Consider the following 140,375-nt stretch of genomic DNA (forward strand, 5'->3'; position numbering starts at 1 on the left):
ATGTTCCAACACCTAGTGGAAAACCTTTCCAGAAGAGTGGCTGTTATAGCAGCAAAGTGGGGGGGGGGGGAACAGCTCCATATTAATGCCCATGATTTTGGAATGAGATGTCCATATACTTTTGACCATGTAGTGTATGTTGCCCACGGATAGGCTAGGAGTTTCTAACTTTGAATTTATTGGTATCTAATCTTTTCACATCTATAAGAGCCTTGGGATATAGGTAAGGGGTTAAAGCTGGCAATGCATGTCATCACAGAAAGCTACATGAGGCCAGAACCATTTGACTTTGGGTGGGGCCATCATTATTTCTTATGCTCAGCTGTCTCCTCCTTATACTTGCATTGACAGAGGGAGAAGGGGCTCCGGCATTATAACAAGACGACATGGCTGTACTTTTAGTCACATTATAATCTTATTCATATTTATCTTGACAGTACAGCTTTAATCCCATTCATATTTATTTTGACTACGTGCAACAGAGTTTCCACTCTCTGTCTTCAACCTTCAGGTATCACACTCCATCTTCTTGACACGCATATTGCCCTCTCCTTGAGTGGTGATGTAAAGGTCTGACACAGACAGACAGACACACACAGAGTAAGACATGTGATATCTGATCACTGGTTTTATAAGAGGGAGGGGAAGTGCTTGGTTACAGGTCATCAGATCAATGATCAGTAATTATGAGCATCAGCTGACAGTCTGATCCTAGTACAGTTAGTACAACTAAGAGCTATTCTCTGATTGGCCTACTTTGATTCATGATGCGTGGCTCTAAACTCATGATTGAACATAGCAAACCAAAACACACCACTTTTAATGGGAGTTGTCAGCTCAACTGTCACGTTGCTGGTGACTTTCTTGGACATGATAAACAGTTCCTTGTTTTGGTCATCGTAGAGCATCTGAAAGTTGTCTAGTTTGACGCCCTGATCTGCGCTGGTACCGTGAATAGTGATGAAGGCCCGGTTCGCCTCGGGAAAAGCGTGCGGGTCTATACGTCGTATGGAGATGTTACATTGGCGCTGAACCTGCACTTTGCTAAAGGGGTTAACAACTAGAGTCCACTGCTTCGAGTGCTTATTCACCTCTTTCGTGGTTGAAGCGCAGGGAGAGGTCGAGAACACCGTCTGAATCAGCAAGGAAGAGTTATGGAGGTTATTTGGACATGCTGCCAGGGACCACCAACGTAAAAGTCTGAGACCGACACATTGGTTCGCAGAACAACATGGTCACCGACCATAAACAATCCTGAACATAAACATCTCACGAGGTGTGCTTACTGTTGAGTAGAAATAAGAAACAATTTGATGCGCTCCACGTCCTACGGAAAGACAAGACTATTTTGGTCAAGGACAGGTTCCAACCATAGAATGTAAAAGGTTCCAACTCCTTAATTAGGTAATCTTCTAGCCCTGGTGTGTAATCATTAGTCCAAACAGTTGCACCTTTCTTTTGGACACATTCATGTAAGTCCCTCCCAGTTTCGTTCAGTATGCTTCCGTTTATATAACGTTTTGAAACATAATTGGCTAATGACTACGCCCTTGTTCTATCAAAAACATCTAGTGAATGGGCCAGGAGGCTCACTAAAATATCTCTGGGTGTTTGGAAATGTAGTCCCAGATAATTGAAGGATGGCGTGAACATTGCCATCCAGAGGCTCATTTACCTGTTCGTTACTGCAGACTCATTGCCCTAAGACTTTCACTTTTCAGTTTGTGTAAATGTTAACTTAGTTCCAAATTAAGACGAACAAAGACCTGAGATATTATCCCACTGCTGCCACCAATGTTGTGATTGAGAGGGAATCGCGGGATTTGGGACTATGGTTATAGGGTGCAGCCAGACCTCTTGGTAGAGACTGTGGCTTCTCACACAGAGGAGACACATTTGGATAGTGTGATAGTGTTTAGAGAAGTATATATAGTAGCAGGGGCGACCCGTCATTCAGGGCAGCTGGGGCTCTGAACTCCACATTTATAGCTTACCTGTTTTGCATGTTATTTTGGCATTAATACATATCAGTTTGCAAACAATGTAAAAATATATATATTATTGAGCCGCATACAAAGTTGGTCTCTTGTTTTCTTGAATAAGGCAGCTCCAAAATGGAGGCATTTCAGCATATCTCAGTGCTTTCAATTGTGGTGGGGCAAGCCAGCAGAAAATATGGAGCATTGCGTTGTGATTGGCTCAGTGTTCTGTCACTCATGGGGATACAACGTCACCACCAAGTCTAAGGGTAAAGCAAAATAATTCTAGCCCCTTAGGTGCTGCCAAAGAGTTACATTAGAAGTGCCCATCCAAGAAGGCTCAAGGTCATTGGCCACAAATAAAATGAAGTCAAATCACAGTATATCTACAGTACCTTTGATTGGACTGAAAATCTTAGCTAGCAGTCATCATGAATAATGGTGACAATCTACTGGCAAATCCTTTTTTAATCCTTGTCATAATGAAGAGAAATTACAGATAAAACGTATTAATGCTCATCGTCCATTACACAACAAGTTGGAAATCGCAAATTCAACAATGAATGGTTTGGGGGGAATCAGTGGCTAACTGCAAGCATTGCAAAGCAACCATTAGTCTGTTATTCAGTGGAGTGGCTGTGTGGTCCCATGTATAAGATGATTAAGGGTCTCATTTCCAAGTTTAAAATTATAAACATTCAACATTGGCCATGCTGCCAATGGAGCATGATTTGTGCTGCACTCAAAACTGTTCATTCGGAACTGTAAAATCTGACTTTAGTGAGTTCAAGACAACTGGGAACTCTGGGAAAAACGAGGTATGACTGGGAAAATACGTTTTGAACTTTCATCCAACTCGGAATTGTAAATCGGGAACTCTGCCTCTTTCTAGAGCTAGGACCTGAAGATCACAGGAGTTATGATTCAACCTTTTTTGGTGCTTTCAAGTTCCCAGTCTTGAAAGCACCATTGTCACAGACCGGCTCATAGCCTGTGGCAAAAATGAGGGGACGTGAACAGGTATAGGCCAATCAAAAAGGTCCTTTATTGTAAAACTATTAACTTTAAACAAAGAAAAGGGAATGTGGTGTGGAAGTATCATAATGTAAGGTGTATGTAAAGTGCAGGGATGCATGAATCTGTGTGTGTGAATGACTGAGTGAAAACTATGCAAAACTACAAAGGAACAAACAAAACAGGATCATACCTGGAGGAGCAGAGAGAGAGAGACAATAGTGATTAGTGAAACAGTTTAAATACTTTGAGCCCAGGTGACTCCAATCACTAACAACCCTCTGTCTGCAGGAGGAACCGCCCCTGCACTGCAGAGGAGCCGTGACACCCCCCTCCTTAAAATGAGGGTCCCAACATATTTCGACCCAACATATTCAAAACAATACAATTCTCCAAAAAGAAAAAGGATACCAGTCCCGGCTCCTAGTAGAAGCCCCGTGTCACCCAACTGACTGTCCGCCCCTCAAACTCAGCAGCCCTGGTACCTGGGGAGCAATTTAAGAGGAAAGAGGCGCAGACAGCCCGTAGGGGTCAGCAGAGAGAATATACAAACTAGGTTAAAGGAGCACGGGACAGAGCATCAGCAATGATATTATCCTTACCACTAATGTGTCTAATATCAAGGTTGAATGGTTGCAAGAACAAAGCCCAACGCATCAGGCGCTGGTTGGGATTTTGCAGGGACCTCAGAAAAATAAGTGGGTTGTGGTCAGTGAACACAGTTAAAGGGGTCAAACCAGAACCAACATAGACCTCGAAGTGCTGTAAAGCCCAAATGAGACCTAAAGCCTCCTTTTCAATCACAGAATAGTTTTGCTGATACTTATTACATTTCCGGGAGAAGAAACTGACTGGACACTCAACATTGTCATCATTCTCCATGGAAGGTTTCCCAAAATGTGGTGCTACCAATACAGGTGCCAAACACAAGAGCCTTAACTGCATCAAATGCCTCTTGACACTGGGTGGACCAGAAATTCAGCCTTGGCCTTCAGATTGGTCAGTGGGGACACTACTGCCGAAAAGTTTACAGAAAGCGCGGTAGTACCCCGCCATTCCCAGGAAGCGCATCAGTTCTTTCTTTGTGGAGGGCTGTGGGAACTGCTTCACAGCCTGGACCTTGGCTTCCACGGGACAGACAAAACCCTGACCAACAACCTTGCCTAGGTATGCGACTGTGGCTTTGGCAAACTCACATTTTGCTAAATTAATAGTCAACCTGGCCCACAATTCTTTCGAACAGGGCTTGCACTCTCCAAGGAACAAGGTAAAGGTCTGCTTTAGTAACATTGTTAACTTTTCTATAATCAGTGCAAGGTCTGAAAGTGGAATCAGACCTTTTGACTAAAAGACAGGGTGAAGCCCAATTTGAACATGGCTCCACAATACCATTGTCCAACATATACTGCACCTCTGTATCCAATTGCAGTCTCTTCTCCTATACACGATAAAATGTGTTTGATAGGCTTAGCATCTCCGATGTCTATATCATGCTTAATTAAGTGGGTTTGTGATAGAGTGTCAGAAAACAAAACAGGGTCGTTTCTAATAAGAGCTACCAATTCATCACGTTTCTCAGAGTCTAAATGATCTACCAAGACCAAGGTTTTGCAAAGTCTGGTAGTTTTTCAACCGACCTTGTAAGACCTCGTCCGAAACCCTAACTTCCTCCTCTTCTCCCCCCTCCACCAAATTAAAGCCAGGAGATGCAGTGACTGGAGCAGCAGTCAACACTGACCTCACCGCTGGAGTGCCTTCAACTTTGCCTAGATCCCGGGAGTGATAATGTTTTAACAGGTTCACATGGCATTGTTTAGAGGACTTCCTATGACCAGGGGTTTCAATAAGATAGTTCAAATCTGACACTTTATGAAACACAGTGAAAGGAGCACAGCATTTTTCCTTAAAAGGTGGACTTACAAGAGGCAGAAGCAAGTACACGATCACCGGGACTAAACTCACGCAGCTCAGCCTGTCCGTCATATTTCAGTTGAGAAGATTTTAGTTTCTTTCGCCAGTTCATCAGCCCTATACAACTTCAACCTAAAACCATTTACATCGTCAATAAGGTTCCGAGGTGGTTCCTCAGGCAAACAACCATCCTACAATACTGCTAAAGGCCCATGCTCCTTATGACCAAACACTAAGTCATTTGGGCTAAACCATGTGCTTTCCTGCACTACTTCACGAGCAGCTAGTAACAGCCAGGGTAACCCCTCCTCCCAATCTGCAGACTGTACAGTATGCACGAATCAAGGATTTTAAAGTTTGATGAAAACGTTCCAAAGCTCCCTGGCTCTGGGCATGGAACGCAGTAGACTTGTTGTGTTTAACTTTAAGCTGTTTGAGAACCTGAGCAAATATATGGGAGGTAAAGTTAGGCCCCAGATCTGACTGGATGATTTTTGGAATCCCAAATGTTGAAATAAATTGAGTTAACGCTTTAACTACTGATTTTGAAGTTATGGTACTCAAGGAAAAAGCTGCCGGATATCTGGTTGCTTGACACATAACAGTTAAGTAGCTATGACCTGACTTGGACCTTGGTAAAGGCCCAACACAATTGATAATAAGATGCTCAAAAGGTTGCCCTACGGCTGGTATTGGATACAAAGGTGCTGGCTTTACAACCTGGTTTGGCTTGCTTGTGCGCTGACATGTATCACAAGTTTTAATAAACTGAGCTACATCCCACTTTAAACGTGGCCAGAAAAAATAACAAAGTATGCGATCATAAGTTTTACGAACACCCATATGCCACATCACCATGTGAAGTTTGCAACACTTTATTTCGCAGAGTAGTAGGTACAACTATTTGAAAGACTGGTTCTCCTAGACCCTGATCATAGTGTGGAACCCATTTCCTGACCAACAGCCCATCAAGAAGAACATAACACTGAGCACTATTCCACCACTGAATCAAGAACAACTTTATCAAACAAATCAGCCAAGTTAGTATCGGCCTTTTGCTCAGCCATCAATGAATCTCTAGAACTAGTCAACTGTTCTGTCTGGAGTTTGACTGGCAACTCAAGACTTTCTGGCTTACTCTCCATCTCCTTACGAGAGGCCGCGCGGGTAACCGCACAAACTGGAAATACCTCAGGAGACATACAGTTTTGATCTGGAGATTCCCTTACAGGTGACACTGAAGGTTGCTTCTTACAGATGTTTAGTTTGCCATCTGTCCACACCTTACTGCCTGCCAAGTCATTCCCCAAAATCATGTGGACTCCCTCTACTGGCAACTGGGGTCTAACCCCAACATCTACATCACCCTCTACCAGACCACATTTTAGGGTAACTTCATGTAAAGGACAAGAGAATGGAACTAAACCCATACCACTACACAACTGCCAGTATCAGACTCTTTAGAGAACGGGAAAACAGATTCCAGAATAAAATAATCTAAAGCTCCAGTGTCTCTTAAGATCTTGATTGAAACATTTGGGTTGCCATCTACCAGGGACACTACACCATCTGAAATAAAGGCTGAAAAATCACAGAGGGAAGACTGAGAATCAAACTCAACGAGTGGCTGAAAAAGCTCACACTTGTGGTCAGAGGCTGTAACAGGCACTGCCATCACAGCAGGTTTAACTTGACCTGACTTGTTTGATTTAAGCAGAGGACAATCTTTCTTCCAATGTCCTTCAACTAAACAGTAGCGACAGGTATTAGCATTAACCGGTGCTTTAAGTCCTCCAGACCCAAACTTCTGCTGAGGCCTTTGGAAAGAAGCTCCAAAAAAAGGTGACCTACTATTCCTAGGAGTAAAGTTATTTTTATGGTCACTGTTTGACTCAAAATGGCTTTTATGTGTTAGCCTGTACTCATCTGCAAGGATTGCTGCATCATTTGGAGACTTAACTTTACGTTCATTCATGTATGTAGCAACCTGATCAGACACAGCATTTTTTAACTGTTCTAACACAATCAAATTAGATAGACCCTCAAAAATACTAACTTCAGAAGCTGTACACCAACGATTAAATGCAATGTCAAATCACGAACAAACTCAGAATAGGTTTGTGAATCTGGTTTGTTTCCTGTAACGAAAACTTTGACGATATGCCTCTGGCACAAGCTCGTAGACCTTCAGAACTGCTGATTTAACTTTAGCAAAAACTTTACTGCCAGCTACACTCAGTGCTGCAAAAGCCTCACATGCTTTGCCTGTAAGTACACACTGCAACAACAGTCATGTTCAAATCTGACCAAGCACTAGCTTCCGCAATACGCTCAAATAAAACAAAGTATGTGTCTGGATCTGACTCATCAAATTTCGGCAACAAACAAAGATTCTGTGAAACAAACTGTAGTAGTCCTTCTGGTCTATTAGCATTTCTCAATCGCACTAGCTCCCTCTGCTGCTCAAAAGTTAATGAAGGGCTAGACTGAAAACTTGCACCCTCATTACTAGCAGACTGACCCCCCAAAAAACACCCATTTCTCTAAGACCCTGCTTTAATCTAGTTTTAACAGTTTAACAGTTTAACTATTTAGCGCCCACGCTAACTAAGCTAGCCGTTTCACATCCGTTACACTCACCCCCCTTTTGACCTTCCTCCTTTTTCCGCAGCAACCAGTAATCCGGGTCACGGCACCAATGTAACAGTTTAATTTTAGACCGTCCCCTCGCCCATACCCGGGCGCAAACCAGGGACCTTCTGCACACATCAACAGTCACCCTCGAAGCATCGTTACCCATCGCTCCACAAAAGCCGCGGCCATTGCAGAGCAAGGGGAACTACTACTTCAAGGTCTCAGAGCAAGTGACGTCACTGATTGAAACGCTATTTAGCGCCCACGCTAACTAAGCTAGCCGTTTCACATCCGTTACACTGGCATGCATCCCACATTTTCTTTTTTTGCCCCACCAAGATTTACCCGCTAAAATTCGCACTGTATACAGTGGGGCAAAAAAGTATTTAGTCAGCCACCAATTGTGCAAGTTCTCCCACTTAAAAAGATGAGAGAGGCCTGTAATTTTCATCATAGGTACACTTCAACTATGACAGACAAATTTAGGATAATAAATCCAGAAAATCACATTGTAGGATTTGTAATGAATTTATTTGCAAATTATGGTGGAAAATAAGTATTTGGTCAATAACAAAAGTTTATCTCAATACTTTGTTATATACCCTTTGTTGGCAATGACAGAGGTCAAATGTTTTCTGTAAGTCTTCACAAGGTTTTCACACACTGTTGCTGGTATTTTGGCCCATTCCTCCATGCAGATCTCCTCTAGAGCAGCCACCAACTTGCACAATTGGTGGCTGACTAAATACTTTTTTGCCCCACTGTAGTAGGTATTTGAATCAGAAGATTAATAGGTATACTTCATTTCCTGGGCTTAGTTCAAACATGTTTGTATAGAAAGTCAAGAGACTGAACACATCAAAAAAGGAAATTAAGTTAAGTTTTTTTGACCGCATTACATTTTCTCCCGTAAAAATGACTGAGAATAAAAAAAACATTACAACAATCATCAATCATTCCAGTACAACGAAAAGTATTTCTACATCTTTTCATTACAATAATATATGCCATTTAGCAGTGACTTTTATCCAAAGCGAGTTACAGCAATGCATGCATACATTTGATGTGGTCCTGGGAATCTGACCCACAACTCTGACAGTGCAAGCGCCATTCTTTAACAGCTGATTCATACAGGACCACCCTCTGAGTATTTTTATTTCTCGTCACAGGCGAAAGACTTCTACGAAACCGCTTTCCAACAATACTTTCACACAGTAACCTTACATACCATAGATAATAAGGTATCTTATAATATATTACTTCAGGAACTCTACATCTTTTCCACAGATTAAAATTGTTCCATTTTAATCCATAAAAAAGTGGTGTTTCGTTTCAGAACACTATGTGGCAGTATTGTACCAACAAAGCAGGCTTTTCCAAGACCCACTGATAAAAAATAATTCAATCCCTTCTGTGCAATTTTCACAAGTATGTGGTACATTTTCACAACGCTTAGTACAAATGTCAAAACAGATACTTAAAAAGGCCGTTGTTTCAAAACTCTAAGCACATTTTAAATTCCCTAAGTACAACACACAAAAGTATTTAGTCAACTTAATCAATGTTTAATCTAGTAATACATGTTACATATTGCAATACATGTTCATATAAAGTAATTGCTTTTCATAATGCAATGCTCACATTACTTTTGATATGATTGCCTTCTCATTTTATGAAATACATTTTACTATTACTCAATCCGACTGCTCTTATTGATTGATGATCACTTAACCGATTGGTAAACCGATAGATTTTACACTGGTTTGTCTACAACAGATTTTGAGAACTACATAATGGAAATGTATGTTTGTGATATATACTGTAATGATATGATATACTGTAATGTACTATTATGATGATAACTATTATGATTTTACTTCACTGTAGGTAAAAAAAAAAATGATATTGACAAGTTCAGAGATGTGCTGTATGTAATAAATTCCCCTATACAGTACATGTATCCAAAATCGCTGGCCTCTTTTTGTGGGGGGGGGGGGGGGGGGGGGGGGTTCACACTGCTTTACTAAAATTGCATTGGCCAATACAGTACTGTAATTCAGTAATATATGCCATTTACGTAGCAGACGGTTTTATCTAAAGTGACTACAGTACAGTGAAATACAATATATGATTACGATACAGGAGGAAGGTGTATGATCACCATCCCCATGAGTGTCCACCCTCCTCCATGCCGTGGATGAGGCATGCATTGACATCAATCCAGACCTACGCTATCGTCATCAAGGCAAAGGGTGGCTTTTGAAAAATCTAAAATCTCCAATATATTTTGATTTGTTTAACACTTTTCTGGTTACTACATGATTCCATATGTGTTATTTCATAGTTTTGATGTCTTTACTATTATTCTACAATGTAGAAAATTGTAAAATAAAGAAAAACCCCAGAATGAGTAGGTGTTCTAAAACTTTTGACCGGTAGTGCTTATATTCACCAAGCCAAAAGGTTTTTTCCCGTGTGGATTAACAATGACGATATTTACAAGGATGTCAATGAGAACCTTTGGGCAAACGTTCAAGACATCCTTGATGCAAACTAGTCTATGTTAAATGTCATGTTTATTTAATTAATTGAATTTGTTTAATTTGATTACAGTACACCTAAACTCAGCAAAAAAAATAAACGTCCTCTCACTGTCACCTGTGTTTATTTTCCGCAAACTTAACATGTGTAAATATTTGTATGAACATAAGATTCAACAACTGAGACATAAACTGAACAAGTTCCACAGACATGTGACTTAGAGAAATTGAATAATGTGTCCCTGAACAAAGGGGGGGGGGGTCAAAATCAAAAGTAACAGTCCGTATCTGGTGTGGCCACCAGCTGTATGAAGTACTGCAGTGCATCTCTTCCTTATGGACTGCACCATACTTGCCAGTTCTTGCTGTGAGATGTTACCCCACTCTTACACCAAGGCACCTGCAAGTTCCTGGACATTTCTGGGGGGAATGGCCCTAGCCCTCACCCTCCAATCCAACAGGTCCCAGACGTGCTCAATGGGACTGAGATCCGGGCTCTTCGCTGGCCATGGTAGAACACTGATATTCCTGTCTTGCAGGAAATCACGCACAGAATGAGCTGTATGGCTGGTGGCATTGTCATGCTGGAGGGCATGTCAGGATGAGTCTGCAGGAAGGGTACCACCTGAGGGAGGAAGATGTCTTCCCTCTAATGCAGAGTGTAGAGATTGCCTGCAATGACAACAAGCTGTCCGATGATTCTGTGACACACCGCCCCAGACCATGACGGACCCTCCACCTCCAAATCGATCCCGCTCCAGAGTACAGGCCTCGGTGTAACGCTTATTCCGTCAACGATAAACGCGAATCTGACCATCACCCCTGGTGAGACAAAACCGTGACTCGTCAGTGAAGAGCACTTTTTGCCAGTCCTGTCTGGTCCAGCGACGGTGGGTTTGTGCCCATAGGCGACGATGTTGCCGGTGATGTTTGGTGAGGACCTGCCTTACAACAGGCCTACAAGCCCTCAGTCCACCCTCTCTGAGCACTGATGGAGGGATTGTGCATTCCTGGTGAAACTCGGAAAGTTGTTGTTGCCATTTTGTACCTGTCCCGCAGGTGTGATGTTCGGATGTACCGATACTGTGCAGGTGTTGTTACACGTGGTCTGCCACTGCGAAGACGATCAGCTGTCCGTCCTGTCTCCCTGTAGCGCCGTCTTAGGCGTCTCACAGTACGAACATTGCAATTTATTGCCCTGGCCACATCTGCAGTCCTCATGCCTCCTTGCAGCATGCCCAAGGCACGTTCACGCAGATGAGCAATAGCCTGGGCATCTTTCTTTTGGTGTTTTTCAGAGTCAGTAGAAAGGCCTCTTTAGTGTCCTAAGTTTTCATAACTGTGACCTTAATTACCTACCGTCTGTAAGCTGTTTGTGTCTTAACGACCGTTCCACAGGTGCATGTTCATTAATTGTTTATGGTTCATTGAACAAGCATGGGAAACAGTGTTTAAAGCCTTTACAATGAAGATCTGTGAAGTTATTTGGATTTTTACGAATTATGTTTTAAAAGACAGGGTCCTGAAAAAGAGTTTCTTTTTTTGCTGAGTTCATGTTGTAATTGTATCTGAACAATATATTTATTTTTTGCATCAATGATTTTGAAAGTTGATCACACTTTTGATCACACATTGGATAGAAATGATGGAAATTCGATTTTTTGTCAATTGTGATGGGTAGTGCAAATGTATTACCTTCTGCTAAAACAGTGTAACGTACTGTAATTTACAGTACTGTAGCATATTACATTCAAAGGGAAATTTTGGACCATGTACCTTGCATATTTTTCTATTTAATTAACTGGTTGTTAAAACAACTAAATTGAGAAGATATCATTATGTTGTATTTTGGTGATTAAATCAATGTTATCATGATATTTCACTGTAAACTTATATTTTGGCTCAAAGGTTGTGTGGTGAAAGATGTCTCCAAACAAAATGAATGCACAATAAAAGGTTTTGAATAAAATACTTGCTGTGTTATATGTATTAGCAGTTTGGAGTTTTGTTAAAAAATTGTAGAAAATGTACCACATTCTTGAGAAAATAACACCAAAGCGATTAGGGGAAAAAACTGTGTCAAGAAATCAAGAAGATGTAGGTGTTGACCCACTATAATATGTCAAAGAGTAAATAAGATACAATATATTCAAACTGCTTGTTAAATAACAACCACTATAAACACCCAAAATATGAAACAGCAGTACAATCTGAATGTCTGCATTTGCACATTAATAAACAGTGCTCCTCCCCAAAAAATACATGTTTCCTGTTTATGTCGCGGATCCATTGAAAAATTGCTGAGGCCTTATAGGGTTTCCCAGCCCCGCTGTTTGACAATTGCAACAGCTGAGTACGCCAAACGAAGAGCCAGCTGTTTAGCTCACTTTGCATAGCCTCTCGGCCTGATCATCATTCTGACAGTCTTGAAAGACTGTCTGTCATTTGTTGGGTAGTACTCTGTAGATATATTATGCCACGTCCCCCAGTAGATCCCGTTCCTCACCCCTTTGTACTTTCCCACATAATATCTCCCGTTGAGATTGGCAGCCATGCAGGCATCAAACCACCAGCCTGAGCTGTAGTAGGCCCCACAGTTCCCTGAAGGGTAGCGGTCATAGTCCCTGTCAGGAGTCGTAAAGAACCTGTTGTTGTGGTTGTAACTCTTGCTGAATTGAAGTGCATCTCCCGCCGTGCCCGAGTACCCACCCACAGACAGGCGGTACCGCAGCCGTTCGCCAGCCACACGGAAGAGCCTGTACTCTGCGTACTCCCTCACTCTGTTAAAGTCTTCCAGCTCCACCCGGAGGACCATCTCCCTGTGTCGGGTCAGGAGATGGATGTGGTCATTGCCCAGCCAGAACTCCCCAGCCCTCATGTTACCGAAGCCCGTCCGGTATTCAGCCCATGTCCTGTTGAAGTTCACACTGCCGTCCTGACGGAGCTGAATGATGGTCCACCCTCCATCATGAGACTCCATGTCACAGAACACTGCGATGGTTACATTCTTAGGGTCAGGGGTCACTTGGTAGACCCCACTGTTCCTTTCCCCCTTGGCCATGTGGTCAGAGCAGTCTCTGGGTGCCATGGTAACTGTTGAGTGGAAGGATAATGGAATGAGAAAATAAGCTTAGAGTAATCCGTCATCCTTTCTGAAAAAAAGGTGCTTTGGTGCGTAACACAAACACAAATGTTCTTACTGTAGTCCTTTCTTACTATAGGCCTTGCTGTAGGCCTTTCTTACTATAGGCCTTGCTGTAGGCCTTTCTTACTATAGGCCTTACTGTAGTCCTTTCTTACTATAGGCCTTACTGTAGTCCTTTCTTACTATAGGCCTTGCTGTAGGCCTTTCTTACTATAGGCCTTGCTGTAGGCCTACGTTTGGTCATTTCCTGCAGTCAATGACCGAACGTGCCCTATTTGGCCTCATGCGTGGAATGTTTTTCTTTTTTTTTAAACAGACAAAAATGCTATGTCAAAAAGTTTTGTTATATTTCAGTCTTCTGTGATGTATATACAGTGTAATATTGGAATGCAAACTCAAAATGTAATACATTTCAACTCTATATCTGACATGGTACAGGTGTCTTGTTTTTTTTTAAGCCCATAACCATGTGTGTGAGGTGTATACCTTTGTTTTATGTTTTCACTGGTCTTTGAAGGGTCAACCAGGAGTAGAAAGAACAAAATGGTAAACAAGGAAAACACCAATCATATTTAACAGCCCTTGTTATTCAAAAGGTATTGAATACCTTTGCAATGAGTGTCAATAGAACTTTATAATTTATCTTAACCACTGAGGATAGCAATAGGGTTTTCGTGGACAGTATTCTGAATTTTTAATCGCCATATTTGTATAGCTTGATTATATAAAGTTTACCATTTTTTTTTATTTTACTATTAATAAGTCAGCACATTTGCTATCTACTACAGCTTACCTGGTACATAATATGTTTTGATATGGCTTGATTCAGTGAACCCTTACGAAAGATTGACTTTCAGTTTATTTGTATTTTTACAGGAACAGTGCACATGAACCAACGTTAAGTTCAAACTACACTGTATGTATTCATCAACTGCAATGTAATTATCATAATCCATTTAAATGGCAGACAATAGCAGGTCAAGTCAAATTGATTTATCTTACCTCCTGGTGAAATCTGTGCAGGGTTTTGAGGCTGGTTCCCTGTTCTGTCAGTCTTGCTGCCTACCTGGTCCTTCTCTGTGAGCAGGACCTTTGGGTGCCCTCCTTGTAAAACCTTTCGCCCACTTGTGTCCTTTGTGTCATTCAGACTAGCAGATACCCGGCTGGTCTTCACACTAAGTTCTCTCACACTGGGGGCGGAAGACTCAAGTATGGGGCTGGGGGTAGAGGACTCAGGGTTGGTGGTAGTTGGACTATGGTTAGAGTTGGCCAATGGGATGGGTTTAGTAGTGGAAGTTTTGGGGCTAGGGTTTATGCTAATCTGTTGGCTTGAGCTGGTCTTACGTTTTAGACTGGCAATAGTAGTGGTAATTGTGCCAGGGCTAGTGGTTGTTTTCCGGCTAGTGTTAAAGATGTTTTTTGAGCTAGAGCTGAGGGTAGTTTGTTGGTTAGGTCTTGTAGTTCTTGAGCCAGGGATTGCGGTCATTTGTGGGCTGGGGTCAGTCGTGGTCCTTTGGCTTGAGGTACTAGATGTCTTGGGGCTAGGTGTGGGAGAAGTGGTCCTTTGACCTTGGCTGGTGGTTTTGGACCAGGGCTTTGGAGCAGTTCTGGGCTTCAGGACAGGTTTAAGTTTTGGTCCCGGTTTATGTCTTGGACCTGGAATAGGGCTTGGGCCTGGCTTGAGCTTTTGGTCTGGTTTGGGTTTTGGGCCAGGTTTGGGCTTAATGCTTGTTGAGCTGGGTTCAGGATGTTGTGCAGAATTTGTCTCTGGACTGATGCTGGTACTGGGGGTCCTTGAGCTGAGGCTAGTGAAGCTGGTCATTGAGCTGGGGCTAGGGGTGGTTTTGGTTTGGTTTAGTGTGATGATGCTTGAGCTGAAAGAGCCTGTCCAGATCCTTGAACTGGTGATCTTTGAGCTAGAGCTAGTGGTGCTACTGCTGAGGTTGGCCCCAGGGCCGGAACTAGTGGTCTTGTAACTTGGGTTAGTTATCTTTGGGGTGATGCCTGGAGTGTGGCCCGGTGTGGTGCTACTTTGGCTTGTCGTCATGGTCTGACGACTGTGGCTTCTGATCCCAGGGCTGAGGCTAGTGGTGGGGGTTAAAGTTGCACCATTTATGTTACTGGTCTTTGGATTAAAGCTGGTTGGGCTGGGTGGTCTGGGTTTTAAGATGAGTTTTGATTGTGGTCTAGGTTTAGTCCTTAAGCCTGGAATAGGCTTTGGGCCTGGTTTGGGCTGTAGTTCAGGTTTTAGGCCGGGTTTGGGCTGTAGGTCAGGTCTGGGCTGTAGGCCAGGTTGGGGCTTAATCCTAGGTCTGGTAGTCGTTGTGTTGGGTTCAGGGTTTTGGACAGATGTCCTCTCAGGGCTGGAGCTAGTACTAGTGGACCTTAAGCTGAGAGAAGTGAAGCCAGTCCTTGGGCTGGGGCTTGTGGTGGTTGTTGTTTCTGGAGTTGAACTTGAGCTGGAAGTGCTGGCCTGGATGCTTGAACTGATGGTCTGTGGGCTAAGGTTAATGGTGGTGGCTGGAGGAGAACCAGTTCTGGGATTGGCCTCTGGAATGGAGCTGGAGGAGCCAGTTGGACTTGATGGTCTGAGCTTCAGGACAGGCTTTGGTTTTGATCCAGGTTTGGGTCTGGGGCCTGGAATAGGCCTTGTGCCTGGTTTTGGCTTTAGGTCAGGTCTGGGGGTCCACCGGGACCCAATTCTGGAGCTTGGACTGGTGTTCCTTGGGCTAGGTCTAGCAGTGGTTTTAGTTCCTGGAGTTGAGCTACTGCTACTGCTGGCCACAGGGCTGGAACTAGTGGTCCTGTAGCTTGGGCTGGTAATATTTGAGCTAGGACTAGTGGTGGTGGCTGAAGAGTGTCCCAGCATGGTGCTGATTTGGCTGGTACTTGTCTTAGTGGACTGTAGACTGGGTCTTGTAAAGCTGATTGCAGAGTTAAGGCTACAAGTAGGGGTTGAAGTTGAGCCAGTTCTGAGAGTGGTCTTAGAGTTGAAGCTGGACGAGCTGGTTGGGCTGGGCTTTAGAACAGGCCTTTGTTTTGGTCCAGGTTTAGGTCTTAGGCCTGGAATAGGCTTTTGGCCTGGTTTAGGTTTTAGTTTAGGTTTAGTGTTGAGTCCTGTTGTTTTTTTTGTCCTTGTCCATGCAGGGCTGGAGCTGGTGGTGGTGGTCCATGAGCTGAGGCTAGTGAAGCTGGCCGTTGAACTGGAGGAGCTAGTCGGACTGGGTGGTCTGGACTTAAGTCTGGGTCTGATGGCCTGTTTAGCTTGGTTGGGCTTGTGCTTCTGGACAGGTCTGTTTCTTGGGCTAGTAGTCCTTTTTGATGAGCTGGTGGTTGTTTGGTTTGTGCTTGTTGTGATACTTGGGCTGGTTCTGGCAGTCCTGTAGCTGGTGCCTGAACTTGGGGTTGTGATGGGGTCGGACCTGGTGGCTCCCTGGTGAGGTAAAGAGGAGATGGTCCTTTGACTGGAGCTTGTGTTAAGGTTTGAGCTTGTCCTTGTGCTGGAGATGGAGGAAGATCTGGGGCTAGAGGTTGAGCTGGAGGAAGGACTTGAAATATATCCACGGCTGGTGTCTGAGCTAGATCTTGGGCTGGGATTGGTGGCAGGTCTAGGGATGGAGTTTGATTTTTGATCTGGTCCTGAGGAGTCAGGTCTGGGGATTGAGTCATGTTTAAAACCATTGCTTGGGCTGGGTGAGGTCGTGTCCTGATCATCTGTCATCAGCGGTCCTATGCTGTCTCTCTGCACACTTTGGACAGTTTTTTCTACCTCTTTCTCTATCTTCTTCCCGGGCTCTTCTTGATCACTTTCTTTCTTGTCTTGATCACTCTCTTTCTTTTTCTCATTCTTTATCTCCTTCCCTTGCCAAGGATGTTGACTCTGCCTCTCCTTCTCCATCTTCCTCTCCCTCTCTATCACCACCTGATTTTCTTCCTTCTTCTGGATCTCTTCTCTATTTCCCCTCCCTCTCTCCTCCTCTTTCTCTCTATCCCCCTCACGCTTTCTCTCAGTCTCCAGCTCCTTCTTCCTTACCTTATCCCCCTGACTCTCCTTCTCAGTTTGCATCTTTGTTTCCCATAACCTCTCTCTTTCATTTTCACTCCCCCTGTCTATCTCACCCCCTCTCCCCCTCTCCCCTTCTAAAATGCTCTCTTTCTCCATCTCTGTCTCCCTTTCCTCCTCTTCCTCTCTCTTAGTCTCATCCTCTATTTTTCTCTCCCTCTCTATCTCCCATTCCCTGTTTTCCTCCTTTTCCCTTTCCCATTCGTTCTCACACCCTTTCTCCCGTTCTCTCTTTCTCTCCTCTACAATATTTCTCTCATTCTCCATGGCCCTTTCTTCCACTCCGTCCTTCTCCATCTCCATCTTCCTTTCTCTGCCCCCTTGTCTCTCTGACTTCTTCTCCCCCTCTTTCTCCTTCTCCCTCTCTCTGTCTCCCAATCTCACCTTCTCCTCTTCTTTCTCCTTCTCCCTCTTTCTGTCCCCCAGCCTCTCTCTCTCTCTCTCCCTCTGGCTCATCTTGCACTCCATGCAGGCTCTCTTCAGCTGCTCCACAGTCTTCTTTAGCCTTTGCACCTCCTTCACCGTCCTCTCCAACTCCCTGAGCTGCCAGGGCAGCATGATGTCCAGCGGAGGCAAGATAAATCGGTAGGGGCATGCTTCCTCTTCTATTCCCTCTCCCCCACACTTCCCTGCAGGCTTTAGAGTTACTAGGCAGCTCCCAGATTCTGTACCCCACTGGAAGGTTCCCTCGCTGGGGTTTGCATAGTTCCCAGGGGTCATGGAGATGGCCAGCAGGGCTCCGCACACGTAAAGCACAGCTAACCCCATCGCTATCCTGAGTTTTAAGAATGATGAGAGGGTGAGAGGGTGAAAGCCCCACCTCGGTGTGTGGGAAGCTGTGACAGAGAGAGGGAGGGAGGAAAGGAGGGGAATAAGGAGGAGGGGGCTGAGGGATTTCTTAAGAGTGGTGTCTGCATATGTGAGAGGGATGGAGAAAGAGAGAGAGAAAAAAACGGAATGGACGTGAGGGATAAAGAATTGGGCGTCCACTTCAAGGGGGTATCCATGTCTGTGAGAGAGACAGGAAAGGAGAAGGGAAAGAGTTTTGGGGGATTAAAGTAGTCTTTGGTTGCTTCAGCATGTCACCAAACAAACAGGTACAGAGCTAAATCGGTCCTAAAAGTGAAAGGCATTAATACAGCATATTGTAATCCCTATTATTATTTTACACATGGTCTTTAACATAATCAAAACATCTAATGAGGGCCATTCGCAACGGATTCTCACTACATGCTGTAATGATAAGCACACATTGTTTTCTTTCCTTGTGTATCACTTCTGTGAATATGCATATGTGACAGTTGCTTTGGCTGGCATTTACCCATGCTTCCTGACAATAGGGCTGACACACATGTGAATGACAGATGAGACAGGTCCAAATATACATTTATAGCACAACTTTGTCAGATCCTGGGCGGTAGACAAATGTTTGTTGCATTACTGTTCATTAATACTATATCTCATATCTTTCTGTCTTCGGTTCCTCAGGCTTCAAAGAAATCGCAGGCAAGAATTGATCTTCACATATTTATTCCAGAGGGTTTGTGGTTGTTAAATACAGTGTATGGGTAATGATTTGTCTTAGTTAGAAGAATTGTAGGCCAATTATTACACATTCTATTCATGGAAATAAAATAGTTTTATTGCCTTTGGAATGTGAAATACAATACTGTACTTCAGATTTTTGTTTAAAAATAAATATGGAAAAACAATACATTCTGGGCCGGTTTCCTGGTCCAAGATTAAGCCAATTTCTGAAGATTCAACATTGAGCTTTTTAGTCCAGGAGTAGGTTTTACCTGGACCTGAGAAGGGTAGAGTTTCACCACATTTAAAGTCCCAGTTTATCCCATGGTGACAACACAACAATTACTTTGTATCTCCCTCTTTGCTCTCACTGACCTCTGCTATTTGATGATGGAGAGTATGCTTCTCAGATGTGTTTCAGCAAAGACAACCAGAAGTTGTATTTTCCTTTTGTTTGACAGGGACAGTGTGATGGTGTGGAGAGAGACATTGAGGGATGTAGGGAAAAGAGAAGGAGTATCTGAGGATATCACAGGCTCATGCGTCAAATGATAGTGATGAATTAAAGTGTTAAAAAACATACTTTTTTGGTGGTGTCACTATTTCTTGCCATGTAATCAACCTCCAATCCTATGTATCACTTATTATAGTGATTGAATGCAACAACAGGATTTGAACCATTGCACTACAGCACACTGCAAAATACTGTAAAATACTTCAGTAAAAATACTTTAAAGTACTTTTTAAGTCATTTTTTGGGTATCTGTAGTTTCCTTAACTAATTATATTTTTGACAACTTTTACTTTTACTTCTCTACATTCCTAGAGAAAATAATGTACTTTTTACTCCATACATTTCCCTGACACTCAAAAGTACTCGTTACATTTTGAATTCTTAGCAGGACAGGACAATGGTCCAATTCACACACTTATCTAAGAGAACATCCCTGGTCATTCCTATTGCCTCTGATCTGGCAGACTCACTAAACACACATGCTTGGTTTGTAAATCATGTCTGAGTGTTAGATTGTGCCCTTGGCTAAACATAAATAAAACAAAAACTAGAAAATTGTGCCGTCTGGTTTGTTTAATATAAGGAATTTGAAATTATTTATACTTTTACTTTTGATACTTAACTATATTTTAGCAATTACATTTGCTTTCGATACTTAAGTATATGTAAAACCAAATAATTTGAGACGTTTACTAAAGTTGTATTTTACTGGGTGACTTTCACTTGAGTCATTTTCTATTAAGGTATCTTTACTTTTATGACATTTGGGTACTTTTTCCACCACCGCCTTCCTGTTCCATAAAGGTTTACTCCTCTTCACTGATGCTGTAGTACATTTCAAATAAACAACTATACATAAAAGGGATGCTTGGCCGCATTCTCTCTTTCAAAGTGGCCATGACAAGGACACAAACCAGGACCAGTTATCCTGCCACCACTTAGCTGAAAAGCTAAAAGCAAATCCAGCCGTCTCTCAAGGATTGGTGTGAGAGAACTGTTTACACTCTAGCCATCTTTTCTCAAGAGGACCATAATGGAAATAAGTCCAAGACTTTATTGTGTGTTCTCCTCGATGATTTTACTCACGTACATTTGTCTTTTTCAAGTTTTATGTGTGCTTGTTTTTTAAAATGGTTGAATTAATAAACAAAGTCGTACGTACTAACCCTAATCCCTTGACTGATGGGTATTCATTTAGCAACCAAGAACAGACTATTTATAACACAACCTGGTATAAACTCACAATGCCTACGTAGTTGAAGAATTAAGTTGTCCTGAGACCCTAGACTAGACTCCTCACCCAATGGCTCAGGTTAGGATTTGGGTAAGAGAAGGCTGATCTTCTAGATCTGTGCCTAAGGGCGATTTCTACCCAGAGCGATAGCACTACACTGCACAGCCAATTTCCTTTATCATTTTTTATATCCAAGCCATTAATACCCTCTGCTGTGGCTGTAGCCATGTATGGTCAGGAGTGTTTTTTTTTTATCTTCAGGGTGCCCTCTCTCTGAACAGTGTTTTGAATTCCCTTGGTAAGCTGGCTTGGCCCACTCTCTGTCCTGGGTTGTGTAAGCACTACGCAGCACTGTATTTTTTCCATAAACCGGCTAAAATAAACATCTGACCATCAGTGAGGCTTCGCTGCCTAGACTAGACTAATAGATCAGGCCTCCTGGCAGGCCTCTCCATCTCTATCCACTCTGGGCAGAGAAGTGACGGTCGTCTGGCCTGTATGTCCGTCTGTGTGTAAGTGCCCTATTCCTGACTGAGCTGAAGTCACATATCTGTCTGTGACGCCATGCCACTTCCCTGTAATGCCATACTTCCTGGTAGGCCACTCCAACTCTATAGAGAGAAGTGGCAGTTATGCCGGCTCTATGCTTAAGTTTGCTTAGCAAACCAACCAGAGTCTCATCTGTCTGTGACACCATGCCCCTGTAATGCAGCACTTGGTCTGTGGATCTGATAGCATAAACACAGTAATATAATGAAGTACTAGGCATGACAAGTCACCTGTCATTGCCATGAGGTTATGTTCAGTCTAGAAACTGTTGTTGAGGCTGATCAGCTGAGTTCTGGCTAGATAGGACAAGGTGAGGTTAAGTACTCTGACAGGAGCTGTCAACTAATTACTATACTAGTATCCACAAAACACACACACATACACACAATCAGTAATAATGAATTCATATCTTCCCCAGCCTTTCAGGGTTGGGTCAATTCAATTTCAATATCAATCAATTCAGGAAGTACACTGAAATTCCAATTCCAAATCTGTTTAAATACTTTCAAAAATTTGAACATTTGGAATTGAAATTGGAAATTGGTTTACTTCTGAATTGACTTGAATTTAAATGGATGTCACCCTAATCCAGATATTTTTTACCTGAAGGAGAAGTAGTGTCCTGGAAAACAGTGTGTCAGTACCTTTATGTTTGCCAGCTAATTTACAACGGGACATTCTACATTTATAATCCTCATTGTGTGTCCTGAGGGACCACTATACTGTATAACTGTTATTGTTCAACTGTGCATGTCTCCATTTAGTTTCATAGTGCATGCAGGGCCGTAACCAGGACTTGAGTTTGAAGCTCATTTGCTGCATTTCTATACAATTTAAAAAATATATATATATATTTAGAGAAAAGCGAAAATCAAGCAAAAATGACCCCAGACATCATCACCTTGGCTGCTGTAGGCTTATTCACCTCAGTCGATCTACAAACACATAGCCTATTAGCTATACAATTGTAATGTTATACCTCTGAAAGGGGGAAAATATGATAAATTATTAACACTAACACGTAGCATCAGTGTTGAAACTAAAACATATTATATTTTTTGAACTGTATTTTTTGCCTTTTGATTGCATTTTAATGGAGGCCTACATATTGTCTTGGGGGACCCCACACATCTGCTTGCTTCATCTCTCATCGCATGCATTGCAGCCTGCCTCAGCCTCACCCCTCAGTGTTACATCTCTGGCTGTCTCAGTAGCCTACTCTCTGTAAAGCAAGATTATTATGAGAACTTTCTAGTGTATTTGCTCCTGCTGAGGTAGGCTCTGTTTAATGTTAACTTCCTTCATCCTTCTAGCTGGCTAAGTAATACTAGCCAGAGACCCCTTCAACGTGGCTGCAATAGAAGTCTCTATCGGCAGCTAGCCAGCCACCTGATTGACTGACATATCTGACATAAGCAACCATTTACAAGTTGTGCACTCTCAGAGTCGTTTATTGTTTGTTTGGGGGATGTCTGTAGACACTGCAGGTGGTCGTGGGACAGTTTATAAAGTGCTTTTATGTCCAGCATCTTGTTAAAGGCCTCAGGCTCTCGGCCTGTGCCATGAGAGGGTGGAGTTAGCTGAGAGAGTGGCGAATGTTTTGCTAGTAGAAGTCTTCACAGGTCCACCCAAACCCAAATACCCGAGACCCGACCCGGGAACCGAGCGGACCCAAAATGTGGAGGAGGCCGTAGGAGGGCAACAACCCAGCAGCAGGACCGCTACCTCCGCCTTTGTGTAAGGAGGAGCAGGAGGAGCACTGCCAGAGCCCTGCAAAATGACCTCCAGCAGGCCACAAATGTGCATGTGTCTGCTCAAATGGTCAGAAACAGACTCCATGAGGGTGGTATGAGGGCCCGACGTCCACAGGTGGGGGTTGTGCTTACAGCCCAACACCGTGCAGGACGTTTGGCATTTGCCAGAGAACACCAAGATTGGCAAATTCGCCACTGGCGCCCTGTGCTCTTCACAGATGAAAGCAGGTTCACACTGAGCACATGTGAAAGACGTGACAGAGTCTGGAGATGCCATGGAGAACGTTCTGCTGCCTGCAACATCCTCCAGCATGACCGGTTTGGAGGTGGGTCAGTCATGATGTGGGGTGGCATTTCTTTGGGGGGCCGCACAGCCCTCCATGTGCTCGCCAGAGGTAGCCTGACTGCCATTAGGTACCGAGATGAGATCCTCAGACCCCTTGTGAGACCATATGCTGGTGTGGTTGGCCCTGGGTTCCTCCTAATGCAAGACAATGCTAGACCTCATGTGGCTGGAGTGTGTCAGCAGTTCCTGCAAGAGGAAGGCATTGATGCTATGGACTGGCCTGCCCGTTCCCCAGACCTGAATCCAATTGAGCACATCTGGGACATCATTTCTCGCTCCATCCACCAACGCCACGTTGCACCACAGACTGTCCAGGAGTTGGCGGATGCTTTAGTCCAGGTCTGGGAGGAGATCCCTCAGGAGACCATCCGCCACCTCATCAGGAGCATGTAGGGAGAACATACAGGCACGTGGAGGCCACACACACTACTGAGCCTCATTTTGACTTGTTTTAAGGACATTACATCAAAGTTGGATCAGGTTTTCCACTTTAATTTTGAGTGTGACTCCAAATCCAGACCTCCATGGGTTGATACATTTGATTCCCATTGATCATTTTTGTGTGATTTTGTTGTCAGCACATTCAACTATGTAAAGAAAAAAGTATTTAATAAGTATATTAGTATATAGTATATATTTAATATTTCATTCATTCAGATCTAGGATGTGTTATTTTAGTGTTCCGTTTATTTTTTTGAGCAGTGTATATATATAAACTCAGCAAAAAAAAGAAACGTCCCCTTTTCAGGACCCTGTCTTTCAAAGATAAACACTGTTTCCCATGCTTGTTCAATGAACCATAAACAATTAATGAACATGCACCTGTGGAACGGTCATTAAGACACTAACAGCTTACAGACAGTAGGCAATTAAGGTCACAGTTAGGACACAAACTTAGGACACTAAAGAGGCCTTTCTACTGACTCTGAAAAACACCAAAAGAAAGATGCCCAGGGTATGCTCATCTGTGTGAACGTGCCTTAGGCATGCTGCAAGGAGGCATGAGGACTGCAGATGTGGCCAGGGCAATAAATGGCTATGTCCGTACTGTGAGACGACTAAGACAGTGCTACAGGGAGACAGGACAGAGAACTGATCGTCCTTGCAGTGGCAGAACACGTGTAACAACACCTGCACAGGATCGGTACATCCGAACATCACACACGCGGGACAGGTACAGTATCGTAACAACAACTGCCCGAGTTACACCAGGAACACACAATCCCTCCATCAGACTGTCCGCAATAGGCTGAGAGAGGCTGGACTGAGGGCTTGTAGGCCTGTTGAAAGGCAGGTCCTCACCAGACATCACCGGTAACAACGTCGCCTATGGGCACAAACCCACCGTCGCTGGACCAGACAGAACTGTCAAAAAGTGCTCTTCACTGACCAGTCTCGGTTTTGTCTCACCAGGGGTGATGGTCGGATTCGCGTTTATCTTCGAAGGAATGAGCGTTACACCGAGGTCCGTCATGGTCTGGGGCGGTGTGTCACAGCATCATCGTACTGAGCTTGTTGTCATTGCAGGCAATCTCAACTCTGTGCATTACACTGAAGACTTCCTCCTCCCTCATGTGGTACCCTTCCTGCAGGCTCATCCTGACATGACCTCCAGCATGACAATGCCACCAGCCATACTGCTCGTTCTATGCGTGATTTCCTGCAAGACAGAAATGTCAGTGTCCTGCCATGGCCAGCGAAGAGCCAGGATCTCAATACCATTGAGCACATCTGGGACCTTTTGGATTGGAGGTTGAGGGCTAGGGCCATGCCCCCCAGAAATGTCCGGGAACTTGCAGGTGCCTTGGTGTAAGAGTGGGGTAACATCCCACAGCAAGAACTAGCAAATATGGTGCAGTCCATGAGGAGGAGATGCACTGCAGTACTTACTGCAGCTGGTGGCCACACCAGATACTGACTGTTACTTTTGATTTTGACCCCCCTTTGTTCAGGGACACATTATTCTATTTCTGTTAGTCACATGTCTGTGGAACTTGTTCAGTTTATGTCTCACTTGTTATGTTCATACAAATATTTACACACGTTAAGTTTGCTGAAAATAAATGCAGTGAGAACATTTCTTTTTTTTGCTGAGTTTATATTTTTTTTATGAGAAAAAGGAGAGGAGAGGATGAAGACAGGATGAGGAAAGGAGGATACTTCAGACAATTGACACACACCCTTAAGACCTCTGATGGGTGTGTGGACGGAGAGTGTGTGTGAGGGTCAAAAGGGAGTTACTGAGTCTTACTAGTGATTCATCAACGTATCCATGGTAACCCACTCTCTGAGTGTCATTTCTCTATCCAATATACACTCAAAAATCATTTAGGGCCTGAGAAATAAACAAACTCTGTTGGAGTAATTCACTGTCAGGATTGAACTATGCTGTGTTTTCTCTATTCTCCATTCTTTCTGATGGATTTTAAGCCCTATACTTGAATGTTGCATTAGAATGAGGGAATGGTATTAAACGGGATTCCTTTCCAGAGTGTGCATTTGAACAGAATTATTTAGATATGGTACGGTTTGCATATTTTCACTGTGTTTATTTGTTGATGTATGTTACTGCACATATAAGACAAACTTTTCCAGATTAGTAGTGCATTGCTGGAAACGTTTGAACACTGTTTATAGCACTTAGTTTTTTTTCCTGTAACTGAGACACAAGATATGTAATATTAATAATTAATAAATGTGAAGAAAAAAAATTGCTGAAGTTGAGCATAAACAGGCCTATTATTATTATCAAGGTTGTAAATGAATCTGAGTCATGTTTTGGAATGACATCTCTCTCTTCCTCACACTATTTGGATTTTTACTAGACCTATGAAAAGTTAAGGGTTGAGTAAGTTAGAATTTTGTCCAGAAATGTACCCAAATTTCTATGTAAATAGTTTATGGTTAGTGAATGGTATAAAGTAGTTATATTTGATAGATACTACACCCTATTATTACAAAGCTATTTTAGCAGTCACACTAGCTGTTTGATCCAAACAGATTCACAAATAATGGGAACTTGTCTCTCTTTGCAGATGTTGCTTCCCTCCGAGGCAACTATTGCTAGGCAACCCCCTGCACTTAAGCCAGTGTGTAACACTTTTCTTGACTTGAAGGAGAGGCGGACCAAAATGCAGCATCGTTTCTATTCATGGTTCTTCAATAAAGACTCTACACATGAACAGACTAAAAAAATAAGAAATGTGAAAAACCAAAACAGCCCTATCTGGTGCAAACACAGAGACAGGAGCAATCACCCACAAACACACAGTGAAACCCAGGCTACCTAAGTATGATTCTCAATCAGAGACAACTAATGACACCTGCCTCTGATTGAGAACCATACTAGGCCGAAACATAGAAATACCCAAATCATAGAAAAACAAACATAGACTGCCCACCCCAACTCACGCCCTGACCATACTAAATAATGACAAAACAAAGGAAATAAAGGTCAGAACATGACACAGTGTGAGAGATTTGCTAGCAAACGTTTATGCTATGAAACTAAACAAATACTTATTTGCTAGATTCATGATAGTGTTGTTTGACAAAGGAAAGGAAAGTGAACTTCAAAACCTAATGTTGTTTTATTGTGATTTGCAACTTTTGTTGGTAAGTAATGAATCTGCTAGCTTCTGAAATAACTTAATCATATTTTAAAGTGCACCTGATGTCTCTCCCCAGCTAACATCAAATGTTCCCACAACTTTTGAGAAAGTACAGTGCCTTGCGAAAGTATTCGGCCCCCTTGAACTTTGCGACCTTTTGTATTTTTTTGTGAAGAATCAACAACAAGTGGGACACAATCATGAAGTGGAACGACATTTATTGGATATTTCACACTTTTTAACAAATCAAAAACTGAAAAATTGGGCGTGCAAAATTATTCAGCCCCCTTAAGTTAATACTTTGTAGCGCCACCTTTTGCTGCGATTACAGCTGTAAGTCGCTTGGGGTATGTCTCTATCAGTTTTGCACATCGAGAGACTGAAATTTTATCCCATTCCTCCTTGCAAAACAGCTCGAGCTCAGTGAGGTTGGATGGAGAGCATTTGTGAACAGCAGTTTTCAGTTCTTTCCACAGATTCTCGATTGGATTCAGGTCTGGACTTTGACTTGACCATTCTAACACCTGGATATTATTTTTTAACCATTCCATTGTAGATTTTGCTTTATGTTTTGGATCATTGTCTTGTTGGAAGACAAATCTCCGTCCCAGTCTCAGGTCTTTTGCAGACTCCATCAGGTTTTCTTCCAGAATGGTCCTGTATTTGGCTCCATCCATCTTCCCATCAATTTTAACCATCTTCCCTGTCCCTGCTGAAGAAAAGCAGGCCCAAACCATGATGCTGCCACCACCATGTTTGACAGTGGGGATGGTGTGTTCAGGGTGATGAGCTGTGTTGCTTTTACGCCAAACATAACGTTTTGCATTGTTGCCAAAAAGTTCAATTTTGGTTTCATCTGACCAGAGCACCTTCTTCCACATGTTTGGTGTGTCTCCCAGGTGGCTTGTGGCAAACTTTAAACGACACTTTTTATGGATATCTTTAAGAAATGGCTTTCTTCTTGCCACTCTTCCATAAAGGCCAGATTTGTGCAATATGCGACTGATAGTTGTCCTATGGACAGAGTCTCCCACCTCAGCTGTAGATCTCTGCAGTTCATCCAGAGTGATCATGGGCCTCTTGGCTGCATCTCTGATCAGTCTTCTCCTTGTATGAGCTGAAAGTTTAGAGGGACGGCCAGGTCTTGGTAGATTTGCAGTGGTCTGATATTCCTTCCATTTCAATATTATCGCTTGCACAGTGCTCCTTGGGATGTTTAAAGCTTGGGAAATCTTTTTGTATCCAAATCCGGCTTTAAACTTCTTCACAACAGTATCTCGGACCTGCCTGGTGTGTTCCTTGTTCTTCATGATGCTCTCTGCGCTTTTAACGGACCTCTGAGACTATCACAGTGCAGGTGCATTTATACGGAGACTTGATTACACACAGGTGGATTGTATTTATCATCATTAGTCATTTAGGTCAACATTGGATCATTCAGAGATCCTCACTGAACTTCTGGAGAGAGTTTGCTGCACTGAAAGTAAAGGGGCTGAATAATTTTGCACGCCCAATTTTTCAGTTTTTGATTTGTTAAAAAAGTTTGAAATATCCAATAAATGTCGTTCCACTTCATGATTGTGTCCCACTTGTTGTTGATTCTTCACAAAAAAATACAGTTTTATATCTTTATGTTTGAAGCCTGAAATGTGGCAAAAGGTCGCAAAGTTCAAGGGGGCCGAATACTTTCGCAAGGCACTGTAATTTCAGACATGAGTTTTGAAAGTAGATCTCAAGAGCCAAAACGGATCCATGAAAATTGTACACAACTGTGTACTACGTCATCCATTTGTTTTTGTTTTATGTGTATGCAATTCATATGATATGTTATGAATTTGTAAGTGCTTAAGATCCCAGGCTGCATCTTTAAGAGTTCCAGTGATTTTCCAGAATTTACCCAGAATGTGGTTACCATGTTCTCAGTATATTCAATATTAATAATCTAGACAGTGGAATTGGAATATTGCAAGAACATTAATGTGTCCAGCTTTCTGAGGGTTAGGAGAATATTTCATCAACATCATGCCAAACATACACAGAACATGGTTGCCATGTTCTCAGAATGTAAGATATTAATGTTTTCATGGGAGCGTTGTGTCCAATGATGTTTAAAACATAGGACGTTTGAAGCTTAGCGATTAAGAGCATTGTACAAGTAAACACAAGGTTACTGGTTCATATCCCTGAGCCGATTGGGTGAAAAATCTTATCCCTTCTTGCTCCTGTAAGTTATTCTGGATAAGAATGTCTGCTAAATTATAAAAACGCAAAATGTATTCAAGACCCTGATTGGGCTTTGGAGGGGTTCCAGTGCACTGGGACAGCACTGCCCCGACTCCTACTTCGGAGGCCTCTACCTCGACGATGAAGGGGAGAGAGGGGTCGGGATGTGCCAGCATGGGAGCAGTGGTGAAAAGTGCCTTCAGCGTCTCGAACGCCCTCTCCACCTCCGCTGTCCAACGAAGCCGCTGGAGACCTCCTCTCATCAGGGAGGTAAGAGGCGTGACCACTGTGCTGAAGCCCAGGATGAACCCCCGGAAATAGTTGGTGAACCCCAGGAATCGCTGGACTGCTTTCACTGAGTTTGGGATGGGCCATGACTTGACTGCGCTGACACGTTGCTCCTCCATCTCCACTACCTCTGTGGATATGAGGTAGCCCAAAAGGGACACGGACTGCTGGAAAACCTTTTTTTTTCTAGTTTAACATATAGATTATGCTCCAACAGTCTTTCCAACACAGACCTGACCAAAGAGACATGCTGGGTGCGGTCAGCAGAATAGACAAAAATGTAATCTATATAAACCACAACACCCCATCCCAGCATGTCCCGAAACACTTTGTTAATAAAGGCCTGGAAGACTGAAGAAGCATTAGACATGCCAAAGGACAACACGAGATACTTGTGATGCCCCATAGTCGTGGCAAAGGCTGTTTTCCATTCGTCTCCGGCACTCCTCAAGTCCAGTTTCATGAACTACTGCACCCCGTGCATTTGCTTGATGATAGTCGGGATGAGGGGTAAAGGATAGCTGAACTTAATGGTGGCTTTATTCAGTGTTCGATAACCATTGCAGGTGCGCAGTCCCCCATCTTTCTTCTTAACAAAAAATAAGCTAGAGGAGGCTGGTGACATAGAGGGGCAGAGAAAACCTTGCTGGAGGCTCTCCATGGCCTTAGTCTCCGCATAGTAAAGGGGATAGACGTGTCCTCTCGGGAGGGCTGCGTCAGACAGCATGTCAATGGCACAGTCCCAGGGGCGACGAGGATGCAGGCGTGTAGCCTGGGTCTTAGAAAAACCCGGTGCAGATCCTGGTGTTCCTCCAGTAACTCCACTTGAGGGGCGTGGTCCGGACTTTCCACCGTAGTGGTGCTGACAGACACTGCATCACCACCTCTGACACTCCTGCGACCAACCCAGCAGTCTCCTCCTGGACCAATAAATAACAGGGTTATGCCAAATCAACCGGGGGAGACCTAAAACAATGGGGTGCGTGGGGCTGTCTATAATCAAAAAGGTGATCTGTTCTAAAGGAGTGTCATGGGTCAGTGGAGGGTAGGTTGGGGAGAAATTACCCCTTTCTCCACAATAGGAGCAGAAACCGAGATTCCTCCTTCTCCTATGCACTGCCTCGGGCAAACGTGCAGAGCCCACCTCCATCGGGACCACAGGAGGTTGTCCAACCGGATCGCCATGCTGATGAGCTGGTCGAGTGACAGGTTGTCATCACGGCATGTCATCTCTGTTTGTACCTCCTCCTACAGTCCGCTGTGGAAAACGGTGACCAGAGCCGACTCGTTCCATCCGGTGGAGGCCACGATGGTCCAGGGCAAACTCCGAGGCGATCCTAGATCCTTGGCGTTGTCACAGGCGTTCACCCCCTCTCTGCCCTCCACAGGATGATCAAACACAGAACGTAAGAGGAGAATGTAGCGCTCGTAAGACTCGACCTCGGGTCCACCAGTTTCCCAGACCGTGGCACCCCAGTCCAGGGCCCGTCTGGTCAGTGCCAGCCTCGGCGTGGCGAGCAAGGTACAGGTCGCATTGTAGAGGGAATCCCTTGCATCTCGCTGGCGCCGCCGTCAAAGCGCTCTGGGAGGGACAGGGGTGTTCTGCAGACCGGCTCAGATGGGACGGAGGCAGGTAGTGGTGGTGCCAGAACCGGTGCTGGAGACTGGAGGGACTGCACATTTCCCTCCAACTGCAGGATGGTTGCCAGTATGCTGTCCATGGAGCAACCAAGTCTGAAGAGACAGTCCATGTGATGCTGGACTGTCCCTACGATGGTCGCCAGCTCGGCCTTTCCCACTGTCTCCAACAGAGAGGTCAATTATTCTGTTCCGTTGTATAAGGATAGGAGACAGGCGCAGGAATACGAAAATAGTTTTGGGATTTCCCTAACAAAAATAGAGTACGTCATGAATATGACAGGGACGAAGCCCAAAACAAACATTTATATATAAATCAGGGATGTAACCCAAACAAAAGAGCAAGGTGTAAACCTCTAATACATGGGACGAGACCCGTAATAACAATACACAATAACAAGAGCACACTAACACAATATGTAAACTGTAATACAATGCAAAGTAAACGTAGCACGAAAGCCGATACCACAGAGCACAGGTACTCACAAGTACAATTGGAACAATAATCGACAAGGACAATGGGGAACAGAGAGAACAATTATACACATACTAATCAGGGGGGAATAGGAACCAGGTGTGCGTAATGCGACAAGCCTGTCCGGGGTTGGTCCAGTTCCAGATCCAGTTCAGTGACACCTAGAAGGCCGGTGACGTAGACCTCCGGAGCTGGTGAAAGGAATGATCAGCAGTACTGGGGGGATCCATTACAAATGTATTATTCAAATTCAATACTTATATATTCATTTTCACTGTTTATTGCATTCATTATTTGCGTATTAAGTTTAGAAACTGTCATTTTAAGTTGAGATCCAAAAGGCACTACATAGTGAATGACCGCAAATCAGCTATGTCCAAATCTACAGTGCCTTCAGAAAGTATTCCACCCCTTGACTTTTTCCAAAATGGTGTTACAGCTTGAATTTAAAATGGATAAAATGTAGATTTTTTTTTGTCACTGGCCTATAATGTTTTTCAAAAATGTGTCCAAATTAATAAAAAAATGAAACGCTGAAATGTTTTGAGTCAATCAATATTCAACTTCTTTGTTATGGCAAGCCTAAATAAGTTCAGGAGTAAAATGTAAAGAAGTCCTTCCTAACTTCCTAAAAAAAATGGAATATAGCTATGCACAGGCAAAATCATACAGGAAAGCCTGGTTCAGTCTGGTTTCTACCAGACACTTGGAAAAAAATTCACCTTTCAGAAGGACAATAACCTAAAACACAAGGCCAGAAGACAATGAATGTGCCTGATTGGCCCAGTTACAGTTTTGAATTTAATCTGCTTGAAAATGAATGGCAAGACTTGAAAATGGTTTTATAGCAATGATCAACAACCAATTCGACAGAACTCGAAGCAGTTTGAAAATAATAATGGGCAGATATTGTACAATCCAGGTGTGCAAAGCTCTTAGAGACTGACTCATTAAAACTCACAACTGTAATCTACGTCATCAGAGTGCGCAGCGGAACACTGCATGCTGGAAACACGTGCTTTGTTATTTTAACTAAATCATAACCAATCTTTGTTAAACATAAATACCAAACTTGTTATTTAATGGATTACGCAATGCAGTTAGCTTTTAACAGCTAGGGCCGCTATTTCTTGTCCTGGAATCGCATTTAACTGACAGGTTAAAGTCTGCTTGAAAGAGCAGCTAACCTAGCTAAGCTGCTAATGTTAGCCATCAAGCTAACAAAGTTAGTCCCAGATGAGTTTTCTAATAGAGCCGTCTTTGTCTGGAGAAGTAAAATAATCTACTACAATTTGTTTCGGGACAAACTGGTTCACTCAGAGTGCCAATGCGGCAATTGTTTGCTTGCCAAGGATTATAGTCTTGAGGTGGCTTCAGTGATCATGCAGGTCGCCAGCCTACATAAGAAACTGGGGAAAACGCAAAGCGGAATGCTTTTCTACACCGGTGGCTGGATGGCGTTCACGCATATTGGTGCATCTCTGTCTTGTCATTTGTCATTATCCGACTGGCCGGTGTTGCCCAGAGTTTGTTCGTCAAGGGAGCCATCTCTCTTCTCCCATATGATAGCGGAGTCAAAGGAGCACAGCAAGAGGAGTATGACAATCAACGATGGTCGTATCTCACAAGCTGTGTAGGCCGAAGAAAGCGACCTCACGCAAAGCAGTCTGCACTCCCAACTAGAGGCCTGGAGCTGATACAAACAACAAATAGTTACTTCCCTGGAGCCTGATCTTCCAGCACTTTCGTCGCTGGGGGTATCTGTGTTTGCAGCCACTGTGCCTACTCCTACGTCCCTGTGCCTACTGTCACTGTGCCTACTCCGACGACGTTGGCAACCTTCCGTCCCTGCTCTGGATCGAGCGGGGATTCTCCATCTGTCAAGGCCTGCACCATCCTGTAAAGAGTGAGAGTGGGCGGATTTCCCTGACCTTCTCGTCAGCCGTGATTTTGGGCAGCTCCATGATAATAATTGTGACCGTTCCTGATTCAAAAACAATGTCCTATCCAGAAGCGAGAGTAAATTACATTACTAAGCTCCTCCCGAATGTACTACGCCAGGACATGGACACCGATTTTATCATAGTCCATTGGGGTTTTAATGACATTATGAAGGGCAGCTCTGAATAGTTGAAACTGGATTTTTAGTGTCTGCTAGACTCTAATAAAATACCCATCATATCTGGCTATGTGATTATTGCAGCTCAATGGGTATAACTTTTGTTGACAATTTCGATACCTTTTGGAAACAAAACACGTTTCATGAGGAGGATGGGATCCACTCAAGTCATGTGGGTTCCTGGATCCTTTCACACAATTATAAGGCTGTGTTAAGACAATGACTTATCAATGACCCAAGCCCAGTTAATCCCTGCCGTTATGTCGCTGAGTCATCATAATGCTTTAGCAAATGCACATTATACCAGCGGCATTGGTAGACAAAATGTAAGTAGCCTAATTTATGTCCCTATAACTGCCCTGAATGCCTCTGCTGATCCTACAGCTATTGTATGCAACAATCATGTGCCTATGAACCAGATTAATGCTGTTAGCACTCAGGCGGTGTGCCCTAGTAGGAAGTCCACTGTGTGCCGCTCACCCTGCACTAACATAAATAGCATGAGAATATCTACTTCTGCTACGATTCCCAGTAAATAAACTAAAACCAGCAAGTATCCTAGAAAAGTGCTCAAAATAGCCCATGTTAACATATGTAGCTTAATGGTTCATGAAATTAAGAACTTGCTAGTAACAGATTCAATTCATATTCTGACTATCTCTGAAACTCACATAGATAATACATTTGATGATACAGTGGTAGCAATACAAGGTTATAACATTTACAGAAAACACAGAAATGCCAGTGGTGGAGGTGTTGCTGTTCATATTTAGAACCACATTCCTGTAAAGATTAGAGAGGATCTGATGTTAAATACTGTTGAAGTAATATGGCTACAGGTTCATCTGCCTCACCTAAAGCCCATTCTTGTGGGAAGCTGCTATAGACCACCAATTGCTAACAGTCAGTATCTGGATAACATGTGTGAAATACTTGATAATGTATGTGACATCAACAGAGGTATATTTTCTGGGTGATTTAAATATGGACTGGCTTTTATCAAGCTGCCCACTCAAGAAAAACCTTAAAACTGTAACCAGTGCATGCAACTTGGTTCAGGTTATCAGTCAACCTAACAGGGTAGTTACAAACAGCACAGGAATTAAATCATCAACAAGTATTGATCACATCTTGTCATGTATCTCCCCAAGGAGAAGTGGGTGTGGATTCGGGCGCAGGAGAGAGCAAACTTCAAAAAATAGTGTTTTATTAACAAGTCCAAAGAACAGGAACAGGACTACAACAGTAGCCTCAAAACAACCGGACACCGTCCAGAAAAAAACACCTGTTCAACAGAACAAAAGAAAACGCAACCCAAACAAAATGACAGCTATCGTAACAATCCCGCACAAAACCCAGAAGGTATGGCGAGATTAAAATACCCCCCTAATTACCCTATATTGAACACAGGTGAAACGCAAGACAGACATAACCAAATGAAAAGGAAAAAGGATCGGTGGCAGCTAGTAGACCGGCGACGACGACCGCCAAGCGCCGCCCGAACAGGGAGAGGAGCCACCTTCGGTGGAAGTCGTGACACATCTTTACTAATGTTGCAGAACTTTGCTTTAAAGCAGTATCCAGATCCATTGGATGTAGTGATCACACTATAGTAGCCATATCTAGGAAAACCAAAGTTCCAAAGGCTGGGCCAAATATAGTGTATAAGAGGTCCTACAATAAGTTTTGTAGTGCTTCCTATGTTGTTGATGTAAAGAATATGTGTTGGGCCGTGGTGTGTACTGAGGAGCAAACAGACGTTGCACTTGACACATTTATGAAATTGCTTATCCCAGTTGCTAATAAGCAAGCATCCATTAAGAACATGACTGTAAAAACTGTTAAATCCCAGTGGATTGAAGAGGAATTGAAAAATTGTATGGTTGAGAGGAATGAGGCAAAAGGAATGGCAAATAAGTCTGGCTGCACAACCGATTGGCAAACGTACTGCAAATTGAGAAATCATGTGACTAAACTGATTAAAAAGAAGAAGAAACTACACTATGAAACAAAGATACATTTAGGGAAAAAAGGCTCCATCATTCATTGAATCGGATGGCTCATTCATCACAAAACCGACTGATATTGCCAACAACTTTAATGATTTTTTCATTGGCAAGATTAGCAAACTTGACATGCCAGCATGACATGCCAGCAACAAACGCTGAGACTACACATTCAAGTATATCTGATCAAATTATGAAAGACAATAATTGTAATTTTGAATTCCGTAAAGTGAGTAGAAGAGGTGAAAAAAAGTATTGTTGTCTATCAACAATGATAAGCCAACTTGGATGGATAATTACTGAGGATAATAGCGGACGATATTGCCACTCATATTTGCCATATCTTTAAGCCTACTAGAAAGTGTTTGCCCTCAGTCATGGAGGGAACCAAAAGTCATTCCGCTACCTAAGAATCGTAAAGCCCCCTTTACTGGCTCAAATAGCTGACCAATCAGCCTGTTACCAACCCTTAGTAAAGTTTTGGGAAAAAAAGAGTTTGATATATTGCTATTTTATAGTAAACAAATTAACAAATTGGTATTAGAGTAGGGGCCTGAGGGCACACACTTAGTGTGTTGTGAATCTGTTATGAATGTATTGTAATATTTAAAATTGTATAACTGCCGGACCCCAGGAAGATTGCCTTGGCAGCAGCAAATGGGGATCACAAATCGCTGACAAAGGTGATTCCAACATGTATTGGCTCAGGGGTGTAAATGCTTATGTAAATTAGATAATTATGTATTTCATTTTCATTAAATTAGCAAACATTTCGAAAAGCATTTTTTCACTTTGCCATGATAGGGTATTGTGTGTAGATGGGTGAGAGAGAAAAAAACTATCTAATCCATTTTGAATTCAGGCTGTAACACAACAAAATGTGAAATAAGTCAAGGGTATGAACTTTCTGAAGGCACTGTATATGGAGGTGTAGGTGATGTCATTGTTCAGTTCTGCTTCCACCGTGTGGCACATTTTAATGTTTCAGCATGGCCGTGATCTCATCCCATTTATATTGCCTCAAATTGTATAAGGTCGATGTAGTGATAGTACACTGAGTTCCCAAGCACGGAAAACCAAACAAATGTGGATGGAAAGTTACTGAGGATAATAGCGGACGATATTGCCACTTTTATTTGCCATATCTTCAATCTAAGGCTACTAGAAAGTATGTGCCCTCAATTCTGGAGGGAAGCAAAAGTAAAGCTACCCAAGAATAGTAAAGCCCCATTTACTGGCTCAAATAGCCGACCAATCAGCCTGTTACCAACCCTTAGTAAAGTTTTGGAAAAGATGGTGTTTGACCATCTTTTAATTTTAATGTAAACAAATTGACAACTGACTTTCAGCACGCTTATAGGGAAGGGCATTCAACAAGCACGGCACTTACACAAATGACTGATGATTGGCTGAGAGAAATTGATGATAAAAAGATTGTGGGAGCTGTTTTGCTAGATTTCAGTGAGGCTTTTGACATTATCGATCAAAGTCTGCTGATGGAAAAACGTATGTGTTATGGCTATATACCCCCTGCTATATTGTGGATAAAGACTTACAGTTGAAGTCGGAAGTTAACATATACTTAGGTTGGAGTCATTAAAACTTGTTTTCAACCACTCCACACATTTCTAGTTAACAAACTATAGTTTTGGCAAGTCGGTTAGGACATCTACTTTGTGAATGACACAAGTAATTTTTCTAACAATAGTTTACACACAGATTATTTCACTTATAATTCACTGTATCACAATTCCAGTGGGTCAGAAATGTACATCACTAAGTTGACTGTGCCTTCAAACAGCTTGGAATATTCCAGAATATTATGTCATGGCTTTAGAAGCTTCTGATAGGCTAATTGACATAATTTGAGTCAATTGGAGGTGTACCTGTGGATGTATTTCAAGCCCTACCTTCAAACTCAGTGCCTCTTTGCTTGACATCATGGCAAAATCAAAAGAAATCAGCCAAGACCTCAGAAGAAAATTGTAGACACACAAGTCTGGTTCATCCTTGGGAGCAATTTCCAAACGCCTGAAGGTACCACATTCATCTGTACAAACAATAGTACGCAAGTATAAACACCGTGTGACCACGCAGCCGTCATACCACTCAGGAAGAAGACGCGTTCTGTCTCCTAGAGATTAATGTACTTTGGTGCGAAAAGTGCAAATCAATCCCAGAACAACAGCAAAGGACCTTGTGAAGATACTGGAGGAAACAGGTACAAAAGTATCGATATCCACAATAAAACAGGTCCTATATCGACATAACCTGAAAGGCCACTCAGCAAGGAAGAAGCCACTGCTCCAAAACCGCCATAAAAAAGCCAGACTACGGTCTGCAACTGCACATCGGAACAAAGATCGTACTTTTTGGAGAAATTTCCTCTGGTCTGATGAAACAAAAATAGAACTGTTTGGCTATAATAACCATCGTTATGTTTGAAGGAAAAAGGGGGAGGCTTGCAAGCCGAAGAACAACTTCCCAAACGTGAAGCACGGGGGTGGCAGCATCCTGTTGTGGGGGTGCTTTGCTGCAGGAGGGACTGGTGCACTTCAAAAAATAGATGGCATCATGAGGCAGAAAAATTATGTGGATATATATTGAAGCAACATCTCAAGACATCAGTCAGGAAGTTAAAGCTTGGTCGCAAATGGGTCTTCCAAATGGACAATGACCCCAAGCATACTTCCAAAGTTGTGTCAAAATGGCGTAAGGACAACAAAGTCAAGGTATTGGAGTGGCCATCACAAAGCCCTGACCCCAATCCTATAGAATTTTTTTAGGAAGAACTGAAAAAGAGTGTGTGAGCAAGGAGGCCTACAAACCTGACTCAGTTACACCAGCTCTGTCAGGAGGAATGGGCCAACATTTACCCAACGTATTGTGGAAAGCTTGTGGAAGGCTACCCAAAATGTTTGACCCAAGTTAATTACCAAATACTAATTGAGTGTATGTAAACATCTGACCCACTGGGAATGTGATGAAAGAAATAAAAGCTGAAAGAAATAATTCTCTCAGCTATTATTCTGACGTTTCACATTCTTAAAATAAAGTGGTGATCCTAACTGACCAAAGACAGGGGATTTTTACTAGGATTTAATGTCAGGAATTGTGATAACCTGAGTTTAAATGTATTTGGCTAAGGTGTATGTAAACTTCCGACTTCAACTGTACCTGTCTAACAGAACACCGAGGGTGTTCTTTAATGGAAGCCTCTCCAACATAGAATCAGGAATTCCCCAGAGCAGCTGTCTAGGCACCTTACTTTTTTCAATTTTTACTAATGACATGCCACTGGCCTTGAGTAAAGCCATTGTGTCTATGTATGCGGATGACTCAACACTATACACATCAGATATCTTAACTGCGACACTTAACAAAGCGGCGGATGTGATGGATTGAGACACAGCCTATGCGGCACTTAACAAAGAGCTGCAGTTAGTTTCAACAAAATATTGTAACCTCAACTAAATATTGTAGTAAATAACATGGAAATTGAGCAAGTTGAGGTGACTAAACTGCTTGGAGTAACCCTGAATTGTAAACTGTCATGGACAAAACATGTTGATACAACAGTAGCTAAGATGGGGAGAAGTACAGTATGTTCATAATAAAGAGCTGCTCTGCCTTTTTAACAACACTATCAACAAGGCAGTTACTACAGGCTCTAGTTTTGCCGCACCTGGTCTACTGTTCAGTCTTGTCATCAGGTGCCACAAAGAGAGACCTCAGAAAATTACAACTGGCTCAGAACAGGGCAGCACGGCTGGCCCTTAAATGTACATGGAGAGTTAACATTAATAATATGTACGTAAATCTCCCATGGCTCAAAGTGGAGGAGAGATTGACTTCATCACTACTTGTTTTTGTAAGAAGTGTTGACATGCTGAATCCACCAAGGTGTCTGCTAAACTACTAGCACACAGCTCGGACACCCCATGCATACCCCACAATCCCCAAGTAAAGAACAGACTATGAGAGGTGCACAGTACAACATAGAGCCATGACTACATGGAACTCTATTCCACATCAGGTAACTAATGCAAGCAGTAGAATCAGATTTTAAAAAATAGATTAAAATACACCTTATGGAACAGCAGGGACTTTGAAGAGACACACATACACATAAGACACACACTCTACACACGTACACATATATGTTGTATTGTAAATATGTGATAGTGGAATAGTGGCCTGAGGGAACACACTAAATGTATTGGATAAAGTGAAATGTAATGTCATGTAATACTTTTTTTTAATGTATAACTTCCTTAATGTTACTGGACCTCAGGAAGAGTAGCTACTGGGGGATACTTAATAAATACAAATACTCACATCTTTGTGGTGCAGAGGTTTAATGCACTGCATATCAGTGCTAGAGGTGTCACTACAGACCCTGGTTCAATTCCAGACTGTATCACAACTGGCCGTGTTTGGGAGTCCCATAGGGTGGCACAAATGGCCCAGTTTCTGGGTTGGGATTTGGCCGGGGTAGGCTGTCATTGTAAATAAGAATTTGTTCTTAACAGACTTGCCTAGTTATTTTAAAAAATATTCTAATGTCCTCATTTATTTCACTATCTCTCACATTGAAATACCGTTACAGTGACAATGTCCATTATATAAATGCATTGTAAGAATGTAGTTGACTTACATTGTGCATAGTGTAAATTGTATAAATGATAGCTCGATTTTCCCGCTTGCAACATGTAAACAACAGTGTTTACTGTTTTCACCCCCCGCTTCTTGTCTTCTGACGTACTACACAAGGGACCGCCCCTCCCCTGTCTCTCAGTCACGCAGCAGCTACGTGTGAGTGTAAAAAATAGAAACTTCCAAGATGGCCGAGTCCGTAGGTTCCATGCATTTCTCAGCTAATGGCAAAACAAATCCCCCAAACCCCTTGGTACCCAAAATACCGCCAGAGAGTCGACTACAGTCTACCAATGATGTCTACCCTCCACCGCCAAAGAAAGTCCGAATCGAGGAGAAGAGTTTGAAACACAATAAATTGAACGGGGACTTAGTGTGTGCAGGGGAAAAACACAACGGGAAGCAGAGTTATGGAAGCCCAGCGAAATGGAGTTTCGGCCCGGCCAAGCCGAGCAACTCCACCGCGCCAGCTCTCACACGAAAGATCTTCAAGATCAGCAACTTTCTCGCCTCTCCTGCGAAAGTGAAGAAACCGAATGAGAAACGCCACAAGGAAAAGGAGAAGAGCGCTAAAACGCAGAGTTCACTCATGGAGAAAGTGAACCCTGGGAGTTGCCATACAAAGACGGAGAACGGTGATACAGCGTGTGGTAGGGTCAACATTGTCAGTCTTTTGAATCACAGATGGAATGTAAAAAGTCATGAAAACTAGGTTTGAAATAACTAAAGCCAGCTGATAGGATTAGTTAAGCAGTGCTACTGTACAGTAGGCCTACATAATGCTACTAGGCCCAGTAGATTATAATACCACTGATTGACAGAAAGGCCTACAGTTGAGATTAAGTTTAATTAAATGTTGATGGTTCAGAATCAATGTGTTTGTTACTTAAACTGTATTCAATTTCTGTATTTTAGACCACACTGGCAAAGATGAGAGAGAGAAGAAAAAGGAGAGTGATAAAGAGAGGGACAGGGAGAAGAAGAACCACCAAGTTATGGTTGCGAATGAGAGGGAGAATGGAGAGGTGAAATCTCCCCTGAACGGTATGGATTAAAAATAAATATACAAATAAATAATGGTGAAATCATGGAGATTCAATGCCAAGTTGGCAGGTGTTCACACTGTTTTAGCTTCCCTCATAATAAATTGAGCCAAAAGCTGTGAAGTAGGTAGGTCATGCACACATCTTATTTACACCTGTTGGTTTACACTGTCTTCTCTTCCTTGCAGAATCAACAGAAAAGCCAAAAGTCAACTCGGAGGACGAGCTCCTCTTGAAAAAGCTAAAGAAAAAGAAGAAAAAGAAGCACAAAGACTGCGAGAGGGAAAGACGCAGCCGTCCCAAGATGTACCACCGCTCCAGTCAGACGGTGTGTTCTGGTATGTCTGTGGACCTGCCGGACCTGCTCAACACACCAGACAGGAGTAACTACAACACCAATAACAGTTTCTTTCACACCTTCCCAAGTCCCCATCAGGATCCTTCCAGCACCACCACTACTACCTCCGTGTCCACCTCCACTACCTCCATGGTCAGGGAGAGGTTGGGCTACGGCTCCCCCCTCCACAGTGCCCAGTCCCAGGGCATGTCAGGGCTGGAGTTTGGCCGTCTGATCCACGTGGAGCAGCAGGCCAACGGAGGAGCCTCGGTGGCCCACGCCTACTGCCAGCAGCTGGCTTGTCTCTCCCCGGCCGAGATGCAGCGCTTCGCCCAGGAATTTGTCACCCTGTCATTCAGCGAGGACCAAGCTGAAGCGGCCCACTACGTCATGGGCATCATCCATGGAGCAGCCTCCTACCTACCAGACTTTCTGGACTACTTCTCCTACAAGTTCCCCAATGCGCCGGTCAAGATGGAGGTGCTCGGGAAGAAGGATATAGAGACCACCACCATGGCCAACTTTCACACTCAGGTCAGTGGATGGATGAGAATGCTTTATATTTTTATCATCCTAAAGAATCACCACCTCAGTACCAGCCACTTACACACACTGGTGCTGATGTATATGTGTGACTTTGAAGTGCATGACTCTTCCCTAGGTTCTACTAATGTAAATCATTGACTCTTCACTAGGCTCTGCTAGTGTGACACCTTGACTCTTAAGTAGGTTTTGCTAGTGTGACTACTTGACTCTTCAGTAGGTTCTGATAGTGACTCCTTCACTCTTCTCTGTGTTTTTGTTTACTTTCAGAATCTGCATTTATATTTCCCCTCGACCAGGGACTCTTAGTCCTGTATCCTAGCAACCCTGTTTCCTTCCTCCCTGCAGATAGTTTGAAAGGTCTACTGCTCTCTATGTGAGACCACACATGGTTGAGCATTCAGCGATGCTGAAGATGAAAGGCTATCACTTACTACTTAATGTGATTCTATCATGTGAACAAACATTGCAGCGTGTTAAAGGATTATTAGTGGGCTTCAATTGCCATTAGCTATGTGAATTGGGGCATAAGACAGACACTTGCTACTGCTAGATGTTGCTGGTATGAATTAATTATTTATTCAAAACATTTTCTCAATATTAATGTATGGGTAGATGAATTCCCTTGATCAATTACATGATAAAAAGTAGCACATCTGCATGACCACAGATGGTTGAGTTCCTCACGTTTTAACCTTACGAGGTCATTCCCTCCAAGTTCCAGTTTTACAATTAAGAATAAACACACGGCAGCAGTTTGTTTTGTTACAGAGCTTGCACAGGTTTCAGAGTTGTCTCTACTAGCAGACACTATCACACGTCTGCATGAGATGTACACCGGGTTAGGTAAACAAAGCTTTTATCATTACAGTGGCATGTACCAACTCAGTGATATCTGGCAGAGAAGCATGAGTTAAATTGGGCTTTAAAAAGTACAGTTGTAAATGTAACCTCCAAAATAAAGCCTGAGTAATAGTGGTTGGATGACTGTGGGACTGGGCTTACACATGACAAACAAGAACATAATCAAATTGCGCATTTGAGGTGTTTTCCTGTTTGTATTTGCATGTGGCGTCAGGCCTCCTGAGGTAAGGCTGGTGAGAGGTTAAAGATTGTTGATTTGTGAGGTCAGTGGAGATTTGTAAACCGAATGGTGAGAGGGCAGTGTTTAATAACCCTCTAGAATCTAAGCCCTGTCTAAACCGGGGGTGGTTCTAAGCTAACATATGGAATTGTTTTAAGATTGTGATACCAACGATTATTTTGCTATTTGATTTTGAATTTTAAGACCCCTTAAGGTATATAAAAAAATTGTTTAAAAAATAAATGGTTGCATGAAACATTGAATTTGGTATTATTGCGATCAGCCAATAGAAACTCATTGAATGGCTGATTTACTATATGGAACAACCGATAGTCCCCCAAAAAATCAAAAGGAAGTTTATTCTGAAGTGTCTTTCCTATATCTGAGATAAATGAAGATCAGGAAACAATTTTTATTGTACATGTATTTATCCCCTTATTTTAGGCACTAAACAATCTCCATACTGGTATGGTACCTTCAGATGAATCTTGTGCAAAACGGAGAGCACCATCCTATTCATGAGTCTCATCTTTCAGTAGTGTTTTCATAATAGTTTGTAGGCCAACCCGTTTGAACTCTACAGACGTTTTCGTGAGAAGACCAGTTTTCGGGATGTCTCATGATCTGACAAACACCACTCTGGCTCTGCCACCTTTCACTGCAGATACAGAAGGGCGATATCAGCGGATGTGATGGATTGAGACACAGCCTATGCAAAAACGAAACGGATATTTCTAGCTTAAACAGATGGATTTATTTCTTTTATGTTAATTAGATTTCCGCGGGGGCACACATTTTAGTCTAAGGGTTTTAAAGTACCCTCCAGAGGAAGTTCCTGCTGCTATTTCAATGTCATTTCCTGTCCTAGCGAGTTTAGGTTTCACCTCCGAAGAATGACAAAGGCTACTTGTACTTATTCACAAATTGGGTGTGGGAATTTCCACGTAGTTGATAAACAACAAATAGGCAGTAGCTGTGAGTGGGTAAAATCACTGGGGAAGCCAAGCCCCCCTGACCCATAACCATATTACAACCTACAGCTGCAAGAAAAAGTTTGAACCCTTTGGAATTACCTGGATTTCTGCATTGATTACTCATAAAATGTGGTCTGATCTTCATCCAAGTCACAATAATAGACAAACACAATCTGACTAAACTAATGACACACACATTCTTATTGAAGACATTGAGTAATCATTCACAGTGCAGACTGGAAAAAGTGAACCCTTGAATTTAGTAACTTGTAGATCTTCCTTTAATAACAACCTCCACCAAATGTTTCCTGTAGCTGCTTATAGGATTTGCACAACGTTGAGGAGGAATTTTGAATCATTCCTACTAGTGATGCACCAATATGACATTTTTGGACGAAACAGATATCCGATATTTTCCTTGCCAAAAAATCCAATACCGATATTTACAATTTTTGCGCCCTTTCAAGCGTTCTAGTACAGTTAAATAGTTGACACACACAGATGCAGCGGTCTAAGGCACTGCATCTCAGTGCAAGAGGCATCACTACAGTCCCTGGTTCTATTCCAGGCTGTATCACATCCGGACGTGATTGGGAGTCCCATAGGGCGGCATACAATTGGCCCAGCGTCGTCCAGGTTTGGCTGGGGTAGGCCGTCATTGTAAATAAGAATTTGTTCTTAACTGACTTGCCTAGTTAAATGAAGGTTACACACACTATAGCTATATAGCTAGGTGTCATCTAAAATAACCCTCATTAATAAGACAGTTCTTATTTGATTAATGGTGGTGGGACCCATCTATGTGACGCTAGCCACAATAAGGATTAGCCACAATAGTGGACTTTGAGGTTAGCCTTCAAATTAAAAGTGTCATTGACAGTGATGCAAATGAACACAAATAGTAGAATTATGCCATAATTGAATAGATCATGCTAAGACAATAATTTGCTAATTTGACAATCTGTTGAAATCACACAATCTATTATACTTTAGAATTGCATTGTGGGGCATACTTATTTCACTGTACTTTTTACCTATGGATTGTGGATCAATGACATGGGGTATCAGTCTACTCAGTGACACCCAGAGAACATTAGCATCATAGCTCTTATTGTGGGGCCCTGAAACAACTGTGAATTGAAACACATTTATTGTCAACTTGTTCTGTTGAACACTATTCCAGAGGAAAAACAATACTGCGTGGATGTTTTGAAGTCTGATAACTCTGAGGATGACGTTGGGAAAAAATAGCTTGGGTATTGAGTAGACTGTTACCCCTTTTCATTGATCCCCAATCCTTAGGTAAAGCTGTACAGTGCAATATGAATGTCAATACACACAATAGGCTTACTGGGGAGGTGATTTCACACAGTCACAGTTCCGCGATAAGAGCTACAACGCTAATATTTGCGTGAACTCTTCACAGTTGTGTTCTGTTGGTGTCACTGAGTAGACTGATACCCAATTTTATTGCTTCACATTCCTACCTTGTTTAACGTTATCTAGTATAAATATGGCATGATTCCACTAATTGTAACCTTCTGCATCACTTTCAAACAGGTACTTGTATTTTGAAAGGCAGAGTGCAAATTGCGCTATTATGCCTAATTCTTCTTCTGGTTAGCTTCACAACACATGACCTGGTCAGGTCGAGCCTCACTAGCCAGATGAAGCTAGCTGGCTGCTTATAACGTTAGCTTTGGGCTACAAGGTTAAGTAGCTGGCTAGCTATTCATTTTCATGAACTAAAGTCAAATTTCAATAGGTGAACAACAAGTGGATACCTAGCTAATATTTACTCACAAGGATTCCTATGTCATTGCTAAGAATAGTGAAAATGACTGCAGGTTTTGCTGGTCGTTGTTTTCAGGCTGGTTGTATTGGTGTTAGCTAGGTACCAAGCTAAATAAAGCTAGCTACCCCAGAAGTTGTGGTCGAAGAAATTATGCTTTATTACCAACGCGGTATTGTAAACACATCGTTCGTGGCCGGTGTTTGCTTGTTTGCAGACTTTTTTGTACAGCTTTGACAGTGCTACTGATAGTAGTGGTTGCGCTTGGCTTGCACATGCAAATTCAGAACACACAATCTGTGTTATTTGACGTGTCAAATTAAAAGCTTATTTAACGCGTCAAATAGTGTTATTGTCAAATAGTGTTATTTGTCATATCTTTTTTGACACGCAAAGACCCAAACGGCGTTCCATAGTATGTCGTGAAGCAAATAGCAGTGGCGCTATTACTGTGTAACTCCGGTAGGGCAACATCTGAACAATAGTGCACTTGGTAACGTTAGTATGTACCGGTGCTCAACTAGTCGTGAAAACCAACATCACCCACAAATGACTGCTCGATCCACACAGCAAACGTGGGCTAGGTTAGGAATGCTGTGTTTTACGTGATGTCATTACGTCATGTTACGTTATATAGGTATGCTCCTTTGACATTGGTTTTTCACATCAGCGTTTACTTCCGGCGCCGACAGAGATGGCCGCCTCGCTTCGCGTTCCTAGGAAACTATGCAGTTTTTTGTTTTTTTACGTGTTATTTCTTACATTAGTACCCCAGGTCATCTTAGGTTTCATTACATACAGTCGAGAAGAACTACTGAATATAAGATCAGCATCAACTCACCATCAGTACGACCAAGAATATGTTTTTCGCGACGCGGATCCTGTGTTCTGCCTTACAAACAGGACAACGGAGTGGATCCTATGCAGCGACCCAAAAAAACGACTCCGAAAGAGAGGGAAACGAGGCGGTCTTCTGGTCAGACTCCGGAGACGGGCACAGCGCGCACCACTCCCTAGCATTCTTCTTGCCAATGTCCAGTCTCTTGACAACAAGGTTGATGAAATCCGAGCAAGGGTAGCATTCCAGAGGGACATCAGAGACTGTAACGTTCTTTGCTTCACGGAAACGTGGCTTACTGGAGAGACGCTATCCGAAGCGGTGCAGCCAACAGGTTTCTCCACGCATCGCGCAGACAGGAAAAAACATCTTTCTGGTAAAAAGAGGGGCGGGGGCGTATGCCTTATGACTAACGTGACATGGTGCGATGAAAGAAACATACAGGAACTCAAATCCTTCTGTTCACCTGATTTAGAATTCCTCACAATCAAATGTAGACCGCATTATCTACCAAGAGAATTCTCTTCGATTATAATCACAGCCGTATATATCCCCCCCCAAGCAGACACATCGATGGCTCTGAACAAACTTTATTTAACTCTCTGCAAACTGGAAACAATTTATCCGGAGGCTGCATTCATTGTAGCTGGGGATTTTAACAAGGCTAATCTGAAAACAAGACTCCCCAAATTTTATCAGCATATCGATTGCGCAACCAGGGGAGGAAAGACCTTGGACCATTGTTACTCTAACTTCCGCGACGCATATAAGGCCCTGCCCCGCCCCCCTTTCGGAAAAGCTGACCACGACTCCATTTTGTTGATCCCTGCCTACAGACAGAAACTAAAACAAGAGGCTCCCACGCTGAGGTCTGTCCAACGCTGGTCCGACCAAGCTGACTCCACACTCCAAGACTGCTTCCATCACGTGGACTGGGAGATGTTTCGTATTGCGTCAGATAACAACATTGACGAATACGCTGATTCGGTGTGCGAGTTCATTAGAACGTGCGTTGAAGATGTCGTTCCCATAGCAACGATTAAAACATTCCCTAACCAGAAACCGTGGATTGATGGCAGCATTCGTGTGAAACTGAAAGCGCGAACCACTGCTTTTAATCAGGGCAAGGTGTCTGGTAACATGACCGAATACAAACAGTGCAGCTATTCCCTCCGCAAGGCTATCAAACAAGCTAAGCGCCAGTACAGAGACAAAGTAGAATCTCAATTCAACGGCTCAGACACAAGAGGCATGTGGCAGGGTCTACAGTCAATCACGGACTACAGGAAGAAACCCAGCCCAGTCACGGACCAGGATGTCTTGCTCCCAGGCAGACTAAATAACTTTTTTGCCCGCTTTGAGGACAATACAGTGCCACTGACACGGCCTGCAACGAAAACATGCGGTCTCTCCTTCACTGCAGCCGAGGTGAGTAAGACATTTAAACGTGTTAACCCTCGCAAGGCTGCAGGCCCAGATGGCATCCCCAGCCGCGCCCTCAGAGCATGCGCAGACCAGCTGGCCGGTGTGTTTACGGACATATTCAATCAATCCCTATACCAGTCTGCTGTTCCCACATGCTTCAAGAGGGCCACCATTGTTCCTGTTCCCAAGAAAGCTAAGGTAACTGAGCTAAATGACTACCGCCCCGTAGCACTCACATCCGTCATCATGAAGTGCTTTGAGAGACTAGTCAAGGACCATATCACCTCCACCCTACCTGACACCCTAGACCCACTCCAATTTGCTTACCGCCCAAATAGGTCCACAGACGATGCAATCTCAACCACACTGCACACTGCCCTAACCCATCTGGACAAGAGGAATACCTATGTGAGAATGCTGTTCATCGACTACAGCTCGGCATTCAACACCATAGTACCCTCCAAGCTCGTCATCAAGCTCGAGACCCTGGGTCTCGACCCCGCCCTGTGCAACTGGGTACTGGACTTCCTGACGGGCCGCCCCCAGGTGGTGAGGGTAGGCAACAACATCTCCTCCCCGCTGATCCTCAACACTGGGGCCCCACAAGGTTGCGTTCTGAGCCCTCTCCTGTACTCCCTGTTCACCCACGACTGCGTGGCCACGCACGCCTCCAACTCAATCATCAAGTTTGCGGACGACACAACAGTGGTAGGCTTGATTACCAACAACGATGAGACGGCCTACAGGGAGGAGGTGAGGGCCCTCGGAGTGTGGTGTCAGGAAAACAACCTCACACTTAACGTCAACAAAACTAAGGAGATGATTGTGGACTTCAGGAAACAGCAGAGGGAACACCCCCCTATCCACATCGATGGAACAGTAGTGGAGAGGGTAGCAAGTTTTAAGTTCCTCGGCATACACATCACAGACAAACTGAATTGGTCCACTCACACAGACAGCATCGTGAAGAAGGCGCAGCAGCGCCTCTTCAACCTCAGGAGGCTGAAGAAATTCGGCTTGTCACCAAAAGCACTCACAAACTTCTACAGATGCACAATCGAGAGCATCCTGGCGGGCTGTATCACCGCCTGGTATGGCAACTGCACCGCCCTCAACCGTAAGGCTCTCCAGAGGGTAGTGAGGTCTGCACAACGCATCACCGGGGGCAAACTACCTGCCCTCCAGGACACCTACACCACCCGATGTCACAGGAAGGCCATAAAGATCATCAAGGACATCAACCACCCGAGCCACTGCCTGTTCACCCCGCTATCATCCAGAAGGCGAGGTCAGTACAGGTGCATCAAAGCTGGGACCGAGAGACTGAAAAACAGCTTCTATCTCAAGGCCATCAGACTGTTAAACAGCCACCACTAACACTGAGTGGCTGCTGCCAACACACTGACACTGACTCAACTCCAGCCACTTTAATAATGGGAATTGATGGGAAATGATGTAAATATATCACTAGCCACTTTAAACAATGCTACCTTATATAAATGTTACTTACCCTACATTATTCATCTCATATGCATACGTATATACTGTACTCTATATCATCGACTGTATCCTTATGTAATACATGTATCACTAGCCACTTTATACTATACTATGCCACTTTGTTTACATACTCATCTCATTTGTACATACTGTACCCGATACCATCTACTGTATCTTGCCTATGCTGCTCTGTACCATCACTCATTCATATATCCTTATGTACATATTCTTTATCCCCTTACACTGTGTACAAGACAGTAGTTTTGGAATTGTTAGTTAGATTACTTGTTATTACTGCATTGTCGGAACTAGAAGCACAAGCATTTCGCTACACTCGCATTAACATCTGCTAACCATGTGTATGTGACAAATAAAATTTGATTTGATTTGATTTGATTTAACTAGACATTGTGCCGATATCAATGTTGGCATTTTTAGTTAATATCGGCCAATTCCGATATGTTCACTGATATATTGTGCGTTTCTAATTCCTACCCTCAAATCTGTTTCAGTTCATCAATATTTCTGGGTTGTCTTTATTGCACAGCCCTCTTCAGGTCACGCCACAGCATTTCAATTGGGTTAAGGTCAGGACTCTAACTTGGCCATTCCAAAACACAAATTTTCAGCCATTCTTTAGTTGATTTACTTTTGTGCTTTGGGTCATTGTGTTGTTGCATCACCCAACCTCTCTTAAGCTTGAAGTCATATACTGCTCCCCTGACATTCTCCTATAAAATGTATTGATACACTTTTGAATTCATTGTTCCCTCAATAATTGCAAGGGGTCCAGGCCCTGAGGCAGCAAAGCAGCCCCAAACCATGATGCTCCCTCCACCATGCTTCACAGTTGGGATGAGGTGTTGGTGTGCAATGCCCTTTTTCCTCCACACATAGCTTTGTGGCTTTTTCCCAAAAAGTTCAATTTTTTTCTCATCTGTCCACAGCACATTTTCCCAGAAGTGTTGTGAAACATCTAGGTGGTCGGTCTTGGGCAAACCTGAGACGTGCCGCAATGTCTTTTTTTAGACAGCAGTGGTTTCCTTCGTTGTGGCCTTTCATGAACACCATTGTTGTTCAATGTTTTTCTGATAGTGGACACATGAACACAGATTTCCATTGTTATAGAGTTTTCTGAAAGTCTTTTTCTGTTACCCTTTGGTTATTTCTCACGTCTTTCATGATTGCCTTTTTTTGCTCTTGGAGTGATCTTTGCAGGAGACCCACTCCTAGGTAGAGTAGCAACAGTCCTAAATCTTTTCCATTTGTAGACAATTTGTCTTACCGTGGAATGATGTTGACCAAGGTCTTTAGCAATGCTTTTGTAACCCTTTTCAGCTTCGTGCATCTCTATAATGTTGTTGGGATGGAGGCATGGTTCACACTAACCAATCTTTCTGGAGAAGAACAGATTTGTCAGTAACCAGGCTTTGTGTGCCTTTATTTTAAAGGGCAGGGCACCTGTGCAACCCACACCTCCAATCTCATCTTAATTGAAACACCTGACTCCAAATAGCTTTTGGAGAAGTCGTTAACACAGAGGTTCACTCACTTTTTCCATTCTGCATTGTGAATAATTACTCAATGTCTTCAATAGAAATGTGAAAAGTACAACTATTTGTGTGTTATTAGTTTAGTCATATTGTGTTTGTCTATTATTGTGACTTAGATGATCAGACCACATTTTGAGTAATCAATGCAGAAATCCAGGTAATTCCAAAGGGTTCACAAACCTTTTCTTGCAACTATATGTCAAATCAAATCAAATTTTATTCGTCACATGTGCCGGATAAAACAGTGAAATGCTTACTTATGAACCCTTAACCAACAATGCAGTTAAAAAATATATGGATAAGAATAAGAAATCTAAGTAACAAGTAATTAAAGAGCAGCAGTAAAATAACAATAGTGAGACTATATAGGGGTACAGAGTATGTGCGGAGGCACCGGTTAGTTGAAGTAATATGTACATGTAGGTAAAGTTATTAAAGTGACTATTAGTGGTGTAACGGACCGTAGTTGATCCGTACGGATCACCCCCCCACGGTTTAGCATGCATGTGAACCGCGGATCAATTGCAAAGTTTAACCATCATAGTGTGACATACAGTTTTACTACCGCTGTTACTTTTTAAAGTAGTAATTCCCTAAATCTCGATGCAGAGTTGCAGTGAAAAGATAGACAAGACAGATGCGTGCTGTGTTTTGCTCTGAAGCCTGAAGGTTGATTTGATATTTTTTTTTAAGCAGTTGTGTGTACTGTTCACGTGAACGGGGCATGTTAAATCAATCCTGAATGACGAGCTTTAAACATCCCAAGGAGCACCGTGCAAGCGATAATATTGAAATGGAAGGAGTATCAGACCTGGCCGTCCCTCTAAACTTTCAGCTCATACAAGGAGAAGACTGATCAGAGATGCAGCCAAGAGGCCCATGATCACTCTGGATGAACTGCAGAGATCTACAGCTGAGGTGGGAGACTCTGTCCATAGGACAACAATCAGTTGCATATTGCACAAATCTGGCCTTTATGGAAGAGTGGCAAGAAGAAAGCCATTTCTTAAAGATATCCATAAAAAGTGTTGTTTAAAGTTTGCCACAAGCCACCTGGGAGACACACCAAACATGTGGAAGAAGGTGCTCTGGTCAGATGAAACCAAAATTGAACTTTTTGGCAACAATGCAAAACGTTATGTTTGGCGTAAAAGCAACACAGCTGAACACACCATCCCCACTGTCAAACATGGTGGTGGCAGCATCATGGTTTGGGCCTGCTTTTCTTCAGCGGAGACAGGGAAGATGGTTAAAATTGATGGGAAGATGGATGGAGCCAAATACAGGACCATTCTGGAAGAAAACCTGATGGAGTCTGCAAAAGACCTGAGACTGGGACGGAGATTTGTCTTCCAACAAGACAATGATCCAAAACATAAAGCAACATCTACAATGGAATGGTTAAAAAATAAACATATCCAGGTGTTAGAATGGCCAAGTCAAAGTCCAGACCTGAATCCAATCGAGAATCTGTGGAAAGAACTGAAAACTGCTGTTCACAAATGCTCTCCATCCAACCTCACTGAGCTCGAGCTATTTTGCAAGGAGGAATGGGAAAAAATTTCAGTGTCTCGATGTGCAAAACTGATAGAGACATACCCCAAGCGACTTACAGCTGTAATCACAGCAAAAGGTGGCGCTACAAAGTATTAACTTAAGGGGGCTGAATAATTTTGCACGCCCAATTTTTCAGTTTTTGATTTGTTAAAAAAGTTTGAAATATCCAATAAATGTTGTTCCACTTCATGATTGTGTCCCACTTGTTGTTGTTTCTTCACAAAAAAATACAGTTTTATATCTTTGTTTGAAGCCTGAAATGTGGCAAAAGGTCACAAAGTTCAAGGGGGCCGAATACTTTCGCAAGGCACTGTAAGTTGCTAGCTAGCATTAAACTTATCTTATAAAAAACAATCAATCATAATCACTAGTTAACTAAACATGGTTGATGATATTACTAGATATTATCTAGCGTGTCCTGCGTTGCATATAATCTGACTAAGCATACAAGTATCTGACTGAGCGGTGGTAGGCAGAAGCAGGCGCGTAAACATTCATTCAAACAGCACTTTTGTGCGTTTTGCCAGCTCTTCGTTGTGCGTCAAGCATTGCGCTGTTTATGACTTCAAGCCTGTCAACTCCCGAGATGAAGCTGGTGTAACCGAAGTGAAATGGCTAGCTAGTTAGTGCCCGCTAATAGCGTTTCAAACGTCACTCGCTCTGAGCCTTCTAGTAGTTGTTCCCCTTGCTCTGCATGGGTAACGCTGCTTCGATGGTGGCTGTTGTCGTTGTGTTGCTGGTTTGAGCCCAGGGAGGAGCGAGGAGAGGGACGGAAGCTATACTGTTACACTGGCAATACTAAAGTGCCTATAAAAACATCCAATAGTCAAAGGTTAATGAAATACAAATGGTATAGAGGCAAATAGTCCTATAATTCCTATAATAACTACAACCTAAAACTTCTTACCTGGGAATATTGAAGACTCATGTTAAAAGGAACCACCAGCTTTCATATGTTCTGAGCAAGGAACTGAAACGTTAGCTTTCTTACATAGCACATATTGCACTTTTACTTTCTTCTCCAACACTTTGTTTTTGCATTATTTTAACCAAATTGAACATGTTTCATTATTTACTTGAGGCTAAATTGATTGTATTGATGTATTATATTAAGTTAAAATAAGTGTTCATTCAGTATTGTTGTAATTGTCATTATTACAAATAAATAAATAAAAATCGTCCGATTAATCGGTATCGGCTTTTTTTTGGGTCCTCCAATAATCGGTATCGGCGTTGAAAAATCATGTTCGGTCGACCTCTAAAAGAGAGTAAGACAAAATGAGTGGAATGCATATTGCAACCACGTCAAAGGAATCCCCCTCCACCTACAGTCCTATTTCAAGGTCGATCAAGGAAGTGAGTAATAGACATTGCCACATATTACACAGTGACCTCGGCTTTGGTCATGCATTGGTCATGCGTTTTACACTGCTGCTACTAGCTGTCTATTATCTATGCATAGTCACTTTACAAATTACCTCAACTAACCTGTACCCCCGCACATTGACTCGGTACCGCTCCCCACTGTATATAGCCTCGTTATTGTTATGTAATTTTCTGATTCCTTTTTTAAAAACTTCCGTTTATTAAGTATTTTCTTAACTCTATTTCTTGAACTGCAAGCATTTCACGGTAAGGTTGTATTCGGTGCATAGGGATAAAGATAAATTACTTGTCCAAAGAGAGACATTGGATAGACCGCTTGGCCACTCTTGCCCCAGCAGGCCTTAATGAGGAGAGTCATTTTTCTTGTTTTTTTGTGGTAGGTTATAAATAGGCTGAACATTTAGGTAATGACATAATAGAAATAAATTGTCTGTCTTTTATTTGATTCTCATGTTTCCCCCACAGCTCCCTCTGCTGGGATCTCTTGATTGGGCCAATACTGACTGTGAATTTGAAATTATGCCCACCTGTGTGGTATTGTTGTTGTGACATTAATTTCCATTGCCTTGCACACTGAAGTAACGTGCTCAGGGCCCTCATACCACCCTCATGGAGTCTGTTTCTGACCGTTTGAGCAGACACATGTACATTTGTGGCCTGCTGGAGGTCATTTTGCAGGGCTCTGGCAGTGCTCCTCCTGCTCCTCCTTGCACAAAGGCGGAGGTAGCGGTCCTGCTGCTGGGTTGTTGCCCTCCTACGGCCTCCTCCACGTCTCCTGATGTACTGGCCTGTCTCCTGGTAGCGCCTCTATGCTCTGGTCACTACGCTGAGAGACACAGCAAACCTTCTTGCCACATCTCGCATTGATGTGCCATCCTGGATGAGCTGCACTACCTGAGCCACTTGTGTGGGTTGTAGACTCTGTCTCATGCTACCACTAGAGTGAAAGCACCAATCAGCATTCAAAAGTGACCAAAACATCAGCCAGGAAGCATAGGAACTGAGAAGTGGTCTGTGGTCCCCACCTGCAGAACCACTCCTTTATTGGGGGTGTCTTGCTAAATGCCTATAATTTCCACCTGTTGTCTATTGTCAATCAGTGTTGCTTCCTAAGTGGACAGTTTGATTTCACAGAAGTGTGATTGACTTGGAGTTACATTGTGTTGTTTAAGTGTTTTTTGAGCAGTGTATTTAGCTAATGAATGATTGGTCAATATGCATCTAACTTATAGCCTCTGTCTTCAAGGGAAATGCACTCAAACTCAAAATGCACTCAAACTATCTTTTGGTATTTTTTTTTATTAGGCCACTGTTGATACAATCCCAAAATATTTTTCATGTCAGCAGCTAAGTTTTTTTTTAAAGATATTTTTGCCTTTTATGAAGCAGAATGTCACAAGCTACATAATCATGGTAATGCAAAAATATTCTAACCTGTTTCTCCCGTGTCTCTGCCGCCAGGTGAAGCGTACCTACTCCCAGGGGACGTACCGTGCTGGGGCCATGCGGCAGGTCAGCCTGGTGGGGGCCGTAGACGAGGAGGTGGGAGACTACTTCCCCGAGTTCATCAACATGCTGGAGGAATCTCCCTTCCTAGAGGTTGGTTTAGAGTGTGTGTCTGAGAGAGTGTTTGTGTAATTTCATCAGCACTGTGGTATTATACTTTTGTTTATTTGCACATAAAATAAACTGAAATAACAGAAATAAATATATACCAGTAAATAAGCTTATGTGTGTGGTCCCAGCGTACCCTGCCCTGGGGCACGTTCTCCAGCCTGCGCCTGCGGAGCCCCACAGAGAGTGACGACGGACCCATCATGTGGGTCAGACCAGGGGAACAGATGATCCCTGTGGCTGACATTCCAAAGTCCCCCTTCAAGAGAAAGAGGTACATTGCTTGGTTTAGTTTGGCATGGTTGTTTGTCCACCATTGTGAGAAGATTGCTGTAGGTCTAAGTTTGCTAGGGACAAGAACCAAGTCATTGCAGCAAGCCACCAACATGACATAAGACATTCAATTTAATGAAGCAGTCTGTGGTATCCTCATGCCACATCCTATGGCATTTAGCTTTTACTTTAAAAATGCATTTACATTTCCCTCTGTTCCAGGTCGACCAATGAGATCAAGAACCTGCAGTACCTGCCACGGGCCAGCGAGCCCAGGGAGATGCTATTTGAGGACCGGACCAGAGCCCACGCCGACCACATCGGACAGGGCTTCGAGAGACAGACCACCGCCGCCGTGGGGGTGCTCAAGGCCGTGCGCTGCGGAGAGGGGTGGGTACACATCTGGTCTCTGTTGCCCTGACCTAACCCCCTTCCCTACCTGTACACACCGGAGTTCCTCTTTATGACAGTCTCTCCCTCTCCACTGTCTCTCTCTCTCTGTAGTGATGCTCCTGCCAGGGTAACCAAAGACGTGGTGTGTTTCCACGCTGGAGATTTCCCAGAGGTGGTCCAGAGGCTCCAGCTAGACCTGTACGAACCACCCCTCTCACAGGTACGTCTGAGATCAATGGATTCTACATGGATCCTCAGAACAGATTATTAACCAATGATTGTGTGTGAATGGTGGCTTTAACCAACAAAATGATCTCCTCTACTGCCTTTTCCTCTCCCTCCTCCCATTCTCCTCTCCTCCCTCCTACTCTCCTCTCCCTCCCATTCTCCTTTCCTCCCACTCTCCCCCTCCGTAGTGTGTGCAGTGGATAGATGATGCCAAGCTGAACCAGCTAAGGAGAGAGGGCATCCGCTACGCCCGTATCCAACTCTACCACGACGACATCTACTTCATCCCCAGGGGAGTGGTGCACCAGTTCAAGACTGTGTCTGCTGTCTGCAGCCTGGCCTGGCACATCCGCCTCAGACAATACCACCTGGACCAAGAGAGGGAGGAAGAGAGCTGTACTTCTACAAGGGCAACAAGTCAAGTCATAGAGGAGGAGGAGGAAGAAACAGAGGAGAGTGAGGAGGAGTGGGGGAAAGAGGAGGACACTCTTACACAGCCACGGACGCAGGTGAAGACTGAGGAAGAGGGAGGAGAACGAACACCCGTACTGGAGCCGCCACTAGTTTGCAAGGAGGAAGACGACACAGAGGAAGAGAAGGGAGGGGAGAGAGGAGGCTGTACACCTACACTGACATCACCTTTGGTCAAGGAGGAGAGAGTGGAAGGAAACCCACTCACAGAGACACTACTGGAAGTCAAGGAGAGAAAGGAGGTTGACGAGCATCACAAGATCGAAAAGATGGAGAGAAAAGGAGCAAGAGATGTCAGCACATCCACACAGATGGCACCACAAGTGCAGATGGAGGGAGAGAGAGATGGAGAAGATATGGAACTCTCGAAGGCATCACAGCATGCTGGGATAAAGAGAGAGGAGGAAGAAAGACACCACAGGACACCTCCACAAGTCCAGAAAGAAAGAGAGAGGGGAAAGGATGGTAGCACAGCCACACAAACACCACCAGTCAAGAAAGGGAAGGGGAAAGATTTGGAGAAAGATGGAAAAGAGAGGGAGAAAGAGGAGAGGGTGAAAGATAAGGAGAGGGTGAAAGAGAAGGAGAAAGTGGAGAGGATGAAAGAGAAGGAGAAAGTGAAAGAGGAGCGGGAGAAAGATAAGAAAGAGAGGGTTAAAGATAAGGACAGAGAAAGGGAGAGAGGGAAAGATGGAGAGAAGGTGAAGGGGAAAGATGAGAGTGTGATGGAAAGCACCACACAAACACAGACATCTCCACCCATTAGGAAAAAGGAGGATGAGGAGAGGAAACACACACACCCATCCCAACACGCCCAGAGGGAGGAGAAGGGAATGAGAGAGGCAGACACAGCCTCAAAGACACAACCTCAAATCAAAAAGGAGCGAGACCGGGACAGAGGTGGTAGTAGTACACAGACACAGTCTCACACACGGCTAGAGAGAGAGGAGGGCAGAGAGAGCAGCACACATGGACATAAACCCTCACATGGAAAGAAGGAGAGAAATGGTTACAGGGAGGGGAAAGAGGGTAACCCATCCATACACACTTCACACACCAAGCCAGGGAGAGAGGAGGATGGAAAGGCTGTCACTTCTAGAAATACACCGTCTCATGTGAAGAAGGAGGGGAAGAGGGATAGAGGGGTCAACCATAAGGAGGAAAGGAAGAAACCGCCCCCTGCCCCTAGCTGCCCCCCCTCGGACCACAAACCCCCACGGACGCTTGTAACCTTTGACCTCTTTAAGCCTATGGAGGCATTTCAAGCCCCGCCCCTCTCCCTGACAGACAAGTCTCACCACCACAGCGACTGTCGAGGTGCTCTCTCCAAGTCCGAGAGCCGGACGCTAGCACCCTCTAAAGGACCAAAAGTAAAGGACACAACACAGACCAAACCTACAGTTCCTTTCCAGGACACACGGCCGCAGCACTCCCTAAAACACCCCATGAAACCACACACCACACACGCACAGCAGAAAGCCTTTTTATTATGAATGTGTAGTTTTCTCTCTCTTACTTAGTCTGCTCCCAGATCTGTTGCTGCTTCAGCCATACTATCATTGTCATGTCATAGTACATATACAGAGGAGTTGAATTGGCTAAAGCACATACAGATCTGGGACCTAACCCTGTTTGAAAACTTTGGAAATCCTTTTCTTTCCTCCATTCCTTGAAGTAATCACTGATCTAACACAGTTGGGTAGGTAAACGCAAATTTTCCACCACGTAGCTAATACCAATAGTCATGCCAGCATCAGATCTGAGGACGGATGCATTTCATAGCATCCGAAGAGGGCTAAAGTAAGAATTTACGCTAAGTAGCTCACTTTCCGTTTGTTAGTGAATGTACGTAGTAGGTTCTTTATATGAAAACCGTTGTGACCTGTGCACTACTTAGCTACACTATTCTCTTAAAGCACCTACTCTAGGTACTATACAACTCAGTCCCAAAACAGCCCCTTGGTTCCTTTGTCTTCTCCTAGCCTTTCCTACTTTGAAGTTTGCAGATCTGACAGGACCAGATTGGTGTACTTTGGCAATATGGTTCCCCATCTAGACAGAATTTCCTTAGTCTACACTAGACTATACAGAAGGGGGTAGTAGGGGATAGGCGTCTATTTTAAATAGAGAACTAGTCTGCCTGTATGCTATGGGGAGCTTCTACCACGTTCCTTATACCTATCCAGGCACTTCAGTTCTGCCAACACAGAAGGGCTCAGAGCGAGGGGTTGTTTTTGGACCAGGCTTACATGTATGATTCAATACAGGGCTGTAAATGATACGTACCGAATCTGTACAGTATGGATGTACTAGTACTGATGTGAGAAAATGTATACAGAAATGCATATATTTTTTGTAAGACAAGTTTTATTTTCCATAGAACTTATTTATCATTTTATGTATTTTTTTGTTCAGATGTATGTGAGAAACTCTTGTAAATACCTTTTATTCCTAAAATTAAGACTTGGTAGTGTGATTTATACTTTGACCAGAACCTCTCAATAAAAGGTTCCTAATATTACAACGGCCTCTTATTCATTGTGCGCATTCTCATCTGACCAAGTTGAAAACTGAATTGACCTTGGCCTTTCTAGGGAGTTTTCCTAGCCACCGTGCTTCTACACCTGCATTGCTTGCTGTTTGGGGTTTTAGGCTGGGTTTCTGTACAGCACTTTGAGATATCAGCTGATGTACGAAGGGCTATATAAATTGATTTGATTTGATTTGATTGACCCCAGCTCTGATCACACACTCACTGAATCCAGCAATCATCAAACTAGTGTAGTTTGATTTTTAATGCACATGTCTGTTAAAGGACAATTCCACCACTTTTCAACCTAATTTTCATTATCTCCAGCATCAACATATGCAAAAACGGTGCATTTCTATGTTTTGTTGAAAAAAAAGATAAAGTTGAAAAGTTATGAGTTTTTTGGTGATTTGGGTAGCAAGAAAATCCACTCGCTTGGGATAGAAACTCGATCCTACCCTGTGTTGTCACAGAGAATCATTTTCCCCCTTATCTTTTTAACCACATATCATAGAAACGTGCTGTTTTCACATATGTAGACACTGGTTTGGTGCTGGAGATTATGAATATGCGGTTGAAAAGTGGCAGAATTGCCCTTTAACCTTGTACAACCAACCGGAAATCTCATTCTGTTTCACTATGCAGATGGCGCCGCAGTAAAAAGTCTAGCAAAAAGAAAGTTAGACGCACAAATATCATACCCCTGCAAAATGCTAACCTTACTGTCATGGTGAGAGGTTAGCATGCCTTGGAGGTATAATATTTGTGCGTCTTAACTTTCATTATTCACGATTGATTCAGGACTGTCTGTAATCATGGCAGAATCAACATGACTGTAGAGGTGTTTAGGAACATATTCTATTCTTATTTACAATAAAAGGGACTCCAAAATGACAATATTTACCATGAATTTCTATTGGGCACAAAATTATCTAAAACAAACAGCAAATGTATCCAACACATTTGTAGAGTCACAAGCTTGATGTAATCATTGCGTGCTAGGAATATGGGACCAAATACTATACTTTGACTACATATAAGTGAATTTTGTCCCAATACTTTTGGTCCCCTAAAATGGGGGGACTATGTACAAAAAGTGCTGGAATTTCTAAACGGTTCACCCAATGTGAAAATTCTCTCTGGTTAAAGTGGACAGTCTGCACTTTAATATCGTAGTCATTGTATCATTTAAAATCCAAAGTGCTGGAGTACAGAGCCAAAACAACACAAATTGTGTCACTGTCCCAATACTTTTGGAGCTCACCATACATTTAAAGTGAAACTCCCAACACATAACATGGGCCCAACAGACAAAGCCATGGCCAGGAACATCCAAGATCCCCTTCAGTGTCTGCAGATCTGATGGAACCTGATAGGTGTAAGGCTGCCGACAATGGGATTTTGTGTCTGAGAATTTCAGTTTGCTTTTTCAATGGGAGTCATCTGTTCTCCGATGAATGACAACGGATGGTGATTCTCTGACAAAAAAGGCACAAATGGTCCGTCTTTTGGCAGACAAACTTGTCCGAAAATAGTTGACTTGAGTAGATCTACATCATAGGCTCTATACGATTTCATCTATGTTCAGGAGTATGAGTTTGGCCGTAGCCCATTACAGGTAGAATATTAAGGAATGTTCTAAGAAGTGTTGTCAAACCAGGCACACCCCCAGCCGGTGTTTCTCAATCCATTCCTGTGGGACTCTAAAGGGATGCACAGTTTGGTTTGAACCCAGCATTAGCCTTATTCAGCTCATATGGCTAGATGATCCTTTCTTAGTCGAATCAGGTTTGTTGGTGCTGGACTAAAGCAAAATAACATTTACCCTCCTGGGTGTGCCACAGGAATATATTGAGAAACTGCTATAACAAACAACAAAATATCACAGAAGACAACATGGCGTTAATATGGTTATAGATCCCTTTCTAACCCTGATTCTGTGGTTGCCAGTAGGAATCATTCCACCAATTTGGTGCCTTTTGAGATGTGTAATTTGTGAAAAAAAACATTGATTTCACCAAATTGTAACATTCTGTCATAAAGAGGAAATGTTCAACTTAATGAATGACACGTTTTACCATCTCAATACTATATTAAGTACAGAATGGTTACCTGGAGGGAAATGGGGGAGGGTTACGCTTTTTTCAATTTCAGTCAAGGGGAGGGTTAAGTATTTTTTTAATATAGCTTAGGGGAAGGTCATGTCATTTGTAATTGATAAAATGTCAATATTTTTCAATGTTTTAGAATTAGTTGCTTATTAGGCTATACACTGTGTATACAAAACATTAGGAACACCTTCCCCCTTTTTCCCTCAGAACAGCCTCAATTCGTCGGGGCATAGTTTCTTTGACATTCAGACGCTGAGATACAACCTTCTATAGCAGAGGAGACCAAAATTAACTTTGCTTGGGAAGTCATCTAATTCTGTTACTATCAATTGATTAGGCTATTCACTTTCTGTACAATAGAATATGTTTTTTATGGAAACACTTGTGACCGTCTCTCGTTGGGTTAAGCCACGGAAGAAGAGTAGCCAGAAGTTAAAGCTTAGATTTTTCTACATCGGTAGGCCTACTTTGTCTGGGGTGGAAAGGTCAGCCTAACTTTTGAAAGTACCATGCTTAACGACGTCTACGATTAAATTATTTGCAAACAGGGACAGTTTGTTGCAAACAAGACATACTGATTTGGCATGGGAGAAATATGAAAATATGTACACATAGGCCTATGTCCGTTCTTGGCCTGTGATTTTGGTCATTTGTGTGGTATTAAAAAAGATTCTGCTAATATGTAATATGACGTAGAATTGCACAAATGTTTATAAACTGCTATTTTTTTCTCTGACCTGCAAAAATGATGATATATTCATGCAATGCTTTTACTATAAAAAATATTTTTCCACCACTACTCTTGTCCACAGTGTTCTGTGAACCCACAACCTTCTGATATCAAAATTCCAGCGTTGCCATGTAATGCTTACAGGACAAAGAACAGTTTGTAAAACTCCATATATACAGTGCCTTCAGAAAGTATTCATAACCCTTGACATATTTCACATTTTGTTGTGTTACAGCCTGAATTCAAAGTTAATTAAATATGTTTGTTTTTCTCACGCATCTTCACACAATACCCGATAATGACAGAGTGAAAACATGTTTTTAGACATTTTTCCAAATTTATTGTAAATTAAATACAAAAATATCTCATTTACATAAGTATTCACATCAAAGAGTCAATACTTTGTAGAAGCACCATTGGCAGCGATTACAGCTGAGTGTTTCTAGGTAAGTCTCTAAGTGGCATTCCACACCTGGATTGTGCAATATTTGCCCATTATTCTTTTCAAAATTCTTCAAGCTCTGTCAAATATGTTGTTGATTATTGCTAGACTTCAGGTCTTGCCATAGATTTTCAAGTAGATTTAAGTCAAAACTGTAACTTGACCTAGAAACATTCACTGTCTTCTTGGTAAGCAACTCCAGCATAGATTTGGCCGTGTGTTTTAGGTTATTGTCCTGCTGAAAGGTGAATTCCTCTCCCAGTGGAAAGCAGACTGAACCAGGTTTACCTATAGGATTTAGCCTGTTCTTAGCTCCATTCCATTAATTTTTTATCCTGAAGAACTCCACAGTCCTTAATGATTACACGCATACATGATGCAGCCACCACTATGCTTGAAAATATGGAGAGTAGGACTCAGTAATGTGTTATATTGGGATTGCCCCAAACATAACACTTTGTATTCAGGACAACAAGTGAATTGCTTTGCCACATTTTCTGCAGTATTACTTTAGTGCCTTGTTGCAAACAGGATGCATGTTTTGGAATCGTTTTATTCTGCACAAGCTTCCTTTTCCCACTGTTAATTAGGTTAGTATTGTGGAGTAAATAAAATGTTGATCCATCCTCAATTTTCTACTATCAAAGACAAACTCTTTAACTGTTTTACAGTCACCATTGGCCTCATGGTAAAATCCCTGAGCAGTTTCCTTCCTCTCTGGCAAATGAGTTAGGAAGGAGGCCTGTATCTTTGTAGTGACTGGGTGTATTGATACACCACCCAAAGTGTAATTAATAACTTAATTCTCAAAGGTATATATAATGTCTGCTTTTTTTTGTTTTACCCATCTACCAGTAGATGCCATTCTTTGCGAGGCATTGGGAAACCTCCCTGGTCTTTGTGCTTGAATCTGTGTTTGCAATTCACTGCTCGACTGAGGGACCTTACAGATAATTCTGTGTGGGGTACAGAGATTAGGTATTCATTCAAAAATCAAAGGGGTTGAATACTTATTGACTCAAGACATTTCTGCTTTCAATTTTTTATTAATTTGTAAAAACAATTACAAACACAATTCCACTTTGACATTAATGGAATATTGTTACGGCCAGTGACCAAAACATCTCTGTTTAATCCATTTTAAATTCAGGATGTAACATAAAATGTGGAAAAGGTCAAGGGGTGTGAATACTTTATGAAGGCACTGTAAGGCTCTGGTCTGTCCAATAAGTGAGGGTAAACGGTAGACATGTTCTCTGCTATCCACTTTGTTTTAATTATTATTTTTGGTATAGGGCCATTTTGTTTTTTTCAGCGTTCAGGGAGGGTTTATGTCAAATATATTTTTGCTGCAGTGAGGTCCGCTTTTCTCCATGTAACCGTTATTTTAAATAATGTTCACTCCCTAACTAGGGCTTTACAACGATGGTAAAAACTGAGATTTTGGGGAAAAGTGGGTTAAAATCTTCCTGGAAGTCACAGAGGGACATGTAAAAATGCTGAATTTTGGCACTTTAGCAAGTCTTTATTCAAATAAAAACATCTGATTTATTTAATTCTCTGTGGTCTATATTAAAGGGAACTTCATTGAATATAACAGTCTTTAATTTCAGGCTTTGAAAATGTCTACTTAAAATATCAAAGGAACGCAAAAGGCACTCATTTTGTGGAACGACCCCAGTAACAGTACAAGTCCTGTCCCTGAGTCACCAAGACCTACAGTTACAACACCCCGGAGGGCAGGCAATCCCTCCCTCCATACTCTCTGGATTGGGTCAGATTACCAGTTATGTAATTCACTTCATTTCACACTGAGCCGTGTTCCAAACCATAGAAAATGTACACCTTCTCCCTTCTTTGAGGTAGTCACTGATCTGCATGTGATTGGATAAATGAATGCAGGGACATACTGTTGTATAATCAGTCATTCTGCTTTCACCAATCCAACCCAGGCAGATATTTGAAAACTTCAGCAAAGTAGAGACATTTTATGGTTTGTGTGTTTCTTCATGGTCTCCAGGGGAAAACATATCCCTATCACACTTAAAAGAAACATATTCAATACCAATGTTCACATATAAACCCATTGGACCTAACGGTCCCAGTTATCAGAGAATAACACAGGCACATGCACAGACCAGTCAGTCTGTCTGGAGAGCAAGGGTTCGAGTCTGCTTACGAATTCTCTGAATTCTCAACCAACAAGTCTCAAATATCACACGGCAGAAAAATTATTCACTGGAGCATCAATTGAGTCCCACACATATATTTGAAAAACAATGAAAAGTTTGTTAACAAAATGACAGTAAACAGCACAAAATGTCATTCAGTTACCAAACTTTGCATTTGCATTGTTCTTCGAGTAAATGTATTTTTGTAACATTTTCTGAAGAAACAGGAAAAAGTTTCTGCACGCTCCCAGTCAGATGCAAATGTTTTTAATTATAGCTGAGCAATAACAAATCAGCTATGGATCAGCTGTGGAATAGTCCCAGTCTTGACTTCAGTCCACCACACTGAGCCAGATGTCCGTCAGCCTCTCCAACCGGGCGCACAGCGTCAGACAGAAGCCCAGTTTCAGCAGCATTGCCACCAGGTACAACACCCTCTGCCGCAGGTTCTGCTGGTCGTCCCGTGGGTCATAGCCAGGCTTGCACCGACCCGCCATCTTCACCACCAGCATGAGGATGAGAATGGTGTCAAATGTCCATACAGGGAAGAAGATGAGGAACCAGTTCCAGTGGATCTTGGAGTCCAGTTTGAGGACCAGCATGATGAGGAATATGAGGGTGAAGGTCCATGACAGTAGGACTCTCTGGGCCAGAGACATTCTCATTTAAGTGAGGGGTGGCCGCCTGGAGGGTGTACGTTAACCGTGACACTGGCAAGTTCTGGTCAAGCGTGAGATGAGCCTGAAGGTGGGACACACACACACAACTAGGATGAGAGACAATATTTGCTAAACATGCCGAATTACACTGGATGTAGGAGGGAGTAGCAATGTTGTCTTCCTGGCAATGGTGGATCATCATCATCATCAATCTAGTTTGCCATTGATATGACAATTTCCACTTAGTCAATTAATGACAACAATATATTAGTTAGCGTATCTAGCTATAGTTCAGCAACTACCGGTAGCTAGCTAGTCGAATTTAGCCAAATCTAATCGAGCCGAATTGACATTTGAGACAGGCAGCCATTCTCCTTACCTGAATCAGAGGATTGGTCACCCAAAAAAATGTATCTGTAAAATCCATATCATGAATAATACTGTGTTTTTATTGGAAGTTGGTTACGAAGTGGCTACAGCATTTTCTAATGTTTAGGTTTATCTTCCGGGAGTAGTTAGTGGAAAATAAATTGGACCCTCCTATAAACCACTACGATGAAATATTCTCATGAGGTTTGTCAATCATACAAAACACCCCTCTGATTGAAGGAAAATAAAAACGTGGAACCGTAAAGTACATAAACGCTGTCCATACTTGGTTTAGTTCAGTCAATTAACTAAATGAAATATCGTCTATTATATCACAGATAAGCCATTATATTGTCCAGACACTCCATTGGCCACTCTAACGTTGAAAATAAATGTCTTCAAAAATGGAAGGAAGTCGAGGAGGCAAGATCAGGTGGGACCCTTCTAGCCAATGAGAGGGCAGATACGAGTGCGATAACAGGCACAACTTCGACATAAAGTATTTTCTCTCAAAATGTATACTTAAATCCGTACACTCGTAACAACCTAAGTATTGTGAAACTACACGAAACAAATAAACCATTACATTTTTTGTTTACCAAATTCGACACTCAATAACCTCCATACAGAAACTCCTCGCTTAGTGAGCGAATAAAACGCCACCTGCTGGAGAATACAGATTTTGGGCCCAGTTACCCCTTGCCTCTGCCTCTGATTATATTGACAAAATAGACATGACCGCTCTAACAATGGAAATACATGTTGTACTCACAGATGGAAGGCAGGCGGTAGGAGGCAAGATCAGGTGGGACCATTCTAACCAATGAGAGGGCAGATACGTGTGTGAGCAACACGCCATAGAGATAGTTAAGGCCTCAATCTTTGTGTCTGTGCCATTATAAACTGGGTGGTTCGAGCCCTGTATGTCCGTGGTAAGGCAAAATACTTATTTTTACTGCTCTAGTTGCGTCGTGCATAAGAACAGCCCTTAGCCGTGGTATATTGGCCATATACCACACCCGGGCCTTATTGCCTAATTGTAGCATCTGTGACAGCGCCTTCTAGGCCATCTCCATTTTTTATAAATAGTTTTACATTTAAACATCCAGTCAAATATCTGTCTCATTGTTCTATCTGTGGTAGTAGAAGTAGTATTAGTGTGTCACTAGGTAATGATGTAAATTATAACACTTTTTATGAACGTACGTGTACAAACGTGTGTACGTTTGTTTACCATATCATGGGCAGGAGGATCTAACAATGGGAATTCAAATCACCTGTTGTATTAACCTCCGTCACGTTGTTGCCATTGTTAATAAAGCAATTGTTCACGAGAGGGCGTGCTAAACAAAAAAAAAATTGCACGACTTTGCTGCGGTCAGATGAACGCCCTCTCGTGTACAACTGTTTTAAAACCTCTTAAGGATCCAACCCTTTTTCACCTTTAGCCTAAAATGACATACCCAAATCTAACTGCATATAGCTCAGGACCTTAAGCAAGGATATGCATATTTTTGATACAATTTGAAAGGAAACAGTTTGAAATTTGTGGAAATGTGAAATGAATAACAATGGCAACGACACCATCGAGTGATTGCATACAATGGCTTTTCTACAACTGGTTTACATTTAAATAAAAAATGTTATTTTGATAAATAGGCTACTATTTCAGTCGTTGTTTTCTTGTTCTATATCTATGGACGCCACCCAGTTGTTCATTCTAAATGTTCCGCAACGCACTTATCGCTTGCTAGCCAGCCAACTAAAGCTAACAGTCAATTCAAACCTTGCAGCTAGAATACCAGCAAAGTAGCTGCATTTAATTTCGTTTGAACTGTTTTTCTATTGGCATTCTTTTGCACATATCCATTAAAATGATGTTGATTCATTTTGACTGGCTGAGAAAAGATGTCCTTCTAGTCCTGATACATAAATTCGAAATAGGACAGTGGAGATCGAATTTCAATATTGAAACAATGCTGCAAATGTTGAGAGACAGACATCAATGTTTGTACAAACCCCGGTTGTGTTAGGCTAGAAGCAAGGGGAAATAATGTCTAGATGCTTTTTACAGTGGAGATCAAGTTAATGAATTGGCTGGGCTGAAGGGACACTGGCTGCGCAGGGAATTCTCAGATGGAACGGAAAACAAGATGCCCATTTTTGCGTCATAGGATTACCGCTAAACGTTTTTTAGTATGGTTTGGAATATGTCTCAACCAATCACAATGCTTGTTTTGACCAACCCTTTGCAGAACAACGTTCTTCAGCCGCCACAGCCACATTGATGCTCGAAGGTAGAACGGGGCTAGTGACTGTTTCATCGAAAGTATACTATAGGGGCTTGGGAATAGAATTACATTGCTAAAGTAGGCACATATTTTGTAGGAAACAACTTTGCCATCATCGTATTGTCAAATGTACTTTAGACAGATCGCAATGTTGTCATTAGCTAGCAAAGCTTGTGAAAAATAGATAGTAATGCTAATGTTAGCTTGTTCAAATCTGGAGGTCTCCCCTCAATCGTAGTTGGGTAGCTAACATACTGCATCTAAAGTCAATCTGTCGAGAAAAGGTTTCCTCCTACCAATTATTTGCCTTCTTTAGAAATTACATGTTTTCAAGCCACAGTAATGCACGTTAGAAAAAAATCTTCACCAGCGCCCAATGTGGATGCATTGAGTAGAATACTCAGTTGGTCATTAGTCCTAAACATTAGTCCTAAACCTAAATCAATAAAACGTCACAATAAATTGCTGAGCGCTAGATTCGCCTGCTGATGGGCAATGAGATCCCCAGCTCAGCTAAAAGCATTGACAAATTGGTGCCGTTTTCAAGGTATTGTTAAATAAATGTTAACTACGATCAACAAAAATACAAACGCAACATGTAAAGTGTTGGTCCCATATTTCATGAGCTGAAATTAAAGATCCCTGTAATGTTCAAATTTTGAGCACAAATGTGTTTACGTCCCTGTTAGTGAGCATTTCTCCTTTGCCAGGTTAATCCATCCCCTTTACAGGTGTAGCATATCAAGAAACGGATTAATATATTGATAAAAGTAATCTTGTCCGAAAGAGATTTACAAGGTTATCAAAACGTCACGCCAGGGTAAACCTACACATAACACAGCCCGTTAAGAGGCATGGAAAATATGTTTCCTGCACAATTTTTCCCCTCATAAAGCTCTTTTGTGGAATAAGTCATTGTTCTACCCCAGCTCGCATGAGAGGAATATTGACTTTGTTCTTGATATTTTCGACAACAAGGGTAATATTCTCACATATGAACAATTTATAACATTGAAAGAGTTTCCAATACCTTTCAGAGAGTTTATTTCTGTGATCAAAGCCGTTCCCAGTGGTCTAACTACACTTATGAAAAATAATCTTAATTTTGGAAATGATCACAAAGTTTATCCAGAACTCAGATTGGAAGGCGTGGGTTTACTTGAGAAATATTGTTGTAATAAATATACAAGACAAATTCTTCATTCACAAAACCAACTTACACCGAGAGGAAAGTTTTTCTGGAACATGCTTATTCCTGACATTGTCTGAAAAAAATGCATGGTTAAGACCTTACAAATACTGTATACCAAACAAAGTTAAGGAAGTGCACTTCAGCATTTTACATAAGATATATGTAATTCTATGATTTCCAAATTTGTGGCTATTGATGATATCTGTGTTTTCTGTGAAAAAGAAGGTGAGAATCTGTCTCACTTGTTCTTTGAATGTAAATTTGTGTCAGCATTTTGGGAAAACGTTGCAAAGTACTTATTTACTATTATGAACACTGCCTATAATTTCAACATAAAATATATAATATGTTACTATTGCAATGATAACAAAACCACTGAAATTATTGTTAATTGTTTAAATTCTTGTTGCCAAATACTTTATACACAAACAAAAATTCCAAAATTCTAAACCAAAATTACACATTTTTCTGATTGAATTTAATTATCTTATTAAAACACTAACCCTAGTGAATAACAACAAGAATAACATCTTCATGAATCATTATAATAAGATATTTTCAGAGTGAATATAATTGCACTTAAATTGTTTCTTTTTTTTATTTTAATTAATATTTGTATGTTTGAGCATTGTTAATACCTGCGTTTGGTTTGCTAGACATGTTTGATGTAGCAATGTAAGTAGATTTTTCTATTATGAATAAAATACATTTCTAATTAAAAAAAACACAGCCTTTTAAGTGTTAGGATTTATGGGTAATTATGACCCCTCCTCTTAAACGAAATGACGGCTTGCCTCTTATACAACCATCGTTCCCTTATGCCATAGTTTGTACATCTCAATTGTTATATTGCTTAAATAGGTCTCTCATTAGTATCTTAGTCATAATTTTAGGCAATGTTGGAATGATGCATTTCATTGTTTTGCTTACTTTGTGTATTATAATTAGCTCATGTGCTTTTCTTCACCAGGAGGGGACACTATATAATGTTTTTGGGTCTGTAACCATGTTTGCCAGTGACAGTCCCTTCCCATTCAAATACTGTATTCTCTTTCAACAAGAAGTTTAGTAATAGACCCATGTAATTTCGGTTGATATAGCCAGGGTTGTTTTGTTTGCGCAATGTGCTGTCTGTGCGTTGGTATATGGTCTATTAAAGGGGATCCTCGTGATTGTATTTTCCTTTCTTTTTAGAGCACCTAATAAAATACTTCAAATGGTAGGCTAACCGCATCTCTCTCTCTCTCTCTCTCTTTGTCTCTGTGCGGTGGCTTAGAGCATAGTCAGAACTACAAATGTTTGATTATTCCATGCAAAACAATTGCGCATATTTAGCTCCATCATCAGAGTAATTCAGCAAGTAACTTCATGCTTTCCGTGATCAGTAAACATCAATTGATCATGTAATTTCAGATATGTATGGTATAGCCTCACGATATCGCTCAATATTGGCCACCGCCATTAATAGGGTATTTGAGTGATATAAAATAAAAGTGAGCTATACCGGAGTATGTATAGTGTATAGTCTTTTTTGGCCTCTGCCTGTCAAGCAGGAGAAGGATGAAATTTGCAGATGTAGGCAATTGTTAGCTGATAATGTTTACTTTGCAAACTAGAAAACTACTGGTTGAAACTTTGTACAGTTGGCTAAACATAGTGGTGAGTAGACAGACCTAATGTACTTTTTTTCTCCAACCAATGTAGGCCTACCTAGCAAAGTTAACTAACATTATCCCCTTTTCAACATGTTGTTTTAAGAGCGTATTTTATCACAATTGCTGCTGACAGACATGATAGGCTACATTGATTGATTTACCACGTTGAATTGGCTAGCTAACATATCACCTCAATATGGCTAGTTAACGAGCTAACTTTAAGGAGATAAACTAGATGGCTATATACAAATATTGTTTAAGTTTCTTGCCATCTATAGTGGGGATGACAGTAGTCCGACTGACAACTTTACCAGGACGAGGATTTGCCGATGTCAAGCTCTTTTCAAAAGCCTAATCTCTGGTAAAGCAAGCTAAATGTGGATAGGCCCTCTAGTATCTGAAATGACATGATCAATTGTTTACTGATCATGAAAAGCATGCAGTTATTTGGTGCATAACTCTGATGGAGCTAAATGTGGAATAATCGGAAATGTGGTGTTCTGACTGCTCTTCAAGAGGTGATATTAAACCCAAATAGTTCTAACATTTATTTCATCATCTCTAGAAAACGGCATGCAGTTGTCAATGGTTTTAGCAGAGATGGTGGTCTCCTTACCCCCCAGCAGCCAAATCTAAGGCACAGCACTGTATTGTGAAGTTTTGTTGATAACGACCTATAACGGGTTATATCCATGATGAGTACTCTATCTCTAAGACAACAGGCACAACTCAGATAAAGTCGGGTTTTTCAAAGTTGCTTAAATGCCACGTGTGTCCACTTAGTGTATTAGTAACAATCTAACCATTATGAAACTTCCTCACCTAGCAAATTAGCAATTACATTTGTTTTTGACAGTCTTTGACCACCATACAAAAATTCCTTACTTCGTGGGTTTATTTTCATGGACAGATATATATTTTTTTGCCCTGTGGAACCTCTCGCTTTGCCTCTTCCTCTCAGATTAAATTAAGCCAATGGACTAAAAACACATTTTATTTAAGAAGGCAATGAAAATCTGTACTTAGCCACTGAAATTTTTATTAAAATCTGATATCACAAATTAATGATAATTTACAATCACGGATAAAAACTTCTAATTACAGATAAAAAATAAAAAAAGCAAAGTATACAAAAACGGTTGAGGTAAAACATCATAAAAATAGCTTCAGTTAAAAAGGCCTTATTGAAGTCACAAGTTAAGTTAAAAAGCTTACTTCACAATATCTAGCTGTCCTAAAAAACAAAAATGTATTTACAGTTGAAGTGCCGCACAACACAGTGAATGATACAACATTCAATATCATTAAACCCTTATTTTCTCTTCCTATGTAAACAGTAAACAAACGATGAAATGTAATTATTAAGTAAATCATAACATGACTGCTTAATGACCTTTGAAAAGAGGATGATAGACCGGTCCCAGATGTATTTTAGCCATCTCCTCTGACTATCATTTTCACTCCATACATGTTTGGCATGACAGTGAAAAAACACAGAGGGGAGAGGGAACATACAGATGGGACAAGCCAGGTTAATACATACTGGACTACGCAGGTTCTTAGAATGAGGAGCAAGATGTGACCAAATCATATTCACATACTCTATTTACTCCAAAAGACTTTCGGGTAACTGCAGTTCTCCCAAGCTTTGTAGAAAACCCAGACACAATCAAAGGGCCAACATCCAAATGCCCACAGGTTATGGCATCATAGTGGTGAGAGTTAAGTTTCAAAACACACAAAACACATCCCAAAAAATGCAGACATTATCAGATCGAATCAAATGCTTAGAAAAGTTTGTTTTTTCTTCTCCAAGGAAATGCTGACTAAAAATAGGTATCTTGTGGAGAGGAGTATGGAGTGCACTTAGCCACAAAATCCTTATAAGGATGAGGTTGCCTCTAGCCTAAAGACTTCCCTCCAATGTCTAAGCTAAGATATTTGGGGAGGACAAGCTGATCCTACTCGTGTGCCTAAGGCGCACCTTCTACCCATGATTCCCTCTCTACGCAGTGCTCTGCCTGCTCTCCCGACCATATCCCACTGACTCCGAGCAGCAGGGTGGGAATTCTATGAATATCCCATCTAAATCTGTGTCCAGGGACTCCAGCACCTGTCCAATGATGGTCTCTGGGCTGGAAGATCCACTGGGGGGAGAGGAGGGGGCACCATTGACCATGTCTGTGAGGGTCATTGTTACCTCCGTCCTGTAGAGGGGTCCTGGGGAGTGGAGAGGGGGGATTAAGGGGGAGAGGAGAGGAGACTCCATAGTTCCTGCCAGAGGGAAGGTTGTCAGTTAGGATCAATCAGTCTGGCAAGAGTATTTTTCTTATTTTTCCTATTATGGCAACTTTTCCACCCTGCGCCTCTGGAAGTTTACAGTTTGTAGTGTATGCATAGCCTAACCTAGTAAGGACCTAGTGAGGAGGACTGAGGCCCTACCTGTGGACTGTGGAACCACACAGAGCCTGTTAGCAGAGGCGCTGGAAGTGGATGGGTCAATTCCAGAGGCAATGTCGGTGTAGGCCAGGCCTTGTTCCTCTAGGCAGGAGATTATCTCACAGGCAGAGTGGCGTCGAATGCCCCCGCTGCCCACCGAGCTGGCATCAGGGTCGTACTCTGCCACGGGCGTCAGGAGGAGAGGGATGTTGTAACTCTTAGAACGAACCACAGGGTTCTTAGATGGCTGGTCTACAGGCTGCTTAGGCCAGCACCACTGGAAACGATTCTCTGTGGAAGGGACAGAGTGTGTAAGAGAAGGAGAGTAAAGGAGAGGGAAAACGTAGTGGAAGAACAGTGAACAGGGCAGTATATGTATCTTACCAAGCACACAGGAGCAATGTGCCACGCTGCCGTCTCCAGAGTAGAGGCCGTGGGTGCCCAGGTAAGGAGAGACCACCCTCTGGACCAGAGACTCCAGACGCAGGTAGTCCTCACTCACACCCCGCGACTCATGGACACCCTACAGAGAGAGAGAGAAGACAGGTCAGAGCGTGTGTGTGAGTGAGGGACATAAAGAGACAGAGAAAAGGAGAGAGAAAGACAGAGAGAGAGGTGTTCTGTACATACCTGCAGCATAAGCAGCATTTGCGTGACAGAGGGGGGAATGCGGGCGCGAGGCCGAGACAGAGCATCCTCCAGCTTCACACTCAGAACTATGGTGTTCCTGAAATGGAGCAGAGCCAGCTGTCTCACACTGGGCTCCTTACCCTGCAGAAAGAAAGGAGAGAAGAAGGGGAGAGGTAGAAAGAGGAATGCGAAGGGTGAGGCGAGGGGGATGTAGGGTTATGAAAACGCAGCTTTAATTCCCTTAGAGAATGTTCTTCTTTATTGTCTGCTGAGAGAGAATCAGAGAGCGAGAGAGAGAGAGAGAGAACAGGTTCGAGAAGAGTCAGGACAGAGAGAGATGATGAAGGAGAGTGATACCTGTACTGGGTGAAATATGGCCTGTAGCATGTTGAGAACATCACAGAAGAAAAAGTCCCATGTCTCTGCCAGAGAGTCCAGTAACTTCTGACCTGAACACCAAAGGAGGAGCAAACCAACTGCTGTTAGTACTAAAATAATCTCACAAAGCACAGCAGTTTGGGACCTATGGTCTCAGTTGACTTTGGTGCGTTAAGCACAGAACATCACAGACCCTGACAGAGGTAACCCTGACAGAGGTAACCCTGACAGAGGTAACCCTGACAAAGGTAACCCTGACAGAGGTAACCCTGACAGAGGTAACCCTGACAGAGGTAACCCTGACAGAGGTAACCCTGACAGAGGTAACCCTGACAGAGGTAACCCTGACAGAGGTAACCCTGACAGAGGTAACCCTGACAAAGGTAACCCTGACAGGGGTAACCCTGACAAAGGTAACCCTGACAAAGGTAACCCTGACAAAGGTAACCCTGACAAAGGTAACCCTGACAGAGGTAACCCTGACAGAGGTAACCCTGACAGGGGTAACCCTGACAAAGGTAACCCTGACAAAGGTAACCCTGACAGAGGTAACCCTGACAAAGGTAACCCTGACAAAGGTAACCCTGACAAAGGTAACCCTGACAAAGGTAACCCTGACAGAGGTAACCCTGACAAAGGTAACCCTGACAGAGGTAACCCTGACAAAGGTAACCCTGACAAAGGTAACCCTGACAAAGGTAACCCTGACAGAGGTAACCCTGACAAAGGTAATGTAAGCTTCAGTTCAATTATTTATATTTGGAGCATTGACGGCTCTCGCTACTGTCACTGTTAACACATCTACTACAATTCTATGAAAAGTAAGACACCACAAATACCTTCGTAGAATCTTATTTTGTCCCGGAGAATGACCATGCCCTTTGTCAGCAACTGGTTCTGAGTGAGAGGTTTCATAAAACAAGCGTTGGTAAAAATGTATATTATGGCCCAATCAGAAACAATCTATCCATGATATTATTTCACCATTTAGCAGTAACATCACCTACCTGAAGGTATTCTGTGAAAAACGACCCCAGCTCTGTTTTCAATAGGTGCCTGAGTAAACAAAGTCAAAAGTGTTAACACACATGAACAGAGCCTACATTTGTCTTGTGCAATACACTGATAACACAAAACAGGTAAATGCTTCAAAGCCATCTATGTGAAATTAGATACTATATTATTGTGTACGTATATATACACAACATTACCAAAAGTATATGGACACCTGCTCATCGAACATCTCACTTGTATTTGTATTTATTATGCCAAGGCAGCAGCTACTCTTCCTGCGGTCCAGAAACATTTAGCCAGTTATACAATTTTAAAAACTTGACAATACATTCACAGATTTCACAACACACTGTGTGCCCTCAGGCCCCTACTCCACCACTACCACACAGCTACAATACAAAATCTATGTGTACGTGTGTGTGTATAGTGCATATGTTATCGTGTGTGTGTATGCATGTGCCTATGTTGGCTTCACAATCCCCGCTGTTCCATAAGGTGTATTTTTATCTCTTTTTTAAAATCAAATTTTACTGATTGTGTCAGTTACTTGATGTGGAATAGAGTTCCATGTAATCATGACTCTTATGTAGTACTGTGTGCCTCACATAGTCTGTTCATAGTCTGTTCTGTGCCTCTTGTGGCATGTCTTGTGGGGTCTGCATGGGTGTTCGAGCTGTGTGCCAGTAGTTTAGACAGACAGCTCGGTGCATTCAACATGTCAATACCTCTCATAAATAAAAGTAGTGATGAAGTCAATCTCTCCTCCACTTTGAGCCAGGACAGATTGACATGCATATTATTAATATTAGCGCTCTGTGTATATCCAAGGGACAGCCGTGCTGCCCTGTTCTGAGCCAAGTACAGGTACCTCCACCACACTCACCCCTCTCTCCCTGGCCAGTCTCTGTCTCCCTCTGTCTGGTACAGGTACCTCCACCACACTCACCCCTCTCTCCCTGGCCCGTATCCCCCTGTCTGGTACAGGTACCACCACCACACTCACCCCTCTCTCCCTGGCCTGTCTCTGTCTCCCTCTGTCTGGTACAGGTACCTCCACCACACTCACCCCTCTCTCCCGAGCTTTCATTCGCCTCCTGCACACATGCACTGTTGCGGCGAGTGACTCTGAACTTACAATGGCTAGCCCCAGGTCGTTATATATATTTTTTAATTATTGTGCATTTTGCTATTTGCCTCATGACTCCTGCATACTTTGTTGACTACAAACTTTCTTTACCCAACCGTAGGACAGACTATGTTTGTTCCCACAGTCGGGTCTCTGACTCTCTATTGGTTACACAGACTCTTGGCCTCCCATCCTGTTCTAACCACCTCTCGCCGGCTTTGTATTCATGTTACTTGATGAAATTGCTGTACAATATGATCTGGTTGCCATCTGATGCACATTCAGATGTCATAAATCAGCACTGTAGAGTTCTCCCTTTTATTTTTATTTTTATATTTAACCTTTATTTAACCAGGTAGGCCATTTCTCATTTACAACTGCGACCTGGCCAAGATAAGGCATAGCAGTGCGACAAAAACAACACAAAGTTACACATGAACAAACATACAGTCAATAACACACAAAAAAAGACAAATAGAAAAAATCGTTGGACAGTGTGTGCAAATGTAGGACAGTAGGGAGGTAGACAATAAATAGGCCATAGAGGCGAAAATAATTACAACTTAGCATTAATACTGGAATGATATACAGTGGGGAGAACAAGTATTTGATACACTGCCGATTTTGCAGGTTTTCCTATTTACAAAGCATGTAGAGGTCTGTAATTTTTATTATAGGTACACTTCAACTGTGAGAGACGGAATCTAAAATCCAGAAAATCACAATGTATGATTTTTAAGTAATCAATTTGCATTTTATTGCATGACATAAGTATTTGATCACCTACCAACCAGTAAGAATTCCGGTTCTCACAGACCTGTTCGTTTTTCTTTAAGAAGCCCTCCTGTTCTTCACTCATTAGCTGTATTAACTGCACCTGTTTGAACTCGTTACCTGTATAAAAGACCTGTCCACACACTCAATCAAACAGACTCCAACCTCTCCACAATGGCCAAGACCAGGGAGCTGTGTAAGGACATCAGGGATAAAATTATAGACCTGCACAAGGCTGGGATGGGCTACAGGACAATAGGCAAGCAGCTTGATGAGAAGGCAACAACTGTTGGCGCAATTATTAGAAAATGGAAGAAGTTCAAGATGACGGTCAATCATCCTCGGTCTGGGGCTCCATGCAAGATCTCACCTCGTGGGGCATCAATGATCATGAGGAAGGTGAGGGATCAGCCCAGAACTACACGGCAGGACCTGGTCAAAGACCTGAAGAGAGCTGGGACCACAGTCTCAAAGAAAACTATTAGTAGCACACTACGCCGTCATGGATTAAAATCCTGCAGCGCACGCAAGGTGCTCCTGCTCAAGCCAGCGCTTGTCCAGGCCCGTCTGAAGTTTGCCAATGACTATCTGGATGATCCAGAGGAGGAATGGGAGACGGTCATGTGGTCTGATGAGACAAAAATAGAGCTTTTTGGTCTAAACTCCACTCGCCGTGTTTGGAGGAAGAAGAAGGATGAGTACAACCCCAAGAACACCATCCCAACCGTGAAGCATGGAGGTGGAAACATCATTCTTTCGGGATGCTTTTCTGCAAAGGGGACAGGACGACTGCACCGTATTGAGGGGAGGATGGATGGGGCCATGTATCACGAGATCTTGGCCAACAACCTCCATCCCTCAGTAAGAGCATTGAAGATGGGTCGTGGCTGGGTCTTCCAGCATGACAACGACCCGAAACACACAGCCAGGGCAACTAAGGAGTGGCTCAGTAAGAAGCATCTCAAGGTCCTGGAGTGGCCTAGCCAGTCTCCAGACCTGAACCCAATAGAAAATCTTTGGAGGGAGCTGAAAGTCCGTATTGCGCAGCGACAGCCCCGAAACCTGAAGGATCTGGAGAAGGTCTGTATGGAGGAGTGGGCCAAAATCCCTGCTGCAGTGTGTGTAAACCTGGTCAAGAACTACAGGAAACGTATGATCTCTGTAATTGCAAACAAAGGTTTCTGTACCAAATATTAAGTTCTGCTTTTCTGATGTATCAAATACTTATGTCATGCAATAAAATGCAAATGAATTACTTAAAAATCATACTATGTGATTTTCTGGATTTTTGTTTTAGATTCCATCTCTCACAGTTAAAGTGTACCTATGATAAAAATTACAGACCTCTACATGCTTTGTAAGTAGGAAAACCTGCAACATTGGCAGTATATCAAATACTTGTTCTCCCCACTGTATGTGCAGATGATGATGTGCAAGTAGAGATACTGGGATGCAAAAGAGCAAGGGGTAAGTAATAATATGGGGATGAGGTAGTTGGGTGTGCTATTTAGAGATTGGCTGTGTACAGGTACAGTGATTGGTAAGCTGCTCTGACAGCTTATGCTTAAATTTAGAGAGAGGGATAAAAGACACTCATTGGCAGCAGAGAACTGGAAGGAAAGTTGTCCAAAGGAAGTGTTGGCTTTGGAGATGACCAGTGCAATATACCTTCTGGAGCGCATGCTACAGGTGGGTGTTGCTATGGTGACCAGTGAGCTGAGATAAGGTGGGGCTTTACCTAGCAAAGACTTAGATGACCTGGAGCCAGTGGGTTTGGCAACGGATATGTAGTGAGGCCCAGCCAACGAGAGCATAGAGGTCGCAGTGGTGGGTAGTATATGGGGCTTTGGTGATAAAATAGACTTACTGTGATAGACTATATCTGGCTTGCTGAGTAGTGTTGGGGGCTATTTTGTAAATGACATCACCGAAGTCAAGGATCAGTAGGATAGTCAGTTTTACGAGGGTATGTTTGGCGGCATGAGTGGAGGCTTTGTTGAGAAATAGGAAGCCGATTCTAGATTTAATTTTGATTTGGAGATGCTTAACGTGAGTCTGGAAGGAGAATTTACAGTCTAACCAGACACCTAGGTATTTGTAGTTGTCCACATATTCTAAGTAAGAACCGTCCAGAGTAGTGGGTGCGGGCAGCAATCCGTTGAAGAGCATGCACTTAGTTTTACTAGCATTTAAAAGCAGTTGGGAGGCCACGGAAGGAGTGTTGTATGGCGTTGAAGCTCGTTTGGAGGTTTGTTAACACAGTGTCCAAAGAAGGGCCAGATATATACAGAATGGTGTTGTCTGCGTAGAGGTGGATCAGAGAATCACCAGCAGCAAGAGCGACATCATTGATATATACAGAGAAAAGAGTCGGCCCGAGAATTGAGCCCTGTGGCACCCCCATAGAGACTGCCAGAGGTCCGGAACAGCAGGACCTCTTGCATAGTGGAGAAGGTACGGTGGGATTCGAAATGGTCGGTGATCTGCTTATTAACTTGGCTTTTGAAGATTTTAGAAAGGCAGGTGTCATGACGTGGCCCTCTTTGGGTATAGCGAGTGCCTTCCCCCTCTCTCCTCTCCTACACGCAGGTTCTGTTATCTCCGGTCGTAAATTCCTGGAGGAGACTCTCTCCCCCTGGCCATGCAGAAAGAGACACATAGAGAGAGAGTTTCTCAGTAGAACAAAGGAACTTCTTCTACATCACAGAACTTGAGAACTGAACAATATCCATGTTTTGGAGAATGTGTAAGCGGTCGGTGGAGAAGTCAGCTACGACTCGGTCCGTTTTGTTTCATGTTAATGACCTCATGAAAGACAATACAGCCACATTACCATAACTCTGTTTATACAGAAGCCTCCGTTATGAGGTTTGCGTCTAATTATTTTACAAAATGAATGAGTAAAGATGAAACTAGTTGTGAAATTCTGTAATGCTAGGTTTAAACCGTTAACGTGAGAGAATTGTATTCCCTTTAAAGTTTAACTAAGTCATTGGCCCGCTCCCATGAGCACAGACATGATCTGGCTCATGGGACAGCCCTTTTCTACTGTTACGAATTTTAAAAAACACCTGAAGAAATCCTCTTCAGACCATGCATACCTCGGTCAGCTGAGGGGGCAAAGGTTTGAGTAGAGAACGCAAAAACCTCAGTCTAAGCTAATGTTGTAATGGTTGTTGAATTCCTAACCATACCACGTAGAGCATTGGCTACATGGGTGGAAATGATTAAACTCTGAGACTATCGATCCCGACAGAATAAGAGCAAATTTTAGATACTAATTACTAGTCTGCAGCTAGAAATTATGTGAACCTGGGATGCGAAGACCGACAACAGCCGAAACATCTATTCTATAAGAACATTTCTGAATGGTACTCTGAAGTATCCATCCTAACAACTAAAGACTTCAGGGAAGCAGAGAGATGCTTGGATGAACTTTCCAACAGGACTGACGATTCCAACAGAGATCACGATGACACACTTGGGGTAAATATATATTGATTGCAATTATTCCAGAATAAGGGGGCGTTCATGTGCAAAGGATTAGCATTTCAATTAATATAATTATCAACTGCGTAGTGACCCTTTTGTCTTTCCTGCCCTTCTCAGTCCACACTAGAGGTTGACCAATTATGATTCTTCAACACCGATATTGATACCTATTATTGGAGGACCAGAAAAAGCCGATACCCGATTAATCGTATGATTTTTTACATTTTATTTATTTATTTGTAATAATGACAATTACAACAATACTGAATTAACACTTTTATTTTTAACTTAATATAATACATCAATAAAATCAATTTAGCCTCAAAAAAATAATGAAACATGTTCAATTTGGTTTAAATAATGCAAAAACAAAATGTTGGAGAAGAAAGTAAAAGTGCAATACGTGCCATGTAAAAAAGCTAATGTTTAAGTTCCTTGCTCAGAACATGAGAACATATGAAAGCTGGTAGTTTCTTTTAACATGAGTCTTCAATATTCCCAGGTAAGAAGTTTTAGGTTGTAGTTATTATAGGACTATTTCTCTCTATACCATTTGTATTTCATATACCTTTGACTATTGGATGTTCTTATAGGCACTTTAGTATTGCCAGTGTAACAGTATAGCTTCCGTCCCTCTCCTCGCCCCTACCTGGGCTTGAACCAGGAACACATCGACAACAGCCACCCTTGAAGCATCGTTACCCATCGCTCCACAAAAGCCGCGGCCCTTGCAGAGCAAGGGGAACAACTACTTCAAGGTCTCAGAGCGAGTGACGTCACTGATTGAAACACTATTAGTGCGCAGCCCATTTCACATCGGTTACACCAGCCTAATCTCGGGAGTTGATAGGCTTGCAGTCATAAAAAGCTCTATGCTTGAAGCACAGGGAAGAGCTGCTGGCAAACGCACAAAAGGGCTGTTTGAATGAATGCTTACGAGCCTGCTGCTGCCTACCACCGCTCAGTCAGACTGCTCTATCAAAAATCAAATCATAGACTTAATTATAACATAATAACACAACAGAAATACGAGCCTTATGTCATTAATATGGTCAAATACGGAAACTATCATTTCGAAAAGAAAATGTTTATTCTTTCAGTGAAATACGGAACCAAACATGTGAAACGATGTTTAGAATTAATTCTCAGGTTGTCTATTGTCTAAATAATCGGTAATATTTCAACCGGGCAATAGCGTATTCAGTAGAAAGGAAAAAGAACGATGGGGTCATCGTTCTATCGGTCATGCGTGCAAACGAGCTCTGCTTCATTCTGCATGCCACTTACAAAATGGTCTCATTCTTCCTAATTTTTAAGAAAACAAGCCTGAAACAATGTCTGAAGACTGTTGACATCTAGTGGAAGCCATAGGAACTGCAATATGGGTCCTAACCATTTAGATACGCTATAGGCATTCAATTGAAAACTACAAACATTTAAAAAATCCACTTCCTGGATGGATTTTCCTCAGGTTTTCGCCCGCCATATCAGTTCTGTTATACTCACAGACATTATTTTAACAGTTTTGGAAACTTTAGAGTGTTTTCTATCCAGTTTACTTTGGGCACGCTTCTCATCCAGATGTCGAAATACTGCCCCCAAGCCATAACAAGATAACCTTGTTCTGAACACCTCCAATACAAAGGTAATGTGGTTTGGTAAGAAGAATGCCCATCTTCCCACAGGTGTGATTACTACCTCTGAGGGTTTAGAGCTTGATACAAGTACTTGGGAGTATGGCTAGACGGTGCACTGTCCTTCTCTCAGCACATAGCAAAGCTGCAGGCTAAAGTCAAATATAGACTGGGTTTCCTCTATTGTAATTGCTCCTCTTTCACCCCAGCTGCCAAACTAACACTGATTCAGATGACCATCCTACCCATGATAGATTACGGAGACATAATTTATAGATCGGCAGGTAAGGGTGCTCTCGAGCGGCTAGATGTTCTTTAACATTCGGCCATCAAATTTTCCACCAATGCTCCTTATAGGACACATCACTGCACTCTATACTCTTCTATAAACTGGTCATCTCTGGATACCCGTCGCAAGACCCACTGGTTGATGCTTATTTATAAAAACCCTCTTAGGCCTCACTCCCCCCTATCCGAGATATCTACTGCAGCCCTCATCCTCCACATGAAACACCCGTTCTGCCAGTCACAATCTGTTAATGGTCCCCAAAGCTGCAGCTAGCGACTGGAATGAGCTGCAACAAACACTCAAACTGGACAGTTTTATCTCAATCTCTTCATTCAAAGACTCAATCATGGACACTCTTACTGACACTTGTGGCTGTTTTGTATGATGTATTGTTGTCTCTACCTTCTTGACCTTTGTGCTGTTGACTTTGCCCAATAATGTTTGTACCATGTTTTTGTGCTGCTAACATGTTGTGTTGCTACCATGCTGTGTTGTCATGTTTTGATGCCTTGTTATGTTTTTGTCTTAGGTCTCTCTTTATGTAGTGTTGTGTCTCTCTTGTTGTGATGTGTGTTTTGTCCTATATTTACATTGTATTTATTTTTTTAATCCAAGGCCCCCGTCCCCGCAGGAGGCCATTTGCATTTTGGTAGGCCATCATTGTAAATAAGAATTTGTTCTTAACTGACTTGCCTAGTTAAATAAAGGTTAAATCAAAAAATGTAAATATGTTTTGACCATGACAGTTTACAATCCAGGGTCACTCCAAGCAGTTTAGTCACCTCAACTTGCTCAGTTTCCACATTATTTATCACACAATTTAGTTGAGGTTTAGGGTTTAGTGAATGATTTGTCCCAAATACAATGCTTTTAGTTGTATAAATATTTAGGACTAACTTATTCCTTGCCATCCACTCTGAAACAAACTGCAGTCATTTATGTCGCTGTAGTAGCTGACGTGTATAGTGTTGAGTCATCCACATACATAGACACACTGGCTTTACTGAAAAAAGTAGGGGGCTTAGACAGCTGCCCTGGGGAATTCCTGATTCTACCTGGATTATATTGGAGAGGCTTCCTTTAAAGAACACTCTCTGTGTTCTGTTAGACAGGCAACTCATCATTCACAACACAGCAGAGGGTGTAAAGCCATAACATATATGTTTTCCCAGCAGACTATGATCGATAATGTCAAAAGCCGCACTGAAGTCAAACAAACAAGCTCTCAAACGTTTGATCATCAATTTATCTCAGCCAATCATCAGTCATTTGTATGAGTACTGTGCTTGTTGAATGTCCTTCCCTGTAAGTGTGCTGAATGTCTGTTGTCAATTTGTTTACTATAAAATAGCGTTATATATGGTCAAACACATTTTTTCCCAAAAGTTTACTAAGGCTTAGTAACAGGTTGATTGGTTGGCTATTTGAGTCAGTAAAGGGGGCTTTACTATTCTTAGGGGAATTACTTTTACTTCCCTCCAGGCCTGAGGGTAAACACTTTATAGTAGGCTTAAATAGAAAATATGGCAAATAGGAATGGAAATATCGTCCGCTATTATCCTCAAGAATTTTCCATCCAAATTGTCAGACCCGGGTGGCTTGTCATTGTTGATAGACAACAACAAAAAATGTCACCTCTTCCCCACTCACTTTACGGAATAAAAAAGTACAATGCTTGTCTTTCCTAATTTGGTCAGATATACTTGGATGTGTAGTGTCAGCGTTTGTTGCTGGCTTGTCATGTGTAAATTTGCTAATCTTGCCAATGAAAAGATCATTGAAGTAGTTGGCAATATTAGTCGGTTTAGTGATTCAATGAATGATGGAGCTGAGTTTGCTTTTTTCCCAAACATTTCAGTTAAGGTGCTCCAAAGCAATTTACTATCATTCTTTATCTAATTTATCTTTCTTTCATAATGTAGTTTATTTTTATACAGTTTAGTTACATGATTTTTCAATTTGCTATACGTTTACCTATCGATTGTGCAGCCAGACTTATTTGACATTCCTTTTGCCTCATCCCACTCAACCACACAATTTTTCAATTCCTCATCAATACACAGGGATTTAACAGTTTTTACAGTAATTTCCTTAATGGGCGCATGCTTATTAGTAACTGGAATAAGCTATTTCATAATTATGTCAAGTGCAGCGCCTGTTTGCTCCTCATTACATGCCACGGACCAACAAATATTCTTTAAATCAACAACATAGGAATCACTACAAAACTTATTGTATGACCTCTTGCACACTATATTAGGCCCAGCCTCTGGACATTTGGTTTTCCTAGATATGGCTACTACATTGTGATCACTACATCCAATGGACTTGGATACTGCTTTAAAGCAAATTTCTGCAGCACTGGTAAAGATGTGAATACATTTTGATGATTTAATTCCTGTGCTGTTTGGAACTACCTGGTAGGTTGACTGAGTGGGCAGCATTCCAAAATCATGGGCATTAATATGGAGTTGTCCCCCCCTTTGCTGCTTTAACAGCCTCCACTCTTCAGGGTAGGCTTTCCGCTACATGTTGGAACATTGCTGCAGGGACTTCCTTCCATTCAGCCACAAGAGCATTAGTGAGCATTAGGTCAGGCACTGGTGTTGGACGATTAGGCCTGGCTCGCAGTCGGAGATCCAATTCATCCCAAAGGTGTTTGATGGGGTTGAGGTCAGGGTTCTGTGCAGGCCAGTCAAGTTCTTCCACACCGATCTTGACAAACCATTTCTGTATGGACCTCGCTTCGTGCACAGAGGCATTGCTGTGCTGAAACAGGAAAGGTCCTTCCCCAAACTGTTGACACAAAGTTGGAAGCACAGAATCGTCTAGAATGTCTTTGTATGCTGTAGCATTAAGATGCCCCTTCAATGGAACTATGGGGGCCTAGCCTGAACCATGAAATAAAGCCACAGACCATTATTCCTCCTCCACCAAACTTTACAGTTGGAACTATGCATTGATTCATCACTCCAGAGAACGCGTTTACACCACTCCAGCCGATGCTTGGCATTGCGCATGGTGATCTTAGGCTTGTGTGCAGCTGCTCGGCCATTGAAACCCATTTCATGAAGCTCTGAAGAACAGGTATTGTGCTGACTTTGCTTCCAGAGGCAGTTTGGAACTCGGTAGTGTGTGTTGAAACCGAGGACAGACGATTTGTACGTGCAACTCGCTTCAGCACTCTGCGATCCCGTTCTGTGAGTTTGTGTGGCCCTCCACTTCGCGGCTGAGCCGTTGTTGTTCCTAGGCGTTTACACTTCACAATAACAGCATTTACAGTTGACCGGGGCAGAAATTTGACGAACTGAATTGTTGGAAAGCCGGCATCCTATGACGGTGCCACCGAGCTCTTCAGTAAGGCCATTCCCCGGCAAAGTTTGTTTATGGAAATTGCATGGATGTGTGTTCGATTTTTATACACCTGTCAGCAAGGAGTGTGGCTCAAATAGCCGAATTCATTCATTTGAAGGGTTGTCCACATACTTTTGTGTATATATAGATTATTAATGTGTAGTTACATATATTTACACCAAGGAATGTGAGTCTCATACAACTGCATGATATCTGGGTATTGTGCAACCCAGCTTTCTCTTTTAAACGTACTGTTCATGTTTGTTTCCAGTGCTAAGTATACAGTACCAGTCAGAGGTTTGGACACAACTCATTCAAGAGTTTCTATTTTTACTATTTTCTACATTGTAGAATAATCGTAAAGACATCAAAACTATGAAATAACACATATGGAATCATGAAAAAATCTTAGTGTTAAACAAATCAAAATATATTTTATATTTGAGATTCTTCAAAGTAGCCACCCTTTGCCCAGATGATAGCTTTGCACGCTCTCAGTATTCTCTCAACCAGCTTCATGAGGTAGTCACCTGGAATGCATTTCAGTTAACAGGTGTGCCTAGTTAAAAGTTAATTTGTGGAATTCCTTTCCTTCTGAATGTGTTTGAGCAAATCAGTTGTGTTGTGAGAAGGTATGGTTGGTATACAGGCAATAGCCCTATTCGGTAAAAGACCAAGTCCATTTTATGGTAAGAACAGCTCAAATAAGCAAAGCGAAATGACAGTCCATCACTACATTAATACATGAAGGTCAGTCAATCAATTCTGAAAGTTTCTTCAAGTGCAGTCGCAAAAACCATCAAGCGCTATGATGAAACTGGCTCACACGAGGACCGCCACAGGAAAGGAAGACCCAGAGTTACTTCTGCTGCAGAGGATAAGTTAATTAGAGTTACCAGCCTCAGAAATTGCAGCCCAAATAAATGCTTCACAGAGTTCACAAGTAACAGATACATATCAACATCAACTGTTCAAAGGAGAACTATGGCCCTCATTGCGTGAATCAGGCCTTCATGGTCAAATTGCTGCAAAGAAACCACTACTAAAGGACACCAATAAGAAGAAGAGACTTGCTTGGGCCAAGAAACATGAGCAATGGACATTAGACCGGTGGAAATCTGTTCTTTGGTCTGATGAGTCTAAATTTGAGATTTTTGGTTCCAACCTCCGTGTCTTTATGAGATGCAGAGTAGGTGAGCGGATGATCTCCGCATGTGTGGTTCCCACCATGAAGCATGGATGAGGAGGTGTGATGGTGTGGGGGTGCTTTTCTGGTGACACTGTCAGTGATTTATTTAGAATTCAAGGCACACTTAACCAGCATGGCTACCACAGCATTCTGCAGCGATACGCCATCCCATCTGGTTTGTGCTTAGTGGGACAATCATTTGTTTTTCAACAGGACAATGACCCAACACACCTCCAGGCTGTGTAAGGGCTATTTGACCAAGAAGGAGATGGATGGAGTTCTGAATCAGATGACCTGGCCTCCACAATCACCCGACCTCAACCCAATTGAGATGGTTTGGGATGAGTTTGACCGCAAAGTGAAGGAAAAGCAGCCAAGAAGTTCTTAGCATATGTGGGAACTACTTTAAGACTGTTGGAAAAGCATTCCAGGTGAAGCTGGTTGAGAGAATGCCAAGAGTGTTCAAAGCTGTCATCAAGGCAAATGGTGGCTACTTTGAAGTATCTCAAATATAAAATATATTTTGATTTGTTTAACACTTTTGGTTACTACATGATTCCATTTGTGTTATTTCATAGTTTGTTGTCTTCACTATTATTCTACAATGTAGAAAATAGTACAAATAAAGAGAAACCCTTGAATGAGTAGGTCTGTCCAAACTTTTGACTGATACTGTATATTGAAACAAGGTTAGGACTAGTCCCTACACAGCAAACTGTATAGTTTTACCTAGTGTTAATTTCAGTGTAACACTTCTTGTGTTGATTCAGGAGTTAAATGGACTTTCTAAGAGTGAAATTAACACTCAGTGGTGTACAAAGAACCCCAGTGTTGGTGTTAATAAGTGTTGAGTGTGACAGTGTGATTGTGTCAGTTTTACTCTGTTGAGAGTAAAACATTCCATCAAAACTATGGCCCTCATTATCATATTTCTCAGCATGCTCTACTGCAGATGGATTTTTTATATATGTGTTTTTACATGTTCATTTATCGATTGATTAATCTTATGCCATACAAAGATAAAACAATACAAAAAATAAATAAACTAATTCAATCAGTTACTTATATTCATTGCATCCATTACTGAAATGGTTGTTCCAGTTTAAATGGTTTAGCTAGTCTCCTTTATCAATGTTCCTAACCATGACAGTCATTCTGAATGCAGGTTGTGGGTGAATAAAGATTCTAACTGTTGGATGTCCTAACTCTGGCTGGATTCCAATAGGAATTATACATCACTTTGCAAGCCAGCATAATGTGACTTGCAGGCCTGATGTGGCCTGTAAACCAGGAGGTTCCAAACACCACTGTGTTAGGGTAAAACATGGCCATCAGAGTAAGGCCTTAGTGCATTCGGGAAGTATTTAGAACCCTTGCCTTTTTCCACATTTTGTACTTTACAGCCTTATTCAAAAATGTATTAAATACATTTTTCCCTCATAAAAGTACAGATAATAACAAAGCAAAAACATTTAGAAAGTTTTGCAAATGTATAAAAAATAAAAAACTGAAATACCACTGTAATGGGAACTGTAATGTTCGTACTTTTCTTACATACCATTTTTTTATTCAAGAGCACATAAAGAACATGTACCATATATTTCAAGAGTGTGAATAAGTATACCATTTGGATTAAGTCACACAAAAACAACAGAAACAAACAAAAAGCCCAGAAATTACAGAATAAGACCTGTACGATATGTCAGAAACTCTGATCAGACACCTTCATACCTATGCTGTCTATACTGCAAGATTGATGCCCTTCTCCCCCAATTGCTCAGTTTGGTCAGGCTGCCAGCTATAGGAAGAGTCTTGGTGGTTCCAAAGTTCTTCCATTTAAGAATGATGGAGGCCCTGTGTTCTTGAGCCCTTCAATACTGCAGACATTTTTTGGAACCCTTCCCCAGATCTGTGCCTCGACAAAATCCTGTCTCGGAGCTCTACAGACATTTCCTTCAACCTCATGGCTTGGTTTTTGCTCTGACATGCTGTCAACTGTGGGACCTTAGGTGGGTGCCTTTCTAAATTATGTCCAATCAATTTAATTCACCATAGGTGGACTCCAATCAAGTTATAGAAACATCTCAAGGATGATCAATGGAAACAGGATACACCTGAGCTCAATTTCGAGTCTAATAGGAAAGGGTCTGAATACTTATGTAAATGCGTACATTTTGTTACATTTGCAAACATTTCTAAAAACCTGTTTTTTCGCTTTCTCGTTATGGGGTATTATTGTGTGCAGATTGCTGAGGAAAAAAAATAATGGAATCCATTTTAGAATAAGGCTGTAACGTAACAAAATGTGGAAAAAGTCAAGGGGTCTGTGTGCTTTCCGAATGTACTGTATGTATTGTCATAAACAATTTAATTTGAATGACAATATTCGCCTGCAGTAGGACCTGACTTGGTGAAGTCCACAGGACAATAAATGAACAAATTCAACAACCATGTCTTTTTCACTAACAAATACAGTCATGGGTGGTATATCTGCAATTCACCCGAAAGGCAAGGCACCTTGGGAAATTATATTGGAGGCGTGGCTTAGTGGGGGCATGGCTTTCAATTAGTTATTTTTGGCCACCAGTGAGTATAAGTGTTGTACCAGTTGAAGTGGTGTATGGTTATGTTAATTCAAGTTGAGCATGTCTGCTGCCAGTTCTGAAGTCTTTATAAATGCTGACATGAGGTCATTCGATGATAGGAGATCCCGTACAGGGAAGAAATTAAATCTACTTTCACCTCTGTGTATATTACTGTGTAGTAGGATTGGAGCAGACCAACAACCAGACCAGGCATCATCAAGACCCAAAACAGCACCCACCTGAGCGAGATGGCCGGGATGAACCTAGGAGCGATGCGCTGCTACAACACGGTGAGGCTAAAGCTGATCCCCAACAAGGAGGCTGCTGAGGACGGAGCCACCAATCGCCAAGGAGCAGCAACAGCAACCATAACCGCCAGACCAGAAACCATGGCCCGTCTGGAATTCAGCAGGAACTGCCTGGTGAAACCCCAGGGGCCACAGGAATCATTTGAAGCCAGTTTCAAGACCCCCCAATCACTAGAACAGTTTTGGTAAAAATTCAGAAATTGTAAAGATTCAGCCTCATTTAACAGAATCAGAGCATACCTCCTTTCCGACACAGAATCCAAGATAGTTGCAGTACGGTTAACAATGAATGCATCCAGGCCTATGACACGCATGTTTGGTTAAGCAGGTTCGCCACCCTCAAGTCAGTGGCAAGGAGGGTCCTGGACTGGGGCACAAAAATGGCTGGTCCAGTTAAGACCACACCCAACCTCAGGGGGCAGTGTCCAACACCTCCCAAGCACCATCACGCTGGGTAACAACAGAGTCTCCGTCCACTACTACGGCATGACCAAACTGTGCTGGAACTGGACCATCTGGCCGAGGCCTGCACAGCCATCATCTGCAAGATCTGTAAAGACAAGCATCCCAACTCAGACTGTACCTCCACACACCCCTGCAACCTGTGCGGGATAAGCGGACACCTACTTCAGAACCTGCCCCAGTTCCTATGCCGGCAGAGCAAGGGACAGCGCCACCAACTCTAACCCAAATCCCAACCCCACCAACTCACTCCGCCAGACAACGAAGATCCAGAACCAGACCTTTCCACAGGTAATGCCCAACCCACTTCCCAATATGTCCCACTCCACCCAAGACCTTCCAGAAACAGCCCCTACCCCTGCAGGCCCCTCTATCTCTGCCCCATCCCAACAAATCCCTTCCTAGCCACCTCCACCCCCATCAAACCCCAGGTCAAAAATTACCAAATGATAACTCCTCCCCCTGCTTCTTAGTGGCCCAGATCCATCCTCCTTAGCCCTCCCTACCCATAATCCCGCACAGCAGCAAGCTACCCTCAGCCCAGACCCTTCGAACCCTCCAAACCGTCTTCACCCCTCCCAGCACCCTCAATTCTATCACCAAGTCAGTACAGGGGGCCACGATGTAATCAGTGGGGAGGCACGCCAAGACCTGTGAACAGCCAAGAACCACCCAACAACACAAACAACCCGCTAGAGACCCCTCACCCACCTCTGCAATGAAATGATCAAACATAGACCTGGTTCAGACTAAAGATCACACCTTCAAGTGTGGACCCATATAGACACGGGCCCAGTGTTTAACGCTGAAGAATTTGCTGTGTATGATTGACTCAGCTCTCTGGCCTGTTGGTTTTCTTCTATAGTGTGTGATATGCGTGACTTCGGTTGTTTACTGGGCTGTAATCGAGGCTGACATGACAGAACTGACAGCTCTGGTCTGGTCTTGAAAGATAATGAGATATCTGGCAAGACCACATGGCCTCCCACAAACACACACACACATACACACACACACTTAGCAGATAAACGCCATGCTAGCAAACAGATGTGTGTGTTTGCTTGTGTTTGTAACTCACCTGACACCTTCGTTGAGGACATAGAGTTCATTGTCAGCCAGACCTTTCTTCTGGAAGACGGCAATGACAGCATTGTGGATGCTAGTGGACACACACACAAACATCAACATGTACCACTCAGATTCCATTTACCCATTAAATTATATTTAATATTCATCTCAAGCACAGACTACATGCATGGTCAGGCTGCAGCATACCTGTTCCAGGTAGAGTTGGCCCCAGCCCTCTTCTGTTTCTCTCCTCTCTCCTCCGGTGATCCCTTCTCACTCTTTCCTAGCTCACTAAGACTGGGAGAGCTCATCAACTTCAGCCTGTGTAGAGTTCTCATGACGGAAGAGAGGGAGGGAGAGAGAGAAAGACAGCAGACTAAGCATTGAGCTACAGCAAAGACTAGAAACTGAACAAGAAGGAGATCATTCAAATAGGGGAATAGAGAGAGGGGTGGGGGTGTGAAGAGAAGCGAAGAGTATGAACCAAGAGTGTAAAGTGAAAGACGGAAGAGAGACTGTGCATCTGGCCGAGGCAGAGACCAGAGCAGAAGACTCAATGTGACACTGAGGAGAAGAGAGAGAGGGGTGAGGGGAGGAGGAAGAAGGAGGGGCCATGGTCTGTGACTATTGCTTATTGTCTGAGGTCTCAGGAGAAAAAAAACAATACCATTTCCTTGCTCTACCCCTCCCCTTGCTGGATCGGAAGGGGTGGAATGGTATCAAATACATCAAACACATGGTTTATTATGAGCCGTCCTCCCCTCAGCAGCCTCCACTGATACACACATACATGCAGACATACAAATACAATCAATTCATTCACAGCACAAAATCAAATGCATATGGAACCGCAGAGAAAGGGAACTAATACAATTATTTTTTGCTGTTTACCTGATAGCGACACCATGAGCTTAACAGGAAGAAGTCTAGCTCTTTGACAACAAAAACAGGGAGCGGAAACAGTGACACAATAAGGCACAATGAGAGACGGTTTCCTGCATGGTAGGGGATGTATCGCGGGTCAAAAGATGCAACGAGACAAGCTAGGATAAAGGAAGTAGCCTCGCTAGGCTTCTAGGCTCTCCTGTTAGAAACACAAGACAGTTTGAGGTTAACAACAGATCTTGGATCAGATTACCCAACCCCCAATCGTAACCTTAAGCGGCCGTAGGATGAAAACGATCTGACCCTGTATCATTGGTTATGAGCAACACGGCCGGGAATGAGACGAGAAAGCAATGCTCTGATGGGAGAAAGACTAAAAAGACAGAAGTGGAAATTACCGCACAGAAAATAGATAAAATACAGTGATATGATTAGTGAGGGCAGTTAAAGGGTTGAAGTCTGGTTGGTTAGAAGGTTAGAGGTCTGATTGGTGAAACGGATTGAAAATGTGTATTCTGATCGGTGGAGGGGTTAAAGTACAGTGTGAATAAATGCTTGTGTTTCTGGTCAAACCCACACAGTCCAGGAGAAGTCTGCTGACACCAGACCACTGAACAATAGACCTTTTCAACACCCCACTCCCACTCTCACAGACACAGGAACACACACAGGCATGGAGTACGCATAGGCATTTGGATAGACATAGAAACAAGCTCATACACACCAGCATGCACACACACACACGTGCACACAAGCACACACACACTCAAACACAAACACTACACACACATGGTGTAACCACATTTTCTGTGCTGTTCTGATCTCTCTCTCTGTGTGTTTCACTATAACTCACCCACAAAACCCCACACTCAGTCTCTTCTTTTGATTACTCCCTTTAGCCATTCCTGCAGAACTTTTCAGTAATAACTGATGAAACAACTCAGCAATGTTGCGTAAGGCCAGCAAAATGTTACACACAGTCAATGAGTCAAAGTTCAAATACCCATTAGCCAATAGGCCAGATGTGTTGCACACTTATACAATCCTTAGAGGGAGTAGGGACAGGTGGGTAAGGATTGAATAACTATAAGCAATATGCTCAAATCTTACCCGTTGACATGCAAACTGGAGTTTCTGCCCTATCGCTTAAACCCATCTTTTTTTATTTCCAGTTATTGCATGTTAGGTGTACCATTGAGATGGCAGGGCAACTCTCCGTAGTATCATCTGCCATCCACTACATAAGGAATCGGGCTTGGGGTTGATTTCAGACTGGCTATAGTTTTATGACCGCCCTGAATGTTAATCCTTGGAGTTGATCCTCACCTCCTGATTGGATGATCGCTATTGTCCACATCATGGCTTGGGGGCGGGGCTGAGAAGGTGGTGAAGTTGAGTGACAGGGGCCTGGGGGAGGGGCGAGAGCCGTGCCGCCGACGGAGTCCATCCAACATCTGTCAAAGGAAACATTGAGAAAACAACAACATAAAAATTAACCAACAAGAAACTTCAAGAAACCCTTGACTCGCCAGGGTCTTTCTACTCAGGGTGGGGTCAGGGTGCAAAGTGACAAAGCATGCTCAGAAAGAACCATATTATACAGAACAGGCATTCCTCTTCATCATATAGAATAAGGAATTGATTGTGTCTGTCAACTTAATATTCTATAGATTATTATTATTATTGTCACAGCAGCTAGCCAACCAAGAAACATTCAACACACGGAAAGAGAGAGAGTAGTCAAAACCACAATGAACACTGAACGGCCTCTCGATACTGTTGATGTAGCAGCCTATCATTTGAGACGTGTAAGAACAGTGGAATTTTGAAATCAAAAGGGTGTGTAAGGCTTACTCAATACTCATACAAACTCATTCAGTCTACACACACAGAGATGCATGCAGGCACAAACACAAGCAAACACACACATACACACAAGGCCAGTTCCAGGCATAAGCGGTCGCAAAATGAGTAGGTTTGCAGGAAATTAGCTGTAACATTGCACATGACTTCTCTCCGCCCTTGGCAGAACGTGTAGAATTGCAAGATTAAAAAAAAAGTCCTCTCCACCATCAAGAGGGAGCCACAATTTGGCTGTAAAAAATACAAAATAAATACTATTGCTAAATAATTTATGGAAATACTTGTAGATGTAAATACAGTGCCTTGCGAAAGTATTCGGCCCCCTTGAACTTTGCGACCTTTTGCCACATTTCAGGCTTCAAACATAAAGATATAAAACTGTATTATTTTGTGAAGAATCAACAACAAGTGGGACACAATCATGAAGTGGAACAACATTTATTGGATATTTCAAACTTTTTTAACAAATCAAAAACTGAAAAATTGGGCGTGCAAAATTATTCAGCCCCCTTAAGTTAATACTTTGTAGCGCCACCTTTTGCTGCGATTACAGCTGTAAGTCGCTTGGGGTATGTCTCTATGAGTTTTGCACATCGAGAGACTGACATTTTTTCCCATTCCTCCTTGCAAAACAGCTCGAGCTCAGTGAGGTTGGATGGAGAGCATTTGTGAACAGCAGTTTTCAGTTCTTTCCACAGATTCTCGATTGGATTCAGGTCTGGACTTTCACTTGGCCATTCTAACACCTGGATATGTTTATTTTTGAACCATTCCATTGCAGATTTTGCTTTATGTTTTGGATCATTGTCTTGTTGGAAGACAAATCTCCGTCCCAGTCTCTGGTCTTTTGCAGACTCCATCAGGTTTTCTTCCAGAATGGTCCTGTATTTGGCTCCATCCATCTTCCCATCAATTTTAACCATCTTCCCTGTCCCTGCTGAAGAAAAGCAGGCCCAAACCATGATGCTGCCACCACCATGTTTGACAGTGGGATGGTGTGTTCAAGGTGATGAGCTGTGTTGCTTTTACACCAAACATAACGTTTTGCATTGTTGCCAAAAAGTTCAATTTTGGTTTCATCTGACCAGAGCACCTTCTTCCACATGTTTGGTGTGTCTCCTAGGTGGCTTGTGGCAAACTTTAAACGACACTTTTTATGGATATTTTTAAGAAATGGCTTTCTTCTTGCCACTCTTCCATAAAGGCCAGATTTGTGCAATATATGACTGATTGTTGTCCTATGGACAGAGTCTCCCACCTCAGCTGTAGATCTCTGCAGTTCATCCAGAGTGATCATGGGCCTCTTGGCTGCATCTCTGATCAGTCTTCTCCTTGTATGAGCTGAAAGTTTAGAGGGACGGCCAGGTCTTGGTAGATTTGCAGTGGTCTGATACTCCTTCCATTTCAATATTATCGCTTGCACAGTGCTCCTTGGGATGTTTAAAGCTTGGGAAATCTTTTTGTATCCAAATCTGGCTTTAAACTTCTTCACAACAGTATCTCGGACCTGCCTGGTGTGTTCCTTGTTCTTCATGATGCTCTCTGCGCTTTTAACGGAACTCTGAGACTATCACAATGCAGGTGCATTTATATGGAGACTTGATTACACACAGGTGGATTGTATTTATCATCATTAGTCATTTAGGTCAACATTGGATCATTCCGAGATCCTCACTGAACTTCTGGAGAGAGTTTGCTGCACTGAAAGTAAAGGGTCTGAATAATTTTGCACGCCCAATTTTTCAGTTTGTTAAAATAGCTTGAAATATCCAATAAATGTCGTTCCACTTCATGATTGTGTCCCACTTGTTGTTGATTCTTCACAAAAAAATACAATTTTATATCTTTATGTTTGAAGCCTGAAATGTGGCAAAAGGTCGCAAAGTTCAAGGGGGCCGAATACTTTCGCAAGGCACTGTAGATTTGACCTCATGCTTATTGGTCTATAGGTTAATTTGCATAATTTTTTGGAAGTCATTTATTATTATTATTTTTTAAACCTTTATTTAACCAGGTAGGCTAGTTGAGAACACCTTTATTTAACCAGGTAGGCTAGTTGAGAACACCTTTATTTAACCAGGTAGGCTAGTTGAGAACACCTTTATTTAACCAGGTAGGCTAGTTGAGAACAAGTTCTCATTTACAACTGCGACCTGGCCAAGATAAAGCAAAGCAGTGTGACACAAACAACAACACAGAGTTACACATGGAATAAACAAACATACAGTCAATAATACAATAGAGAAAGTCAATATACAGTGTGTGCAAATGAGGTAGGATAAGGGGGGGGTGAGGCAATAAATAGGCCATAGTGGTGAAATTATTACAGTATGGCAAATTAAACACTGGGGTGATAGATGTGCAGAAGAGTGTGAGTGTGCAAGTAGTGGTGCTGGGGTGCAAAGGAGCAAATAAAATCAAATAAATAACAATATGGTGATGAGGTATCTGGATGGGCTATTTACAGATTGGCTATGTACATGTGCTATGATCTGTGAGCTAGTGAGGGAGATATGAGTCTCCAGCTTCAGTGATTTTTGCAGTTTGTTCCAGTCATTGGCAGCAGAGAACTGGAAGGAAAGGCGGTCGAAGGAGGAATTGGCTTTGGGGGTGACAAGTGAAATATACCTGCTGGAGCGCGTGCTGCGGGTGGGTGCTGCTATGGTGACCAGTGTGCTGAGATAAGGCGTGGCTTTACCTAGCAACAATTTATAGATGACCTGGAGCCAGTGTGGTAGCCAGGTGGAAAGCATGGCCAGCCGTATAAAAATGCTTTTTTCGTAGATTTATCGATGGTGACAGTGTTTCCTAGCCTCAGTGCAGTGGGCAGCTGGGAGGAGGTGCTCTTATTCTCTATGGACTTTACAATGTCCCAGAACTTTTTGGAGTTTGTGCTACAGGATGCACATTTCTGTTTGAAAAAGCTAGCCTTTGCTTTCCTGCCTGTGTATTGGTTCCTAACTTCCCTGAAAAGTTGCATATCGCGGGGGCTATTCGATACTAATGCAGTACGCCACAGGATGTTTTTGTGCTGGTCAAGGGCAGTCAGGTCTGGAGTGAACCAAGGGCTATATCTGTTCCTGGTTCAACATTTTTTGAACGGGGCATGCTTATTTAAGATGGTGAGGAAGACACTTTTAAAGAACAACCAGGCATCCTCTACTGACGGGATGAGGTCAATATCCTTCCAGGATACGTGGGCCTGGTCGATTACAAAGGCCTGCTCGCTGAAGTGTCTTAGGGAGCATTTGACAGTGATGAGGGGTGGTCGCTTGACCGCAGACCCATTACGGACACAGGCAATGAGGCAGTGATCGCTGAGATCCTAGTTGAAGACAGCAGAGGTGTATTTGGAGGCCATGTTGGTTAGGATGATATTTATGAGGGTGCCCGTGTATACGGATTTGGGGTTGTACCTGGTGGGTTCATTGATAATTTGTGTGAGATTGAGAGCACCAAGCTTAGATTGTAGGATGGCCGGGGTGTTAAGCATGTCCCAGTTTAGGTCACCCAACAGCACGAGCTCAGAAGATAGATGGGGGGCAATCAATTCAGTGTCCAGGGCACAGCTGGGTGCATAAGGTGGTCTATAGCAAGCGGCTACGGTAAGAGACTTGTTTCCGGAGAAGTGGATTTTTAAAAGTAGAAGCTCAAATTGTTTGGGCACAGACCTGGATAGTAAGACAGAACTCTGCAGGCTATCCCTGCAAATTTCTTGTCTGAAAATGTTATAGTTAGGGATTGAAATTTCAGGGTTTTGGTGGTCTTCCTAAGCCAGGATTCAGACACGGCTAGGACATCCGGGTTGGCAGAGTGTGCTAGGGCAGTGAATAAAACAAACTTAGCGAGGAGGCTTCTAATGTTAACATGCATGAAACCAAGGCTTTTACGGTTACAGAAGTCAACAAATGAGAGCGCCCGGGGAATGGGAGTGGAGCTAGGCACTGCAGGGCCTGGATTAACCTCCACATCACCAGAGGAACAGAGGAGGAGTAGGATAAGGGTACGGCTAAAGGCTAAAAGAACAGGTAATCTAGTACGTTCAGAACAGAGAGTAAAAGGAGCAGATTTCTGGGCACGGTAGAATAGATTCAAGGCATAATGTACAGACAAAGGTATGATAGGATGTGAATACAGTGGGGGTAAACCTGTGCATAGAGTGACGATGAAAGAGATATTGTCTCTAGAAATATCATTTAAACTAGTTGATGTCACCGCATGTGTGGGAGGTGGAACTAAAGTGTTAACTAATGCATATTGAGCACGGCTAGAGGCTCTACAGTGAAATAAGGCAATAATTACTAACCAAAACAGCAATGGACAAGGCATATTGACGTTAGGGAGAGGCATATGTAGCCAATTGATCATATTAGTCCAGTGAGTGGTTTCAGGCAGCTAGCGGGCCGGGGCCAGCAAGCTAACAGAAGGGCCTTTGAGGGACGTCGCAACGGAAGAAAGTCTGTTGTGGCCCCCTCGTGCTGTTACGTCGGCAGACGGATCAGTATGGCTCCGTGTGGTAAACCAGGCCAATTGGCAAAACAGGTATAGTGGGCAAATAATTTGTCCGATGGGCCTCTTAAGCTAACAGTCCGATGCGCTATAGACAGCTAGCTGGCCGCAGCAAGCAGGCTAGCGGATGTGCATTCAGGGGACGTCACAATGGAGGAGCCAGTTGAGAAACCCCCTCGGGCGAATCAAGTCGGTAGTCCAGTCATGATGGGTCGGTAGGGATTCAGGCCAATCGGCAAAATAGGTATTGAAGCCCAAGGAGTGGCTGATGGACCTCTTCGGCTAGCTGGGAGATGGGCCTAGCAAGGCTAGCTCCAGGCTAATTGCTTGTTGCTTCGGGACAGAGATGTGAGCCAGGAGTGGCCACTCGGATGGCAGCTAGCTAGTTGCGATGATCCAGGTGAAAAAAAGGTGCAGAGCTTGCGGTAGGAATCCAGGGATATAGAGAAAAATAAGTACGATTTGCTCTGGTTTGAGTCGCGCTGTGAAGACTTGCGAGAGTTGTCCGTGCTGAAGGTAGCTGATGACAGCTAGCTGACTTCTGTTGGGGGTTCCAGTTCAGAGGACGGATCAGCAGGGCTCCTTGTGGTAAACCAGGCCAATTGGCAAAATAGGTATAGTGGCCAAAGAATTTGTCCGATGAGCCTCTGAAGCTAACAGTCCGATGTGCTCTAGACAGCTAGCGGGCCGCGGCTAGCAGGCTAGCGGGTGGGCATTCATAGGACGTCGTGAAGGAGGAGCCAGTTGAAAAACAACGCTCGGGCGGAATTACGTCGATAGTCCATTTGGCATATGTATTTTAATTAGCCTTCATGTATCTTACTTATCCAACACAACTATTACAAAACACAGCATACAAGGTATATTTTGATTAGTATTTCTACTGCAGCTGGTTGCTGCTGGAGTAAATAATTTCTCAACTGATAATTTAATGCTCGCCTCCGATTCACCATTTAAGTGCAGGCAACAGACTATCAGCGCATTAACATGTGAGCTGGAGGCATACTTAATTGTTTGAAACCGGCAAGTTTTACTTCATATTATGAGGCATGTCTACTTACCTTGCTTCAAAGTAGCCTATAGGCAAAATCCGACGATGGAGGCAATTATTTTATAAATAGCCTACTTCATAGGAAGCATCTTTGTTTCAAGTTTGTGGAAGCTTACAATTTATCCTACAATTTTACCTATCTAGTTATGATTGAATATGCACATTTTCGTGGAACAGTTTCATTTCAATGATAATGTTTTCATTTCTACAAATCCCTGTCACTTGGTTAATCATACAAATCTAAAGTGATAAAAATCATCTAAATTCAACAAATGCGAGACCACCAGCCTATGCCAGATGGACACATTGATACACCCTGTAGGTGTATCCTAGTCATATCAGCAACTCATTCTTGCGGTTGTATCTTTAGATTCCACTTCTTTCTAAGTTTCTAATGGAGATTTTCATCTCTGTCAAATACAGAACCGCTCTCATTTTTTGGGGTGTGTTTTTTTGTTGAATTTTCTATCCCTTTTTCTCCCCAATTTCATGGGATCCAATTGGTTTAGTAGCTACTATCTTGTTTCATCGCTACAACTCCCGTACGGGCTCGGGAGAGACAAAGGTTGAATGCGTTCTCCGATACACAACCCAACCAAGCCGCACTGCTTCTTAACACAGCGCCATCCAACCCGGAAGCCAGCCGCACCAATGTGTCGGAGAAAACACCTTGCAACCTTGGTTAGCGCGCACTGCACAGGAGTCGCTGGTGCGCGATGAGACAAGTATTTCCCTACCGGCCAAACCCTCCCTAACCCGGACGATGCTAGGCCAATTGTGCGTCACCCCACGGATCATTACTCTAAGACATGAAGGTCAGTCTATCCGGAACATTTCAAGAACTTAGAAATGTTCTTTAAGTGCAGTTGCAAAACCATCAAGCGCTATGATGAAAGTAGTGGCTCTCATGAGGACCGCCATAGGAAAGGAAGACCCAGTTACTTCTGCTGCAGAGGATAAGTTCATTAGAGTTACCAGCCTCAGAAATTGCAGCCTAAATAAATGCTTCACAGAGTTCAAGTAACAGACACATCTCAACATCAACTGTTCAGAGGAGACTGTGTGAATCAGGCCTTCATGGTTGAATTGCTGCAAAGAAACCACTACTAAAGGACACCAATAAGAAGAAGAGACTTGCTTGGGCCAAGAAACACAAGCAATGTACACTAGAATGGTGGAAATGTATCCTTTGGGCTGATGAGTCCAAATTTGAGATTTTTGGTTCCAACCTCTGTGTCTTTGTGAGACACAGAGTAGGTGAACGGATGATCTCTGTATGTGTGGTTCCTACTGTGAAACTGCCTGCTTTATTGTTGACTGTCTCCTGCATTCTCTCTCTTCGTGAATTAAGTAAAAATGTAACTTCTGCATTATTTAGGTGTGGTAACTTCCTTCTTGAGATATTTATTTTGGGACATATTGCATTTTGCATTTTAAATTATTATTACTATTATTTTTAATATTCATAATACATTTTGGGGGCTTTGGGGTGCCGAATAATATTGCTGGCGGCACAGATTTGGCCCGCGGGCCGCCAGTTGGGGAGCCCTGCGATAGCCCAATCAGTCTTAGGTAGGTTATGTTCGTCATTTTCCCATGGAAATATCAAGTTCATATTCGCAAGATTGGGGAAGTAGGCTACTAAAGACATGTATACCTAAAAAAAAGATTAAAGCAGAGACAAATTAATTAAACACAAAAGATTTCCAAAGACAAATATTAAACAAAGCTGTAGCACTTTAGAAGAATAAAAAGCAGTCGAGAGAGAATGCAGGAAACAGTCAACTAATAAAGCAGACAGTGGACCATTTGGTGGTGCTGAAATGTAAAGCTGCAACCGTAGCACAAACAATAGGTCTGGTGGTCTGGTGCGGAAAATATAGCTAACTTGTTATGCAAGTGGCGCACAGCAACAGATGGAAAGAAACTACACCAGCTGAGTAATTAATTTAAACAATCATTTTTATTGGTGGAGAAATTACAAGATTATGTTATAATACTGTAATTGCATCAAATTATTGTTTTATGCAACAGAATAGAAGGTTCTTAGAACTCTATTGTGTCTGTGTGAACTGAAAGTGGGCCTCTGGGATATTTAATACTGACAGTTATCCCTCAGCTTCTTGATGAAATCTTACATCACCTCTGTGACAATACTGCGGCCTGGTCCCTCTGCCTGTTGTTTCTTCAGTGTGCTGAAGTGCAGTAGCCTGCCAGTCCAAATCGAACAACTCAAGCTTCCTAGTAAAGGCCTCAAGTTTTTCCACCACGTCCACAACTGTTTTCCCTCTTCCTTGTACCTGCAGATTTAGCCCATTTAAATGACAGAATATCACCAAAAAAAGCAACACTGGAGAGGAATTCCTATATTTCCAGAATACGTAGGTGGTCAGCTGCTGCCCTGATTTAGATTTTTCGGAAAAAATCCACAACCTGGTCATGCAGCTCACAGAACTGATCCAGCTCTTTTCCTTTACTCAGACAGCGCACGTTGCTGTGAGCCAGGAGATCATCGTGGGTGGCCTCCTCTGATTCTGTCACAAGCTTGTGGAAAAGACGGTGTTGGGTGCTTGATGTCACCGGTAGCCTAGTGGTTAGAGCGTTGGACTAGTAACTGAAAGGTTACAAGGTTGAATCCCTGAGCTGACAAGGTAAAAATCTGTCGTTCAGCCCCTGAACAAGGTAGTTAACCCACTGTTCCTAGACCGTCATTGAAAATAAGAATTTATTCTTAACTGACTTGCCTAGTTAAATAAAGGTAAAATAAACAAAAACCCTGACAAAGTTGAATATGCAGCATTACTTTACCCATCACCTATTTTAGCTTGCGATTTAGTCTGGTATGGGGCTGTTACAGTGACCGTATTACCGCCACACCGGCAGTCACGAGTCATGATGGCAGTCACATTCCATGTGACCGTTTAGTCATGGTAGGCTTCTCCAAGCTCTGATGCTGCTGATGGTCATTAGTAGCCTACCAAACTTGCTAGCTGCCTGGTACTCCGCACTCTATTGTCCCTCTAATCACTCTGATATCAATGCAAGTGTAATCAAAAATCTAATCAAACACTTCATGGGAGCCCAAGAGCTCATGTTGCGCAACATTTCTATAGGCTATGCAATGCATGAGAAAACTGTGTGACGACCTCTATTAAAAAGAGGAGGTTCCCAACAGCTTTCTATAGGCTAGGCCTACTATATTTATTTCTCAACCTTCCTAATATTAAGCACATTGCAACTCTTTAAAACAGGATTATATGTAAATTAACCATGGGAAAAACGTCCTCCATTCGCCATTTAAGTGCAGAGATAACATGTATTTTTCCCCTGGCCCCTGTTTCGAGACAGGTGCATGATAATGGTCCATTCTAAATTAAAACAAATTTCACACATACATTATTTAGTATATGTAAAGACAAGATTAAAATAACACCCATCTTGGGAATTTATCTCTAGACCAAGCTTAACTCGATTACCGAGAGGGCTACGGTTTGAGTATTGACCAGTACCTCATCACAGAGGGCTAAGGTTTGAGTAGAGACTATGCATTTCTCTTGCTGAATTCTTAACCATACCACGTGGTTAAACTCTTAGACTATCTAACCGACAGAATAAGAACAAATCTTTGATACTAATTACTGGTCTGCAGCTAGGAATTTGGTATCATTGAACGCGAAGACCCACAACCGCCGAAACACCTATTCTATAACGACATTGCTGAATGTTACTCTGAACTATCCATTCTAACCACGGCAGAGAGAGAGAGAGAAAGAGAGAGAGAGAGAGGACAAACTCTCCAACAAAAACAAACTTTCCAACAGAGATCAAGACGACATACTGAGCGTAAATATCTATATTGATTGCAATTATTCCCAAATGAGTGTCACGTTCTGACTTTAGTTATTTTGTTATGTCTTTGTTTTAGTATGGTCAGGGCGTAAGTTGGGTGGGTTGTCTATGTTCCTTTTTCTATGTGTTGTTTTTGTGTTTGGCCTGGTATGGTTCTCAATCAGAGGCAGGAGTCGTTAGTTGTCTCTGATTGAGAATCATACTTAGGTAACCTTTTCCCACCTGTGTGGTGGGAGTGATTGTTTTCTATTTTCCATTTCAGTGTTTGCACCATTTGGGACTGTTTCTGTTTTCATTTGTGTTTCTCTTGTTCTTTTTGTATTCTGTATTCATTCTCATTAAATTACATTATGGATACATACCACACTGCATTTTGGTCCTCCGATCCTTCCTACTACTCCTCGTTAGAGGAGGAAGAAAACCGTTACAATGAGTGAGCGTTCATGGGCAAAGGATTAGCATTTCAATTGTTATAATTATCAACTTTGTAGTGTCTTTTATCTCAGTCAACATTAAAATATCTGAAAGTTATATTAGGAAAATTATAACTTTGTAATCTGAATATCTTCCTTGGTGCCCGACTTCCTAGTTAATTACAGTTACATGATTAAGTTAGTTTAATCACATAATAATAATTACAGAGAATTTTTGATAAAAATAAGTCTTCAGTTTAATAATGCCAAAGACACGACAGGGAAGAACATTTTCAACATAAAAATGCACCTTTATAATAAAATAATTACATGCATAATCTCATTTGTGATCACTTTTGATAATGGTATTTTCTGCTAATGGAACATTTGTGCTTATAGCCTACTGCCGTGTGCGCAGTAGGCTTAGAATGTGAAGAAATAGCCTAATGGTTCATCAACATTTTAAGGTAAACGTTCTCATCTGTTGCATCAGGCTCATTTCTTAATAACAGGTTTTTTGATGCTAGTGGTTGTATTAATTTGGGAACTATCGCATCCCGCAATTGTCCCGGGCTATGTTTGGAATATTTATTTCTCGCACAGAATAGAATAGGTCAACTTTTGTACTATGGGAGATAGTAGATTGACATAGGCTAGTGCTTTTGCTGGAGAAAAGTAAATATGAACAGTTCTTCCAATATCTTCAATATGCGCCTCTGAATTTGTCATGTATTGTCATGTTGTGTGTTTCTGTCCTTTCCCTTCACCCTGTCTCCCTCTGCTGGTCGTTGTTAGGTTACCTTTTCTCCCCCTCTTTCCCCCAGCTGTGCCTTGTCTCCTCCTAACTACCCATTCACCCCGTTTCCCACCTGTTCCCTTTTTCCCTCTGATTAGGTCCCTATATCTCTCTCTGTTTTTGTTCCTGTCCTTGTCGGATTCTTGTTTGTTGTGTTTCATGCCTGAACCAGACTATCGTCCTGTTTGCTGTAACCTTGTCCTGTCCTGTCGGAATCTGCCGGTCTATCTGAGCCTACCTACGTTTGGTTATTAAAGAAGCTCTGTTTAAGTTAGTTCGCTTTTGGGTCCTCATTCACTCACCGTAACAGAAGAATCCGACCAAGAATGGACCCAGCGACTTCGGATCCTCTCCACTCAGCCGTCGAGATCCAGGGAGCGATGCTAGGCAGACACGAGCAGGAATTGTCTGCTGCTCGACATGCCGTTGAGACCCTGGCCACCCAAGTCTCCAACCTCACAGAACAGGTTCACCATCTCCGCCTCGATCCACCGGCCACTTCCAGGGCTTTCGAATCTCCGGAGCCCAGAATCAATAACCCGCCGTGTTACTCTGGGGAGCCCACTGAATGCCGCTCGTTCCTCACCCAGTGTGATATTGTGTTTTCTCTCCAGCCCAACACTTACGCCAGGAGCACTGCTCGTGTCGCCTACGTCATATCTCTCCTTACTGGACGGGCTCGTGAGTGGGGCACGGCAATCTGGGAGGCAAGGGCTGAGTGTACTAACCAGTATCAGGACTTTAAGGAGGAGATGATACGGGTTTTTGATCGATCTGTTTTTGGGGAGGAGGCTTCCAGGGCCCTGTCTTCCCTATGTCAAGGCAATCGATCCATAACTGACTACTCTATTGAGTTTCGCACTCTTGCTGCCTCCAGTGGCTGGAACGAGCCGGCTTTGCTCGCTCGTCTTCTGGAGGGTCTCCGCGCAGAGGTAAAGGATGAGATTCTCTCCTGGGAGGTTCCTTCCAGCGTGGATTCCTTGATTGAACTCGCTATTCGCATTGAGCGACGGGTTGATCTTCGTCACCGAGCTCGTGGAAAGGAGCTCGCGTTCTCCGTTGCCCCCCTCTCCGCATCACTACCATCTTCCTCTGCCGGCTCGGGAGCTGAGCCTATGCAGCTGGGAGGTATCCGCATCTCGACTAAGGAGAGGGAACGGAGAATCACCAACCGCCTCTGTCTCTATTGCGGTTCTGCTGGCCATTTTGTCACTTCATGTCCAGTAAAAGCCAGAGCTCATCAGTAAGCGGAGGGCTACTGGTGAGCGCTACTACTCCTGTCTCTCCTTCAAGATCCTGCACTACCTTGTCGGTCCATCTACGCTGGACCGGTTCGTCAGCTTCCTGCAGTGCCTTAATAGACTCTGGGGCCGAGGGCTGTTTTATGGACGAGACCTGGGCTCGGGAACATGACATTCCTCTCAGACAGTTAAGGGAGTCCACGGCCTTGTTCGCCCTGGATGGTAGTCCTCTCCCCAGGATTCAGCGTGAGACGCTACCTTTAACCCTCACTGTTTCTGGTAATCATAGCGAAACCATTTCTTTTTTGATTTTTCGTTCACCTTTTACACCTGTTGTTTTGGGCCATCCCTGGCTAGTTTGTCATAATCCTTCCATTAATTGGTCTAGTAATTCTATCCTCTCCTGGAACGTCTCTTGTCATGTGAAATGTTTAATGTCTGCTATCCCTCCTGTTTCCTCTGTCTCTTCTTCACAGGAGGAGCCTGGTGATTTGACAGGGGTGCCGGAGGAATATCACGATCTGCGCACGGTGTTCAGTCGGTCCAGGGCCACCTCTCTTCCTCCACACCGGTCGTATGATTGTAGTATTGATCTCCTTCCGGGAACCACTCCCCCCCGGGGTAGACTATACTCTCTGTCGGCTCCCGAACGTAAGGCTCTCGAGGATTATTTGTCTGTAGCTCTTGACGCCGGTACCATAGTCCCCTCCTCCTCTCCCGCCGGAGCGGGGTTTTTTTTTGTCAAGAAGAAGGACGGGTCTCTGCGCCCCTGCATAGATTATCGAGGGCTGAATGACATAACAGTTAAGAATCGTTATCCGCTTCCTCTTATGTCCTCAGCCTTCGAGATCCTGCAGGGAGCCAGGTTTTTCACTAAGTTGGACCTTCGTAACGCTTACCATCTCGTGCGCATCAGGGAGGGGGACGAGTGGAAGACGGCGTTTAACACTCCGTTAGGGCACTTTGAATACCGGGTTCTTCCTTTCGGCCTCGCTAACGCTCCAGCTGTCTTTCAGGCATTAGTCAATGATGTCCTGAGAGACATGCTGAACATCTTTGTTTTCGTTTACCTTGACGATATCCTGATTTTTTCACCGTCACTCCAGATTCATCTTCAGCACGTTCGACGTGTCCTCCAGCGCCTTTTAGAGAATTGTCTTTTTGTGAAGGCTGAGAAGTGCACTTTTCATGCCTCCTCCGTCACATTTCTCGGTTCTGTTATTTCCGCTGAAGGCATTAAGATGGATCCCGCTAAGGTCCAAGCTGTCATTGATTGGCCCGCCCCTAAGTCACGCGTCGAGCTGCAGCGCTTTCTCGGCTTCGCGAACTTCTATCGTCGTTTCATCCGTAATTTCGGTCAGGTGGCAGCTCCTCTCACAGCCCTTACTTCTGTCAAGACGTGCTTTAAGTGGTCCGTTTCCGCCCAGGGAGCTTTTGATCTCCTCAAGAATCGTTTTACATCCGCTCCTATCCTTGTTACACCTGACGTCTCTAGACAGTTCGTTGTCGAGGTTGACGCGTCAGAGGTGGGCGTGGGAGCCATTCTTTCTCAGCGCTCCCTCTCTGACGACAAGGTCCACCCATGCGCGTATTTTTCTCATCGCCTGTCCCCGTCGGAACGTAACTATGATGTGGGAAACCGCGAACTGCTCGCCATCCGGTTAGCCCTAGGCGAATGGCGACAGTGGTTGGAGGGGGCGACCGTTCCTTTTGTCGTTTGGACTGACCATAGGAACCTTGAGTACATCCGTTCTGCCAAACGACTTAATGCGCGTCAGGCGCGTTGGGCGCTGTTTTTCGCTCGTTTCGAGTTCGTGATTTCTTATCGTCCGGGCTCTAAGAACACCAAGCCTGATGCTTTATCTCGTCTCTTCAGTTCTTCAGTAGCCTCCACTGACCCCGAGGGGATTCTCCCTGAGGGGCGTGTTGTCGGGTTGACTGTCTGGGGAATTGAGAGGCAGGTAAAGCAAGCGCTCACTCACACTCCGTCGCCGCGCGCTTGTCCTAGGAACCTTCTTTTCGTTCCCGTTCCTACTCGTCTGGCCGTTCTTCAGTGGGCTCACTCTGCCAAGTTAGCCGGCCACCCTGGCGTTCGGGGTACGCTTGCTTCCATTCGCCAGCGTTTTTGGTGGCCCACCCGGGAGCATGACACGCGTCGTTTCGTGGCTGCTTGTTCGGTCTGCGCGCAGACTAAGTCCGGTAACTCCCCTCCTGCCGGCCGTCTCAGGCCGCTTCCCATTCCCTCTCGACCGTGGTCTCACATCGCCTTAGATTTTGTCACCGGACTGCCTTCGTCAGCGGGGAAGACTGTTATTCTTACGGTTGTCGATAGGTTCTCTAAGGCGGCTCATTTCATTCCCCTTGCTAAGCTTCCTTCTGCTAAAGAGACGGCACAAATCATCATCGAGAATGTTTTCAGAATTCATGGCCTTCCGTCAGACGTCGTTTCGGACAGAGGTCCGCAATTCACGTCTCAATTTTGGAGGGAGTTTTGCCGTTTGATTGGGGCTTCCGTCAGTCTCTCTTCCGGCTTTCACCCCCAGTCTAACGGTCAAGCAGAACGGGCCAATCAGACTATTGGTCGCATCTTACGCAGTCTTTCTTTTCGCAACCCTGCGTCTTGGTCAGAACAGCTCCCCTGGGCAGAATACGCCCACAACTCGCTTCCTTCGTCTGCGACCGGGCTATCTCCTTTTCAGAGTAGCCTCGGGTACCAGCCTCCGCTGTTCTCATCTCAGTTCGCCGAGTCCAGCGTCCCCTCCGCTCAGGCTTTTGTCCAACGTTGCGAGCGCACCTGGAAGAGGGTCAGGTCTGCACTTTGCCGTTATAGGACGCAGACTGTGAGGGCTGCTAATAAGCGTAGAACTAAGAGTCCTAGATATTGTCGCGGTCAGAGAGTTTGGCTCTCCACTCAGAACCTTCCCCTTAAGACGGCTTCTCGCAAGTTGACCCCGCGGTTCATTGGTCCGTTCCGTATTTCTCGGGTCATTAATCCTGTCGCAGTTCGACTTCTTCTTCCGCGATACCTTCGTCGCGTCCACCCGGTCTTCCATGTCTCCTGTATTAAGCCCGTTCTTCGCGCCCCCGCTCGTCTCCCCCCCCCCCCCCCCCATCCTTGTCGAGGGCGCACCCATCTACAGGGTCCGCAGGATTTTGGACATGCGTCCTCGGGGCCGTGGTCACCAGTACCTCGTTGATTGGGAGGGGTACGGTCCTGAGGAGAGGAGTTGGGTTCCCTCTCGGGACGTGCTGGACCGTGCGCTGATCGAGGATTTCCTCCGTTGCCGCCAGGTTTCCTCCTCGAGTGCGCCAGGAGGCGCTCGGTGAGTGGGGGGGTACTGTCATGTATTGTCATGTTGTGTGTTTCTGTCCTTTCCCTTCACCCTGTCTCCCTCTGCTGGTCGTTGTTAGGTTACCTTTTCTCCCCCTCTTTCCCCCAGCTGTGCCTTGTCTCCTCCTAACTACCCATTCACCCCGTTTCCCACCTGTTCCCTTTTTCCCTCTGATTAGGTCCCTATATCTCTCTCTGTTTTTGTTCCTGTCCTTGTCGGATTCTTGTTTGTTGTGTTTCATGCCTGAAACAGACTATCGTCCTGTTTGCTGTAACCTTGTCCTGTCCTGTCGGAATCTGCCGGTCTATCTGAGCCTACCTACGTTTGGTTATTAAAGAAGCTCTGTTTAAGTTAGTTCGCTTTTGGGTCCTCATTCACTCACCGTAACAGAATTGGATAAGGACGCACACAGTTGCGTCCCCGATGTGCCTGTCTTCACTTGTAGCCTGTGACAAAGACCCGATCACGTGACTGAGAGCCATATGAGTGAGAGGTGCACTGGCAAACAACGTGAAGAAGGGAATTATAATTATTATATTCAGCCTAAGTACATAATGGCCACTGTCCGCAAAAGGCATGGATTGTTTTAGGGGGATTACGGACTCACAAAGGGGATGCAGCCGGGAAATTTTAGGCATTAGCTTGCAGTTAACACTTGCATCGGGCCTCTGTCTGGGGCGGAAAGGCCACTTTGAAAGTACCATGCTTTCTTGTCTCAAAAGTGGTTGAAAGTTTGCTACTGTATGCATTTCTCTAGCGCATCAATATGTGTGGAGTGTCGAACGAGACAAATGATGGTGCGTAAAAAAAAACTTATACAGTGCATTTGAAAGTATTCAGACCCTTTCCATTTTTCCACATTTTGTTAAGTTACATTTTATTCCAAAATTATTATTTTTTAAATCATCAACATCAATCTACATAAAATACCCAATAATAACAAACCGAAAATAAAAATCTGAAATACCTTATTTACCTTAATACCTTAAGTATTCAGACCCTTTCATATGAGACTTGAAATTGAGCTCAGGTGTATCCTGTTTCCATTGATAATCCTTGAGATATTTCTATTTGATTGGAGTCCACCTGTGGTAAATTAAATTGATTGGACATGATTTGGAAAGGTACACACCTGTCTATATAAGGTCCCACAGTTGACAGTGCATGTCAAAAGCGAAAACCAAGCCATGAGGTCAAAGGAATTGTCCTGTAGAGGATTGTGTCGAGGCACAGATCTGGGGAAAGGTACCAAAAAATGTCTGCAGCATTGAAGTCTCCAAGAACACAGTGGCGTCCATCATTCTTAAATGGAAGAAGTTTGGAACCACCGAGACTCTTCCTAGAGCTGGCCGACTGGCCAATTTGAGCAATCAGGGGAGAAAGGCCTTGGTCAGGGAGGTGACCAAGAACCCGATCGTCACTCTGACATACCTCCAGAGTTCCTCTGTGGAGATGGGAAAACCTTCCAGAAGGACAACCATCTCTGCAGCACTCCACCAATCAGGCCTTTATGGTAGAGTGGCCAGACGGAAGCCACTTCTCAGTAAAAGGCACATGACAGCCCGCTTAGAGTTTGCCAAAAGGCTCAGAACAAACAAGATTCTCTGGTCTGATGAAACCAAGATCAAACTCTTTCGCCTAAGTGCCAAGCGTCACATCTGGAAGAAACCTGGCACCATCCCTACGGTGAAGCATGGTGGTGGCAGCATCATGCTCTGGGAATGTTTTTCAGCGGCAGGTCCTGGGAGACTAGTCAGGATCGTCATACCCAAGAAGATATATTTGCTAACGTTGCTTTGTCATATGGGGTATTGTGTGTAACACTATTTAATACATTTTCGAATAAGGCTGTAACGTAACAATATGTGGAAAAAGTCAATGGGTTTGAATACCTTCCGAATGCACTGTAGCGTACTGTGTAATTTATTCAATTTAGGAGCTAAAGGTTGTCAGCACAGTGTTTCTAATTCGGGTTGACAATTATATTCTAAATGTTTTTGTGTGGTTACAATGTCATCTTTAGTACACAACATTTTCTGGATTGCAGAGAAATTTATTGAAAGAGAGAAATTAAACTAGAACGACATCTAATAACCTTCTAATTTCGGATGCTTTCTCATTTCTGATGCATGGATTTCATCAATGTATTTTTTGCTGTTATCAAAATAACTAATGGTAAGCGCATACAGCCACTCATCCTACTCGCTTCATAGAGTGCATTCACTACATGACAGGCACGAGCACGTAGATCTCTTGCACTAAACGTGTATTTTGTATTTATATTCATTAAGGATCCCCATTAGCTGCTGCCAAGGTCCAGCAACATTAAGGTAGTCATGTACAATTAAAAATATTACATGATATTACATTTCATTACACTTTATCCAATACATTTAGTGTGTTCCCTCAGGCTACTACACCACTATCACATATTTACAATAAAACATCCATGTGTACATGTGTGCAGTGTGTCTTGATCTTTAACGTCATCAGAGCACAACGTATGTTTGTTATTGTTGAACGCTATCAAACGCCAAAACATGAACTAAAGACCTTGGTTTAAAAGCTGACAGTGTTTTTATATACTTTTATTTTACTTTGAATTCTGCGGCTCTGTTGATCTAAATTTCTGTGAGCGCTGCTATCTGTCCCGGGATCCTGCCAGATTCCGTATAGGGGGTGAAACGCGAAAGCCCAGCTAGCCTAGCTGGCTCGGCGGTCTTAAAGGGAGGCCGCTATTGAACGTTTCCAGTGTTGCAGGAGCTGTGTTTACTTTGCTTTGTTCCGGGACAATGTGGACCGCTCTGACTTTCAATGTAGCAACTGCTTGCTTGCGGAAGACTACATGAGTGAAGTAGCTACTTTTAGCACGCAAGTAGCAAATCTACATAAGCTACTGGGGAACCCACACCCACCTACTTTATATTTTTCTTCCACCCCAGTATTTGGACGTCGCTCTGGTCTGCTGGAAGTTTCGCCGCCGTGTCGGCTCTCCACAGCCGACTGGCCGGTGCTAGGCAGGGTTCCATCCCCGAATGGGTTTTCCCCTTCCCTGGAGAACGAAGCTGTTCCCAACCAAACCTTCCATGGAGGTACGTCACTCGCCGTGGAAGTCGAAGAAGGCGTCCTCTGGCAACGGGGGTCTCCATGGAGATGTTGAGCCTGGAACTGACACAGACCAGAAACAGCTTTGTCGCCCTGGATCCAGAGGTTCCTGCTTCTTCGTCTTCGGTTCTGTCTCCCATTCCAGTGGCTTATACCTCGGGTTCAGATCCTTGGAGCTCCCAGCCTCACCAGACCATGATGCTGCCTGAGAGATCGGCCCATTCAACATCCCCAGCTGTCATCATAGGCAGCTCTATGGTGAGAAACAGCTCGGTCCCCAATGCAAAACCCCTGTTCTACCCAGGAGCATGAGTACAGGACATAACAAGGCTGCTTCAGACTGTTCTACCCAGGAGCATGAGTACAGGACATAACAATGCTGTTTCTGACTGTTCTACCCAGGAGCATGAGTACAGGACATAACAAGGCTGTTTCAGACAGTTCTACCCAGGAGCATGAGTACAGGACATAACAAGGCTGTTTCTGACTGTTCTACCCAGGAGCATAAGTACAGGACATAACAAGGCTGTTTCTGACTGTTATACCCAGGAGCATAAGTACAGGACATAACAAGGCTGTTTCTGACTGTTCTACCCAGGAGCATGAGTACAGGACATAACAAGGCTGTTTCTGACTGTGCTACCCAGGAGCATGAGTACAGGACATAACAAGGCTGTTTCAGACTGTTCTACCCAGGAGCATGAGTACAGGACATAACAAGGCTGTTTCTGAATGTTCTACCCAGGAGCATGAGTACAGGACATAACAAGGCTGTTTCTGACTGTTCTACCACAGATGCCGGGAGCTGACACTGTCGTAGTCCATGTGGGGTCAACCGACATCAGGAAGGCTAGCTCGGAACATTTGAAAATAGATTTTAAAGAACTGATTTTAGCATTAAAAGACAAAAAAACAGCCAATCATTTCATGTTCAGTACCATCTTTGGGCTGCTGGTGTGAAAGACTCAGCAGACTGCTGGCATTACACATCTGGCTAAAATACTACTGTAGCTCTGCTGGAGCCACTTTTATTGATAACTTTGACACCTCCTTGACACCACCTGTCCATCCAAATCATCTTGGCTCCTGGACTCTGTCCACATATTTCAAGGCTGCATTGAAACAATGACTGGTAAATGATCCAAGACCAGCTCAGTTAATCCCTACCATTGTGACAATGAGTCGTTATAATGCTGCATAAAATGTAAATGATCTTAGGTGCATTCGCAAACACAATGTACAGTAAGCCATTTAATTTATGTACCCCTAATTGCATCTGTTTATCCTACAGCTATTGTAAGCAGAAATCATGAGCCTATAAACCAGAGTTACACTGTTAGCACTGAGGCGGTGTGCAATAGTAGGAAGACTACATTATGCAGCTCACCCTGCACTATCAGCTCCAATGTAAATAACATGAGTAAGTTTACCTCTGAAAAGCTTCCCAGTAAAGCATTAAAAACAATCAAGCAACCCATAAAAGTGATATTAACATATGTATCCTAAGAAACAAGGTCCATGAAGTCAATAACTTGCTTGTAACAGATGACATTCATATTCTGAATATCTCTGAAACTCACTTAGATAATACCTTTGATGATACAGTGGTAGCAATACAAGGTTATAACTTCTACCAAAAAGACAGAAATGCCAACAGGGGCGGTGTTACGGTCTATATTCAGAACCACATTCCTGTAAAGCTTAGAGATGATCTAATGTTAAATATTGTTGAAGTAATATGGCTACAGGTTCATCTGCCTCACCTAAAGCCCATTCCTGTGGGAAGCTGCTATAGACAACCAAGTGCCAACACTCAGTATCTGGATAATATGTGTGAAATGCTTGACAATGTATGTAATATCAACAGAGAAGTATATTTTCTGGGTGATTTAAATATTGACTAGCTATCATTAAGCTGCCCACTCAGGAAAAAACTTCAAACTGTAACCAGTGCCTGAAACCTGGATCAGGTTGTCAGTCAACCTACCAGGGTAGCTACAAACAGCACAGGAATTAAATCATCAACATGTATTGATCACATCTTTACTAATGCTGCAGATATTTCCTTTAAAGCAGTATCCAAATGTAGTGTTCACAATATAATAGCCATATCTAGGAAAATCAAAGTTCCAATATAGTGCATAAGAGGTCATACAATACATTTTATAGTGATTCATATGTTGATGCTGTAAAGAATATTTTCTGGTCTTTATCGAATCTTCCATTCCTCTCAAAAATTTTAGAAAAGGCTGTTGCGCAGCAACTCACTGCCTTCCTGAAGACAAACAATGTATACGAAATGCTTCAGTCTGGTTTTAGACCCCATCATAGCACTGTGCCTGCACTTGTGAAGGTGGTAAATTACCTTTTAATGGCATCAGACCGAGGCTCTGCATCTGTCCTTGTGCTCCTAGCCTTAGTGCTGCTTTTGATACCATCGATCACCACATTCTTTTGGAGAGATTGGAAACCCAAATTGGTCTACATGGACAAGTTCTGGCCTGGTTTAGATCTTATCTGTCGGAAAGATATCAGTTTGTCTCTGTGAATGGTTTGTCCTCTGACAAATCAACTGTAAATTTCGGTGTCCCTCAAGGTTCCGCTTTAGGACCATTATTGTTTTCACTATATATTTTACCTCTTGGGGATGTCATTTGAAAACATAATGTTAACTTTCACTGCTATGCGGATGACACACAGCTGTGCATTTCAATGAAACATGGTGAAGCCCCAAAATTGCCCTCGCTAGAAGCCTGTGTTTCAGACATAAGGAAGTGGATGGCTGCAAACGTTCTACTTTTAAACTCGGACAAAACAGAGATGCTTGTTCTAGGTCCCAAGAAACAAGGAGATTTTCTGTTGAATCTGACAATTAATCTTAATGGTTGTACAGTCGTCTCAAATAAACCTGTGAAGGAACTCGCCGTTACTCTGGACCATGATCTCTCTTTTGACGAACACATCAAGACTGTTTCAAGGACAGCTTTTTTCCATCTACGTAACATTGCAAAAATCAGAAACTTTCTGTCCAAAAATGATGCAGAAAACTTAATCCGTGCTTTTGTCACTTCTAGGTTAGACTACTGCAATGCTCTACTTTCCGGCTACCCGGATAAAGCACTAAATAAACTTCAGTTAGTGCTAAATACGGCTGCTAGAATCCTGACTAGAACCAAAACATTTGATCATATTACTCCAGTGCTAGCCTCCCTACACTGGCTTCGTGGCAAGGCAAGGGCTGATTTCAAGGTTTTCCTGCTAACCTACAACGCATTACATGGGCTTGCTCCTACCTATCTCTCTGATTTGGTCCTGCCGTACATACCTACACGTACGCTATGGTCACAAGACGCAGGCCTCCTAATTGTCCCTAGAATTTCTAAGCAAACAGCTGGAGGCAGGGCTTTCTCCTATAGAGCTCAATTTTTATGGAATGGTCTGCCTAACAATGGGAGAGACGCAAACTCGGTCTCAACCTTTAAGTCTTTACTGAAGACTCATCTCTTCAGTGGGTCATATGATTGAATGTAGTCTGGCCCATGAGTGTGAAGGTGAACGGAAAGGCTCTGGAGCAACGAACCGCCCTTGCTGTCTCTGCCTGGCCAGTTCCCATCTTTCCACTGGGATTCTATGCCTCTAACCCTATTACAGGGGCTGAGTCACTGGCTTGCTGGTGCTCTTTCATGCAGTCCCTGGGAGGGGTGCGTCACTTGAGTGGGTTGAGTCACTGATGTGATCTTCCTGTCTGGGTTGGCGCCCCCCCCTTGGGTTGTGCCGTGGTGGAGATCTTTGTCTCGGCCTTGTCTCAGGATGGTAAGTTGGTGGTTGAAGATATCCCTCTAGTGGTGTGGGGGCTGTGCTTTGGCAAAGTGGGTGGGGTTATATCCTTCCTGTTTGGTCCTGTCCGGGGGTGTCATCAGATGGGGCCACAGTGTCTCCTGACCCCTCCTGTCTCAGCCTCCAGTATTTATACTGCAGTAGTTTATGTGTCGGGGGCTAGGGTCAGTTTGTTATATCTGGAGTACTTCTCCTGTCCTATCCGGTGTCCTGTGTGAATATAAGTATGCTCTCTCTAATTCTCTCTTTCTCTCTTTCTTTCTCTCTCTTGGAGGACCTGAGCCCTAGGACCATGCCTCAGGACTACCTGGCATGATGACTCCTTGCTGTACCCAGTCCACCTGGCCGTGCTGCTGCTCCAGTTTCAACTGTTCTGCCTGTGATTATTATTATTTGACCATGCTGGTCATCTATGAACATTTGAACATCTTGGCCATGTTCTGTTATAATCTCCACCCGGCACAGCCAGAAGAGGACTGGCCACCCCACATAGCCTGGTTCCTCTCTAGGTTTCTTCCTAGGTTTTGGCCTTTCTAGGGAGTTTTTCCTAGCCAACGCGCTTCTACACCTGCAATGCTTGGTGTTTGGGGTTTTTGACTGGGTTTCTGTACAGCACTTTGAGATATCAGCTGATGTACGAAGGGCTATATAAATTAATTTGTTTTCATTTGATTTGGTCTGTGGTGTGTAATGAGGAGCAACCAGACGCTGCACTTGACGCATTTATGAAACTTATTCCTGTTACTAATTAGCATGCACCCATTAAAAAAATGTAAAAACTGTTAAATCCCCTTGTATTGATGATGAATTGAAAAATTGTATGGTTGATTGGGATGAGGCAAAAGTCTGGCAGCCCAACTTATTGGCACTGCAAATTAAGAAATCATGTGACTAAACTAAATAAAAATAAACTACACTATGAAACAATGATAAAAAATATAAAGAATGATAGTAAAAAGCTATGGGGCACCTTAAATGAAATTTTGGGGAACAAAGCCAACTCGGCTCCTTCATTAATTGAAGGACATCCAAGTATATCGGACCAAATTATGAAAGACAAGAATTGTACTTTTGAATTCTGTCAGTGTCAGTGTGGACGAGGTGAAAAATTATTGTTGTCTAACAACAATGACAAGCCGTCGGAGTCTGACAATTTGGATGGAAAACAACAGGATAATAGCGGACGATATTGCCACTCCTATTTGCCACATCTTCAATTTAAGCCTACTAGAGAGCGTGGGCCCTCAGGCCTGGTGAGAAGCTCAAGTCATTCCGCTACCCAAGAATAGTAAAGCCCCTTTTACTGGCTCAAATAGCCGACCAATCAGCCTGTTACCAACCCTTAGTAAACTTCTGTGAAAAAATAGTATTTGACCAGATACAATGCTATTTCACAGTAAACAAATTGACAACAGAATTTCAGCATGCGTATAGCGAAGGACACTCAACAAGCACAGCACTTACACAAATAACTGATGATTGGCTGAGAGAAATTGATGATACAATTTTTGTGGGGGCTGTCTTGTTCGACTTCAGTGCAGCTTTTTACATTATCGATCATAGTCTACTGCTGGAAAAACATATGTGTTATGGCTTTACACTCCCTGCTATAATAGGGATAAAGTCTCACATCTGCTCCTGCCACGCCCTCTAGTGCTCATCCTGTGTCTCCTTGATCTGCCGCTACTCCCCCAGTGCTCTCTCCCTCTCTCAATTCAATTCAATTCAATTCAAGGGCTTTATTGGCATGGGAAACGTGTTAACATTGCCAAAGCAAGTGAAGTAGATAATATATATATATATATATATAAAGTGAAATAAACAATACAAATTAACAGTAAACATTACACACTGTGTGTGTGTGTGTGTGTGTGTGTGTGTGTGTTTGTGGGGGCGGAGACAGGTGTGCTGGAGTCAGAGCAGATCCCCACCAGCTGCAACCTGTCCATAATCAAGACCTCTACATATACTCAGTCCTGCCTCTTCCACTCTGCCAGATCGCGATCTCTGCTCAGTCAGTATATAATTTCTAGCCATTTGTTACTGTTTAGATCCTGTTATTATGTTGTGCCTGTTTTCCTTGCCTGACACGATTTTCCTCTCCACTACAGTTTTGCCCGCTCTAACTCTGGTCCATGTCTCCAGTCCCACATCTCGTCATCCTGCTACTCTGTCCTGGATTCCCCACTCTACTGCTCCCTTGGATTCCCCTCCGGACCTGCTTACCCTGTCCCAACCCCTCTCGCTCCAGCCTCAGCCTCTGCACCTCGTTTGCTGCAACCCGCCCGAGCTTCCCCTGGCCTGCAATCCATCTCCCCCCTGTGTTTCAATAATAACCTTGGTTACTTCATCCCAGTCTCCTCGTTTGAGTCTGCTCTTGGGTTTCCCTGTTCCACCCCTCGTAACAAAAAATAGTTACTTGTCTAACAGAAGGGTGTTCTTTAATGGAAGCCTCTCAAATATAATCCAGTTAGAATCAGGAATTCCCCAGGGTATCTGTTTAGGCCCCTAGCTTTACTAATGACATGCCATTGACTTTGAGGAAAGCCAGAGTTTCTATGTATGCGGATGACTCAACACTATACACATCAGCTACTACAGTGACTGAAATGACTGCAACACTCAACAAAGAGATGCAGTTAGTTTCCGAGTGGGTGGCAAGGAATAAGTTAGATCCAAATATTTCAAATACTAAAAGCATTGTATTTGGAACAAAACACTCACTAAACCCTAAACCTCAACTAAATATCGTAATAAATAAAGTGGAAATTGAGCAAGTTGAGATGACTAAACTGCTTGGAGTAACCCTAGATTGTAAACTGTCTTGGTCAAAACATATTTATGCAGTAGTAGCTAAGATGGGGAGAAGTCTGTCTATAATAAAGCGATGCTCTGCCTTCTTAACAACACTATCAACAAGGCAGGTCCTACAGACCCTAGTTTTGTCACACCTTGACTACTGTTCAGTGCCGGTTGTGAAACAGCCTAGAACGAACCAGGGTGTCTGTAGTGACACCTCTAGCATTGAGATGCAGTGCCTTAGACCGCTGCGCCACTTGGGAGCCAATAATGATGGACCCCACTGTGTCTCGTTTTTCCAACAAATATATTAACATGTCATTGCGTCATCATGTTTTACTACAAAAGGTAAAGGGGATACTAATTGTTGCCATGTGTCATTTTCAGTACACTAACTTAGGTGGAGGATCCCTTGGAGAGGGGATAATTACTTTTAATGAGTAACTTCTTAAAAACTTTTTATAATCAATTACAAAAGTACTTTTTAAATAGATTATAAGCGGAAGTAACATTTCTATTTTGTCTGCGTATGCACTGAACATTTACGACAGCTCATATTATGATCAATTATCTACCCTGACAATAGATGTAGCTGACATATGACTAATAATTGGTGTCAATTGTTATGCAGTTTGGAAGCACAGACTTAACAGATCAGGGCAGACTGAGGGGAGAGACCAGCATCTTGCCCTTTTGGCATTGGGGAAATGGGCAAATGAGGCGGTGGTTGATGATTAATGGCAAATTATGAATCCTTCCTTTTGAAGTTATCCTTTCCTCCTCTCGACACAAATCCTTCACCCGTATAGACTGTTTTCACTTCAAAGGGCCTATTCAAATAAGTTAATGTATAGATCTATTACCCATGGCCATCTCCAAGCATGCAGCACGTTGGCAGTTTAACCTATCATTGCTCCAGATTACACATTTAAAAAGGAATTTGAAGAACAATTACTAGAATTCATTAGCATTAACCAACCATCAGTGTGTGGGACCCCTGTATGCTGTGGGATGCAGTGAAGGGCTTCATTAGGGATAGCACTACCTCAGACCAAATGTGGGATGTTTACTGGGATGAATCTTGTCCTGGAGGCAGAGCTGAGAGGTTTCCACTTGATGGGCCGGCCTCAAAGTCAAAATTGGCTACATTTATGAAAACAAAAATGAGCTTTTTGGTCTTAATTTAAGGTTAGGGTTAGGCACAGTGTTAGCAGTGTGGTTAAGGTTAGGGGTAAGGTTAGGTTTTATGACTTTGTGGCTAGGCCAGCGAGTGACCACCCTGCAGAGTTGCCTCCAGGACAAGATCTATCCCAATAAATGGCAACCTGCAAATTTCAGGTTTTACAATCGAAGTTACCTGCTGCAGCGTATCTCCGAGTTCTGTACTCAGCTCTTTAACCGCCAGTTGCTAAAGTGCAGAGGCCTGCCTGCCGTTCCGCCATAGATGGAGCCCCATCTGTACAAAAGCCCACCATTCAATCCCATGGAATCCTGTTCTTCATCAATATCACCACGCAGCACACTGAACATCCATCCCCTGTGCGTTTCATTCTCGGGAATCGTGAGACAGAACAATATGTCCTCGTGAATAGCATCCCACGACATGTATAGCGGACCAAAGTCAATGTATGGGCATCTCAGCCCTCACATCTAACATCCATTTGGAGAGCATAAGCTGGGGAGTTTTTGAGTTTCCTCTTGTTGCTAGCAGTAGCATAAATCATTTGTTTAACAGTGTTATCTGACAAAGGTATTGATGTGAGTCTCTGTGCCTCTGCCTCCCCACACATTGTTTTCACCATATCTCTATGTATGAGTGTCCAGTATGAAGGAAGTTAGAGACTGTTTCCCCAATGTTAACTAGCGTTAGCGCAATGACTGGATGTCTATTGTATCTACTAAGCGAATCCTTTCGGTCAGTCCTCAACACTGTTGACTAGAAGTTGAGGTCCCACGTTCGGTAGTGTTAACCTTGCAGTTCGCCTGAGAACAGTGAAGCAGGAAGACGGGGATTAAGTCATGCTGAGGAAAGCTTAGAGAACGCAGTTTCAGATCAATGTGAAGTCTTTGCTGCCCTCCAAAGCAAAAAGGCAGTAACTGCTCATAGAGTGGAACTGAGAAAAATGTCTTGAAAGTTTTTAATTGTCCAGCCAAATGAATTCTAGGGAGATCATTGGAGATGTAATGATCTGTTGCCTTACAATGAGTAAATTTTTTTGTATTCATGTTGACCCTGACCTCTGACATGACCTTTGACCCTTAAACGGCAGTTACTGCATTCTTCCTTGGCATGGTATGTTATAAATTGCAGGGTAATACCAAAACGAAGAGCAGTATCTGCTATTTTAATTTGTTAGTTTACTATACATTTATGCTATTAATACAAGAGCAGTGTAATTACCGACAGTGTAAAAGAGTTTAAACTGCATCATTTGTGTGTCTTCCACTAAGATACCAGTTGCATTTACATTGAGATGTAGGTTCTGCGTCAGTCACATTACATACTGTGTTTCACAAGTAGCCCATGTCTTGTTATAAGAATACATGTTAAAAGCAGCACTGCAATTATTTGAATTACATGAAATTATGACCTGTCTTGTAATATATAATTATGGAACATGATAGATGTATGACGTAGGGTAGTAGAAATTATTTTTTTAAATTACCATGAGGTTGCTAATAAAAACATTTTATTTGTATTTTTTCAAATGACACTTTTGAATGAATAAATAAATGACAGCTTTAAGAATACATTTTAAACATATTCACGTTCATATTCATAAGAGGATGCAAATTACATTTATCTACAATTGATAAAATGCTGAATAGTTACATTTCATTTTTATGTAACATTTCATTTTTAAGTAAAACTTCTTCAGTGCTCTTCAGTGCTCTTGCCTGCATTGGAAGTTGCAGCCACATGGAGGAAGTCCCCGAAGTCGTACACCACACCTCCAGGTCGAGCTTTCATTTCCTGTTCCACGCCATGGTGGAAACTGTCTGCACTCATGAAGGTGTGTCCTGGCTCGAGGAACTTGAGGGTGATGTCCTCCATCAAAGTTGAGTCAGCATTGACAACACTCACCAGTGATGTTAGGAGGCACCAGTTTTTGTTTTGTGAAGTGCAGTTATCCACCCAATACCCTGCATGCTTGACATCTCTCTCCCTCTCCAGTGCTGTTACGTAAGATGAAGTAATCTCCTCTGCTTTCCGACCAGCTGTTCCTTCATGCCATACCACTGAGATTGTTTTCTTCTTCCTTTGAGACTTCTTTCCCATGATAGCGAATGTCTCGTGATAGGCAACGATTCTTGTGAACAATGCTGTTTTCACACCTCTCATGCGAGTGAGCATGATGACTTTTTGCATATCAACGCTCCTCACAGACCAGTCCTCAGGCCAATCTTTCTGTGCATCAGCCTGGTAATGGCTTCTGCTCTGCTCTGCAGACTTCTTATACTCCTCATATTTCCTACATTGCAAGCAGTCGGGGTTGGGGATGGTGAATTCAAGTGCTGCATGGCTGTTGTCTTGGCAGGCTTGGGTTTCCATGGCCTCATTCTTCCTGTGCTCCATCGTAAGGATGATGACCCTGCACCAAACAGAGCTCTCACTCCTCTTCTCCAAGCTTCACAAAGCTGATGTTCCTTCCCTTTACCGCCTTGCAATAAGTTTCGTAACCGCAGCTGGCATCTTTGTTCTTTTCCTTGTAGTCATTATGCATGAACCGTATATTGACGTCACTAGGGAGGTAGAGGGGCATGCTCTCGTCTGTAGTGGCTGATTTGGGGATGGAAGGACTCAATGTGTGCAGGATTGGATTCATGTTCAATTTGCTCGCTGAAGCTTTCTTTCCCCTCTGATCCTTTGGTGGAATCAGTTTGGTGGTGATTGACTTGCCCATCATTGTGACAATCAGCCTGTCATTTTTGAGGTGTTACAGAAGGTGGTACAGAAACCATCTTCCAAACCGACTGTCAGCGCCAACAGTGATATTTTCCTTAGATTGCTGTGCCACCATGTGAAAGATCCATGTCCTCTTCTCCTTATACTTCATCTCCCAATACTTTTCCCATATTACCTTTTGCCTACCCTCTGAAATATTCTGACTACTTTGCCTCTTGCATTTGGGACCACATGGCTTACCCATTGGTGGAATCTTGGATTTCTTGTTTGATAGGTTGTCTAGAGTTGTGTCCACGGGCCGAGCTGCCACTTGTGCTGGAACATCCAACTCTGAAGGTGGATGATAATCTTCATCATCATCATCATTGGCAATTGATTTCTCATCTGATAGACTGATGTCTAAAAAGTCAGAGACCACCCACTGGTTCTCTATTTCCTCAAATAGTGTTGCCACTGTGACTTCAGTTAAAGGGGGTAGATCAGGAATCTTTGTTGGAATGAGGCCCTCAAACTCAACTGAAATAAACAGAGCAAATTATCAGGGACCTGCATCCTAATGATTCTATTCTGTCATGGATGATAATAGTTAATACTGACATTTTGTGGTGTGCAAATATATGATCATAATCCTTTTCGGTTATTCTATAATATAGGATATAATCAATGTTGATTTTATCTTGTGCAAACATTATCAAAATAATTTTCACTGTCATAAAACTCAGTTATTTATAAATACAAATACAAACAAATTGCATGGATGGACATTGATAGGAATGAAACCTAGTATTGACGTGGTTGTACTGTCCTAATACACCCTCACATGGCAATTTTGACCTGCATAGATACTAATCATCTAGACCACAAGGTTTGGTGGAAGACATGTTTTTTCTGCATTCATGTAAAGATGGCACTGAAGCAGACACATTGAGCACACATTTGGCATGTCAAAGCTTGTTGTACTAATTACATATGCCACCAACAAAAGGGATGGATACAACTTGGGATTTTAACTTTCCTGACCGGGACAGTCACGCAATACTGGAATATAAAAGAAAAGCAGAATCCCTGAACATGTGAGTAGATATATTAATAATGAGCTAGCAATGCTGTGTGTGTGCGCATCAGGAAAACGAGTGTGGGTGGCTTTTGACAATTCAGTATGGATGCAAGTCCAACTGACCGTCAGCTGGCTAGAGATCGTGTGTGGTGTAACGTTACGGATTCAAATAACCCATAGAATGTCAGAATACAACTACAAGTATTATATTAATTATAGGTATAATAGATTGAAGCTAGTATAAACTGCTGATCGTCTCTTATGGGAACATGTAGCACAAATCTATTGTTTCATGCTAATGCTAGCGAGGTAGGTTTTGACATTTTGGTAGGGGCGCGTCAGTTTTAGCTAAGTGGCTGTCACTGGCTAGAAATCGTGTGTATGGTGTACTGATTCAAAGAAACCATCAGATGATATTTCAGAATATACTTCATTATATGGCTAATAGATTGAAGTTAGTATCAATTTCAGATCTCGTCTTATGAGAGCAGGTAGCATTGTTAGTCTATGCACGCTAGCTAGTTAGCTAGCTAATTAATTTTGATCTCAGATCTACTTAGCTAGCTAGTTCTTACCAGTGTCTGGATGTCGGCGTTTCAGAGCAAGTTCAACCATCATTTCCCCTCGGGAATGCTGTGCCATGGTGTTGTATCCCTAGATTAGCTATGTATATGTGTGTAGCTGTCAGTCAGTGTCATACAGGTTCGATTGCATCACTATCAGAATAAAATTATATGAAACCATGGTCAAATGCAGTAACTGCAGCCAAGGGCAGGTTGAAACCAAGCTAAAAGGCAGTAAGTTCAGTTACTGCCATTTACCTCCCTTTCACAGTAACTTTTTGCAGTTACTGCTAATACGAACACCATTTTCTCCCAAACACAATACAACAGAGGCAGGATACTTGTCCACATGATTAAGCATGCATTTAATGTAACAAAAATTACATTAACTCGTTTTCAACCAAATGAGCAGTTACTGCCTTTTTTCTTTATTATCATTGGGTTTACTTGATAGCTACCTACACAAATAGCTAGCTAGAACAAAGTGTTAATAAGATATTCATTTAAAAAGATTAATGCAGTAGCATGCTAGCAGATACCATAGACTTCCAATAATTTAGCTAACGCCAATTAGCAATTACGCTAGCGCTAGTTGGCAATTTCCTTCAAACTGCACGCTGAGACATAAAAATTGTATTCATGAGTTCATCTGACTGTGGGGAAGTAGTTAAAGGGCTTAAATGCCAAAATCCCGAAGTACGCATTTAAGGCAAAAGCAAAAAGGAAACCCAGCTTCCCAGTGGTGTGAGCCTACCAGACGAGCTAAATGCCTTCTACGCTCGCTTCAAGGCTAGCAACACTGAACCATGTATGAGAGCCCCAGCTGTTCCAGACAATTGTGTGATCACACCCTCCATAGCCTATGTGAGTGAGACCATTAAACAGGTTAACATTCACAAGGGCAATACTTATTACCAGGATGTTTACTCTGAGCATGTGCTGACCAGATGGCAAGTGTCTTCACTGACATTTTCAACCTCTCCTTGACCCAGTGTATAATACCTACACGTTTCAAGCAGACTCCCATCCCACCTGTCTAAATGACTATCGGGGCACTATCAGGGACTATCGGGGTACTCACCTCTGTAGCCATGAAAGGCTGGTCATGCCTCACATCAACACCATCATCCCAGACACCCTGGACCAACTCCAATTCACATACCGCCCCAATAGATCCACAGATGGATCTCTATTGCACTCCACGCCGCCCTTTCCCACCTGGACAAAAGGAACACCTGTGAGAATGCTGTTCATTGACCACAGCTCAGTGTTCAACACCATAGTGCCCTACAAGCTCATCACTAAGCTAAGGACCCTGGGACTGAACACCTCCCTCTTCAACTGGATCCTGGACTTCCTGATGGCTGCACCCAGATAGTGAGAGTAGGCAACAACACATCTGCCACGCTGACCCTCAACACAGGGGATCCTCAGGGATGCATGCTTAGTCCCCTCCTGTACTCCCTGTTGACACACGACTGCGTGGCCGCCCACGACTCCAAATGACTCCAACGATGAGACAGCCTATAGGGAGGATGTCAGAGACCTGGCAGTGTGGTGCCAGGACAACAACCTCTCCCTCTAGACCCAAACTGTTATAGACCTATATCCATCCTGCCTTGCCTTTCTAAAGTATTCGAAAGCCAAGTTAATAAACAGATCACTGACCGTTTCGAAACCCACCGTACCTTCTCCGCTGTGCAATCCGGTTTCCGAGCTGCTCACGGGTGCACCTCAGCCACACTCATGATACTGAACGATATCATAACCGCCATCGATAAAAGACAGTACTGTGCAGCCCTCTTCATCGACCTGGCCAAGGCTTTTGACTCTGTCAATCACTGCATTCTTATCGGCAGACTCAACAGCCTTGGTTTCTTAAATGACTGCCTGGTTCACCAACTACTTTTCAGATAGAGTTCAGTGTGTCAAATCAGAGGGCCTGTTGTCCGGACCTCTGGCAGTCTCTATGGGGGTGCCACAGGGTTAAATTCTCGGGCCGACTCTTTTCTCTGTATATATCAATGATGTCGCTTTTGCTGCTGGTGATTCTCTGACCCACCTCTACGAAGAAAACACCATTCTGTATACATCTGGCCCTTCTTTGGACACTGTGCTAACAAACCTCCAAACGAGCTTCAATGCCATACAACACTCCTTCCGTGGCCTCCAACTGCTCTTAAACGCCAGTAAAACCAAATGCATGCTCTTCAACCGTTCGCTGCCCGCATCCCGCCCGACTAGCATCACTACTCTGGACGGATCTGACTTAGAATATGTGGACAACTACAAATACCTAGATGTCTTGCGAGACTGTAAACTCTCCTTTCAGACTCATATTAAACATCTCCAATACAAAACTAAATCTAGAATCGGCTTCCTATTTCCCAACAAAGCCTCCTTCACTCACGCCATCAAACATACCCTCGTAAAACTGACTATCCTACCGATCCTCGACTTCGGCGATGTCATTTACAAAATAGCTTCCAATACTCTACTCAGCAAACTGGATGCAGTCTATCACAGTGCCATCCATTTTGCCACCAAAAGCTCCTTATACCACCCACCACTCCGACCTATATGCTCTAGTCGGCTGGCCCTTGCTACATATTCGTCGCTAGACCCACTGGCTCCAGGTCATCTATAAGTCTATGCTAGGTAAAGCTCCACCTTATCTCAGCTCACTGGTCACGATAACAACACCCACCTGTAGCACACGCTCCAGCTTGTACAGTGGGGCAAAAAAGTATTTAGTCAGCCACCAATTCTGCAAGTTCTCCCACTTAAGAAGATGAGAGAGGCCTGTAATTTTCATCATAGGTATGACAGACAAAATGAGAGAAAAAAAATCCAGAAAATCACATTGTAGGATTTTTATGAATTTATTCGCAAATTATGGTGGAAAATAAGTATTTGGTCACCTACAAACAAGCAAGATTTCTGGCTCTCACAGACCTGTAACTTCTGCTTTAAGAGGCTCCTCTGTCTTCCACTCGTTACCTGTATTAATGGCACCTGTTTGAACTTGTTACAGTGCCTTGCGAAAGTATTCGGCCCCCTTGAACTTTGCGACCTTTTGCCACATTTCAGGCTTCAAACATAAAGATATAGAACTGTATTTTTTTGTAAAGAATCAACAACAAGTGGGACACAATCATGAAGTGGAAGGACATTTATTGGATATTTCAAACTTTTTTAACAAATCAAAAACTGAAAAATTGGGCGTGCAAAATTATTCAGACCCTTTACTTTCAGTGCAGCAAACTCTCTCCAGAAGTTCAGTGAGGATCTCTGAATGATCCAATGTTGACCTAAATGACTAATGATGATAAATACAATCCACCTGTGTGTAATCAAGTCTCCGTATAAATGCACCTGCACTGTAATAGTCTCAGAGGTCCGTTAAAAGCGCAGAGAGCATCATGAAGAACAAGGAACACACCAGGCAGGTCCGAGATACTGTTGTGAAGAAGTTTAAAGCCGGATTTGGATACAAAAAGATTTCCCAAGCTTTAAACATCCCAAGGAGCACTGTGCAAGCGATAATATTGAAATGGAAGGAGTATCAGACCACTGCAAATCTACCAAGACCTGGCCGTCCCTCTAAACTTTCAGCTCATACAAGGAGAAGACTGATCAGAGATGCAGCCAAGATGCAGCCACTCTGGATGAACTGCAGAGATCTACAGCTGAGGTGGGAGACTCTGTCCATAGGACAACAATCAGTCGTATATTGCACAAATCTGGCCTTTATGGAAGAGTGGCAAGAAGAAAGCCATTTATTAAAGATATCCATAAAAAGTGTCGTTTAAAGTTTGCAACAAGCCACCTGGGAGACACACCAAACATGTGGAAGAAGGTGCTCTGGTCAGATGAAACCAAAATTGAACTTTTTGGCAACAATGCAAAACGTTATGTTTGGCGTAAAAGCAACACAGCTCATCACCCTGAACACACCATCCCCACTGTCAAACATGGTGGTGGCAGCATCATGGTTTGGGCCTGCTTTTCTTCAGCAGGGACAGGGAAGATGGTTAAAATTGATGGGAAGATGGATGGAGCCAAATACAGGACCATTCTGGAAGAAACCTGATGGAGTCTGCAAAAGACCTGAGACTGGGACGGAGATTTGTCTTCCAACAAGACAATGATCCAAAACATAAAGCAAAATCTACAATGGAATGGTTCAAAAATTAACATATCCAGGTGTTAGAATGGCCAAGTCAAAGTCCAGACCTGAATCCAATCGAGAATCTGTGGAAAGAACTGAAAACTGCTGTTCACAAATGCTCTCCATCCAACCTCACTAAGCTCGAGCTGTTTTGCAAGGAGGAATGGGAAAAAATGTCAGTCTCTCGATGTGCAAAACTAATAGAGACATACCCCAAGCGACTTACAGCTGTAATCGCAGAAAAAGGTGGCGCTACAAAGTATTAACTTAAGGGGGCTGAATAATTTTGCACGCCCAATTTTTCAGTTTTTGATTTGTTACATTTTTTTGAAATATCCAATAAATGTCGTTCCACTTCATGATTGTGTCCCACTTGTTGTTGATTCTTCACAAAAAAATACAGTTTTATATCTTTATGTTTGAAGCCTGAAATGTGGCAAAAGGTCGCAAAGTTCAAGGGGGCCGAATACTTTCGCAAGGCACTGTATCAGTATAAAAGACACCTGTCCACAACCTCACACAGTCACACTCCAAACTCCACTATGGCCAAGACCAAAGAGCTGTCAAAGGACACCAGAAACAAAATTGTAGACCTGCACCAGGCTGGGAAGACTGAATCTGCAATAGGTAAGCAGCTTGGTTTGAAGAAATCAACTGTGGGAGCAATTATTAGGAAATGGAAGACATAGAAGACCACTGATATTCTCCCTTGATCTGGGGCTCCACGCAAGATCTCACCCCGTGGGGTCAAAATGATCCCAAGAACGGTGAGCAAAAATCCCAGAACCACACAGGGGGAGACCTAGTGAATGACCTGCAGAGAGCTGGGACCAAAGTAACAAAGCCTACCATCAGTAACACACTACGCCGCCAGGGACTCAAATCCTGCAGTGCCAGACGTGTCCCCCTGCTTAAGCCAGTACATGTCCAGGCCCATCTGAAGTTTGTTAGAGAGCATTTGGATGATCCAGAAGAAGATTGGGAGAATGTCATATGGTCAGATGAAACCAAAATATAACTTTTTGGTAAAAACTCAACTCGTCGTGTTTGGAGGACAAAGAATGCTGAGTTGCATTCAAAGAACACCATACCTACTGTGAAACATGGGGGTGGAAACATCATGCTTTGGGACTGTTTTTCTGCAAAGGGACCAGGACGACTGATCCGTGTAAAGGAAAGAACGAATGGGGCCATGTATCGTGAGATTTTGAGTGAAAACCTCCTTCCATCAGCAAGGGCATTGAAGATGAAACGTGGCTGGGTCTTTCAGCATGACAATGATCCCAAACACACCGCCCGGGCAACGAAGGAGTGGCTTCGTAAGAAGCATTTCAAGGTCCTGGAGTGGCCTAGCCAGTCTCCAGATCTCAACCCCATAGAAAATCTTTGGAGGGAGTTGAAAGTCCGTGTTGCCCAGCAACAGCCCCAAAACATCACTGCTCTAGAGGAGATCTGCATGGAGGAATGGGCCAAAATACCAGCAACAGTGTGTGAAAACCTTGTGAAGACTTACAGAAAACGTTGGACCTCTGTCATTGACAAGAAAGGGTATATAACAAAGTATTGAGATAAACTTTTGTTATTGACCAAATACTTATTTTCCACCATAATTTGCAAATAAATTCATTAAAAATCCTACAATGTGATTTTCTGGATTTTTTCCCTCATTTTGTTTGTCATAGTTGAAGTGTACCTATGATGACAATTACAGGCCTCTCTCATCCTTTTAAGTGGGAGAACTTGCACAATTGGTGGCTGACTAAATACTTTTTTGCCCCACTGTATATCTCACTGGTCGTCCCCAAAGCCAACACCTCCTTCAGCAGCCTTTCCTTACAGTTCTCTGTTGCCAATGACTGGAACGAATTGCAAAAATCGCTGAAGCTGGAGACTTATATTTCCCTCACTAACTTTAAACATCAGCTATCTGAGCAGCTAACCGATCGCTGCAGCTGTACATAGCCCATCTGTAAATAGCCCACCCAATCTACCTACCTCATCCCCATGTTGTTTTTTATTTACTTTACTGCTCTTTTGCACACCAGTATTTCTACTTGCACATCATCATCTGCTCATCTATCACTCCAGTGTTCATTTGCTAAACTGTAATTACTTCCCTACTATGGCCTATTTATTGCATACCTCCATTTGCACACACTGTATATAGACTCTCTCTTTTTTATATTGTGTTATTGACTGTATGCTTGTTTATTCCTGTCACGTCCTGACCTTTAATAAAGGTGAAAAAATAAATAAAAATCAGCTAGACAAAGGAGCTGATCATAGACTACCGGAAATGAAGGGCAGAGCATGCCCCCATTCACATCAACGGGGCTGCAGTGGAGTGGGTCGAGAGCTCCTGTGTCCAGGTCACTTAATAATCCCCAGTTTACAATTGGCTCATTCATCCCCCTCCTCTCCCCTGTAACTATTCCCCAGGTCGTTGCTGTAAATGAGAACGTGTTCTCAACTTACCTGGTAAAATAATGGATAAATAAAATAAATAAAAATCACTAAGGACCTATCATAGTCCAAACACACCAACAGTCGTGAAGATTGCACAACAATGCCTCTTCCCCCTCAGGAGGCTAAAAAGATTTAGATCCTCAAAATGTTCTACAGCAGCACCATTGAGAGAATCGTGACTGGCTGCATCACTGCTTGGTACGGCAACTGCTTGGCTGGCTCTATGCACACTCACTGGACTCACACACTCACACATATCACACACACACACATATTGACACCACACACACACTCACACATATCACACACACACACACACACATATTGACACCACACACACACTCACACATATCACACACATATTGACACCACACACACACTCACACATTTCACACACATATTGACACCACACACACACTCACACATATCACACACATATTGACACCACACACACACTCACACATAGACACACTTTAACACTCTTCACATACGCTGCTGCTACCTTGTTTATTATCTATCCTGATTGCCTAGTCACTTTTACCCCTACCTACATGTACATATTGCTGCAATTACCTCAACTACCTCACACCCCTGCACATTGATTCGATATCGGTGCTCCTTGTATATAGTCGTGTTATTGTTACTTTATTGTGTTAATATTTCCTTTTTTATTTTTGTGAATTTTTCTCACTTTTTAACTAGATTTAACTGGATTGTTAGGAAAGGGCTCGTAAGTAAGTATTTCACGGTAAAGTCTATACCTGTTGTATTCGGCGTATGTGACAAATACAATTTTATTTGATATCATACTAATTGGATCTTCCTGCATATATTTTTACTATGCGACATCTACTACTGAGTCCAGGTTGCAATAATAGGGCGCCAACAGCTGGTCATAAAGAGTTGTCTTGAATATAAAACAGGTAATACAGTGGATGTATCTGAGACTAGAGATGAATTACAGATTAATTTCCCCCTTTTAAACAAGTCTAATGCTCCACAATAACCAAGCTTCAATGTCTACTCTATACGAAGGATATTGGGACATAGGGCTGTTACAATTTGTAATACTGGTGTCATAAGGTTTCTAAAGAAAACACAGTAATTTAGTAATGATTGTGCTAATTCTGATAGTCACTAACTTCTTTACACTAATTGTATGGGTTGAGAGTTTATTGATCTCGCTCTCTTTCCACCTTACTTTGTAGAGAGTGCCGACGAACTGTGAAGCAGAAAGAAATTTAGAAGAAAACTAGAAATATTGAAAGTTGATAACTGAACTTAAACGTAGGAAAAAGTTGTAAAATATACACTGAGTATACAAAACATTAAGAACACCTGCTCTTTCCATGACATAGACTGACCAGGTGAAAGCTATGATCCCTTAAATCTGTGTAGATGAAGGGGAGGAGCCAGATTAAAGAAGGATTTTTAAGCCTTGAGACAATTGAGACATGGATTGTGTATGTGTGCCATTCAGATGGTGACTGGGCAAGACAAAAAATGTAAGTGCCTTTGAACAGGGTATGGCAGTATGTGCCAGGCGCACCAGTTTGAGTCAAGAACTGCAACACTGCTAGGTTTTTCACGCTCAACAGTGTGTATTAAGAATGGTCCACCACCAAAAGGACATCCAGCCAACTTGACACATTGAAGCATTGAAGTCAACATATGCCAGCATCCCTGTGGAATGCTTTTGACACCTTGTAGAGTCCAATTAAAGCTGTCCTGAGGCAAAAAGGAGAGTGCAACTCAATATTAGGAAGATGGTCGAAATATTTGGTATTCTTAGTGTATTTTCAACTAAAGAAGAATCAAGTGCTCAGGTAATCAGTGTGCTAAACCAGAAGGGAATTGGGATGTATTTTCCATTGATGTTTGTGAACAGAGGATCCTAACTGGTTTTCTATGGTTTTGTGTACTGAGACAATTGAGGGCACTGACTTACATTTTTATTGGGTACCCAGTTTATTATTTTTGATGAACTTATTGGATAAAACTGTATTGTTATGAATGAATGGTCATTGCAGTTGTGATACTCTGGTGTTGTGTATTGATCTTGAACATTAAAAAAGATAATGAAAAAACAAATGTTTTCAATTATAGATAAACTTCAATTTAAAATGCATACCCCTGTGTCCTTGCAGTATTCTTCCTTCAGTAGATATTGAATGTTATCCTTTGCCTTACTAGATAACATTGCTTTAGAAACCAGTCTCATTTCAAACCTAAATAGACTGTATGCACATCATACATACTAACTCTAAAGTAGTTCCTGGTGTGTTACAATTGAATAGGAACCTACAACCCAATTTTAAAAAAATAAAAAATTAATTCAACTAACAAAACATATATGCCCTTTTTGCATGTGCTTATTGTGACTGGAGATTACAGTGTTTGGATGACATCTAAGAAATAGTAATAATAACAGGCCGAGAGAATCCACACACACACTCCCTTCGGTCTGTCTGCCCCGCAAACCACGCCAGTCTGGGTATTCTGCTTTTGTTCTTGCGGAGCGGCTGAGGTTCCTTCCCTTCCATAATCCACAGATCGATATTTTTCATTTGCAAACGAAGGCATTCACTTCATTCATTTATGAGAACCCCTTAGGCTACATAATCATATCCTTGCTCTATACATATGTGTTATACAATTGTTGATGCGCAGGCTACAGGCTTGCCTACACAAAGGAAATGTATCCCCATACAACACGATGTCCATGTCATAGGGAGGGACGTAGCCTAGATTACACGTGAAGTAGGCAATTTGAATATGTGCGCTACAGAATATGCAAACAAACAAACCCATGTAAACAATGCGAATGTAGGCCATTTTACCGTGCTCAATCAACAGACACACATACCTTCGAAAAATCGACCATAAATATCCTACCCATACAGTAAAGTTCACTGACTGTGCACACACATCCATCGCACACTACTCACCGTTCCTTCTCCTGATCGTGTTGCTTATAATATAATGAGGTGGATATAGCATTGATCAACTGTATAGCCTATCTGCAATAAAACCCATAGTCTATATCATTGTTGGTTTTTCAGTCTGCACTGACCAAACAGGCATTTTGGTGCAGTTGTGCGATGCGCCAGCGACCTATCCTGCGGGAGTCATTCCAGGAGCATGCATGCTCGCCCCCGTGTTGTTTTGACGAGGTGCAATCCACTGTACCAGACGCCGTGCGTGTTTTGCGTCTGTGAGCGTGTACGCGCGTATTGGTGTCTGGTGTTGTAGGGTGGATGAGATAAACGTTCTCATTCAAGCACGGCGAGTTTAGACCGATATGTTTATATTTAAAGGTCCAATGCAGCCGTTTTCATCTCAATATCAAATTATTTCTGGGTAACAATAAAGTGCCTTACTGTGATTGTGTTCAATTAAAATGATCAGAAATAAACTAAAATAACTTAGCAAATACAATATATCAAGCAATAATTTTGCTATGACTGTCTGGGAGTGGTCTGAGAGAGGGACCTAATTGGAGGAGCCTAATGGGAGGGATATGTAAACTGAAAACTAGCTGTTATTGGCAGAGAGAAGGGCAAAGTCTCTTTGTTATCGGTTTATTAATTTATTTGGCCCAAAACCCAACCCAGCCGATCAAGCTGACATATCGGGTGGTCTTTTCAAACAGCTCTTACACTAAATACGCATTATCAGAATTTTTATTGTGGAAATATATATAAAACACAGGAAAAATGTAGTTTTTGACTGCATTTCCCCTTCAATTTTAAGCACAATTCTATAATTTATTGTTAAACTACACACTTTGTCATCTCATAGCTTACGTACAGTGCAAGACCCCTTAGATTTGTGTGTATTTGGTATATGTTGTGTAAATTCTTAGATATTAATTGTTTGATATTAGAGCACTGTCGGAGATAGACACACAAGCATTTTGCTACACCCGCAATAACATCTGCTAATCACGTGTATGTGACCAATAACATTTGATTTGAATGACCTTTTTCCACATTTTGTACCGATACAGGCTTGTTTTAAAATGGATTAAATAAAAACTTTTCCTCAGCAATCTACACAAAATAGCCCAATATGACAAAGCGACAAAAGGTTTTAGAAATTTTAGCAAATTTATAAAAAGTCAAAAAACATAAATACCTTATTTACATAAGTATTCAGACCCTTTGCTATAAGACTCGAAATTGAGCTCAGATGAATCCTGTTTCCAATGATCATCCTTGAGATGTTTTAACAACTTGATTGGATTCCACCTGTGGTCATTTTAATTGATTGGACATGATTTGAAAAGGCACACATCTGTCTATACAATGTCTCACAGTTGACAGTGCATGTCATTGCAAAAACCAAGCCCTGAGGTCGAAGGAATTGTCCGTAGAGCTACGAGACAGGTTTGTGTCGAGGCACAGATCTGGGGAAGGGTTCCAAAACATTTCTTCAGCATTGAAGGTTCCAAAAAACACAGTGGCGTCCATCATTCTTAAATGGAAGAAGTTTGGAACCACCAAGACTCTTCCTAGAGCTAGCCACCCGGCCAAACTGAGCAATCGAGGGAGAAGAGCCTTGGTCAGGGAGGTGACCAAGAACCAGATGGTCACTCTGACAGAGCTTCAGAGTTCTTCTGTGGAGATTGGAGAATCTTCCAGAATGACACCCATCTCTGCAGCACTCAACCAATCAGGCCTTTACGGTGGAGTGGCCAGATGGAAGCCATTCCTCAGTAAAAGGCATATGACAGCCAAATTGAAGTTTGTCAAAAGGCCCCTAAAAACTCTCAGACCAGGAGAAACAAGATTCTCTGGTCTGTTGAAACCAAGATCGAACTCTTTGGTCTGAATGCCAAGCTTCACATCTGGTGGAAACCTGGCACCATCCCTACGGTGAAGCATGGTGGTGGCAGCAGCATACTGTGGGGATGTTTTTCAGTGGCAGGGACTGGGAGACTAGTTAGAATCAAGGGAAAGATGAACTGAGCAAAGTACAGAGAGATACTTGATGAAAACCTGCTCCAGAGCGCTCAGGACCTTAGACTGGGGAAAAGGTTCACCTTCCAACAGAACAACGACCCTAAGCACACAGCCAAGACAATTCGGGAGAGGCTTCGGGACAAGTCTCTGAATGTCCTTGAGTGGCCCAGCCAGAGCTTGGACTTGAACCCGATCGAACAACTCTGAAGAGACCTTAAGATAGCTGTGCAGCGACGCTCCCCATCCAACCTGACAGATTTTGAGAGGATCTGCAGAGAAGAATGGGAGAAACTCCCCAAATGCAGGTGTGCCAAGCTTGTACCCAAGAAGACTCAAGGTTGTAATCACTGACAAAGGTGCTTCAACAAAGTACTGAGTAAAGGGTCTGAATACTTATGTAAATGTGATATTTAAAAAAAATAATAATATACATTTGCAAAAATGTTTTTGCTTTGTCATTATGGGGTATTGTGTGTAAATTGATGAGGGGAAAAACGATTTAATCCATTTTAGAATATGGCGTAACGTAACAAATGTGGAAAAAGTCAAGGGTTCTGAATACTTTCTGAATGCACTTCAATGTTCAGAGAGCTGACTAGTTTGGAATTAGACTACTAACATAATTTTGTCTAGTTGGAATGTGTAATTTACACAGTTACAGGCAATAGTGTTGAGGGGGTGATTATTTAAAAGATTAAAGTAAGTAAATGAACCAAAGAGAAAGTGGCAAACCGGGACTAAAATAAACTTATTTGTGCACACTATAGGACCAGGACCATGGAATGGCTGTTTTATAGGCCTACTATTACTATTAGGATAATTAGCCTAGCATAAATTATAGTACTAGCCTAGGCTACTACTTTATTTCTACAGTGAGGGTACTTTGTAAATTTAAGTAAAATATGATTTTTTTCTGCAGGGTCATGATGTGTTTAGGATGTTCAAGTGTTGGCCTAGCTCCATAACAATGTTTGTGAACAAAATGATTATAACAGTGTAGAACAGAACTGAACAGTCAGATCCAGTGAGTTCTTTGGTTTTACAGTAGTGGCATTAGAGAGGGCAGCAGGGGCCGTGTGTTTGAACTGTTAAACTTGAACATTATCATCACATGCACTCACATTCTCTATCTATCTATCTATCTATCTATCTATCTATCTATCTATCTATCTATCTATCTCTCTCTCTCTTTCACGCACATGCGCCCGCACGCACGCGCACACACACACAGACACACAGCTCAGGCCAAAGAGGCACTGCAAGATATTTTTGAAATAAAGAGGCACTACACAATTTTCTTAATGAAATAGCTTTTGTGGGGCACTGGGCTACATCTTTTGGACAGACGTAGCCTAGATGTGATGAGGAAATTAACATTTTGAATATTACCACTATCTCCCCATAAACGCTTGTCTAATGGAGTTTAGAAACATGTTGCTCTATATCCAGCATTGACCCCAATATCACCCAGTTTCAACACAGTGGGGGTGGGGTCTATGCTCTCTGCCATCTGTCACATCATCATGACACGAACATCATGACATGATCGTGGCGAGCGTCAGTGCAGTCAATCAGGGCACGTCCTGGCACAATTGAGGTAGAGAAACGGTGATTGCAAATCTTTTTTTCGAGGATATTATTTGGTTTTCACATATACGGCTATGGTATGTGATTGACGAAATGACATCTGGATTTATGATGCTGATTCATTTAGTTCATCACTGCGCAATAAATGCGCAAATCTAATATTCTTGAAAATACAAACCCACTGAACCCGCTTACGACCAATGAACAAAGCGAAGGGCGTGACCAGGGTAAATTTCGAGGAGATACGTCACTCAAACTACGAACCAGGGGTAAACAGGAAATGCAAATAATATTTGTAGCTAGAATTCACTCGTTAGCTAAAGTCAAAGGTAATTTACGGAACATTTATGAACTTTTCAACGTTTGTGTCGAGTAGTAAAGCTTCACCTCATAGCCAGCTCTTTTTCCATCGGCAAATTAATGCCAAAACATCTGCTAGCCAGTACACTATAGTTACTGTTAGCTAGCTAAACTAGTTAATTTGTCACAGATGTAATCGCAAGGTTACGAGTGCAGTGCAATTCTAATGATCCATGCTACAACATTGCAGGTCAAAAAAGAGAAGGGAATGAGATAATAGAATTTAGGGTATGGAATGACCATAAGGGGAGCACGACCCACGAACCCCCACCACACAGCCGAGAGCTTGGGTGGCACCAAGCCCAGTTCAGCCCCCCAAATCACAACCAGCACCAGGACATCAAACAGGGCAGGTGAGACTGGACTGGGTAATGAATGAAAGTGTTAACCCTGCTCCTGGAAAACTACTGGGTGTGCAGGCTTCTGTTCCTGACCAGTGCTAACAGATCGGATTCATTAACACCTTGATTACCTGAATCAGGTATTCTAGCAATGTAAAGGAGCTTCCATTTAATGAATTTGAGGAAAATTGTTAATGGTACACTATTTTCTAGATTGTTATTAATTCCATCCTCCTGTCACAGGTGAGCCCTTCAGTCCATACAGACAGTTCATGAAAAAACACAAGGTCTACACATGAGAAAGAGCTGTTTCACTGTCACCTAAAATCCATTTAAACAACAAATCATTTTCATTTTGGTATTTTAATTCATATGTTGAGTATATAGGAATCTCTTGTTGCTGCTAAGTGCAAATAAATATTTGCATGTGTATCTACTAGTAACCGTCTGTTCTGATTTTACATGTTTTGATCACATATCTGAATTCTAAGAGCATTACATTCCTTCTCAATGTTACATACAGGTCCAGTACCCTGGCCACACACCAACCTCATTGGCAGAAATAAGTGACGGTCTGTGCTGTTTAAGATGAGGGAAGATTATATATTTTTTTAATGAGCATGGCTGTATTTCTATTACAGCATATTGGATGACTCATTCATATTCCATTCAACCAGTTCAATGTAACAGCAATAGGGTTACTCAAATTTTCCCAATACCCATGAGGTTGCTACAACCTAGCCTATGAATGAAAGTTTACAACGTAGGTGCACACAGGTCGAGATACATTTTTGAGCTGACACATGGACAGACAGGGACACATTCAATATAACCTTGCACACTCTTGCCTGCGTCTAGCTGATATAGTGTAATCATTAGTTCAACAGTTGCAAATGAGTTTCTATTGGACACATGCAGGTATGTTTATCCCATTTTTGTTACCGTTTAAGAAAAGTTTTTCAGCAGAATGAATATACCGCTATGTGTAAACACAGTCCACTTTCATAGCAGCCACATTGCGTTTATGCGCTGTCCCTTCGCTTGTGGACTTCAATGCATAACACATCGGCTGTATGTGAAAAATAATCTTTTCATGCCAAACCATATAACCGCTACACACAGCCCACATCGTTGTCACCATATTAGCTAA

At 42.8% G+C, this 140,375-nt stretch overlaps 5 protein-coding genes and 1 pseudogene across 9 annotated transcripts; 1 reads left to right on the plus strand and 5 right to left on the minus strand.

Moving 5' to 3' along the window:
* Nucleotides 1-11,573: 11,573 nt before the first annotated feature.
* On the minus strand, nt 11,574-17,368 carry LOC110496807 (mucin-5AC). The gene is made up of 2 exons (XM_021572831.2): nt 14,226-17,368; nt 11,574-13,171 (listed from the first exon to the last, which is right to left on the minus strand). The coding sequence occupies exons 1-2, from the start codon at nt 17,287-17,289 to the stop codon at nt 12,462-12,464; spliced, it is 3,774 nt and encodes a 1,257-aa protein (XP_021428506.2). The 5' UTR covers nt 17,290-17,368; the 3' UTR covers nt 11,574-12,461.
* Nucleotides 17,321-18,296, minus strand: LOC110502067 (putative uncharacterized protein DDB_G0271982). The gene is made up of 2 exons (XM_036934234.1): nt 17,378-18,296; nt 17,321-17,333 (listed from the first exon to the last, which is right to left on the minus strand). Exons 1-2 carry the CDS (start codon nt 18,052-18,054, stop codon nt 17,321-17,323), a joined length of 690 nt encoding a protein of 229 aa, XP_036790129.1. The 5' UTR covers nt 18,055-18,296.
* Nucleotides 18,297-40,286: 21,990 nt separating this feature from the next.
* On the plus strand, nt 40,287-59,758 carry LOC110502077 (lysine-specific demethylase RSBN1L). Of its 3 annotated transcripts, none has more exons than XM_036956097.1 (8): nt 40,287-40,876; nt 41,142-41,270; nt 41,458-42,140; nt 55,720-55,857; nt 56,004-56,146; nt 56,368-56,535; nt 56,650-56,758; nt 56,955-59,758. In XM_036956097.1, the coding sequence occupies exons 1-8, from the start codon at nt 40,414-40,416 to the stop codon at nt 58,728-58,730; spliced, it is 3,609 nt and encodes a 1,202-aa protein (XP_036811992.1). In that variant the 5' UTR covers nt 40,287-40,413; the 3' UTR covers nt 58,731-59,758. The 3 variants fall into 3 exon arrangements, with proteins under 3 accessions (XP_036811992.1, XP_036811998.1, XP_036811994.1); XM_036956099.1 differs by having other exon boundaries at nt 40,365-40,861; XM_036956103.1 differs by lacking the exon at nt 41,142-41,270 and having other exon boundaries at nt 40,363-40,876.
* Nucleotides 59,759-64,637: 4,879 nt separating this feature from the next.
* On the minus strand, nt 64,638-72,082 carry LOC110496818 (transmembrane protein 60). 3 transcript variants are annotated; one of them, XM_036956111.1, is made up of 2 exons: nt 72,004-72,082; nt 64,638-65,962 (listed from the first exon to the last, which is right to left on the minus strand). In XM_036956111.1, exon 2 carries the CDS (start codon nt 65,884-65,886, stop codon nt 65,554-65,556), a length of 333 nt encoding a protein of 110 aa, XP_036812006.1. In that variant the 5' UTR covers nt 65,887-65,962; nt 72,004-72,082; the 3' UTR covers nt 64,638-65,553. The 3 variants fall into 3 exon arrangements, with proteins under 3 accessions (XP_036812006.1, XP_021428524.2, XP_021428517.2); XM_021572849.2 differs by lacking the exon at nt 72,004-72,082 and adding an exon at nt 67,022-67,370; XM_021572842.2 differs by lacking the exon at nt 72,004-72,082 and adding an exon at nt 66,260-66,920.
* Nucleotides 72,083-72,406: 324 nt separating this feature from the next.
* On the minus strand, nt 72,407-96,190 carry LOC110496836 (annotated as a pseudogene).
* Nucleotides 96,191-122,490: 26,300 nt separating this feature from the next.
* LOC118942057 lies at nt 122,491-135,382 on the minus strand. Its single transcript, XM_036956120.1, has 2 exons — nt 134,922-135,382; nt 122,491-124,232 (listed from the first exon to the last, which is right to left on the minus strand). The coding sequence occupies exon 2, from the start codon at nt 123,384-123,386 to the stop codon at nt 122,685-122,687; it is 702 nt and encodes a 233-aa protein (XP_036812015.1). The 5' UTR covers nt 123,387-124,232; nt 134,922-135,382; the 3' UTR covers nt 122,491-122,684.
* Between the last annotated feature and the right edge of the window lie 4,993 nt (nt 135,383-140,375).

The sequence above is a fragment of the Oncorhynchus mykiss genome, chromosome 2 (assembly GCF_013265735.2).
Source record: "Oncorhynchus mykiss isolate Arlee chromosome 2, USDA_OmykA_1.1, whole genome shotgun sequence".
Lineage (NCBI taxonomy): Eukaryota > Metazoa > Chordata > Actinopteri > Salmoniformes > Salmonidae > Oncorhynchus > Oncorhynchus mykiss.

Coding starts and splice junctions, on each gene's coding strand:
- LOC110496807 (XM_021572831.2), bottom strand. CDS start 17,289: ATGCAAACTGAGAAGGAGAGTCAGGGGGATAAGGTAAGGAAGAAGGAG. Junction 13,172..14,225: donor TGCACAGATTTCACCAGGAG/GTAAGATAAATC, acceptor TCCACTCAACAG/TTACCATGGCACCCAGAGAC.
- LOC110502067 (XM_036934234.1), bottom strand. CDS start 18,054: ATGGGGTTAGCTGTGCTTTACGTGTGCGGAGCCCTGCTGGCCATCTCC.
- LOC110502077 (XM_036956097.1), top strand. CDS start 40,414: ATGGCCGAGTCCGTAGGTTCCATGCATTTCTCAGCTAATGGCAAAACA. Junction 40,877..41,141: donor GAACGGTGATACAGCGTGTG/GTAGGGTCAACA, acceptor TCTGTATTTTAG/ACCACACTGGCAAAGATGAG. Junction 42,141..55,719: donor TGGCCAACTTTCACACTCAG/GTCAGTGGATGG, acceptor CTCTGCCGCCAG/GTGAAGCGTACCTACTCCCA.
- LOC110496818 (XM_036956111.1), bottom strand. CDS start 65,886: ATGAGAATGTCTCTGGCCCAGAGAGTCCTACTGTCATGGACCTTCACC.
- LOC118942057 (XM_036956120.1), bottom strand. CDS start 123,386: ATGGAGCACAGGAAGAATGAGGCCATGGAAACCCAAGCCTGCCAAGAC.